Here is a 144,179-nt window from a genome sequence, read left to right as displayed (position 1 = left end):
TGGTGGTAGTGGTTAGTGGGTAGTCAGAGGTTTAAAATGCTCAAAATTCTATGTCGTGATGTGAATTTCAACAACCTAATTTGGGGATCTATTTTAATTTCTTACACATGATTAATGCTAACATTTTCTCCTTATCATTATCTTAGATTTACCGGTAATTAACAACTGGAGTGATTATTTTTTTCTGGTTGTGATGTTAGACTATTAAGACTTTGAATCAAGAATATAAGCTTGCCGGTTAAAAAGCCAACAAAAATGCTTTTGATGGGACAAGACTGTGAATGTCTCTGTGGACCAGTGAGTATTAAAAAAATCTGCTTACATTGCCCAGCCAGTGTGGGTCAATGTTTGAGATTCAACCTATGAATTAGAAGGTCATGGTTTGATTCCCAGTCAGGGCACATGCTCAGGCTTGATCTCCCATCTATGGTATAGAGGAGAAAGCCAATCAGTGATTCTCATCATTGATGTTTCTATCTCTCTCTCCCTCTCCCTTCCTCTCTGCAATCAATAAAAATACATATTTTTAAAAGTATGCTTGGAAGACCCAAAAGTTATTGATTATAAAATGGATGTAAGAGGCTCTAAGTTTAATTGGAAAGTACTATAACAAAAAAGAATTGTATTTCTTCTTAAAACCTCACATATAAACAAGCATTTCCACTGTATGGAATAAGGCTTGGAGACATAGATTCTCATAGTGTTTGCATTTTCATGATTTTGTAATTCTATGATTGCTCTAGATGGTGTAGTGTCACTAGTTGTGAATAGCTAAAGTTGAGGGAGAATAGAAGGAAGGAATTTGCTTCTATTTAAATTTGAAAAAGTGCATATTTTAAGTACCAAAAAACTTTTACTGGCTGATTACAGACACCAACGATGCCAAATCAAATTGGGCAACTGTTGCCCAGTATATATATATGTTCCTCAGTAATTATTTGTTAAATTAAATCTGAAAGTAAATGATTGGAAGATATTTTGGAAATAAAATGTCCCACGAAATATTAGATATAAAAATATAAGAGCTAAGTATTATTCAGGAAAAATTAAATATTATTTGACTCCTAATCAATGATTCATATCCTGGAGATCTCCTATAAAATATTTAATTAATGGTTATAAAAACTTTAGATTTTAAATGGTCTTTTGAATGCAGTGGAGGCACTGCCAGCCCCGATGGGCCCCGAAGAGAACAGGACCACAGTGGGATGGTGGAGCAGGTGAATGGGTGGCGCTAGGCCAATGAGGGTGAAGCAGGGGCCCAATTGCCCCTCTGATTGCCCTGGAGATAGCGTCCAACTGTGGCAGTGGGGGCTGGGGCCACCACCTGACTTCCAGGTATTGAGTGGGTGAGGAAAGGGGGAGGTTTGGCCCCAACTGATTGCCCCACAGGTGGGATAGTGGAGACGGTGAGGGGGCAGCGCCAGGCTAAGGTGAGGTGCCAGGTGGGGTTGAGAGGCTGTGAATCTAGGGATGTGATCTCTGCAGGCCACACCAAGGGACCCCATCCGTGCATGAATTTGTGCACCAGGCCTCTAGTGAAATAAATAACATCTAGTTCTTATTGTGTGATAGTACACAATAATAACAAATAATAACAATGTCTCAAACATAGAAAATATTGTTAGCCACACAATAGGCTATGGACATGACTACTTGGATCTATATAAAGAATTTTCTGCCAACCATAGATGATCTGAATAGAAAGCAAGTATAAACTCAATTATTTGAATATTTGAAAATTTAACAGTTCATGAACTAAATTGATTAAATAATTCTCCTAGTTCCATACAAAGTGCTGAGGGAGAGTCACCAGAAAAAGGGTCTTGATCCTTATTCTTATCTCTTAATTCCCTTTAAATTAGTTCCTTCTCTTTGGTGTTCAAATCTTCTATCCTCTACAAACATTTCTCCTTCCCATCTCTGACGCTTAACACACAATCTCATTTCTACCTTTCTCTTCCAGAACACTTTCTAAAAGAGTTAACACTCTCCTCACATCTTCACTTATATTTTTTCCTTTGTATGCTGGCTTTGGCTTTAGTGTCTCTTTGAAGATCTCTGTTTTAAAGTTGTCTTAATTTGTAAATAAACTCATAAGTACAAGATACATTTTCTCTTCTCAATTTTTAGTTTTGATATTGTGATTTACATAATAAGAAACATTTTTTAAATCTTCATCCCTATTTATGGCTCCTAAAACCCCCTTTTTAACCAGATGTGGGCTTTTGTTTGCTGGCAGTTTTTTTTTTTTAAATTTTTTTTATTACTGCTTCTATTTCATCACTTGTTATTGGCCTATGAAAGTTTTATGATTCTTCCTGATTCAGTTTTGGGAGATTGTATTTTTCTCAGAATTTTTTCATTTCATCCACATTGTCCAGCTTGTTGGCATATAGTTGTTCATAATATTTTCTTTTAAAAAATATATTTTATTGATTTTTTACAGAGAGGAAGGGAGAAGGATAGAGAGTTAGAAACATTGATCAGCTGCCTCCTGCACACCTCCCACTGGGGATGTGCCTGCAACCAAGGTACATGACCCTGACTGGAATCGAACTTGGGACCTTCCAGTCTGCAGACCAATGCTCTATCCACTGAGCCAAACCAGGACTCATAATATTTTCTTATAATGATTTCTATTTCTGTGGTGTCAGTGCTTACTTCTCCACTTTCATTTCTGATTTTATTTGTTTGGTTCCTCTGTCTTTGTTTCTTGATGTATCTGGCTAATGCTTCATCAATCTTGCTTATCCTTTCAAAAAACCAGTTCTTAGTGTCATTGATTTATTGTTTTTTTTAAAGTCTCTATAGTATCTTATTTATTTCTGCTCTAATCTTTATTATTTCCTTTCTTCTACTTACTTTGGGCTTTTCTTGTTGTTCTCTTCCTAGTTCTTTAAGTTGTAGGGTTAAATAGTTTATTGTTGATTTTTCCTGTTTTTTTGTTTTGTTTTGTTTTTTTTTGTTTTTGAGATATGCCTATAGTGCTATGAACTTCTCTCTCAGAACTGTTTTTGCTGTGTCCCAGAGATTTTGGGAGTGTTGTGTGTTCATTTTCATCTGTTTACAGGAAATTTTTGATTTCTTTCTTGATCTCATTGGTAATCCATTCATTGTTTAATAACATGCCATTTAGCCTCCACATGTTTGAATATTTAGGGAAATTTTTACTGCAGTTGATTTCTAATTTCATTCCACTGTGGTCTGATAAGATGTTTGATATGATTTCATTCTTGAACTTGTAGAGACTTGTTTTGGGTCCTATTATGTGGCATATCTTTAAGAATGATCCATGTGCACTTGAGAAGAATGCATGTTGTGCAACTTTGGGGTGAAATGTTCTATAAGTGTCAATTAAATATATCTTATCTAGTGTGTACTTTAGAGTCACTGTTTCCTTGTTAAGTTTTTGTTTGAAAGATCTATCCAGTGAAGTTAGTGGGGTGTTAAAATATTGTCAATCTCTCCCTTAAAGGTTTTTTTTTTTTTTTTAATATTTAGGTGCTCCTATATTGAATGCATATATATTGACCACAGTTATATCATCCCTTTGGATTGATCTGTTTAGTGGTGACCATTGTTGTCTCTTGTGATGACCTTCATTTTGAAATCTATTTAGTAGGATGTTAGTATTGCTACTCTAGCTTTTTGTCTTTTCCCCATTTGCATGGAAATTTTTTTCCATCCCTTCACTATCATCCTGTGTGTGTCTTCTGTTCTGGAGTGGGTCTCTTGTAGACAGCATATAGTTGGGTCATGTTTTTGTTTCTATTCAGCTACCATATGCCTTATGATTGGAGCATTTAATCCATTTATATTTACTATTGATATATACTTATTGTTGCCATTTCAAATCTGTATGCCTAGGTTTCTCTTTCCACTTCTTCTTCTCATTACAGAAGCCCCTTTAGAATTTCTTGTAATGCTGGCTTGGTAGTGATGTACTTCTTTAGCCTTCCCGCCTCACCCCCTATCCCCCCAAGGAAGCTCTTCATTTGACCATTTATTTTTAATGATATCCTTGCTGGATATAGTAATCTTGGTCTCAGATCCCTGTTTTCCATCACCTTGAGTACTCATGCAATTCCTTTCTAGTATGTAGGGTTTCTGATAAGAAGTCTTATGGGAACTCCTTTGTAGGTAACTATTTGCTTTTTTCTTGCTGCTTTTAAGATACTCTTTGTCTTAATTTTTGGCATTTTATTTATGACTAGAGGCCCAGTGCACAAATTCATGCATGGGTGGTCTGGCCAGCCTGCCCTGATCAGAGACGATTGGGCCAGGCCTGCCAAGGGGAGATTGTCTGGCCAGCCATTCCACTGATCAGAGTTGGAGGGAACCGATCAGGAACATTTCTGGCTAGGGAGCGCAGCCTGGAGAAGACACACTGAACTGGAGCTGAGCATGAGCCCCAGGCTTCCCAGGAAGGATGGCCTCAGCAAGGAAACAGAAACCACCAGAAGGCTCTGCAAACAGGCCCTGAGCTCCCTTTGGCCAAGTGGACTCAGAACTGGTGTCTCTGTGTGTACATTAGACACAGGCAGGCACTCGCCTTTGTCTTGGTCAAGTCCATTGCATCAGAAAACTTGTTCTCCTTCTACTCTTTGGGCCCTTACAACAAATACAGGCCAATTGGAAGACACGGGCCCCAGTGGTAGAGGCAAGCCCCTCAATCACCAGGAATTTAGTCCTAAGACAACTGGGTAGCAATCTCCACAGAACAAAACATACTGGTTTAGAGTCTTAATTCTTCCCTAAAATGTGCCCAGCTGCTCCTCTTTAGCCAGCATAGACTGAACAAAGGAACCAAAAAGCGAGTTTACTTTGAGGTGGGATCCACTGTGAACTAGCTAGTAGCAAGGCCCTTCACAGGTGGCTGCCTTCCCCCAAGCTTGGTGTGCTCTGAGCCAGTCTGTTTCTGGTGATGCCAGGTCCTGGGCTTCTGGTTGGGTGGTAGGTCTATAGGGTTTCTCTTTATCACCTTTCTAGCTTCCTGAGCAGTACCCTCCAGCCCAGCATGCCAGGAAGCTGTTGCTAGAGCCAGGACTTGGAGAGTGAAGGAGCTGGCCAGTGCCAAGAGGGACCCGCAGGTGGCCAGGCTGTGCTCCCCACCCTACTTCTCAGTCTCTCTTATGTGGATTGGATCAAAGCTTGCTGATTGAGACTGGTGCCATGTGGGGAGGGTTGCAGCGGGGAGAGGGGTGCCCTGACCTGCCAGCCTTGGTGATAATCATCTGGGTGCCCAGCTGATTGAATTCATCCCACAGAGCCTTCATCTCAAGCTGCAGGCTAATGCTGGCCACTTCCGTGTTCTTTACCAACACCTTGGTGGCAGCCATGCAACTGTCCCTGGGGCCCTCCGGCTTGGCAGTGGCACTGGTGGCGGCCTCTGTGGCCAGTGCATCATATCAACCAGTTGTTCTAGTCGTTCTGCAATAATATATTATATAGATGTGTCTAGGTGTAAGCCTGTTTGGGTTCTTCTTGTTTGAAGTTCTCTGTGCCTCCTGAATTTGTGTGACTTTTCTTTTACCAGGTTAGGGAAGTTTTCTGCCATTATTTGTTCAAACATTTTCTCTATCCCTTTCTGTCTCTTCTGGCACACCTGTTATTCTAATATTGTTTCATTTTACATTGCCCCACAGCTCCCTTAAGCTTTCCTCCTGCTTTTTAATTGTTTTTTTCTTTTTGGTTCTCTAATTGAGTGATTTTTTTCAATCCTGTCTTCTAATTCACTGATTCGATCCTCAGTTTCCCCTAATCTGCTGTATATTTTTTTCCAATGTGTTCTTTATTTGTGCTATGTCATTCTTTATTTCCTTTTTCATAGTTACTATATCTTTTCTCTTGCTGATGAGTATCTTTACCATCATTACTCGGAACTCTATTTCAGATAAATTTCTTATCTCTACTTCATTCATCTCTTCTTTTGCAGAATTCTCTCATTCTTTCATTTGGGGTTGTTTCTTTGTCTTCTAATTTTGGCTGCCAGTTTGGATTCATGACTATGTATAAGGTAAATCTGCTACACTTCTCAATCTCTAGTGCAGAACAGCATCAAATGCTGTTTGTGCCTGATGAGATCAGGCAAAGACCCAAAGCCTCCAGAGACTACCTCTGCACACAACTGACAGGATTTTGACTGCATTCTCCCCTCCCTCTCCCGCCCCCTGCCCGCAATCATCCTCATGTGTAGTGAGAGGTTTTTCAATAAGGTGAGGGCAGTTGCTTATGCCTGGAGGCTAATTGTTACTTTTAGTTTCTTAAGTGGCCTCAGGGCAAGGTATTTTTCAATAGGGTGGGTCAACTGTCTTTCCTCTAGGCAAAGTTGCCTGTATAGCCAATGTCTGTGTGGGAAAGATGTCTTCCACAGTGTAAGGGAATGACTCAGCACAGGAAACTGGTGGTGATCTGCCTTTTGAGCTCTAATCCCCAAGTCTGCATTCCTGGCTTCTGCTCACACTGCTTCAGTCCACTCTGCTCTCCATCTGCTGGAGCACAAGGTGGGTGGATTCACAGGGACTTTTCTTTTTTCTTTTTCTTTTTTTTTAAAATATATTTTATTGATTTTTTACAAAGAGGAAGGGAGAGAGATAGAGAGCTAGAAACGTCTATGAGAGAGAAACATCGACCAGCTGCCTCCTGCACACCCCCTACTGGGGATGTGCCCGCAACCAATGTACATGCCCTTGACCGGAATCGAACCCGGGACCCCCTTCAGTTCGCAGACCAACGCTCTAACACTGAGCCAAACCCGTTTCGGCATCACAGGGACTTTTTTATGTTACCCCTTTAAGAGGGTACCTGAATTTCCATTTGTTACTCCCTGTCAGACAGCAACTCTGCTGCTTTTCACAGCTAAATGTTATGTGGGTACCATTCTCAGTTCTGGAGCTCTCTGCTTGGGGACTCAGCTTTGGAATTAGATCCCAAGGTTTTAGTAGCAGCCCCTCCCAGATGAGATATCTCTCTAGAACTTCAGTTTCTATCTGTGGGGCCCAGACAGCCATTTCACACCTCTGCCCCTCCTACCAGTCTCTATGTGGTCTCCACTTTTGGTCCTAGGTTATCAGGGTTCTCTCTAGTGAGTCTTCTGTTGATTATTCCATAAGTTTTTCTGTATTTTATTTGTAATTCCACTTTGTTCCTGGGAACATGTTCTTGTAGCATCTGCTTACTCTGCTGCCATTTTTAATTGTTTGCCCATTTTTAAATTTATTTAAAAGTTTATCTTTCTTTTGTTGAATAGCACGAGTTCCCTATAAATTTTGGAGATGAATTTCTTATCAAATGTAAATTGGTAAATCTGTTCTCTCATGCTGGGGGCTCTCTTGTTATTTTGTTTGTTTTCTTTTGCTGTGCAGAAAATTTTTACTTTGATGTAGTCTCATCTGTTTATTTTTGCCTTAGTTTCCATTGTCCTAGGAGGTATATTAGTAAGCATATTGCTATGAGAGATGTCTGAGATTTTGCTGCCTATGGATTATTCTAAGATTTTTATGGTTTCATATAAGTCTTTTTATCCATTTTGAGTTTTTGTTTTTGTTTTTGTTTATGGTGTAATTGATGGTCTAGTTTCCCTCCCTCCCTCCCTCCCTCCCTCCCTCCCTCCCTCCCTCCCTCCCTCCCTCCCTCCCTCCCTCCCTCCCTCCCTCCTTCTTTCTTTCTTTCTTTCTTTCTTTCTTTCTTTCTTTCTTTCTTTCTTTCTTTCTTTCTTTCTTTCTTTCTTTCTTTCTTTCTTCTTTCTGCATTTATCTGCCCAATTTCCCCAAGACCATTTATTGAAAAGACTGTCCTAACACCATTGTATGCTCTTGCCTCCTTTGTCACATATTAATTGAGCATAATAGCTTGGGTCAATTTCTCTGTCCTGTCCCATTCATCTATATGCCTGTTATTGTGCCAGTACCAGGCTTTTATTTTAGTACTGTGGGCTTTGTAGTATAACTTAATATCTGGTATTGTGATCCTTCCAATCTTCTCTTTCTGAAGATTTCTTCGACAATTTAGGGTCGTTTTTAGAGTTTGTTCTCTGTCTGTGAAATATGTCATTGGTATTTTAATAGGGATTGCTTTGACTCTAAAGGTTGATTTGGATAGATGAAGATTTTAATGATGATGATTCTATCAACCCATGAACACGGTATATTCTTCCACTTGTTTATATCTTCCTCTAATGAGGTAACTTTTGTTCTGCACTTAAAGATGGAGAATATTCCCAGTGGGGCCAATCATGTGATTATAGAGTTATAACTTTCATAAATTTGGAACTTTTTCATCTCTGGGGAGGGGAGAGGAGTTAGAGATTGAGTTCAATCATCAATAATGTTGCCAATCATTCCTATTTAATGAAGCCTCCATAAAAATCCAAAATAAGGAGTTCAGAGTGCATCTGGGTTGGTGGACACATTGAGGTGCTGGGAGAGTGGCTCACCCAAATCATAGACTCTCTCTGCCCCTAACCTGTACCAAGATGCCCTATGTATCTTGTCCATCTGACCATTTTTTAATTGTATCCTTTTATAATCAACTAATAACCAGTAAGTAAAATGTTTCTCTGAGTTCTGTGAATCACTCTAGCAAATTAATCAAACCCAAAGAGGGATCACTGTAACCTCTGTTGTACAGTCTGTCATTCAAAAGCACAATTGACAACCTGAACTTGCTGTTGGCATATGAAATGGGGGAAGGAGCAGTCTTGTAGGACTGAGCTATTAATCTTTGATAACTGATGCTATATAAAGGTAAAACATGTTATGATTTATTTGAATTATAGGATTCCCTGCTGGTGTAATAGAATTGCTTGGTTTGGGGAAAACCTTGAACAGATTGTAACTGGTGATCAGAATTATTAGTAGTCTATTACTGATAAATTATTTTCTTTGCAATTAGTTTTTATGCTTTGATTTAAGTTATTCTGAATTCTGTTCCTTCTCTTACTATTTTATCAACCTCATATTAGTCTACCTTAGTGTGGACTCTTTTTTCAAACTGTTCTTTAAGGAAATATTTCTAAGGTTCAGTTCCTAACTCTCTCCTTTGTTTCTACAATGTGCTCTCAAATGGTGAGTTTATTTATTCCAAAGGTTAATTCTAAATCTATTTCTAAATTAATTCCTTAGTTCCATGCATTATTTTCAATAACCTATTTGATATTTGAGCCATTGGCTAAAAACCAGGGATTATATAACCCAGAGAAAATCACAACCTCTTTGAGACAGCATCTGCTCCTTTGTGAGATGAAAGGATTAATCCTTTAGGTTTAACATGAAAATTATTATTCAAGTTTCTTGAACAGAAGGCAAATTTATTATAGGCTAATTGTGAGCTTTAGTATTGCTAGCAAGGCTGGGGAGAGCAACTCGAGAACTACAGCAGGCCATCTCTAGGAGTAACTAGAATTACAGACAAGACACAATAAAGAAAGTTTGTCTCTGCTGAAGGCTACCTTTGCAGACACTCAGCCATGACTACAGACACTGCTGCCTACAGTACTAGGATTGTGTCCTACATGCAATAAACTGACTCTACCTGCTCACCATCCTAGTATTGCAGACAGGAGTCAAAGTCTCCATAGGGAACCTTCTGTTGGATCATTTGGCTTGTGCACCTGGGAGCAGGCAGAGGAAAGACCTAGTTGACCCGACATATGAAGGGGATTTCCACCCAACAGTAATGGTGCTTGGATTTGGGACATTAAATCCCTCTTCTAATATGAAAAATTTACCATAGATATCTCAAACTTGAGATATTTGAAGTAATATACCATCTGTTACTTAGGTAGCTTCTGCCCAGAATATCTGCCATATGCACTCAGAATAAGGAATCTTGCTTCACAAGGATTTATTTTAGTAGTTGTTTGGTTTTATTCAGTAATTACATTGGTCAGATTGTTACATTTTTTAACACTTCTTTCTTTTCTTTTCCAGTCCTAGCACATAGGTTTTGTTAGGAAATGAAGGAGTGGTTTAGGGGCTCAAAACAACACAAAACAAACTAAAGACATAGTTTTACCAATCTAGGACAAAATAATTTTGACTGTAATTTTAGCTTTTATGTGTGATTTTCATGACTATTTTTTCCTTGCAATTTTCAATGAGCTTCAATTACCAAGTAATATTATTGTTACTATTGACAGAGAGCAGAACCTAGGGATTCAGGGCCTATCTTCTATTAGAAACGGAGAGTGTACTAAGGCAACACTTTTTCTGGTCTTTTATTCTTTCTCTATAAAGCAGATCCAAACACTCAATACTTCTAATAACCATCATTTATTTTTAAAAAATATTTGATTCATATATTTAAACATTTTAATATGCTGATGAAAGAAACATCCAATAAATTGTGATTTGTACCTATAGAAGCCTACAGATGAAGGTGTGTAGTCTCTCAAATACACATATTTTCCTTTATTTCTTATTGTGAAACTCAACATGTCCCTTAAATTCAAATATCTCCTTAAAACAGATGAAGGAGATAATGTGATATTGAACATCTAGAAATATCCACAGAGGATAATAAATGCCTTCGCTATCTGATCCCAGGAATCATGTGAATTTTCAGTGTCCAGCAGTTGTCACAGAAGCACTTTATGGTTTTTAAACTTGGGATCTGATTTCATACCCAGTGGACTCTACACTGCTTTACATATTTGTCATAGCAGCCACCCAATGTGTTTAACATCAGAACCTTCTCCTATCTACTTGAAATTCCTAATCTCCTGTCCCAGCTCTGCTTTTATTCTATGGCAATCTAGCACCTTCTATAAACTTATATGATGAATTTTATGTGTTTATTACCTATTTTCTATCTCATCCTGCTAAAGAGTAAGCTCTGTTAGACCTGGGGCTTTATTTGCTTGATTTGCTTATATCCTAGGAGCCTCAAACAGTGCCTGGCACATTCTAGGCATATAATTAAAGTCTACTGAATAAATGAATAGTCATGTAGATGGATTTGAGGTCAGCTGTAACACAGTTGAGTTATTTGCCTTTGATGTGTCTCCATGTTAGGCTCAATTCTTGGTCTGTGGTCCCTTCCCTCATATAATCCTGCTTTTCCAAAAGGTCTAAAACTCAATTACAGCAAGTCTCACAGTTTAGTGCACTCCAATTTCTTAGAATAATTTTATTTGAACAAGGATCACAGTTTAAAGCTAAAGGAATACAGTGTTTGTTTGTTTCAGACTTTTACTTTTAGGGGGAACACTTTTAGGTTCATAGCAAAATTGAGAGAAAATTTCAAAACATTTCCATATGGCTCTCATCTTTACATGTAAACCTTTCTCTACTATCAGCATCCTTCTCTAGATGGTACATTTATTACAATTGGTGAACCTACATTGACCCATTATAATCACCCCAAATCTATTGTTTGCCTACGGTTCACTCTTGGTGTTGTACATTATATATTTACAAATGTATAATGACACATAGTTACCATTTAGTATCATACAGAACACTTTTACTGCCCCTAGAAATTCTCTGTATACAACTTATTCACCCCCAGCATCCACAACTCCTGGCAATCACTGATCTTTTCACTGTCTCCATTGTTTTAACTTTTCCAGAATGTCATATAGTTGCAATCATAAAGCATGTAGCTTTATCAGATTGGTAACTTTTAATTGGTGATATGCACTTAAGGTTATTCTATGTCTTTTCATGGCTTGATGGCTTTTTAGTGCTGAATAATATTTCATTCTCTGGATGTACCACATTTTACATATTCATTCACCTACTGAAGGACTTCTTGATTGTTTCCAAGTTTTGGCAATTATGAATACATCTGCTATAAACATCTGTTTACATCACAACTTTGGAGCACAATTGTTGGATCATATATGAAACAAGTCAGACAGAAAATGTCAAGAAACATAATTTCATTCGTATGTAAGATATAAAACTGAAAGCAACACAAAAAAACAAATGAAAACTCATAGACACAGAAGATAGTATGATGATCACCAAGTATCAGAGGAAAAGAGGGTGAGGAGGGACTAAATCTGTAAAAGGTGTAGAATATATAGTGATAGAAATTTAATTTTGGGGGGTGAGCACCTAATGCAGTATACAGAAGATGTATCATAGAATTGAAGCCTGTATGATTTTATTAACAAATTTCACCCCAATAATTTTAATTTAATAAAAAGAGTATGTTTTATTTTGTAGGAAGCCACCAAATTGCTTTCCAAAGTGGCTGTGCCGTATTGTGTTCCCATCAGCAATGATTCAGAGTCCTGTTACTTCACATCTTTGCCAACATTTGGTGTTATAAGAATACAATTTTAATTGCAGAATTTCCACCCTAGTTTTGTCTTGTGTGTAGCTTATAAATTCTAGCAGAAGATAACTTTGGTTTGAAGAGAAATAGACTCAATCCCTCTTATTATCACATATAATTCTTAATTTATGCTTCTGGTGTGAACACATATTTGTCCCAAGGAAGTTGTGTCCTCTTTTTCAGGATTTCACTGAAAACTACGTGTCATGTAGACAACCAAATAAGCACAAATCATAAGCTAGTTATGTTTGATATTTTTATCCACTGCCCTGGAAGAAGCTGAACTCGCCATCCTATTGTATTGTTTTGCTTTAACTTCTTTTTGAAATCTATAAACATTATCACCATTATCATCACCATCATCATCCCATGAAGTTTGATATTACATTATTTAAAATTTCCTAACCAAATACAGTATGCCATACTTAGTTAAAGTTCATTACTGGAAACCACAACACTCTAGAGTTGAGTCAATAAATGGTTTCTAGCTGTTTTGACTCACCTAATTAAAAGTATCTTTTCAAGATCTCCCTTCTTTTCTTCTGGCAAACTTTTTCTATTTTGCTAGCTTTTGGCCTCCAGTGGAGATCATCTGGGGCAATCTGGTTTTGTAGCCTTGGATGTTGAAGGAAAGAAAAGCACAGTCCAGCCGAAACCGGTCTGGCTCAGTGGTAGAGCATTGGTCTGCGGACTGAAAGGTCCCAGGTTGTATTCCGGTCAAGGGCATGTACATTGGTTGTGGGCACATCCCCGGTAGGGGGTGTGCAAGAGGCAGCTAATCGATGATTCTCTCTCATCGATGTTTCTAATTCTCTATCCCTCTCTCCTCCTCTCTGTAAAAAAATCAATAAAATATATTAAAAAAAAGAAAAAAAAGAAAGAAAAAAAAAAAAAGAAAAGCACAGTCCAAGAGTTAGCAAGAGTGTGGCTGGGCCTGGAGCTCAGGAGGAAAGCAGGGCCTGAGGAGAACACCATATGACTAAACAATTTTAGGCTAATCCCATTATTAAATAAAAATTATCTTTAGTCATTTTAGATGTCTTTGTTCTACCTTTATACTTGATTTATTGTTAGGTTGGGTATTAGCGTTTAAATTAATTTTTCAAATTTAAATGCATTCTTCTTTGGTTTTTATATAGACTTTGATTATATTTGACTGTTTTTTAATCTCTAGAAGCTTTTAAATTGTTTCTCTATCTTTAGTGTTCTGACATTTTTAACAAATGAGTCTTTATGTAGGTGTTTTTTTCCCCAAAACAACATTTTTTGAATAAATATGTGAAAAGCCCTTTCACACTGGAGCCCTTCCAATAACCCAGTTGAGAAATTTTCTTACATAATTTTTTTTCATGATTTTTAGTGGCAGTTACCATAAAGAGAGGGGCAGGGATTAAATTATGCCTTTTATGTGGGAGGGAGGGTGGGGGGCAAAAAAAAAAAATCAATAAAATATATTAAAAAAAAAAAAAATTATGCCTTTTAGTTGGAAACCCCTAACTATTAGCAGCAGTGGGTCAGTTTCTCAGGAGCTAAGTTTTTGAATCTCCTGTTCGGTAGGCTGAGCTTTCAGGCTGAGCCCAGGGAGGAGCGGGGCGTAGGGGTGTCATCATTCAGACTGCAGACTTCCATCTAACCCTCCCTCCTTCTCCCCTCTCTCTTTCTAACATACCTGGAGCTTGGAGGCTCAATCTTGTCTTAATAATATTTTTTAGGAGAAACCTTCTGGTCTTCTACAGAGGTACAGTCACCTGGCTGTGAATGAGACAGCACACCTGGAAACTCTATGACTGTCACTGACTTCAACAAACCTTGTTTTCCAACCTGTACTTCACCTCCACCTTCTATTGTCTTGGGTCTTTCTGGCCTCGCTCTCTATATTGGCACATCTTTTGGCACATCTTTTTACCAATATTTACTTAGGAGTTTCATCCCTTCTGCCATGTCATCAGCCACTCCTTCATTATCTTTCTGCACGTCAAAAAATTTTCTGAAATCTTTTTGTGCATGCTACCTTTCTTTTCGCTTGTATGAAATATAAACTTTTTAAAAAGGTCCTTTGCAATTCTGTTAGCGGGGCTTTAGGAGAGAATTCAGATTAAGAGATAAACTGCCATGCTTATCTAGAACTCCAATCAGTACTTCTCAAATGCTCTCAGAGTTCTAGGACTCCGCAGCAGTCCTGCTAGTTGATAGGGGTAGTTGAGGGAGGGGGTGAGACAGTGAGTCTCTAACAATGCCTCAATTAGAGAGCATTGTTTCATCAGTTTTAAATACTAAGTTTCATGAAAGATGTCTTTGAACAAGAAGTTCTACAGCTGAAAATTTTCTTAGTGAAGGAAAAAATGAAGTAAAATAAAAGTCAATATAAAATAAATAAGTGAATATAAATTTTCTGAAAACTACTAGCTTAGATAATCTTTAATAGAAATTTGTGAAGTTACTATTTGATATATATTCATTCAATAAATAGCTATTATGTTTCTATTCTGTGCTCAGCACTGAGGTAGGCATTGAAAGCTTCCTATTTGACATAGATTTTGCAATGTGCTTTCTAATAATAATATTTAATAGTAACCACACATCTCACTTAACTAAAACATTACATAGGTTAAAACAAATTAAAGTGATTTCTAATTATCAGTATCCCATTTGAAGAGCAGAATATCAGAATATTTATTAAATCTGCTTCTTCAAATTAGGAACTGGGGCCAGAACTCTGTCATTACTTGGGGTTGGAAGGTCATGAGGAGATTATGCTTTTTCTCTTCAAAACTTTGACTCTAATTTGTAGTCAAGTAACAATAAAAATTTTATTTAGTTCAAACAATCAACTTCTTGATATTTTTGAAACTGATTTTGCTTTAAGTTATGTATTACCTTAAACTCAGACAAAAAAGACAATATTTTTTATGGGTGTCTGAAAAATTGGTAAGTTACGAACATCATTCTCACTAACAGGCTTTTTCTCTAGTACTCTTTCGATCAATAGATGACATAACCCAGCATCCCAGGGTATTAGTTTCTGAGGATGCCTTAACAAAGTACTACAAATTAAGTGGCTTAAATAATAGAAATTTATTGTCTCTTGGTCCTGGAGATTAAAAGTCCACGATCAAGGTGCAGGTAGGATTGGGTCCTTCTGAGGATTATGAGGAAGGCTATTCCATGCCTCTCCGCTGGTGTATTTCTGGCGATTTTTGATAGTCAGTGATGTGTAGAGCATCACCTCCATGTGCACCTTCATCCTCACAGGATGTTCTCTTTGTGTGCATATGGAACTCTAAATTTCCCCTTTTTATAAGGACACCAGTTATATTGAATTAGAACTCACCCTAATGAACTTGTTTTAGCTTAATAACTTCTGTAAAGATCTGATATTAATAAGGTTCATTATGAAGTACTAGATTAAAACTTCAACATATGAATGTTGAGGTAGACGATTCAATTCAGGAATGTAGATTTCATTTTTGTAACCTGACTCTACCTCCCTTTTTCCACATCTAATCCATCATAATGTTCTGCCAATTCTATCCTAAATATACATTGTTTCTGGCTATTTCTTTCCATTCTTAATTAAACATTATCTTTCTTTTTCCTATACTAATATAATAGTAATATCCTCACTGATCTGCTCCCAATCTAGTTTCTCCTAACAAATTTTCTATATACCAGCCAGAGATCTTTCAAATGTGTGTATTTGATTATATCTCCCTTCTTCTTATAACATTCAATAGCTTCTCATTGCCTAATCATAAATTTAAAATTCCTTCATGTGGTTGACACACAGTTTGACTCCAGCATTGTCCCTCTTATTTTCCCTGTGCTCTGAGCTGATCCAAACAGGAACTTCTTTCAGTTCTTTAACTGCACCATGTTTTTGCCTCTAGGCTTTAAACATACTGTTCCCAGCCTGGAACAACACCAACTTCTGCTCCCTAGATACTGACTCATCTGTTAGGCCTCACCTTTAATGTGAGGCCTAACAGATGACTAGCTTCAGGAAGGCTAGCCCTCTGTACTAGGATAAATTATGGAACTCAGAAAGACATGTCCATGTCTTAATCCATGGAACCTGTGACTATTACCTTTTTTGTAGCTGTAAGTTAGCTAAATTTCATGTCTATATCCTTAATGCCTAGCCCAGTGCCTATGGAAAACCAAAGGTGTTAATATTTGATACTAACAATATTAGTAATAATACGTTTATTGAATAAGTAAATAAGTAAATCAAACAGTGCTTCAATATGGATATTATCCAAATTGTACAGATTTGAAAAAAATTAGATGTCTGGCACCTATGAATATGCTATAGTTCTGACTTTCCTAATATATTAAAAACTTACAATCTAATAGACAAAATGCTCACATGTGTCAAGACACTGTTTTTTTTTTTTTGTTTCTATTTATGTTTTAAGGCTGTTAGTCCATAGTACACAGTTGCTATCCAGAAAGTGTGTCCTCCCACCAGAATTCCACTTTGCCCTCTTTATAGTAGTAGGTCCAATGCCCGACAAGATACTTCAAAAGCCCTCAAAACAACACTACTCCTGTAAAATAAAAACAAATACAATCTAATATGATTTATAAGTATTTGAAGGGATCTCTTATGAAGATATTCACTGAAATTTTATTTTATGGGATGCCATATTCATTATTTAGCATGTTAAGCGCCATGTCAGTCACTGGTGACTGACACTATACTTTCCTTCCAGAAGTCAAAACAGGCTGGAGGCTTAATGTGTTAAAGCTGCTTTTAAAGAAGTGACATGGTCCTTAACATAGAACATCCTATATAATAAAAGGCCAGCCACCTTAAGCATAACAACTGGAAGGACCAGATACCAGAACCACCACAGCCCCTGGCAGGGCTGGCCCTGCCCCCAAACAAGCAGTGAAGGGAGATCAGGTAGGCAAGCAGAGTGGTTAGGGGTGATCAGGTAGGCAGATGGCCCTTTGCAGGGCTGGCCCTGGCCCCCAGCAAAGAAAGAGGGAGGCCCAGGCCACCAGTGTAGACTCTGTGGCAGGTGTGCAGCCAGTCATCGATCTCCCGCAGAGGGAGGCCACTGGTGTTAGGAGCCGGGGGTGGGCAGTGCCGCACAGATGGCAAGCAGTGTCAGTGGTGGGGATGGGGCAGCTGCCTGTAGCTGGGGGAGGAAAGCAAGTATAGGCCCTGATCTAAGGCCAGGCCTAGGGACTCTACTTGAGGGGTCCCAGATTGTGAGAGTGTTCAGGCTGGGCTGAGGGTCCTCTGAGTGCATGAACTTTCATGCACTGGGCCACTAGTTCTATAATGATAGAAAACAAGAACTATAATTTTCTTCTTATAAGCAAAAAAACCACAGATATATATTGGAAGGTATGTGTTATTAAAGACTAAAAGGAAACTAACAATGATAGGAAGGAATAATAATAAGCAAAGTCACAAGTTCCATGTCTAATTCCAATTCTTAGATCTAAATATCATAATCATAAATACTTCCTTATATGTCAAACAACCTTACCTTTAATTTTTAAAAATTAGTATTACATATAATATTAGATATGTCTCCTTTTCTCACATTGACCTCTCCCTGACCACCCCCACCCAAACACATGCCCTCACTCTCCTAGTGTCTGTGTCTATTGGTTATGCTTATATTTATGCATACAAGTCCTTTGGTTGATCTCTTACCACCAACCCCTGCCTTCCCTCTGAAGTTTGACAGTCTGATCAATGCTATTCTGTCTCTGGATCTATTTTTGTTCATCAATTTATGTTGTTCATTATATTCCCCAAAGAGTGAGATCATATTATATTTATCTTTCTCTGACTGGCTTATTTTGCTTAGCATAATAGTCTCCAAGTCAATCCATGTTGTTGCAAATGGTAAGAGTTTCTTCTTTTTTTACGGCAACATAGTATTCCATTGTGTAGATGTATCACAGTTTTTTAATCCACTCATCTGATGATGGGCATTTAGGCTGTTTCCAAATTTTAGCTATTGTAAATTATGCTGCTATGAACATAGGGGTGCATATGTCCTTTCTGATCGTTGTTTCTGATTTCTTGGGATATATTCTTACAAATGGAATTACTGGTCAAATGGGAGTTTCATTTTTAATTTTTTGAGGAAACTCCATACTGTTTTCTCCAGTGGCTGCACCAGTCTGCATTCCCACCAGCAGTGCACGAGGGTTCCTTTTTCTCCACATCCTCACCAGCACTTGTTTGTTGATTTGTTGATGATAGCCATTCTGAAAGGTGTAGTGACTTTGAGCATGTTTTTATATGTCTCTTGGCCTTCTATATGTCACTTTAAAAAAGTATCTGTTTAAGTCCTTTCCCCATTTTTTGATTGCATTGCTTATCTTTCTTTTATTAAGTTATATGACTTCCCTGTAAATTTTGGAGATTAGGCCCTTATCGGATATAGCATTAAAACAACAAGAAAGCCCACTGCATGGAAGAACATATTTGCCAATGTTATAATAGTTTTACTTTTAGAAACTCCTTTTCCCCAAAGTCTTTTTGACCAATAAATCCCATGACCCACCTCTTTTGTGATGGGATAGGGCTGACTGGAGTACCCCTTCCTCCTGGCTATAGTGATGTATTCAAGGGTGAGTGTGCATCTCATATAAGATTAATCAGATTTATTTTCAGGGATTGCTATGGATTTTATAAAAGAGAGTGATTTTATTATTTCTTTTTTCTTCTACAATTGCATAAAGATGATGTAATCTAAGCTTCTGATGGCTATCATGGCCAGCCTGCCTGAGAAGGAAGCCAAGAAAGAAGAAAGTAAAAGCAAGAAACTGTAAAACAGAGACAGAATCTTGCAGGAGTTGTTTATGCTCCTGGATCTGGTAGTGCCTGGGGTTCAGTCTTCTCTGGGTATATGAAGATATCTGGGTGATACAATAGAGAGGGGAAGAGTGGAGGGAAATGTGACAGAGAAGGCTAGATTTTCTTTTAAAAATATGAATGCTCCTGCTTCCACAGGATAGGATTGTAACCAGGCAGTGACTGTCTATCAAAGACTAAATTTTCCAGTTCCTATCATCTAGATGAGGACATGAGGGTGTGAAGTAAGTGTATAACTTTATTTATTTATTTCTTTGTTTATTTTCTATAAATAAATGTAATTTTATTAAACCTTTGAAATTCCATATGTATCATGCTATTATTCTAGACTCAAAATTTCCAGATTCATTGAGATATAATTGACATATAACATTGTTTAAGTTTAACGAAGTGTGTCCCTTAGAGCCAAGGTGTGTAAGAACTGGGTATGCCTTCTCTACCCTCTCTTGTTACCTGGATCTAGAGGACTCCAATGGCTTCAAAAACACTTATATTTAAGATAAATAAAAAAAGTAGTAGACTTCTGAAAATTAGTCTTACACACAAAGATATTTAAGATGGAGCTAATAAAAGGAGGAATTTAAAAATATGTAATTTGCAGTGCTGAAATGTTGTGCCCTTTGTGAATTAAAGGAAGTAACTGAATCTGGTTAATGGTGATGACAGTAAAATGACCTATTCAGTGTCCATATTAATTGATAACACACATTAAAACCTTACTCTCTAGATCTGGAAGCTCAGTTGTTCACTGGCAAAACATTTGGTTTTGGTCACTTCTCACAGCCTTGATTTCATCATACAGAAGATCAGACCTGCAGCCATGAATCCATCATCTGGTTGCCACCCTGGAACTGAGAGCCTATCACTTACTGAGAGCCACTTCAGTCATGGCTTTGTATTGGAGCCAAAGAGCAAAACAGACAGGCTTCTGGAATTGGTAGGCTTTTCTGTCTGAGGGTTGTTAAAAAAAACTTAGTCACATTATATTGTCAGTAATGCCACCTCTGTTTGGCCTGTGCTATTTTACTATTTTTATCCTTTCTTCCAAGTACATGCAGAAGATATTTGAACTTTCAAGTAAGAATTATCTAGTTAGCTTTAAAAAGAGGAAAAAAAATTTTTTTTGATTGTTTAAAAAAATATTTTATTGAGTTTTTACAGAGGGGAAGAGAGAGGGATAGAAAGCTAGAAACATGGATGAGAGAGAAACATCGATCAGCTGCCTGTTCCACACCCTACTGGGGATGTGCCCACAACCAAGGTACATGCCCTTGACCGGAATTGAACCTGGGATCGTTCAGTCTGCAGGCTGATGCTCTATCCACTGAGCCAAACTGGTTTTGGCTGTTTTGATTGTTTTAAGGTGACAAAATTACTATGGTTTTGATTGGAAAACTTTAGGTTCAAGAATACTTTACAGAGCCTACATAAAATTTGAGGATAATTCTATACCCTGCTACAGAAAAATCTGTATTATTAATTCCAATATATGTGGAATATTGGTTAAGCCTTATGAAGCAGCAGATTACTCTGTTCTCTTATATCGTCCATAAGATCACATGTTCCAGATGCATCCAAGGGTTATGAATGTTGCACATTTGAGAAATGACCTTCTTCACTGAGTCAGTTGTTGCTGATGGATTATTATTTAAAAGATAGGCAGACATTTTGAGCACCTTGCTTGAAGCTGATCATCTTTCTACAGGCTCGTTGGATAATGACCATCCACTTTTATCTGTCTTGCCAATTTAGACAAGCCCCGAACTAGTTTGGGTTATTACTGAAATAAGTGAGGAGTGGAAGATAGGCCTGGTTTGAGGAGCAACAGATTGAAAGAAAGAGGTGGCCTAAAGAAGAAATTGGGAATGAGAAATAGGAGTGGATATATTGTAAAATTAAAGTTTAGGAGAGATTAAAATTGAATTCAAGAACATCACATAATGTGGTTGAATGATTTGCCCAAGGAACACAACTGGCATTATTGCATAATATTATAGGAATATGTATATTGATTTAAGAAGACTGCCCATATAAAAATATGGAAAAACACATTTGGATCATATATATCTATACTAATAAAAGGATAATATGCTAATTAGACCGGACATCTTCTGTACATTTCCCGATGTCCTTCCAGACAAAGCCATTGTGGTAGGGGCCAGGGCAGAGGTGGTTAGGGGTGATAAGGCCAGTGGTGGGGAGAAGTTATGGGGTGGTCAGGCTGCAGGGGAGGGAAGCTAGGGGTGATCAGGCTATCAGGGGAACAGTTAGGGGGTGATCAGGATGGCAGGGGAGTAGTTAGTGGCATCAGGTCGGCAGGCAGAGGTGGTTAGGGGAAATCAGTCAGGCAGGTGAGCAGTTAGGAGCTAGTGGTCCCAGATTGTGAAAGGGATGTCTGACTGCCAGCAGACATCCTGGATTAGAGAGGTGCTGGCTGAGCTGAGGGACCCCCTACCCCATGAACGAATTTCATGGACCAGGCTTCTAGTATATCCTATATAACAAAAGCCTAGGTATATATCAATAGTATATCCTATATAACAAAAGCATCATATAATGCCCTCACACAACATTGTCACAAGATGACCACTGTGATGTCATCACAAGATGGCCACTACAAAATGGCCAGTAAAAGAGGGCAGTTGAGGGTAACCAGGCCTACAGGGGAGGGCAGTTTGGGACAATCAGGCCAACAGGGGAAGGCAGTTAAGGAAGACTTCGCCTGTAGGGGAGGGCATTTGGTGGTGACCAGGCTGGCAGGGGAGGGCAGTTGGGGTGATCGGGCCAGTAGGGGAGGGTAGGTGGGGGCAATCAGGCCAGCAGGGGAGCAATTGGGCATCAAATAGGCCAGCAGGGGAGTAATTAGGGGGTGATCAGGCTGTAAGGCAGAAGTGGTTAGGGGTAATCAGACAGGCAGGCAAGTGATGGGTTAGGAGCCAGTAGTCCCGATTGTAAGAGGGAGGTCCAACTGCCAGTTTAGGGATTGGGCCTAAACTGACAGTTGGACATCCCCTGAGGGGTTCCAGATTGCAGAGGGTGCAGACTGGGTTGAGGGACACCCCCCCCCCCCCCTTGTGCACAGATTTCATGCACTGGGCCTCTAGTGTGCGTGTGTGTGTGTGTGTGTGTGTGTGTGTGTGTGTGCGCGCGCGCGCGCGCGTGTGTACACATAAAGAAGTAATATGCAAATTAGCCAGGATGCTGTAACAGTCATGACTGGTCAGGAGGAGGCTATGCACACAGGTGAGGCCTGGAGCAGAGACAGAGATAGAGACAGGGGGAGAGGGGTGCTGCCCAAGCTGTCATGGCCAAGCAGAGGCCCAGAGAGGAGAAGGCGGGTCTGCCTGCAGTCGCCATGGCAGAGCACAGGCCAGGAGGGAGAGAGGAAAAGGGAGAGAGGAGAGGGAAGAGGGGAGAGAGGAAAAGGGAGAGGGGAGAAGGGGCAGGGGAGAGGGGATCACAGCAGCTGGGGGCAGGCCCTTGGCAGCAGTCCTACCTCTGCACATAAGCTGCAGAGGAAACACCTTTTCTGACTGCTCATTGGTTAAGCTCCTGGTATGCCACTCACAGTGTTCTTGGCCTAATAAGAATCCAAGAAGGTGATTTAGGGTTTTTCTACCACACTCCTGGAGGAAAAAACAAAGGTATGCTACTGGAGGTCTAAGAAAGGTCATATCCTGTCCTAGCCGGTCTCCATTGATAGAGCCTTGACCTGCCAACTGTAAGGTCCTGGTTAAATTCTGATCAAGGGCATGCACCTAGCTTGCAGGCTTCTCCCTGGTCTGGGCCCCTGTAAGGGCTCATGCAGGAGGCAACCAATTGAAGTGTCACTCTCACATTGATGTTTCTCTCTCCCTCTCTCTTCCACGCTCTCTAAAAATCAATGGAAAAATAGCCTCAAGTGATGAAAGAAAAAAAGGAAGGAAGAAAGGAAGGAAGAAAGGAAGGAAGGAAGGAAGGAAGGAAGGAAGGAAGGAAGGAAGGAAGGAAGAGAGGGAGGGAGAGAGAGAGAGAGAGAGAGAGAGAGAGAGAGAGAGAGAGAGAGAGAGAGAGAAAGAAAGAAAGAAAGAAAGAAAGGTTATATCCTATAAAAGAGACACCTTGAAAATGCCTAAAGAAAGTTATTTTTTTGTGGTGAAGGGACTGGAGTCCATGTTGATAAAAACACCTTGGCAACTGCAGCAGCTGGCAGGCTGATGGGTGTGATGCCTTCCCCTGATCAGCCAGGTTGCCTTCTGCAGAGGGAGGCCAGACTGTGGCTTAGGCCCATTCCCTGAGCATCAGTAGGACATCCCCTGAGGGCTTCTGAACTGTGAGAGGGGGCAGGCTAGACTGAGAGACACCCCCCCACACACACCCTACTGAGCCCCCAGTGCACAAATTTTGTGCACCAGGCCTCTAGAGTGTGTGTGTGTGTGTGTGTGTGTGTATGGCATTTATTGAATTGTTTGCTATATTCAAAACTTCAGATAAATAACCATATCTTGTAAAAGAAGAACAGCATTATTTTGCATCAGTATTTGCAAATATTTCATGATAATTTTTATGATTATTATTATTTTGCATATGAAGAAATGTGAACCACTAAAGTGGTTGAATGATGTGCCCAAGGTCACAAAACAAACCACTGGCTGCACAGTGATTAGAAGACAGAGACTTCAAATGAATTGCCTCTGGCTAGATAATAACTAAGGTTTAATTTGTCTAATATATTTTTTAAATATAATTATCTTCCAAAAATCAAAAAAACAGGTTTATAAACAAGTGTAAAGCTTACAATGTTTTTCTTTTTCTGGGACCATTTCCTTGTGGTATGAAGCTCAAAACATTTAATTATAATTACTCATTTGATCACTTAAAAAACTTATTTAATGATGTCCTTGGTACAGAAAAGGTGTTTTGCATTTTTAAATGTGCTTTTCTAAATCAGTGCAAGAGTGGTGACACTGTAGCATTCTGTCTTTCTTAACAAAACATCAGCCATTGATTATTGTCATCTTGTGTCTGAGACTAAAATGCTCATAAAATTGAATTCAAGAACATCACATAGAAGAGAATGAAGCTATAGTAATCCAACCTAATATGAGAAGGGAATCACAAATCAAGGAAAGATATCTTTAAAAGGAATCAAATAATTTGAACTCTAAAAGCAAAACACACACACACACACACACACACACACACACACTGCTCAGGTCAGATTACATTTCACAAAGAGCTAAGCCAATGGATATATAACATGTGAGAAAAGCTTCAGCAAAATGATCAAGTGTTGCAAAGTGTCAGAGATCTCCACCAATTCCAGTGTAATATTGGTCATTGGATAAAGAATTTGAATCCCCTTACAAGTTTTTATCTTTAAGGATCCAATTCTGCCCAATGAACAGTGATGAAAGCATGCTTGGTTGCTGTGCAGTGTAGATATTCAAATTCCCTTGATTTATATACCCTCTAAGGGGGACACACCCTGACATCCTGTTCATTGTCATAAACAGCTATAAATTGTAAATGAGGTGGCAGCCATATTCTTCTATTTAAAAGACATCCTCCTTTTGTTCTTTCCTATATAAAATCATCTTTTCTCTGTTTATTGTTCCACTTTTACAGTGTTCTAAAGCAACCATTTGAGGTGTGATTGTTTTCCTCAGAAATTGCATCAGCTTCAGTGCTGTATGAAAACCTTGAGGTCTCATGTCAAATGCATATTGTCTTATGGTCCAGAACATAACTAAGAGCAGACTTTGGCTAACAATTAGATTTTTTCCAAATCACTTGAGTTTGAAAATTATATTTGCAATAATTCAAAGTTGTTTATTCTTTATTTTGGAAATACAGAATACACATTCAGTTATGAAGGAGCTATTAATGGCTTCTAGAAAGTCCATAAGCCCTTGAAAAATTTGTATTTTTAATTGATTGTAGAGAGAAAGGAAGAAGAGGGAAGGCTGGGAGGTAGAAGGGAGAGAGAGAGAGAGAGAGAGAGAGAGAGAGAGAGAGAGAGAGAGAGAGAGAGAGAGAGAGAGAAACATTAAACATCAAACATGTCTTGAACTTAGGTATGTGCACTGACTGGAAGTCAAATTTCTTGTTTGGGTGCACAGGGTAATGTTCAAACAGTTCAGACACACTGGCCAGAGCAAGCCTTTGAAATTTTAAGCATGACTTCCTCTCTGCATTGTTTTCTGAGACAAAGGTCCATCCCCCCGCCTCTAATAAATTCTGAAGAGAAAAAATGTCTGGGACCTTGTTCTAGTGTAGCATGCCTGCTTAATTTTGCAGTTTGGATTTCCTTCACCAAAATATGAGTGCTAGCCAGTCTTTATGTCTGCTTGTATATGAATCCTCACTTGAGGATATTTTTTTCCATTGAATTTTAGAGAGAGTGGAAAGGAAAGGGAAAGAGAGAGGGAAACATGGATGTGAGAGAGACACCTCAATTGGTTGCCTCCTGCACATACCCTGACCATGGCCAGGGATGGAGCCTGCAAACAAGGGACGTGTCCTTGACTAGAATTGAATCCTTTACCCTTCAGTCTGTAGGCCGACACTTTAACCATTGAGCAAAACTGGCCATGGCTATTTGATTTCTTTTAGATAAAAACATCCAATGCAAAAATTCCCCATGTTTATGGAAAGAAAAGGTGTAAATAACAAAATGCAGAACCAAACTGAAATGTGAGGTTTTCCTCTGGGCAGGATGCAAAGGTGGTTTCTTCTCTGGGTTCTTGTCCAGGGGGATTAGAAGAATGAAGCCACACACAAAAGGTGAAAAGGTGGAAATTTATTGGAAAACAATACAGACTCCCACGTAAAGAGGGGGTCCCAAGGGAGTGACCCACTAAGCCCCTTTTTTTTCTAAGTTTTATAGAGAATGCAGTTCTTTGTGTCCTAATATTCTCTTCTGATTGGTCACTATAGCAGCTTCAAAGCTCAAAACCCATGTACCCCCACCCTCTTTATCTCCCCCTTCAGTGGTAGAATTCTCTATCCCCTGTGAAATCTGTTTTCCTCTTTCTCCATTTTGTTTCTCTACTCCCTGTGGCTTTCCCCTATCTACTGTGAATGGGTGTCTTCCTCTCCCCTAGTCTGTGGTGCCTTTAGTTCTTTGTGAATATAAGCCTTTGGCCAGCTCCAAATCCCCAGCCAACTGGGCCTCCCACCCCCATGGACTCCCTAATTCCTAAAACTCCCTAAACCTGCCTATTTTACCCCTAAAAGCTCCCTTCAATAATACAAATAAAGATGACTAAAAATGAAAGATGAAACAGAGGGGCCAGAGACCGGGATCAGGACACAGGCTTTATTGAAGGAGAGTACCCCTGCCGGCTGCCTTCCAGAGGGGAAAGAGAGAGGGGGCCGAGTGCAGGCACCTTTTAAAGGGAGGAAAAAGAAGGGACGGGCTTAGGGCACTCAGCACACACTGATTGATGGTTTCATGTAAGGCATATGATTAGGGACCTAGGGACTTAGGAATCGGGAGTTTAGGGTATTTGGCAGGTGCTGATTCGTGGTTCAATGTACAGTCCATATAAGGTGCCTGGCTAGGTGCTCAGGAATGTTCAGACTGCAGATGGAGTTTACATCATTCTCTGTCCATCAGTTGGGGGAAGGGAGGATCTATCAAAAAAGTATTGTCTCTGGAACATCATCAGACATTCACATTCAATGAGTTAGACATGCAATTATAAACTCATGATTTCTTACTATGTTCAGAACAATTCTCTCTTGTCTTGAAAGTCTGTTCTTTCAAGTAGTTGAAGGAGTAGGCCTGTGTCTTTATGAATAATCCACATAACAGATAATGTTCTCATGGTTAATTGAAAACTACTCGATTACTTTCTGTGGTGCAATAAAAGTGTCAGTAATATCTGCTGTGATGGGAATTCATAGCTCTGCTGTGGAAAAATTATCTTGGCATGCATTGGAAGAGGCTGAAAAAGAGCATTTGGTGAAGTGAACTTTCTGCCTGTTAAGGTGCTATGAAAAGGTTTACATCTGATTATCACTTTTTTTTTTGTCAATAAGAGGTGACATTAAATGTCTGATTTTTCACATGAACCAATCTGCTGGATTTAAAAATAGAAATGGATGAGAAAAGTACTCTTCTTATTGTTTAAGACAAAATAATTCAGACTTTTAAAGTAATAATTTATTTTTATACTTTTTCTTGAACAATTTGGGGTTCTTTAATTATAATTTATTTCTGTATTTTCCTTCTCATTTACATTTAAATTTGGTTCTTAGCAACTCCTTTCCTAGCATATAATTGCACATCATACTTATTCTTCTCATCTTAGTAAATGTGTGATCTGGGTAATGATTGTGATACTCAAAGCAGAAAAGAGAAGAAAAGCTTGTATTTCTAAAAGGTGTCAATCAAACCACATCAATCTGTGACCAGGTAGTTGAGGAAGGCATGTGAGTCTTGGCAAAAAAAATGTCTCTATGCTTTCAAAGTTTGTTCGGCCTTTTTATTTTATTTTTCAATAATATTTACATTTAATATTATTTTACATTAGTTTCAGGTGTACAGCATAGTGATTAGACAATCTTATAATTAACAAGTAATTCTCCAGGTATTTTAAGTATCCACCTGGCACCCTACATACTTATTACAATATTATTGAATATATTCTATATGCTGAACTTTACACCTCTATTAAAATTGCCAATTTGTATTTCTAAATCCATTCACCTTTTCCACCCAACTCCTCAACCTTCTTTCCCTCTGGCAACCATCAATCCATTCTCTTCATTCATGAGTCTATTTCTGTTTTTTTTTTTTGTTTTTTGTTTTTTTTTTTTTTTTTTTGATTCCTCATGTAAGTAAAATCTTATGGTTTTGGTACATATGTACTATTGAATATTACTTGGCCATAAAAATGAAATCTCACAATTTGTGAAAGCATGGATGGACCTAGAATGTAATGTGCTGAATGAAATGTGTCAGACAGAGAAGGACAGATGCTGTGTGTTTTGGTTTTTTAAATGTGTTTTCTTAATGTAGACTCAAAAAATGAACCTAACTTTGACTGTAGAGAAAGTAAGAGAGGAGAGATTTTCTACATTCTAACAAGAATAATTATAGGCTTTCCTATCAGATAAGGGGTAGCAATAGTAGAGAGAGTGGCAGGAAAGGGGAAAGAGAGAGAGAAACAAGGATGTAAGAGAGACATCCAGCTCTGAATGGAAAGGGAGCCAGCAGAACCACAGTGCTGGCCAGCCAGTGGGAAAAGGAAGCGGGAAGCTAAGATGGACTCAGGCAGGTGCAGGTAAGTATGCTGCCTTCTTTCCCGAGTCTGAATGCAAGCTCTCTCTAAATGGTGTGTGTTTGTTCCCTCATTTCCCAACTTATTACAAATTGTGCACATTAGTTATTATTATCAGAGGCTTCCCTCTTAACAAGACCAGATATTCTGAAGCTTTTTGCAGCATCCTCTTGAATTTCAGTGTTCAGTGTGCTCTCTGACTATTGGGGAAACAGTGGTCTTAGAGCACACTCGCCCAGCATGCAGGTGGGAGGTAGAGATGGAGTTGTCCTTTTCTCTATTATTTTCCTTATCCAGTCTAGATTCATTCCTTAATACCTTTGAATTTTTCTCCCACTTATATCTATCCATGATTCTGCTTCCATAATAGCTGCCAATTCCTAACCATTAAGGCAATTCCATGGTGCAAATCGTGTTCTCATCTTTTACCACTGGCCATTTATTGTTCAGATTTTTAATTCCTGCCATTTCACTTATTCTTCATCCTTTTACTTTTTAGTTTCCACAGCTTAGAATTTCTTTTTTCCTACTCTTTATTCTTGTGGGCAAATGCCTTAAAAATTTTTAATTTTACTTTAATTTTAGTAGTGTTTCAGGAGAGTGAGCAGTTGTTTAACCCATTATATTTAATCATAAGTCCTCTTGTGATCTCTAAAAGTAGCTTTCTCAGGAACAAGAGCAAGATTGTCATGAACAGTTCTATAGGTTGTACAGTGAACAACTCTAAGGGAAACTATTCCCATCATACGTGTTGTACATTTCTGCATCTATTTTGACAAATTTCTGGCAAATGACAGTAAAGTATCTTGTACTGCAAAAATAGACATGATATAGCAATTGTTTAATAGATAGAAGTCAAGTTTCTTCATGAAGAAATAACTTTCTTTAAAATCTTGCAAAGGAGTCGTATGTCCTCATGGAAGTTCTGAACAAAAAATTTGAACTGTGACTTCTGATTTCAAAGGTGTATCCAAGTCTTGTAGTTTAAGTTGGACCAGACTGACTTCCAAAAATGTACTAAGCAAAGTCTTATAATATTAATAATTAGGAAGTTTCAACAGGTGACCTCTTAGTAATCTGATCAAGATTCTTAGAATGTTTACTCTGCAGGGAAGAACTGAAATATTCTTGCCAATATAATGAAACAAGATATTACTAATTGGTAATAGTTGCATACAACTATTAATATAATTATTAATATAATTCAAATTTAATTTAAAAATAAAATCAGCAGCAGATTTCTGGTATAAAGTCATTTGCTAATATATCCTCACAAGTCTTCTAACTTTCAACTCAAATAACCATAAAGATAGCAAAAGAGTGACAACTTTTGCAAAACTAAAACTGACAGCCAGTATATTGACAAATCCTTAGAAAAAATTCCACTTTTTAAAAAAGTATATTGGATACAAATAGAAATAAAAAATGTTGACCTAGTTTTATTCCCACCTAAAATAAAACTAAACTGGTTTAGATGACTTCGGGAGATTGTGGTGCCTTTCTCAGTGGTGTATCTGCTTTAGAGATCTAAGATGTACTATATACCAAACCAAAAACAGTGTGTGCACCACACAGTTGAATGGATACTTCTTTTTGATTCACAGGGTTGATCTCTCCACATACCATTTATCCCATCAATAATTTATCTTCTTCATTTGTTTGGAATTTTTGACATATAGAAAAACATATAGCAGAAAGTGTGTATAGAAGGAGATGAGAAGAAAAGAAGGCATGAGAGTAGCATGATGCATTCTGGGAGTTTATTTCTCTCAACAAATAGTTAGAGGTGAAATCAAATATAGGAGGGGCATGCTGGCATTAATTTACCAGGACAAGGAACTGGGCATTGGATGCAAAAAAAAAAAAGTCTAAGACTATGACCATCACATGGGATATGGGTCAGTCACTGAGAATTAGGCTAGATTTTGTGCACCTCAATTTTCCTTCCAATTATAAATCATTTCTGATTGCAAGTGAACAATACATAAGACCATGAGCAAGTCACAGATCTTGCCTACTGGCAAACACTAACTAAATCTTTTTCTCTTTTAAGATAAGTGAATAAGAATAAACACAGAAGCATAAGGAGCACATGAGAAAATATAGAACTAGAGGCCCAGTGCACAAAATTCATGCACGTGGCGGGGGGGGGGGGGGTGGTCCCTCATCCAAGCCTGCACCCTCCCCAAGGGTCCCAGACTGTGTGTGCAGAATAGGTTCCAATGTGAAGCTCTGACAAGTCTCTGCAGGGTAACTTAGCACGAACGACCATCATTTATTCTTGTATCAGCCCTGCATAAAATACCTTCTTTGTAAAGTGTGATGCAATAATATGCCTAGGTTTATTTTCTCTTACAGTAGTGATTTTTAAATCTGTCATAGCAAGAATCTGTGAGAACAAGCCCATCAGATGCAGAATTCATTATTCAGCCTACTGAGTAAGATATCTTTTTCTTTCTACTTTCAGTATTTTTGATAATCCCAAGCACTATTTTGGATTGATTTCAACCTTTCAATTATGCTTTTACCTTGTCAATAGGGTATATTTTTATTCCTAATTTATCTATCTTTACCTTACTAAAATATTGAACAAGATAGTTGTTGCTATCAAAGGAATCTTTGGAGTGGTTTGTGTTTTTTTTGGCAGCACATGTACAGGCTATGTCTTTTCTCAGAATTGGGAAATCATGTGATATCAATCCATTAAGTTAAAATAGTGTCAGGGGTTTGATTTATGAATGTAAAAAAGGCTCAAGCTATAGGGTTATGGGAAAATGTGACCTCTTTATAGAATGAAGACTTCTGCAGTGTGAGAAGCAGAGTTCTAAAGATGCCCCAAAGGTTTCCTGGTCACCCTAAATAATAAAAGCACTTCAATGATTTAAGTGTAAATAGATTAGACACATATGGATTCAATTTCCCTTCAAGTACTCATGAATTGTTGAAATCCAGGGGAAAGAGCTTAGGGCAAAATGTGCTTTTGATTTAGAAAAACCCAAACATTGGAAAACAACAATTGGAACATTTAGTTAGCCCCTAACTAATGTCACTGGGTCAGCTTATCCCTCTCTGTCAGTTTATAGCTTGTTCCAGGAAAGCAGACATGCCTCAATATTCTTGTCTTCTTGCACAAAATGCTCTTAGAATAAGAGGATCTTTTTGAAAAAAATATCTCTAAAGAAAAAGTTATCAAGGCTCCCAAATGGTTTTTAACACAGGGTATCATTTACTCTATTAATAAAACTCTGATATCTCTTCTCTAACAATGGGGCTCACTTTTGTTTCCATTTTTGTGTTTGTCCTCTTACTTTGTATTATTGTAAGTATTTGCAAGTCCATGAGAAAACCCTTCTCTTTAATAGCAATAAGTAATTATTTTTAAACTAGTAGCTCTGCACACGAATCTGTGCACCAGTAGCTCACTGCCGACCTCGTTGTGCACCAGTAGCTTGCTGCCCGCTACCCCACCAGTAGCTTCACACCCCTCCCGCATAGCTTGCTGCCCTGCCCCTCCTGTAGTTCTCCACCACCTGCTTTTAGCTTGCTGCTCCACGCTCCTGCTGATCCGTGATCCGGTCATTACATGGTTGGTTGTTATGCTTCACGGCATAGTGACCATTTGCATATTACATCTTTATTATATAGGATATGCACATAGCTTTTAAAAAGACTCAACAAGCCTTGAAAATAAAAGTACTTTGAAATGCAATATAACATTGTTTGAACTTCTTTAAGTCCTTTAGGACCCTAAACTTGTCCCATTGCTCAGCAGTGCCTCTGAGGTCTTATTCAAAGAAAGTAGGGGAAGTAATATGTAAGAGGAGGCAATGACTACAGCCAGTAAGAACAGTGGTGTTTAAGACTTGTCTGCCAAACAGGGAGACAATTCCATCACACCTGATATAGAGTGTGTATGCTGTGGTAGGTATGTGTGTGAGTGTATGTTTGCATATGTGAATGTATGTTTGGTAATGGTAGTAGAGACTTGTTTGTAATGTCTAAATAACCAACCAAGAGCTTTAAATTGGAGAAAATATGACATTTGTAAACAGAGTCAATCTGTACTGATAAGCCTCATGTTTAGCTTGCCATAACCACTTATATTTAGCATTGTGCATTTTCAGCTAATTGTTAGGATTATTTGCATCTACTTGTATTTATTTCTTTCTTTTTATGAATGCCAGGATATTCCAGTATTGCAATTTTAGTTTGAACACAAACTAAAAATAAAAGGGTGGACCTTTATAACAATGAATGACTACTGGAGCAACTATAGCTGTGCCATCCATGAGCCATATGTGGTTATTGAGCACTTGAAATGTGACTACTTCAAAAGGGAATGTGCTCAAATTGAAAAAAATATAAATCAGATTTCAAGCCTTAGTATGAAAGAAAATAATATAAAGTATCTCAATATTTTTATAGTGATTATATGTTGAAATGATATTTTGAATGTATTGAGTCAAATAAGATTCAAATTAATGCCTCATTTCATATTTTTATTTTAAAAAGTAAAATTGCATATACATATATGTGCTTACATTATAAATCTACTGGGCATGCAGTGCTAAGCCATTAGCTAAGGAAGGAAAGTAACGGGGGGGGGGGGGTGTCTGGAGGGCAGTGGAAGGATTGGACACACTGAAGTGCCCTTAGAAGATGCTTGAGCCAATTTGCAGACCCTTCACTTGTGTTTCTATCCTGGGGTAAGAATATTACATGGCAGGAGCTTTCTAAGAGTTTGATGATGACAATAATGATGACAATGATAACTGCCCCTTAATGAAATGGTCCAACTTGTAACAAGTGCCACCTTCATTTTTCTAGGTACTGCTGAAAAGCAAGCACATCAGCTGAATGTTCATGTCGCCACAATAGTTCCTGATTTCACTTCTCCATGGCTCACTTTTCTCAGACTTAAAGACTCATGCCTAATGAGCCTGTTAGTAACTACATTATTAAAAATTCTGTGTGTCAGAGTAAACTCAACACCTGGAATATGAAATGTATCTCAAGGTTGCCTCAGAGTTACTGAACAGATGACTAATGTCAAACTTGGATACAGGACAAAAAACACCCCCAAAACTGCTGTACACATGAATTTATATTTTTGTTGTTTTCCAGAATGGAAGTGCTCGGCCACATAGCACTTAGAGTCTGGGAAAATGAAGTTTAATGAAATGCTGATGCTCATGTGATCATCACCTCTTAGAGGCAAACCTGTCTGAATTTTCTGTTAACATCACCTATCATTGATTGGCATGTGTCAGACAGATGCTTCTTCAACTTTCAGAAGACAAAAGTTCATTACTTTTAAATATTTATTATGTAACTTAATTGAAGAGAGATGGATAATATAAACTGCTAAAACAGAGGCTTCGCAAAAAGTTTGGTCATGGCCAAAGTGAAGAATCAAAGCAAATAGAAATGAAAGCAGTCATGTGAAATAATGAATAAAATGTCCACTCTTCTAATTCCTGGAACATCAATGTGAGTATTTCTTAGATTCTCAAGGTGGCAGGAACTGCTAGTGTCAATATCCAAAGTTCTGCTTTCAGAATAAGTTTCTGGCTTACTTGTGCCATTTGACCATGCCTTCTCACCATTTTAGCTCCTAATCTCTAGGAAAGTGTCTACTTATGACCTCAAAGTCACTGCCAAGGCGATCTCATGGATGTCTCACTTTTACCTCTCCTCTCTACCCAGCTTAGAGGTAAGAAACCAAGTGTGTACACTTGTCCACAAAAGATGGGAAAGCTTTTTACTTCATAATTAGCAATGATAATGAAAATATAAATATTTATTTCATAGTAAGAAAGGTATGGTTGGCACTTGACAATGAATGAACATATACTACAGAACTGTGTGCATCTTTCAGCAGTAGCTTCAAGGGATGACTTTTAAAAAATATCCATACCTCAAACAAACATACTAGTGGTCCCCAAATACTACAACTTATATGGGGCAATCCTCATATGAACATGCAAGTTTCAATATATTTGACAAAACTAAGCCCATTACTAATATAAGTCAATTCTATTCAATAGCATTGCATTTATTTTTGCCTGAACTCTATTTTCTTTCAAAACAAAGGTAAAGCTATTTTATCATTTGTTTAAGATTGTTCAGACAATCTTTCAGACCTACTAAACTGATAGCACATAAAAAAGTGATCGCACATCTTATTTTGCATCTGCCTTCCAACTTCCAACCCCAATGCAACTCATAAAAACACTGCAAGCTTACTCACAAGCACAAAGGGCTAAGTAGGCTTAATTAAAAAAGAATAAGATGCAGTGGAGGTTAATATATAAAATAATATGCTTTTTTACTTTTTTGAGATACTAATTGTTTTTACTGATTTCTATAAAGTAAGAGAGAGAGAGAGAGAGAGAGAGAGAGAGAGAGAGAGAGAGAGAGAGAGAGATTACCAATGAGAGAGAGAAATATCAATTGGTTGCCTCCCGCACGCAACCTGACCAGGGATTGATTTGCAACTGGGGCATGTGCCCTGACCAACTACAAATCGAACCTGCCACTTTTTGGTGTACAGGATGATGCTTCAACCAACTGAGCCACACTGTCCAGGACTAGATACTAAGTATTTCTTTCATCAGTTAGTATTTAGTTTCTATTCTTCCTAAGATGCTGTGGTAGAAACTGGGAGAGATAGAAGGGTAAAAATAGGTTTACTGCCTTCCAGATGCAATTATGGCAGGAGGAAGAACTACAGAATACATAAGTGCACAATTAACTATAGAAACTCTTTAATATGTAAGCACCTGGGGAGGACATAAATCAGTAGTAATTTAAAATGATAGCCCATGGTTTCAATTTTTAATGTTGAAGTCATATCTATTTATAATTGAAATACTTTTAAAAATTCAAAAAACTGTAATTATATTAGACAAAACTCAATCACATTATATGTCTTGCCTTGAGCTATCTATGCTTCTTTTGTGGCCAATATTTTGTGCCTGGGGGTAAGGGATTGTAGAAGCCACAGGCATTGCCAAAGGGCAGCTGTGAAGGGCAGGTAGGTGCCAGGGGAGGGAAAGGAAGTGCAGAGCTGGGGTGGGACCAACGGGAATACTGAACAGGGAAGAGCGTGGTGGGAAAGCTGAATATGTAATGGGAGCTTTGGACTTTGTCAGAGGCATAGGTGGGCCATTAAGGACACAGAAAGTGACAGAATGGAGGGTGGTGCTTCTAGAGCTGTGGTTTGGGGCCAACTATGTAACAATAGCACTTTGAAATTTTTGGTCAAACCACTTCAAAATGCCTTCCTATCAATAGCCCAATGTTCTAGAGAAAGTGTACAACCTATTTTCTTTTGAACTTTATACTTTATATTTCCAGGGGACTTAAAACTGAACAAGTCAACACATCTTTCTTCATCTAAAGACTCTGCTACTCAAATCTGTGGTTCTATCTCTGAACAGTCATTTGATATCTTTGTATTAAGTTTTATTTTAACATTTAGGCAAATTTTTTTGGTTTTCAAACAATTTTATTTATTATCATGCATAAAGTGATTTGTTTTAGAATACTAAGATCTTTCAAGTAAAAAGCCCAAAGAACTGATATATAGTTAATAGGAATGGCCATTTTGGTTCTTACTATTGTTAATGTGAATGTCAGTAATATTGCCATTGGTAATGTGGGACCTGAGAAAAAAGATGCCTACCAAGAAGGGCTCATGGTGGCTGACTGGGCTCAATTAAAAAAGCAAAACAAAAAACGAAGCCCAGCAGGCATTATTAAATAAACCCAAGCCCACACTAACGTGCCTGTCTCCCACAAGGAACTGCCTGTCTGTTCTGTGTTCTTGCCCTCTGAGCTAACCCTTACAAAGAGAAACCCAGTAAGACTGAGGCTTTTCCTTTCCAATCTGACCTGTACAACTATATACTCATTAGCGTCTTCATTGACCAATCAGAATGGCTCCATTTTGAGCAATCTGGATAGTGCTTTTTGTAGCAAACTGCAAGGATTTAGAGTACTCATTTGCATGAAGACTGACCAATCAGGATCCAGGAGCAGGGGCTTCTGTCTATATAAGACAAATTTTCCTCTTGTATGGAGAGTGCACTTTTCCTTTCCACTAAAGACTGAGGCCTGCATTTCCCTGGATGGAGCTGGAACACCAAAGGCCTCTTGCCAGAGTAAAGCAGAGTGAAGCCAAGTGGAGCAGAGCAGAATTGTATAGCCAGACAGGGGCCTTGCCCAAGGGCCACTTGTCTGAGGGCCACTTAGCATCTGTGTTGCTCTCACAGCTGTGTGGTATCACAATTGAGCTATATGAACTGAATAAAGATTCCTTCTTCACAGCACTCTGAATCCGGCATTCCTTTTGGCATTGAATTGGCACCAACAACCATTGGTTGCCAGTAACAATAGCAATGAGGTCCTTAAAAGCAATGATGATACAAGAAGGTATCACTGTGGGAGTCCTTTTGCTTCAGCAGAAAGACAGTACAGAATAAGGTTTTTAAAAAGGGAACTGGGATATTTTACATATAAGGCTTTCGCCTCTCAAAATATAAAGTAGTGTGTTTGACCATGGTAGAAATTTCATACAATGAATAAAAATTAAAAATCACAAATGCATCTGAATATATAATTTACCAAATTTTACTGACTGGTAAATTATAGACTGTATTGAGTTATTATGACAAATGTTAATGGCTTATGGAGAGCTAAATGTTGTCATCCCTTTCGCTGGTGGCTAATCTTTACTAGGGAAGATAAACATAGTACACAGGAAGTCATCTCTGTGGCAACAGGCCATTCAACTTAACTTTTTTTTAACACTTGAAGAGGTAATTACTTAGTTTTTTTATTTCCATTTTTGTAATTTTCACAGTTTATAATAGCAGTGAAGACCTTTGGGTCAGGCATTTTCTGGCTGTTAATAACAGGCTGATTTTAAGACCACTAATGCTTGAACATTATGCAATTTTATTTTATTTTTTTAACAAAAAGAGAGCTGTCATTTTTTTTCTTCCTCAACACTGTAGCATAAATAAATGACAGAATTTTATGTTCACACATAAAATGTTTTGATTTCCTGCAGATGATAGTATCAGGGAGAAGACTGCCCTAGTGAGTGACATGGGGTTTGAGTATATCCCTCTGGATGGCATATTAGAAAATCATTCTAGGGGACTCAGAGAGAAGATAAGACTGAGGACCATGCAGGGCAGAACCGAGAACATGAAGACACATGACCTCAGAGACCAGGATATATTCTATTGGAGACAGTGTCCTGTCAATGGCTCCTTGTGAGCTCGCCACAGGAGTCAGAGTCCTGGGCAGTTGCCTGGCCTTTTCCCACCCAGGAAAACATGTCTTCCCTCCTAGAGGTGTCCTCAATGATCTGTGCATTAAAAAATCCCAAGGCATGGGATGTCTTGGAACAACAGGGGAAGACTGAGTAAATAAAACATCATCTTCAGTAGCCAGCCACTCTGTGCACGAGAGGAGGGCCCAGACATGGGGGCACACCATGCCTCCGCAGCCTAGGGGCAATTTTTAATCCAGCTCTGAAGTCTTTCACTAGCTGCTGGTCTCTGAAGGAAAATGGGGAAGGACACCAGAGGTCTGCAGCAATCCTCTCCAGTTCTTCCTTCATGTCGCACAATATTATTAACCATTAATGTGTATGTATTGAAGGTGAAAATGATAAAAATCTCTGACCTTCTGCTGTCAGAACTCTGGGAAGCCACACCCCACTGCCACCACACCCCAGAGAGACAGAGAAAGGAGAGAAACTGGGGAGGCAGTGAGGGGGAGGCAGACCCACCACCTGTCAAATCTCCTCACAATCCCCAAATAAAACCTGAATAGGCTCTCAAAACAAAGAGAGGTGCTATTTACAGGAAGAAAGGGAGGGCTGATGCCAGAGAAGAGGGAATAATCTTGCAGGAAAAGGGTGGGGGGCACACAGCCCAGGCACAGAAACCCAGAATCCCAGAGACAGCCAGAAGAGTTTGCACTTCCTTGATAAACACCAGTATTCTGATGACTGCACATTTTGAGATGAAATTATTTTCAAAGTTTATTTTTTAGAACTCATGGATTCATTTTACATGCTTTCTTTTTCTATTTCAATTTAAAAATTAAATGGGATAATACCAGTTAATAACATTATATAAATTTCAGGTGTAGAACTTTATAATATCACCTCTATCTATACATATTTTTAAAAGATATATTATTAGCACATGGAATCCATCTCTGTCAATAAAGGCATACAATGCTCTGGAGCTGGATGTCAGAATAGGCACACAGATTTTCCCTTGAAGCATGTGAAAGGGTTCCTCTTCAAATTCCCTTGCAGGAATTTTGTGATCATCAACTCCCCATAAGCCACATTCTCAAAAGAGGGAAAAATAAGCATCAAGTTATTAGCAAAACCACTTCATTTATTATTTTATTTTTCTTTAATTTAACAAACATTCATTGAATTCTCATTAATCTGTAAGTACTGTGTTAGTATTCATTGATACTCAGACAGGCATAGCCTCTGTAATCATAGAGCTTACAGTCTAGAACATATCTCAGCAAACTTTTTTTTGTGTGTGTGAAGGGACAGATAATAAATATTTTATGGTCCTTTTACAACTATTGAGCTCTGCCAATGTAAAATGAAAGTAGCTATAGACAGTATGTAGATGAGTAAGCACGGTTGTGTTTCAATGAAGTTTTATTGACAAAACCAGTGGAGATACAAATTGGCTTACAGGTTATATTAGCAGTTTGCTGACCTCTAGTCTAGAAGGGAAGTCCTTAGTCATGTAATTGTAGTGAACATGATGAACGTTTTGAAGAGGAGTGATAAGAGAACAGAAAATAAGAAATCCTAAATTGTCAAGTAGTCCAGACTAAAGTTTTTGGTGTTTAAGTTGAAATCCAAAGGTTGAACAGGGAAGTAACTAAATTGAATAGTTATTGGGAAGTTAGAGGAGCAGAGACTGTTTTAAAGAGAGGAACAATCCTGAATGAATGTCCAGGCAGGAGACACAGGGAACTTGAGAGACATTCAGTAAGGCTAGAAGGAAGAATGGAAGATGGGAACTGGTGAGAGATGAGATTACAGAAGTGTGCAAGGAGGATCTTATTGAGGAGGGCTTGGTGAGGCATGCTGAGAAGTTTGAACTTTGTATAAATAAAACAATGGGAAGCTCTTACCAGGTTCTAAACATTAGAGTGGCATGACCACATTTGTGAGTTTGAAATCTCCTCTGTAGGATGGAGTCCAGGTAGAAGTTACCAAACTGGGTAGCCAGTTAAAAAGTGGGATCCCAGTCCACACAAGAAACAACAATGGTTTGAGGATTGTGTGGTGGTGATAATGGTAGATGATGAACTTTACTAATTAGGAGGTGTCCTGAACTAAGCAACAAGCTTAAAAACTGCTTCTGTGTCTTGATTTTGTGGCTCTTACTTAGCTTAGAGCCTCATTTTTGCTGTTTTCTCTCTGGAAATAGTTAGGAACTTTGATGAGAAAGAGATACAATTAAGAGGACAAATTTAAAATCAGAATTAAAAGGAAGCTTAAGCTGAATTGGAATATCTCATGTATCTTCCCATTCTAGTACATAAGTAGGCTTTGGGAAGTGAAGGCTCTTGTTTATATATAGTAAAGGCTGTGCTGGTGTTGATGAATGACTTCCCTCTATCTAACACTTCTCAGTTCTTTAATGGACTTCCTCTGAATGTGGCATGCAGGAGTGTGTCCAGTGGTTGCTCAAAAATATCAGCTGAACTGGTTTAGCACCTTAGAATGTCTAACAGGCAATGCATATAACCTTTTTTTCTAAGCACTCTCAAAGATGGCTTCAAAGAGATAATGAAAATCAGCTGCCAACTCAAAATATTTTAAAGATCTTTGAAAGCGATAGGTGATTTCAAAAGTCTGGAAATTTTAGTGCTAGGAAAAGCTAGATGTTGAATCATTACTTCTAATTCCACTAAGCATTAAGTTGGGTTTTATCATAGTAATCAGCCAGGCAAAATTTATGGGTATGAAATAAAACCAACAAATCATTTGCCTATGCAAAATAAATTATTTTTGATAATTACTTTATTTGGGGGGAAACGGAGTGGATGTGCATTTTAAGCAGGCTACAAAAGATTCCTGTTGAAAATCTCTCTCACATAAAGCATCTAGGATAGGTATGGAGAAGAATAAAGTAAAAAAAAAAATTCCTTCTCAAGGGTGAGAGCAGAGATGAACCATACCAGCCTGCCTCTTCATAAAGCACCTCCTTTCGTGTAGCCATCTGCCCCATACTCCTAAGTTTACAGGAAATAGTCAGCAATATCCATTGAGCACTGAGTGGGCTCAGGATCTCTAGGCCAAGTGCCATGGCCACTTTATGACCTGACATTACCCCTACAAAGGCAAAGTGAAGTGAAAAGGGAGGAAACCAAGTGCTTAATGCTGGCTCCTTCCAAAGCTGCTTTCAAGGAATGAGTTTTCTTTCACCCCACTCACTCTCCTTATGTATGTTCATTGAGTTGGCTGATTTTATTGTTTAAGTACTCAACATTAAAAACTGTCTAATTGTTAGTGTTTTTTCTTTTTAAACAACTCAAATGATTTTTGTGTGCATCTGCATGTGAGCAACATGGAGAATGCTGAGCTTTCAAAAAGTCTGGAGTGGTGGACTGCCTTATTTAAACCAATGAAATTGCAAAATATTGTAGGCAGAGACCACTTTCTATACTTCATTGTATTCTTCATAATGCCATGAACATAGGGGCTCAATATGGATGTGTTGAGAAATGCAGTTTGTGGTTTTCCCATTGCATATTGGCTGTGGCTCTCAAAAAGGCTCCCACACAAACTCACTCCTCATAATGGATTTTGGTTTTTGTTAGGACTGTTAAGAACAATAAAACTGCTTCAAAAAATTGAAGCTTGTAAAAATCTAACCTTAATACTAATTTCAGGCTGATTCCTCGCAGTGACTTGCAGCTGTGATTGTCATTATGCCATGGGGAAAGTGTCAGCAAGACCAAGAATAGTAGCAGTCTGTCAGGTCCCTGTTTTTGACGTTCTCATCTAAAATGTTAATTAAGAAGTTGCTATGCAGAGAAATAAAATAAAAGTCAGGAAAAGTAGCAAAGGCAAAGGTACAATTATGTTAGTATTAAAATATGAAGTTTGTTTTCTTGCATTGCACATGGGCTCCATTCTACTCATTTCAGCTATAAATATGTAAATAGCAAAGAAATAAATAGTGATGCCTACCAAATGAGAGGAAGATGCAGGGTATGTTTTTTTGCTTCTGTTTAAAATATATTAACAAAGTTAAATAGATCTGTTTTTATTACCCCATTAATAAACAAAACTGCTTTTATATCATACATTTGTTTGAGTTTCTTGTTTTGCATTTTAAAAAATATATTTTATTGATTTCAGAGAGGAAGAGAGACAGAAACATCAGAGTAAGAGAGAATCATTGCTACGCTGTCTTTTGTAAGCTCCCTACCAGGGATCAAATCTTAAACGGTCATGTGCCCTCAACCAGAATTGAACCCGGATCCTTCAGTCTGCAAGCTGACGCTCTATTCACTGAGCAAAACCAGTTAGGGCTGCTGTTTTGCAGTTGACAGTAGAGAGGCCAACTTAACAATACTTGCATAAGGCAGTACTCAGGTGAATCCACAAGATCTTAATTTTTTTAAATTAATCTTTTGAATAACATTGTGATATTTTTAATTTAAATTCTGTATTGTTTAAAGTATTACATATGTCTCCTTTTCCCTCCATTGTCTGTTTCCCCCCCCCCCCTGCGCCCCCATATCCCAGCACATGCCCTCACCTCTCCCAACTGTCTGTGTACATTGGTTATGCTCATATGCATGTATACAAGTACTTTGGTTGATCTCTTACCCTCTCACTCCCCCACCTTCCCTCATAGATTGGAAGTTTGATGTTTCTCTATCTCTGGTTCTATTTTTTAATGTTGTTCAGTATATTCCACAAATGAGTGAGATCATGTGATATTTATTTTTCTCTGACTGGCTTATTTTGCTTAGCATAACACTCTTTAGTTCCATCCATGCTGTTGCAAATGGTAAGAATTCATTCTTTTTTATAGTAGCTTAGTATTCCATTGTTTAGATGTACCACAGTTTTCTAATCCACTCTTCTACTGATGGGCATTTAGACTGTTTCCAAATCTTAGCTATTATAAATTGTGCTACTATGAACATAGGGGTGCATATGTTCTTTCTGATTGGTGTTTTTGGTTTCTTGTGATATAGTCCTAGAAGTGATATTACTGGGTCAAATGGGAGCTCCATTTTTAACTTTTTGAGCCATACTGTGTTTTTTTTTTTCACAGTGGCTGCACCAGTCTGCACCAGCAGTGAAGAAGCGTTCTATTTTCTCTGCATCCTCTCCAGCACTTGTCCTTTGTCAATTGGTTGATAGCCATTCTGACAGTGTGAGATGGTACCTCATTGTGGTTTTGATTTGCATCTCTTGAATGATGTGTGACTTTCAGTGTGTTTTCATATGTCTCTTGGCCTTCTGTATGTCCTCTTTTGAAATATGTCTATTTAGGTCCTTTGCCCATTTTTTGACTGGATTGTTTATCTTCCTTTTGTTAAGTTGTATGAGTTCCCTGTAAAAGTTGAAAATTAAACCCTAATAGAAGATAACATAGGCAATTTTGTTTTCCCATGCAGTGGGATTTCTTCTTGTTTTGCTGATGGTTTATTTTGCTATGCAAAAGCCTTTTATTTTGATGTAGTCCATTTGTTCATTTTTCTTCTTAGCGTCCATTGGCTTAGGAGCTGTATCAGTAAAGATATTGCTAGCACATTTGTCTGCTATTTTGGTGCCTATAGCTTTTTCTAAGATATTTATGGTTTCCTGTCTTATTTTTAATTCCTTTATCCATTTTGAGTTTATTTTTGAGGATGTGTAAGTTGGTGGTCTAGTTTCATTTTTTTTTTTTTTTTTTGCACATATCTGTCCAATTTTCCCAACACCATTTGTTGAAGAGACTATCTTGACTTCATTGTATATTCTTGCCTCCTTTGTCAAATATTAATTGAGGATAATGGCTTGGGTTGATTTCTGGGCTCTCTGTTTTATTCTATTGATCTACTGTACATGTGTGTTCTTGTGCCAATACCAGGCAGTTTTGAGAACAGTGGCTTTGTAATATATCTTGATAACTGGTATTGTTATTCCCCAACTTTGTTCTTCTTTCTCAAGATTTCTGCAGCTTTTCAGGGTGTTTTTTTAATCCATGTCAATTTTTTTGAGAGCTTATTCTAGGTCTTTGAAGTATGCTGTCGGTATTTTCATGGGAATTGCATTGAATCTATAGATTGCTTTGGGTAGTATGAACATTTTTATGATGTTGATTTTACCAATCCATGAACATGGTATATTCTTCATTTTGTTTACTTTCCCTATTTTTTTTTTTCATGATTCTATAATTTTCTGAGTATAGGTCTTTTACCTCCTTGGTTAAATTTGTTCCTACATATCTTAATTTTTTGTTGCAATAATAAATGGGATTTATTTATTTTTTTTTTAGTTTCTCTTTCTGTAAGTTCATTATTGATGTATAAAAAAGCCATAGATTTATGGGTGTTAATTTTGTATCCTGCTACATTGCCAAATTCATTTATTAAGTCTAGTACTTTTTTGATGGAGTCTTTAGGGTTTTCTCTATATAATATTATGTCATCATAAATGATGACAATTATACTTCTTTTCCAATTTGGATGGTTTTTATTTCTTGTCTGGTCACTGTGGCTAGTACTTCCAGTACTATGTCGAACAGGAGTGGTGAAATTGTGCATTCCTGTCTTGTTCTTGTTCTTGGGAAAATTGTTTTAGTTTGTGCACATTTTGTATGATGTTGGCTGTAGGTTTGTCATATAAGGCTTGTATTATGTTGAGATATGATCCCTCTATTACCACTTTGCTAAGAGTTTTTATCAAGAAAGGGTGTTAGATTTTTGTCAAATACCTTTTCTGTATCAATTGATATAATTATTTGATTTTTGTCTCTCAATTTGTTTATGTGATGTGTCACATTTATTGATTTGTGGATATTGTATCAGCCTTGCATCCCAGGAATACACTGAATAGCCAGATTAGTATGATCTCTGAATGCATAATAATCTGGCCACTCTATGTGTGTGTGTGTGTGTGTCTGTGTGTGTCTGTGTGTGTGTATTAGAGTATTAGAAACCCAGTGCATGAATTTATACATGGGTGGAGTCTGGCCAGCCTGGCCAGCGAGAGGGGAAATGGGCAGTTGCCTGGCCTGGCTGCTGGTCAAACTCAAGGAACAATTTGCATATTAGCCTTTTATTATATAAGATATACACTGAATGGCCAGATTATTATTCATTCAGCGGTCATAATAATCTGGCCACTCAGTGTAAATTCCACTTGGCCATGGTGTATGATCTTTCTAATGTAATGCTGGATGTGATTTGCTAGAATTTTGTTGAGGATTTGAGCCCCTGACACTTGTCCCAGGACCCAGCCTGTTTGACACCTGACTGCTTGTCCTAGGAACCAGCCTGCTTGGCAACCCTTGCTGCTTATCCATGGACCTGGGTCACTTGGCACTGGTGTCCATAGGGATCCTGGTTGCTCAGAGCCTATCTGCGGGCCTACTGGCTTGGAGTGGCTTGGGACCTGAGAAGTTCCTGGGATCCAGGCTGCTGGGCACCTGCAAGTTAACCTGCCATCTTTGTTGGGTTAATTTGCATACTCACTCATGATTGGCTGGTGAGAGTAGCAGAGGTATGGTCAATTTACATGTTTCTCTTTTATTATATAGGATGCTATGAAAAATAAAACATAAAGATTAAGAAAATAAAGGTTAAAAAGGAAATAAAGGTTAGAATAATTTACTCTCAGTAGAGGGGAAATTTTCATATTAACCTTTTATTATATAGGATTATTGACTATATTGCCTGTACTGTAATCTACATCTCTGTGACTATTCTAATTCTTACCAATTTATACTGCTTAATCTCTTCACCTTTTTCACCCAGCCCCCTAAGCCCTCCTCTTTGACAGCTGTCAGTCTGTATCTGAGTCTGTTTCTATTTTTTTTGTTGTTGTTGATTTTGTTTAGATTCTACATAAAAGTACAATCATATGATATTTGTCTTTCTCTGACATTTCACTTAGCATAATACCCTCTAGGTCCATCCATGCTGTTGCAAAAGGTAAGATTTCATTCTTTTTATGGCCAAGTAGTATTTCATTTTGTAAATGTATCACTTTTTTTTTTTTTATCTGCTCATCTACCCATGGGCACTTGGGCTGCATCCAAATCTTGGCTATTGAAAATAGCATTGCAATAAATAAGTGTGGATACATTCTTTCACATTAGTGTTTTCAGTTTCTTTGGGTATATTTACAGAAGTGGGATTGCTACTCAAAAAGCAGTTCCATTTTTAATTTTTTTGAGGAACCGCCACAGTGGTTTGCACCAATCTAAAGCAGGTTTTTTTTGTTTTGTTTTGTTTTGTTTGTTTGTTTGTTTTTTTAGTCATTATTGTAATGACATCTTTACACTGAAGGGAATGTATACATTTACATCTAATAAAAGTTTGTATTAGAAAGAGAAACTCTATAATTTTCTTACCGATAACATACTTTTCATTGTTAGAATTATATTAAATGTTATTTATATTTGATTTGTAGAAACTTAAATGAACTTTGCACATATCACCTGCAAAGCACTGCAATTCATAGAACTCAGATAGATACTGACTACATTCCTCATCTGCACTGGTGAAGTGGAACCAATGGTTGTATGGACTGAATGAAGAAGCTGGACTTAATCCTTATAATTATTTCATTTATATTTTAGTATATGAAAATACATAAAAAGTATAAGTTTACATGTTTTTCAATACTCCAGTTGATTATCTTTTGTTATATGCACTTTACTTTTAGAGTACGTTTAGGTTTATTCAATCATCTTTGTATCTACCTTGACAATCATTATGTTAAATGAATGGTAGAGTGATAGCAAAAGTATAATACTGACTTCTTATAGCTGCATCTGGAATCAATGGAGAGACCTTAAAAGTAAGACCATTAGCAGTGACATTTTAAATTTTAGTAATTTTCAATTTGCCTGCATATTGCAAAACATCCAATTTCCCCTAAAACTTCATTAAATAATTGTTGGGTCTTCCTGAGGATATCTATCATATTTATAAGTCATTTTGTCAAGTTCTCCATGTCCTCCTTGTTGGGCAGTCACCCAAAGGAGATGCTTTGCCATTGTCCTCAGGGCTACTGTATTTGGTGAAGATGTTGATTCTTTTCCCAGAGCTCTGCATCCTGGGGTTCCCTTAAGATGCCAACATTTGCAATGTATTTTAGAGGAAAATAAGTAACTTAAGACAATAATTTGGTTGAAATAATAACATGAGCCAAATGAAATATCCCTATTGTTATTTGTGTCCCTTAAGAATTTTTTCTACTTTTATAATTTTTAAAATCAAAATTTTTCAGCCAAGTGTTTTTGCCCAGGACTATTTGTAATATTGAGGATTTAGAGACAACATTTAAATTACTGCCACATTTTCTCTATTATGAACTACACAGAGTACAATTATTTCATTGGCAGAAATTGCATTGGAAGGAAGAAAACCAGGAAAAAAGAGAAATATATCTATTCACTAACAAATTCGGTTAAGAAACAAAATACTTAAAATTTGCATAAATAGTTATAAAACTGGCTGACAATGAGCCCAAATTATTATTACAGGAAAAATATAGAATTTGAAAATATTTATTTTGTTTTTAAGAAACCATCTCTGCAAACCAAGACAAGTTAATTCTCATCACTGATATTTTGTTTTGAATTAAATTGCTTATAATAAAACTATTTTAAAACAAATTAACTGGAAGAAACGATCTTTTCTTCGGTCCTGAGTCAGTGTTTGTCACTCAGGTTTTGAAGCTACACTCCTTAGGTCCTGGTCGTTTACAGAGCATCCCATGCAAACAGCTCTTTACTTCAGGGTCCCAGGGAGTGGCAGTAATTTAAATGTTGGCCAATCACTGTGGCCTACTTGATGCTGTCAGATTTTCCTTCAGGAAGCTCTTCCCAACTATTCTTTCTTCTCCTTCCAGACCTAGAAGTTTGGCGGACTTATATATGGGTCAGCATTGGAAGCCTCTAGGTTCAATAGCATTTTGTAACTTGAGGAAACACAATTTAAAATATATATTATAAAATAGCATTTATAATTAAAAAAACAACAACACATTTACAGTTGTTTAATTCTGCCAACACACCTGTGAGGTAGTCAGAGGAAAATTAGTTTGACCATTTTACAGATGAGAAAATGAATATTCAAGCTGAAAGAAAACTTCAATATAATTTAAAAATTCAATTCTCTCATTTTCATGATGCATAAGATAGTCCAGACAATTTGATACATTTAAAAAACAGCCCTAACCAGTTTGGCTAAGTGGATAGAGTGTCAGCTTGCAGCCTGAAGGGCCCCAGGTTTGATTCTAGTCAAGGACATATACCTTGGGTGCAGGAGGCAGCTGATCGATGTTTCTCTCTCATAGATATTTCCAACTCTCTATCCCTCTCCCTTCCTCTTTGTAAAAAAATCAATAAAATATATTTAAACACATGCACACACACACACACACACACACAAAGCGAAAAACAACAACAACAAAAAACAAACAAACACAACAGACATTCCATCCCCTTACTTGACTGAACAAACTCTTCCAGGGAAGCACAATATATATATATATATATATATATATATATATATATATATATAAAATAAATATTAATCTATTGGTAGGTATTGAAATGTATTACTAATTGAGCCAATGAAAACAAATAAGCTAGCTTGCTGAATACAAAAGCTTAAAATTTGAAATTAGAAATGACAATAACTCTTTACTCTCACCATCAGTTCATTTCTCAATTTTGTTTTGGTTTCACAATGTTTGAAATACCCTGGTTTTACCCGGTGTGGTTAGCTGATGTCTAAGATAGTCCCCAAAGATCCTTGCTTTCTGGTACCTCTGTCTTTGTGTAATTTCCTTCTTGAATATAAGCTAAACCTATAATAAGTGACTTGCTTCTAATGAACAGAATACGGCAAAGGCAAGAAGTGTCACTTATCACATCTATCTATATAAAAAACATGGTAACCACCAGAATGACCGGATGCTATGATGCCCACTGTGGCCAGTGAACTATCCAATTGGGGGGCAGGGCCGGCCAGCCAACTACCTGTGGTCCCTTCCCCTGGCTGGTTCCACCTAGATGGGTCCCACCATCCAGATTGGCCCATCACCCCTCCCCCAAGCCAGCTCCATCCCCAATCAGTCCCCCCCCCCCAACTCTGATCAGGGGCAGGGTTGGCCAGCCAACCTCCCACAGCCCCTACCCCAGCCACTGACCTCCAGTCAACACCCCCAACTCCATTCAGAAGTGAGACCAGATGCCCCACCACCCACAGCCCCTCCCCATGGCCAGCCCTGCCCCCAATCAGACTCCCTACTCCAATTTGGGGTGGGGCCTGCCAGCCAATCACCCACAGCCCTTCCCCCCAGCTGGTCTGGCCCTGATCAAACTCCAATTGGCCCACCTCCCAGCATCTGCTTCTCCTGATAGGCTTGGCCTCAATCTGTCCCAATTGGGGTCAGGTTGGCCAGTCCCCACCTGTGCATGAATTTGTACACTGGGCCTCTAGTCCTATCTAATAAAGAGGGAATATGCTAGTTGACCCTCACTCTGTTGCAAAGATGGCAGCACCCACAGCCAATAAGGAGGGAATATTCTAATTGACTGCTCTGCCCTCAAAAATAGTGGCACCCACAGCCACAAGATGGCCGTGCCCAGTCCCCTCAAACCCACCAGGGTGACAGGTGCATGGCAAGGCCAGACTTGCCCTCAGGTGGGCCTGACCACTCCGCATGTTTGCCTCTGGAGTCCCCCGGTCCCCTCAGCCTCCCAGCTGCCCAGAGCTGGCCCAAGGTGCAGGCAAGCCTTGGATTGCAGCTGCCCAGCCACTGAGGGCTGCCTGAGGCTCAGGTAACCAGGTCAAACAAGGCTTGTGCTGCTGGCAGTAGCAGCAGCAGAGGTGTGATGGGGTGTCGCCTTCCTGTGGTTGCTGGGTTGCCTCCCACCCCTGAGGGCTCCCAGACTATGAGAGGGGGCAGGCCTGGCTGAGGGACCCACCTCCAGTGCATGAATTTTCATGCACCGGGCCTCTAGTGAGGTGATTAAAGGCCTGTAACTTCTTTCATTTTCTCTTGCTCTTCTTACTTGCTTGCTTTTGGGAAGCCAGCTGCCATGTTGTGAGGTGTCCATTAGAGAGTCCCACGTGGCAAGGAATTGAGAGAGACTTCCAGTCAATAGCCTGAGGAAATGGATATTGCCAACAATTAGACGAGTGAACTTGGATACTTTAGGTGACTGTTGCCCTTGCCAACACCTTGACTGCAGCCTAGGAAAGAGCCAGGGAACCAGTTAAGCTGTGCAGGGATTCTTGACCTATAGAAACCACGAGATAACAACTGTTGTTACTTTAAGCTACTAAATTTGGGGATAACCTGTTATGAGGCAACTAATAACTAATACTCCAGGGAAACAACTGTAAAAGGCAATGGTTTTGTAACATCTCTCCTTGTAATCTCTGCATTCTTCTGAATTAGGAAGAGAAGGCAGGCAGGGTAAGTATTAGTGCATTTTCCCCATCAGTCAATAATCCCACAGTATAAAGTGATGAGTATGATGTCTCTAGTGTTGTAGCCTATGTAACCACACATTTGAGCATGCTTGCTGCATTTGTTACAACATAATCAATAAATACAGACTTTCAAAAAGTGAATTTTGTGTAAATTGTTTGTGGACATCATGGAAGATGACAAATGTAGTGGAAGAGCCCAGGTTATAAAATTGGACTGACTTGTACTGCCTTGGTTTGGAGGAGTTTGTAACACTAAGAACAAAGGCTTACAAAGATAGATGGAAGAAGAGTGATCTGTTCTTTAGATGAACCCACTTTTAAAAATACCATCTTTCCAAAGTCTCTCCTCCACCCTCTATCTTTGATTTTGACATTGATAGAGAAGCTTTCAAGAGAGCAGCATAGTTCAATAAGATGAAACAATTAATTTGAAGGAAAAATACATAATGAATGGCACTGACATGTGATGACTGTAACGGCAATGCCTTCTGACATTTTTATCATGAAATGTTTTATCTTGTCTCCCCCCCTCTTTATGTATTGCAAGTGTGTATGAGAGTGAAAGAGAGTGAAAACAAGAAAGAGTACAACTGCCTTAGAAGTGCAAAGGCTACAGAAGAAGATGAGCCTGATGACAGGTGTATATAGAGGAAGTAGAAGCACCCAGAAGGGATTGGATTCTCCCTCCATGTGCTCAGGTCTGGGTGTCCTGGTCCACTGGGTGAAAGAACACTGTCCTCAGACCTCATGCAGTGCTTTGAATTAGTGCAGGACACTGCCTTGTTTCTTTTGCTACTTTGCTTCTCAATCTATGAGTGGTAAGGGCACCAACCCAACCTTTTGTTCTATTGTACATTCAACAATCATCTGACATCCTCTTGGGCATTAAAAAGTAATATTTGACCTTACTAATAACTTATTGTAAATTATTATATAGCAAAGCATCAGTGCAAATATCTTTCAAGTAAAAAAATATGGATAAATCAATGATAAGGAAAATACAAAACTGTGCATAGTTACTTTTTCTCTGTTCATTTTACTTTTAATATCCTTGTTGTCAATGTGTTATAATTTTGACAGCATTTCAAATCAAAGATATTTGACTGAGAAAAAAAAAGCATTTTTCCAAACTTTATAGATCATTTTACTCTTCAACATTTATATTATGTAATGGGAAAGCTAATGGCAAGAACTGAGAAGACCTGATTTTTAGTTTTGGTTCTGACAATAGTTTATCGGCTGGATCATAAACATCAGTATGGTTTTTGCAAGACACTCTCCTTCCTATTCTGTGCAAGCAAACTTTGCAACTTCTTACCATTTCCATGGCCATTGTCTTGTTTTAGTCATGTCACCTTCAATATGCACCACTGAAATAACTTCTTGGTGAGTCTACCTGCTCATCCTCACCCCTTCCAATCTGTTCCATCCCACACAGCTGTCAGAATGTATTTACATAAATAAATTAAGACATGCCACTCCCAATTTAAAACTCTCATGGTTTTGCACTGCTTACCTTTCTCATTTCATCTCTTGCTATCCCCATATCTGTACACCACATGCTTGACAGTCGATCTTCTATTAGTTCTTAGGCCAAGCTCTTTCTTACCTCAATTTCCTTTCTTCTTATCTCTGCCTAGAATGTGCTTCACTCAGTCCATCTTCCAAATCACTCCCCAATTGGAATTTAATAAATATTAGTTAAAGTCAGTAATTAAACCCAAAGTCTAAATTACTCCTTGTCATACTTTAATTTAAATATCAAGTCCTGAGAGAAGTTTTCCCAATCATTTTAACTAAAGGAACAACTCCCCCATGATTCTCACATATCCATATTTACCACACTTGTGCTTATTTTTTCTTTTCTTTTTTGTTTACTTGTTGATTGTATATCTTTCTCATCAGAATCTAAGATTACTGAGAGCAGGCGACATTTCTGTCTTCTTCAGCATTATATTCTCAAGTGCCTAGAACATAGATTGATTTGTAACAAATATTTGTTGAAGAAAATGAATAAATGAATAAATCCAAATGCTACCATGTTTACCCCTACTTGAGTCTTTCAAAGGCTGTCATAGCCTATTAGAGAAATGAAGACTCTGCATGTCATCTTGATATGGCTCCTCCTTTCTTCTCCAGCATGAAAAAAATTGCTTGCATTTCAAATGAAGCCATATTCTTTTTAGATTCTATTTTTATTTATTTATTTTCTTTTTTGCACACGAAGTGTTTACCTAAAATGTCAACCACTACCTCCCCTGTATAATAAATACTCTTGGCTAATTTTTATTTGTTCATCAAATAGAAATTCCTCTTGGAAGCCCTTTGATTACCACTCTATCAGTCCTCTGCAGCTGTTGGTAAGTCAGGTTTCCTTCTGTTGTATCACATATCACACTCAGGTGGATGTTTCCCCAACTCACATGTCTCTTTTTCGAGAGTCAAAATTATTTGTTATTACTTTCTTTGTTGTCGAGTACATAGCAGATGCTCAATCAAAGCTTGTTAATAAATATTAGTGAATGGCTGGCTTACTCTTTTTTAGTGGTTTAGGAGTGTATAAGGTATCACTGATAAGGGCAATACTATAGAACTCAATCACTCTCAGGAAATTACTCAAGTGCCATTTAGTACTAAACTAAAACATTCTATTACCATGATTTTAATTAATATTTTAAGCTGCAAAAAAGCTTTTTTGACTTTGTTAACTAGTGTCACTTAAGGTCACTCTTTCCAGAAATATTCTATATAACTTGGGTAGCTACAAGGCTATCCTACTTTTGTCTTTATATAAATAAAATAAAATAAAATAAAATAAAATAAAATAAAATAAAATAAAATAAAATAAAATAAAACCTGACTTATCTTTAGAGATCTGGTTTTTAAAATGAATTAGCCACTTAAAAGGCATAAATGCATGACATGGTCAAGCTGAAGTCTGGGTACTGTGTGAAATCTTAGATAAAAGAGTTTGGGACCTTAAAAAGTATCAGGCAAATGGACAGGCTGAGAGTCCTATGTGCTTGTTTGTCAGGTGTGGCTAATGGCCTATTTGCATCAGAATCATCAGGGCCTCAGGAGACACTGGGGGACTGAGCAAGCCTCTTGAGTGGGGACATGGACCTACAATTCACCTCAAGCTTAAAGTGATCTCACCTGAAGTCTCTTCCTGCCTTTGCAAAAGTCTTGGGGTAAACTTTCTTCTACCTTATAAAGCAAGAAAAGAATCAGGTTGATCTGAAATAGAGTCATATTTATCCTAGAAAAGTATTAAAAATACTACCTTATATCTGTCTATTTGTCTAATATTTTAAAATTGTAACAGTAGTAAACATGATAGAAAAATTTAAACTGTGTTTGGAAATGAGAAATGAGTTTTGTAAAGCAATGTTTCTCAAAAATCTATCCAAAAACCACCTGGAATTTTTTTGTTTCAAATATAGGCTCCCAGAACCCTGAAGGACACACAGAGGTGGAATCTCTCGGGGTGCAGCCTGGGAGTTGACATTTTTCATTAGCTCCCTGGTTGAGTCTTACGCACACTCAAGTTTGAGAAGCCACATTGAACGCATGTGGCTTTTCCATTGGAGTAGCAAGGCTGTGGAGGTATAATCAGGACAAGTGTCCCCGGAGCATGTAACCAGAAGATTTGGCAAAATTGAAAAGGTAGGTTATAAAAAAAAAAAATAAAAAAAAAAAGAATGAAAGAAACTCAATATCCTGAATCAAAAGGGCTAAAGTTTATACAGTAGAAATAAAGCACTGATTATAAAGGGTGGCCTATTTTTCCCCATTATAGAGATAGGGTGTGTGGGCACAATTACAATCATCAAAGGGTTGTTTCCATGCAACACTAAATAAAAAGTGGCTCTGGGACCACAATCACCTATTATTAGAAATGTAATAGGCATATCTTGTTTTAAAGCCTATTTTTAATCTATCACCACCTGTAAAACTAGACTAAACAGATCAACTGTTAAGGCTAACTAAAAATACTCTGAGCAAAAACACAATTAGTGTTCTAATTAGAGTTATCATTTAATAGGCTCTGTAGATAAGCCTGAAGAGATAAGCCCCTATCCGCGGCATTAAGTTCTAAGTGTTTAGTAGACTTATGGTCTAAGCCATGTATTCTTGGACAATATAGTAATTAAGTTGAACATGTTTCAAAACCCAAGTAATGACTGCAATTTATTTTCATTTAGAGAATCTTCTAAGTGCAGTGATTTCAGCAGACTAAACAATGTGTTGTTTGAAGATTTCTAGCTCATGAGATATCTTAGCTATCAGTCTATGCTAAGTTTTCAGATAGCACTTCAGTAAGAACTCAGAGTATTTTTATTCTTTTTATCAAGGTTATTTTGTTTGTGTCATATGCTGTAGGACATTGTGGAATCTCTCGATGTGATTAAATATTATAGAAGCCACTCTGTGCAAAAAAACAAAAAGTAATTATTTTTAGATTTGGTTGACATTTCACTTTATTTTTCTGTACTAACAAGGGAACCCAGGAGTGTAGTTTAAAAAGCATATATGCTTTTTGGTATTAACATATGAAAGTGATCACTGATGATTTTACTTATATATGGAATCTTAAAAAACAAAACAAAACAAAACAAAATGGACTCACAGATACAGAGAATGAACTCATGGTTTCCAGAGGGGAAGGCAATGGGGAAATGAATGAAAAAGGTGAAGGGAAACTTTAGAGGTATCTTAATTCTTTCACATCATCATCCCTGCATATAATCCCATCAACTAGATTTGTTACTTTTCCTTTCCAAATACACTCTAATTTCTTTCTTGTCCTCTCTGTCTTCAATGACATCTTTGCCCAAGTCATCATCACATACTTTGTCTAATTAGTGTAAAAGCCTAAGTAGGTACCATTATCTTTATTCTCTGCATTCACCAATACATTTCACACATGGTATCCACAGTGATTACAAAATATAAGTTGTATCTTATGACTCCCCTGTTCAAAAGCCTTTAATGACTTTTCATTGTTCTTAGAATAAAACCTAAAATCCTTAACAATGCCTGAAAAATTCAGCAGTAGCTGGTAACTGCCTATCTGTCCAGCATGACTTCTTGACATGCTTTCCCTTGCTTAGAGCCCTCTTTAAGAGATCAAAGTCTTTCCATCCTTACTGCTTCCTAGCCCAGAGCTGTTCATCCTCCCTGCACCACAAAATCTGAATATTTAAATTTATCATCAAAGAAATGAACTCTCTCTCTCTCTCTCTCTCTCTCTCTCTCTCACACACACACACACACACACACACACACACACACACACACCACACACCAGGCCCTCCTGGGACTCCTATTGCTGGGGGCTTCAAATCCCTGTGCTCACGTGGTACACAGCCATGTGTGACTCCCACAGTGAATTAATAGACTGAACCTGTACTGAATACTGAATGACACCTGCTGCAACATGGAATGAAAACTCTGGACACTGGACTTGCTTATGGCTTTGCTGAACTCCCAGTAGTTCCTCTTTCAGGACTGGCTTGAGAGAAATGGGACATTGGAAATTGAGGAATGTAACTCCACACTCATAAAATCTGTGGAGGCTTCTGAAAATTCTAATTTCAGCAGTGCCTCCTCAAGAACCCCACTCCCAAGAACAATGGAGGAATCCCACTCATGTGCTCCTCTAGCAACACTTTGAAGTATATTAACAGAGTTTAAAAAGAACAGGTTTCTTAAGAGAATATTTTTTTACATGACACAAAGCACAAGCAACAAAAGCTTCTGCACAGTAAAAACAATAGCCAATCAAAACAATGAGGAAATAGGAAAAAAATGTTTGCAAATCATATATTAAAGGGGTTAATGTTCAAATTACATAAAGAACTCTTACAACTAAATAATGAGAAAACAATCTGATTAAAATATGGGCACAGGAACTTAAACATTTTTCCAAAGAAGACATCCAAATGGGCCAGAAAATATATGAAAAGATGTTCAACATCATTAACAACTATAAGGTCAGTGCACGAAATTCGTGCGTGGGGTGGGTGTCCCTCAGCCCAGCCTGCACCCTATCCAATCTATGACCCTTCAAGGGATGTCTGACTACCCATTTAGCCCTGATCCCATGATTGGGCCTAAACAGGCAGTTGGACATTCCTCTCACAATCCAAGACTGCTGGCTCCCAACTGCTCACCTGCCTGCATTCCTGATTGCCCCTAATCACTCCCCTGCCAGCCTTATTGATGCCTAACTGCTCTCCTGCTAGCCTGATTTCCCCTAACTGTCCTACCCTGCTGGCCTTGTCACCCCCAATTGCTCTCCCCCACACACCTGGTCCCTCCCAACTTTCCTACCCTACTGGCCATCTTGTGGTGGCCATCTTGTATCCACATGGGGGCAGGATCTTTGACCACATGGAGGCAGCCATTTTGTGTGTTGTAGTGATGGTCAATCTGCATGTTACTCTTTTATTGGATAAGATAGAGCCTTGGTACATGGGTAGGGGCCAGCTGGTTTACCCTGAAGTGTGTTCCAGATTAGAGTGTGGATTCCCTTGGGGCATGAGGCAGCCTGGGTTTGGGACCTGTGGTGGTTTGCAGACTGGCCACACACCCTGGCAACCCAAGTGGAGGCCCTGGTATCTGGGGTTTATTTACCTTCTATAATTGAAAATTTGTAGCATTGAATGGAGTAGGCATCTTGGTTGGGTTTATTTGCATATTTGCTCCTGATTGGCTGGTGGTCATGGCTTGTGGGCATGACAGAGGTATGGTCAATTTGCATATTACTCTTTATTAGATAGGATAATTATAGTCAACTGAAGACCTTCTGACCACACTTTCTCTTTGACTTTATTCAAATATTGATCATTGCCTCTGAAGGTGCAAGAGGGTTGAAAATGAAAAGGGTAATCTAAAGAACTTCAACTTTGATAATGTTTTATTTAACAAACAAAGCAAATATAAAATGACACATTATAAATTCATTGTATAGGTTACTTTTATATTATCTTTTTTTATAATACTTTTTAAAAACTAGGGCATACAATTTGAAACCTTATAATTAATTCATTTGTTAATTAATATACACAGCAAAAGTTGTCAAGTATCTATGACATACCTGGATTTGTTCTATGAAATGTAATGTGAAGAAAGCACTCTGCCCATGTATAGTGACTTACTATCATGGAAACTTCCTGGTTTATGTTTCCCAGCAATAAAAGTTGATTTTTAATTGATATTGAATAACAATTAGATACATTTATGGAGTGTTTAATAATGGCCTACCTATTTACATCTTGATGAAGAACAGTTACCTTTCCTACTTATCTTCTTTTCCTCTCTCCCATCTTCCTTTTAAAGATCTCTGCAATGATAATTCATTTGTTCTTAAATAGTAAGTCTTTATAATTGTTTGAATGAACACATTCCATGAAATAAGTTTAAGTATTTTTTCAAATAAAAAACTTGGGAGAGATTAGGGCCAAATATAAGGATGGATATCCTTTGTGCCAAAGATGCTGAGTGCCATGGTTCAGTTTCTAAATTAGGTTAGCATAACTGACAAGTTTTTGGATGAATTATGATAACTCCTCTTAAATTCTTCTTTTAGCTTATGATGGTTTCTTAAATAGAAGCTATGTTCCTTAAAGCAAATATTACAAAGATTCTGCCAACGTACATTGGCCCAACAATGAGTATAAAATTGAAACTACATATCTGAATGTCATGCATACTCAATCATGTTTATGGTAATTCTGAATGGTTAATAACTTATCTAACAGAGATGATTAGCTGCTAACCTTTTGATAACTAATCAGTGACATGAGATTAGATGAATCTCATTCATTCAGGCAGCCAATTGGCAAAGAAGAATAAGGATTGCTTTCCTATTATTTCCATATTATTAAATTGACCTTTACTAGTATTTCTATTATACAACCTGAAGCCATCCCCCAATGCATCTTCAGCGAAGGTCTGATAGAATGGTGTTAAAGGGTTCCCTCTCTCTTTTTGTAATCTTCATTGTGGAAAGTAGTATATATGTCCCTTTTCCCCCTATCAGCCTCTTCTAGTTCACCCCCACTCCTCACTTGATAACTCTTACCACCTCACTGTTTGTGTCAATGGGTATGCATATATGCATACAAGGTCTTTGGTTGATTACCTCTCAAACACTCACCCTCCCCCACTTTTTCCCCAGATTCCACACACTGTTCCATGATTCCATGTCTCTGGATCCAAGCTATTCATCTGTTCATTTTGTTAATTAGATTCCACATATGAGAGGCATTATATGATACTTGTTTTTTTCTTTTTTTTTTTTTTTTTTCTTTTTTTTTTTTAAAATATATTTTTATTGATTTTTTACAGAGAGGAAGGGAGAGAGATAGAGAGCTAGAAACGTCGATGAGAGAGGAACATCGACCAGCTGCCTCTTGCACACCCCCTACCAGGGATGTGCCCGCAACCAACGTACATGCCTCTGACCGGAATCGAACCTGGGACCTTTCAGTCCGCAGACCGACGCTCTACCACTGAGCCAAACAGGTTTCGGCGATACTTGTTTTTTTCTAACTGACTTATTTTACTTAACATGATACTCTCCAGATCCCTCTATGCTGTCTCAAAGAGTAAGATATTCTTTTTTGCTGCTGCATAGTATTCCATGTATAAATGTACCACAGCTTTTTTATGCACTTATCTTGTGATGGACACTTGAGAACATATTTGGCAATGATACATCTGATAAAAGGTTAATATTCAAAATATATTAAAAAAAAAACTTATGCAACTTAACAAAAGGAAGACAATTCAATAAAAAATGGCTAAAGGACCTAAATAGACACTTCTTCAAAGTGGAAAAACAGATGACCAACAGATATGAAAAAATGCTCAAAATCACTTATCATCAGAGAGATGCAAATTAAAACAACAATGAGGTATCACCTCACACCTGTCAGAATGGCTACCATCAACACATCAACAGCTGACAAATACTGATGAGATGTGGAGAAAGGAGAACCTTAGTACATTGCTGGTGAGAAGACAGACTGGTGCAGCCATTATAGAAAACAGTATAGAGTTCCCGCAATAAATTAAATATGGAACTGCCATTTCACCCAGTGATCCGACTTCTAGGAATATATTCTAAGAGACCCGAAACACCAATAAGAAAGAATGCATGCACCCCATGTGCACAGCAGCACAATTTATAATAACTAAAATCAGGTCTCATTTGAGACCACATAATTCCTTCTGTATTCAGACTCAGATGCTCATAGTTTTCATGGTGAAGACCAAGGAAGCAATAATCATCAAGTCATAAATAATTGAAAGTAAGAGGTCTCTTGAGCTTTGTGCCATTATTTTGAATTCAACAGCAACAATGTTATTGTGTGTGTATTGTCATCATGATTATGAATAAGTTAATACATTAATAAATTAGTCCCTGATTTTGTTTTTTTTTATATCATTTCAAAATTTGTCTCATTTATAAATGCATCAACTGATGTGCTCATATTGTGGAAACAAAATATTTTCTTTACAATCTCTTCTGGAACTTTGAATGGCAATGTGATAGGAACAAAAACTGAACAACGGAAATGAGGAGCCTGGATCCTGGCTTAATGCAGAGTACCACTTTTGCTTTTGGCTGTGGTGTTTTCCCTATGAAGAATATGTTATATGAGAAATGCCGTAGATTAAAGAACATAGTTCAGCTGCCTATATTAATGCATTTAGTAGCTGAATATGAAAAGGAAGTGGGTTTCTATGGAATCATTCACTCCAGTGTTCTGCTCTCCAGTAAAGAGGGGCTTATAATTTGTTTCATAGAAGCGCAGTTGGAAACTCTGGACATAGGACATCTTCTCTGAAACACAGTTCAGTGAGTCTCTTTTTAAAAAAATGTTTTTACTAATTTCATAGTGATTAAGAGAGAAGAAGAGATATAGAAATATCAATGATGAAAGAGATGCATCAATTAGCTACCTCTTACATGCCCCCGACTGGGGATCAAGTTTGCAAATGGGGCAAAGACCCTGACTGGGAATCAAATCAGTGACCTCCTTGTTCATGGGTTGATGCTCAGCCACTGAGCCACATCAGCCTGGCGAGTGCATCTTTAGTAAAGTTCTTTCTCAGTATCCTTGTTCATCATAATTAGGATGAGGAACAAGTAATTTTTGCCCATGTTTCTGTAATATTTTGAAGTCTTAGTTCTTACCTTGGCAAGCTTATATTCCATGTTAAGGGTATGCTCCTCTGAGCATCCCCAATCCCATCTAATCACCTCAGAGAAGGCTTATAAGTGCCTATAAAAGACAAGACATATTGGGGTAAATTGGCAACTACATTAAAAAAAAAAAAAAAAAAAGATGCAACATAGTCTCCACCTACCAGTCAGGTTCTGCTTGATCAGAATGAAAAACAGTGGAGAGAATAAAGTTCATTCAGTTGAACATGATCCCTTTTGAGCAATCTCTAATCAGTTCATGAACATCTCCTCTTTATACACACTCCCTTACATCATCTGTCTGTATCTGTGCAACTCTGAGCACAGTATTAAGGATATTTTGACAAGGGTGTCATTTTAATCTGAAGGTCTCAAAATGAATAAGGGGGAAAAGTTTTCTTTTACCTTCAACTCCAAAATAAAAATGATCTAAGAAAGAGAAAAAAGTTTTCTCAGGATATCTACTTTTGATGCCATTTTATATGACTTCCCTGTTCCTGGAAATAATTTCAGGGTAGGGATGAGGGTGTGGCATTTGTCATTATTCATTTGGGAAAGATTTGTCAAGCCAATGGAAGCAAATTTCTCCTCACTTAAGAAAATATCAAGGAAAGTTTGATTAAGGCTCTATCCCATATTATGTATGTGATGTTGCATACATCTTTAACATATAGGAGTCTATTTTGATGTGTAGAGATAATACCTGAATTAGGGTAATATGGATATTCAATGAGGTAATGTGTATGAAAATGCTTGTTGCATTACTGACTTACATGGGTAGACAATAATTTGTGAAGTGAACAAAGACAGAGTGTAACATCTGCGATAGTGGGAGCTCAACCTTGGGTTATTGTTAGGGTGAGAGGCACTCCCTAGATGGCAGTAACATGCCTTCAATTCTGTATTCCATATATGCCCCAGATGTGCATATCCACTTATCAAGACAGGTAGGCCTCGAGGCTGAGCAGAGGGGGGAAGACCTCATTAGGACCTCTACTCATGCTTTCTCTCTTTGTGTTTTCCTCTTTGAGGCCTCCCACTTCCACGGCTGCAACAGGGAGCTCCTACAGCATTTGCTTGCAGATGACACAGGCTTTCCTTAATCATAATTACCTTGGAAACTCTTTGTCAATAAACTCTTTGTCTACTCCCAAGAGTTCTTGTGGTATGCATTTTAGTTGACATGTCTCTTATATTGCATCTATGGGTTCTCTATTGCAATATATTTGTTAAAGAAACTGTTTTATTTGTTCTATAGAGCTTCCTACATTCTATATTTAGCTATTTGCATCCCCATGTTTTTAAACTTTCCCTTTATCTTGTGTATTTCCTATAAATTGGTAGCTAGATTTAGAGACTTATCAGATTCAGGTTATATGTTTTGTTAAGAACACCTTACAGATGATGCTGTGTTCTTTCTGCTGCATCTTCAAGAGGCATATATTCTGTGGTTGTTTCTCCTTGTGGTGACATTAAAATTGGTCAGTGGGATGGAGCATTGTCAGCCTGATCCATTCTTCATAAAATTTATCTAATGATTTTAAAAGCCACTAGTCATTACTACTAGACTCATTATTTCATTAAGATTTGCAAAACACTAATATCATAATTCTAGCATTTCTTTTTTATTTATTGGCTGAAATTCTTTTATAAGTAAAAACTTATATTCATCAAGCATTTGGTTATTTTAGGTATAACAAAAATAAGGACTATCTATCAGTAAATGTTTACAAGTTTCACTTTACCAGTTTTCAGAATAATGAGTTAAGTTTCTTAATATTCTTCAAAGGTGACCAGTGACCTTATTACAATTTTTATTTCTCAGTGGAATAATGAATGTATATATTTTCACATATTTAATGTTTTAATACATTACTCTCCTTTTTAAAAAAATGTATATGTTTTTATTTATTTTAGAGAGAAAGGAAGAGGGAGAGAGAAAGAGGGATATAAATATTAATGATGAGAGAGAATCATCAGTTGGTTGCCTCCTATACATCCATTATCAGAGATCAAGCCCAAAACCCAGGCATGTGTCCTGACCAGGAATTGAACTGTGACCTCTTGATTAATAGGTTGATGCTCAACCTCTGAGCCACATTGGCTGGGACAATAAAATATTTTAAAAGGGAGCAAAAATCCATACACATCTCAGACAAAATAAGTAGTCTAGGAAAATATTGAGTTAATATCATGGGGTATAGATACATAAAATATTTTAAAAAATTATTTCCTATATGATAACTGTAGTGGGATCTGGAACAGAAAATAGGCATTGGGTAAAATTAAGGAAATCTAAATAATATATGGACTTCTGTTAATAATGATGTATGATTTAATGGTTTATTAGTTGTGACAAAAGTTCCATCCTACTGTAAGATGTTAATTATAAGGGAAACTCAGAACAGGGTATATAGGAACTTTCTGTATTATCTTCACAACTATTCTCTTTAACTAAAATTATTCTAAAATAAAAATTTTATTAAAATAATTTCAAGAATAAAATGAGTTAAGTTTCTTAACTTAACTCATTTTACATACAAAAAACTTAACTTAACTCATCATGCATACAAAACTTAACTCATCATGCATACAAAAAACAATATTTTTGTATGTACAGAAGGTGTTAAAGGACAAAGGGAAGTTGGCAATAAAAGGTATTACTCATTAATATTCCATGCAGATTCACAGAAGTTATCACATTTATCTAGAAATGGCATGATGGACCCAGAGCATTTTATGGGGGATAGCAATTGTACTGACCCCAGTCCTTGCTCATTTACTAATAACCCTGAGAAATTTTCTGTGGATGAAAATGTATGTAATTCCAAGTTTTTTAAGAGCTATGGGCTGGGAGCCAAATAATGTTGTAAACTCTATTCTTTCAGTATCCTAAAATTAATCCATTGAAATGAACCATTCTAATTAGCTGTTTGAAATAGGGAGTCTATCTCTAAAAAATGTCTTGTTTTATTCAAGTTTTTTGAAAAGAGATTTTTGATTTTTTTTCCTTTTTCATTAATAATTTTCAACAACACAGAAGTAGTTAGAACAGTGTAATAAATACCTATGTGTCTATTACCCAGCTTTATTAGTTATTAAAACTCACAAGCTTGTTTTAACTATCCCCTCCACAACCTCCCATTTTCCCCCTAGAATAATATTAAAGTAAGTCTCTGTTATCAGAGTAGTTTTTTTTAGCAGTGGAAAATGGCATCCGGTAGGTGTCAACCTGGTTCATCAGTCTTAGTTTTTAAGTTCTAAGAAAAGAATTCAGAGCCAAGACTCAAATTATAAGAGAAGGTTTATTTAAAAAGTCACAGAGGTAGAAGAAATGAGCAATCATGGAAGAAATGGGTGAAAGGGGAAGGAGGAGAGGTTTGGTTTGGGTGTGTTCTGGTGGAGGGACGAGAAAGAGAGAGAGAGAGAGAGAGAGAGAGAGAGAGAGAGAGAGAGAGAGAGAGAGAGAGAGAGAGAGAGAGAGAGAGAGAGAGAGAGATCCTGGGGAAATAAGGGGGTGGGGAAAAATGTAGGTATGCTCCATAGAAAGAGCTGAGTTGGGTCCTCCATCCTGAGGACTTTTACTGAAGAGGATCTCAAACGAATATTCATCAACTTTGATGTGTGTCTCCTCAGAGTTGTGGTCACCACTGATTGGTGGCACCAGGGTAAGGGATCATTAGTCACTGCATCTGGTCTTGATGTCAGCCGTGGTGTCACTTGGCCTAGTTTTGCAGCTTTTCTGGCCTGGAGATGAAACATAGCTGAAGCCCAGATGTGACCTCAAGGAGTTAATGCTTAGGAGAGTGGTCTGTAAGAGCTTGTATTTTTACCTGTTGCAACTGGAGCTCTCTGCCCTGATGACCCTCTGCACCTGGCCTCTGGTTCCTATTCTGCTCATGCCTATCTAACTGCCTACTACGATATGATTTTTAAATTCACTGACATTTTAAGCATTCTCCTGTAAAGATTTACAGAATACTTATTTGTGAGGCAACTATATTAGGAGATAAACATGGAAATGAGTCGGACATGGATTTCACTTGAAAGAAGGAATTTGGTTTAGTAAGGGAACTAAGACAAACAGAAAAACCTGTTCACCATACTATGGGTCTTAATGCTATCATAGAGGCACAGACAAAATGCTAAAGGAATCAAGGGTTGAGAACTTCAGCTGGCAGAGCTGAGAGAAAACTTTGTAGTGGCCACTGATTGTGACTCAGACTGTAAATTCCAACCAGAATCACACACAGCAGAAAAAGGGGTGAGGAAGAGCTACCTGTTGTCCCTAGCCAATGTTGACCCCTCTGTTCCTTCAAATACATACAGAGAGGAAGGGACATCTCAGAAGACAGCAGTTTCTCCAAAAAATAAACCCACTATAATGTCAAATATTAGAGACAACTTCAGTCTAATTTGATGAAATAGAATCTAGAAACATTTAAGTTTTCTATGAACCTAACAGAATGGGGACTCTGAATGAAATTAAATGACTATAAGAAGTCAAGATAATTCTAATTCTTGTACCCCTGACTTTATATATATATATATATATATATATATATATATATATATATATATTTATATATATTTATATTATATATAAATAAATAATATATATTATTTATTTATATATATATATATACAAAAACTCAATGCCTATATATATATATGTATTAAAAGATGTTCGAGTAAGAATAGATAACTTTAAACTTGAGTTTTGAGAATGAAGGGTACAGCAATAGAGTAAACCTTAGAATGGAGAAAAGCCACTTCTTCAGGAGTCTGTGTTGAGATATAAAAAAAAACTAGTGATGAGAAAGAAATGCTGATTATGATAACTTTAATTCCCCCCCCCCCCCCCCCCCAGTGAAATGAAATCAAGATCATGTACCAACTATTTGGGAGCCATTAAATTGGACCCAAATAAATCATCCAATGATGGAGACTGCTGTGGTGCTCTCTGTGCATCCTAGGTTTCCCATATCATTTCTAGCCAACTAGCAATTAGGTGAGACCACTTGGCTAGTCCTGGCCCATGGTATATGAGCTTTGGCTTGTGTTGCTTCCATGATGACGAATTAGAGAACTGGGTTTCAACCTTTTCTTCCCCATCACAGCAACCCTGGGAGCCACATGGTGAGATGGTGCCATTACAAGATAGCAAAAACTCAATGCCAAATTATTGTATGCAGAGGAGAGCCCAGCTAATAGGTCTTGGCCATCAAATAATTTAAATATGACCTTTTATTCTAACATCTTGAGGTTTATTTGCTAGTATAGCATAACATGGCCTATCCTCACTAGAGCCACACCACTGTCCAACTGAAGTTCGTGTAACTTTATAGGAGGCACTTGTGGTTTTCTCTAATGCATGTCTGCTGGAGCTCTGCAATTAGATCTAAGAACAGAGATCGTGTCTCACACTCCCCTCAGAGGACCTAACAATAGTGTTTACAAAGATTCACTGAATGTGAATTGAAGAAAGACTTGGAAATTGAACTTTTGGAATTCTCATGCTTCATAAAGAGTAAGAGAAAAAAAACTTAGTTGCTTCAGTTAGAAAAATAAAGCAGGGTCTAAAGAAATCACTCTGGGAAGAGTGTTTGAATTTACAGGGTCATAAAACTCATTGTGTTTAATAACAATGATACAATTATGTAGAATGAGTTCCCACAGGCAAACTTCAGTTTAAGTGCCAGGACACTAACTCAGATACCATGACAATTTAAAAATTATCCTTACTTTTTAGTTGTTCTCCCAATATTTTGATCAACTATAAAGTTTCAAAGCAACGAGAGATGTGAGTCCTGGATATGGTAGTCTCAGGGAATATTTCAAAAACAACAAAATCATTATAAATCAAGACATTTTAGAGATAATTTTCAGGTATCATAAACCTTTATACTTATAAAATAAAACAAATCCTGCCAATAATACTGATATTAGGTGAGCAGGTTTCCCATATTAAGTTTCCACAAAACTTAGGGAAAAGAGCATGGAAGAAATATAAGAAACAGCCTAAGAAATCCTGATAGAGAATACTATTTCATAATGCTTTGATAAAAATAAAAAAAATATCAGGCTAGTACCTAAAAGCATGAACTAGAATAACCCCCCAATTTCTTACTACAGATAATAATTAACTTTTGTAATAAAAAGTATGTTCTTACAAATTGTGCTATTTATTAATTTTTAAAAAATTATCTTTATTATGGAAAAAATTACAGATGTTTCCATGTTTTTCCCATTGATCCATTCAAGCTGGCCTCCACCACCATGCAGGACATCACCACCCTATTGTCTGTGCCACGGGTTATAAATATATGCATACAAGTTCTTTGGTTGATCTCTTTCCACCCACCCACCCACCATGCCCATGTTCTTTCTGATATTCCACGGTCTATTCCATGCTTCCATGTCTCTGGATCTATTTTGATCACCAGTTTATTTTGTTCATTAGATTCCACATATGAGTGAGATCATGTAATACTTGTCTTTCTCTGACTGGGTTAATACTTTCCTGATCCCTGCATACCATTCCATAATGTAAATGCACTACAGCATTTTAGCCACCAATCCAATGCTGGGCTGTTTCTCGATCTTAGCTATTGTAAATTGTGCTGCTATGAACAGAGGGGTGCATACATTCTTCCTGATTGCTGTTTTAGGATATATTCCTAGAAATTGGATCCCTGGATGAAATGGCAATTCCATATTTAATTTTTGAGGAAATTCCATACTGTTTTCCCTAATGGCTACACAGTCTGCATTCCCACCAGTAGTGTACTAAGGATGCCTTTTCTCAACATCCTTTCCAGAACTTGTCACTTATTGATTTGTTGATGGTAGCTATTCTGACAGGTGTGAGGGATACCTCGTTGTCATTTTAATTTGCATCTCTCTGATGATTAGTTATTTTGAGCATTTCTTCTTGGCCTTTTGTATGTCCATTTGGAGATGGGCCTATTTAAGCTTTTTGCCCATTTTTAAAATTGGATTCCTTGTCTTCCTTTTGTTAAGTATTTTATTTCTTTATGAATATCATTGGTAAACCAATCATTGTTTTATAACATGTATTTAGTTTCCATCTTTTTAAATGTTTTTTTTACTGTAGTTGATTTCTAATCTCATTTCATTATGTTCTGAGTAGATACTTGAAATGATTTCAATCTTCTTGAACGTGTATAGATTTGTTCAGTATCTAACATGTGGTCTATTTTTGTGAATGACTCATGTGCACTTGAGAAGAATGTATATTCTATAGCCTTGTGATGAAGTGTTCTATAAATGACAATTAAATCCATCTGATCCAGTGTGTCCTTTAGAATCACTATTTCCTTGATAATTTTTTTTTCCTGGAAGATCTATCCAGTGAAGTCAGAGGGGTATTAAAGTTCCCTACTATTACTGTATTACTGCTGGTCTCTCCCTTAAAATCCTCCAGAATGTCTTTTTCTTTTTAAATATATATTTAGGTGCTCTTACATTGGGTGCATATATATTTTACCCAGGTTATATCCTCATATTGGATCAATTCCTTTATTTTGATGCAGTGATGTTTATTATCTCTTGTGGTGGCCTTCATTTGAGGTGTATTTTTTCAGATATGAGTATTGCTACCCCAGCTTTTATTTTGGTTTCCATTTGCATGGAAATTCTTTTTCTTTCCATTTCCTCTCATTCTTGTGAGTATATTGTTTTGAAATGGGTCTCTTGTAGACAGTATATATTTCGGTCATTTTAAAAAAAAATAAATCTTTATTGTTCAGATTATTATCTTTTTCCCCCCCATAGATCCCCTCCACCTGATTCCCTACCCCACTCTATGTACTTACCCCTAGCCACTGTCTTCATCCATATGTATAAGATTTTTGTCCAATATCTTCCCACACCCCTCATACCCTCTTCCCCCAGGGAATTGTCCTTTCTATGTCCTTGGTTTTATTATATTCATCAGTCCATTCTGTTCATCAGATTTTTCATTCACCTGACTTTTATTAATAGATTCACGTGTTGGTAGGTATGTATTTGTTGTCATTTTGTTGTTCATAATTTTTATCTTTACTTTTTTCTTCTTCTTCCTCTTCTTAAAGAATACCCCTCAGCATTTCATATAATCCTGGTTTGGTAGTGATGAACTCCTTTAGCTTTTTCTTGTCTGTGAAGCTTTTTATCTGACCTTCAATTCTGAATGATAGCTTTGATGGATAGAGTATTCTTGCTGCTCATCACTTTGAATATTTCTTTTCACTCCCTTCTGGCCTGCATAGTTTCTGTTGAGAAATCAGCTGACAGTAGTATGGGTACTCCCTTTTAGGTAACTAACTTTTTCTCTTGCTGCTTTCAAGATTCTCTCTTTGTCTTTTGCCCTTGGCATTTTAATTATGATGTGTCTTGGTATGGTCCTCTTTGGATTCCTCTTGTTTGGGGTTCTGTGCGTTTCCTTGGCTTGTAAATCTATTTCTTTCACCAGGTAGGGAAAGTTTTCTGTCATTATTTCTTCTAATAGGTTTTCAATATTTTGCTCTCTCTTCTTCTGGCACCCCAATAATTCTGATGTTGGTATGCTTAAAGTTGTCCCACAGGCTCCTTACACTATCTTCATATTTTTGGATTTTTTTCTTTTTCTTTTTCTGGTTGGGTGTTTTTTTCTCTCATATTTCAGATCTTCGGTTTGATTCTTGGGGTCCTTTGATCTACAGTTGAATTTCCATATATTCTTTATTTTAGACAGTGTATGTTTAATTTCTGACTAGTCATTTTTCATTTTTTTGGCATTCTCATTAAGGTCCTTGAATGTTTCACTAAGCTTCTCAGAGGCATCATCAAGTTTCTCAGTGGTTTTTAGAAGATTCTTAAGAAACCTTATAAATGTGGTTTTGAACTCTATGTTGTCCAGTAGTTTGCTTTCCTCCATTTCTTTCATTCATGACATGTTTCTGTGTCTCCACATTTTAGCTGCTTCCCTGTGTTGATGGTTGATGGAGTGACTTTGTGTGGTAGGTGACCTATAGGGGCTCAGCCTCCCCAATCACCTGAGGTGGACGCTCTAGCTGCACCCCTTTGTGGGCAGAGTGCAAAGTCTTGGTGTAATTAAGCCTTGATTGCTATTGGTACACTGGGAGGAGTTGATCTTCAGGCCAATTGGCTGTTAGGATTTGCTGTGTCTATAATGAAGAACTGTTGTGCTGGAGACACGCTTATGGTGCAGGACTTGCTTCAGTGGGGCTTTGGTGCTCACTGAATTTGCCTCTTGAATGTGTCACTAATGGATGTGAGGAGTTGAAATCTGGTATCTCACACTGACCACTAGGTACACTGGCTTCTGTATCTCCAATGGGGTGCAGGTCAGCTACTGTCTGAGGCCACCCTGCAGGAGCTACAGTGAGAAACACAGTTTTCTCCTCTTTATTTGGGGTTTGGAAGTTTGGATCTGTCTAACCTGGGTTGCAAGTTTGCTAGGTTAAGCTGTGATAGGGAAAGCCATTGATATGCAAAAACCACTGCTTGGAGGTAGGTGAGCTTGTAGGTTGTCAGGGTGGGGTCTCAGGGCATCACCAGGCTAGGGCATGGCAAACAGTAATGGCTGCCAGCCATCCCCACGCCTCCTATACCATCCCAATGTCCTGTGCCCCAGCACAGAAAACAATTATATTGGGTCGGCAACTAAGTAATTGCGGGTTCCACACACATATGGCTTCAGTTGAATTTTTAGGTTTGCAGACGTAGTACAAATGTAAAACACATTTTGTATTTGATAGTTGGCTATTCAGCTGTTAATCAGTAAAAAAAGTTTTTTGATCTGTTTTGTAGTTTTTGTTTGGCGTTCGTTGAAAAATGGAAAATCAAAAGGAACATTTTCGTCATATTTTGCTTTTTTATTTCCGCAAGGGAAAAACGCATCGCAAGCTCATAAAAAGTTATGTGCTGTTTATGGTGACGAAGCCTTAAAAGAACGGCAGTGTCAAAATTGGTTTGCCAAATTTCGTTCTGGTGATTTTTCACTCAAAGATGAAAGACGCTCTGGTTGTCCAGTTGAAGTTGATGACGCCCTAATCAAAGCAATAATCAATTCGGACTGTCACAGTACAACACGTGAGATTGCAGAGAAGCTTCATGTATCACATACATGCATTGAAAATCACTTAAAACAAATTGGCTATGTTCAAAAACTCGATACATGGGTTCCTCACGAACTGAAAGAATCACAGTTAACGCAACGCATTAGCAGCTGCGATTTGCTAAAGAAACGTAATGAAAATGATCCATTTTTAAAACGACTGATAACTGGCGATGAAAAATGGGTTGTTTACAACAATATCAAGTGGAAAAGATCGTGGAGCAGGCCAGGTGAACCAACTCAAACAACATCAAAAGCTGAGATTCATCAAAAGAAGGTTTTGTTATCAGTTTGGTGGGATTACAAAGGAATTGTCTACTTTGAACTCTTACCACCCAACCGAACGATCAATTCTGATGTCTACATTGAACAACTAACAAAATTAAACAATGCAGTTGAAGAAAAGTGGCCCGAATTGACAAATAGAAAAGGTGTTGTATTCCATCATGACAATGCAAGGCCACACACATCTTTGGTCACTCGGCAAAAATTAATGGAGCTTGGTTGGGATGTTTTGCCACATCCACCATATAGTCCTGACCTTGCACCATCTGATTACTTTTTGTTTCGATCTTTACAAAACTCCTTGAATGGTAAAAATTTCAATAATGATGATGATGTCAAATCGTACCTGATTCAGTTTTTTGCTAATAAAATACAGAAGTTTTTTGAACGTGGGATTATGATGCTGCCTGAAAGATGGCAAAAGGTCATTGATCAAAATGGGCAATACATTAAAGAATAAAGTTATTTAGTTCCATGAAAAAATTGTCTTTGATTTTCTTTAAAAAATCCGCAATTACTTAGCTGCCGACCCAATACCTGCATGCAGCTCTGCAAGCAAGCCACCCTCACTTTCTGACCTGATGGCAGACAGTCCAGTTTCTCCCTGTAAGAGTTTGTGTCCCCCAGGTCTCCCCAGAAACTGTATTTCAGAGAAATTTGGAGATTGTCTCCCTTTGGGTTTAAGAAAGCAATGCCTGCCTCCAGCCCGGTTCATGTGCACCTCCATACCTCAACTTTTCAGCGCTTGTGCACTGAATGCTCTTTTATCTTTCCTTCTAGTTGTAGAACTTTCACTCAGCCAGCTTTTTTGTGGTTCTGGTGATAGACGTTTTCTCTTTTAGTTGTAGTTTTGAAATTGTTGTGCGAGGCAGCAGTTTAGGTGTTTATCTATGCTGCCATCTTGGCACAGTTCCTTCTTTTTGACCAGCACTTTCCTGCACAATTTATGGGGCTTTGAGCAGGTGCTAAGCATGTCTATGCCTCATGGAGAAAGTGAAGCAAGGCCAGCTTCCTAGCAGTGGGTTTTGAGCAAAAGTAGGTAATTTAAAAATAAAAATTAGGAAAAAGTAGCTCTATCTCACAGTTGTAAGAATTGAGTGAGGTAACCCAGTGTGTGTGACACACAGCAAGTGCTCATATATACTATATAAAGTGTAAATATTTGCTTTTGCTCTATTGTCCAAAGGTACTTTTACAGTGGCATACAACATGTTTTCTATTTAACTTACATTGTAGTTATTATCAATAGCCTGTGTTGTAAACAGACTTTTTCAGAGCACTCAATTCACATATGAAAAATACTTTCTGCTTTAGAAAAATTCTCACCACTCATAATCTTTAAAATGAATTTGTCATAAATTTTTTTCCTACTACCTGAATTATGTGATTATATATGAAAGTAACCCAGGTTCCTATCTTGAGGGAGCTGTTCAAAATTTGCATACAATGTCCCTAAATCTATGTATCTGTTCACTTGGACAAATTCATATTTGCAAGAATTTTTATTTGTTTTTGTGTTAATTTCATCTGAGGATAATTTTCCATTCAGTTTTAGAGAGTAGAAGAGAGGGGGAGAGACAGAAAGAGAGAAACATGTCCCAACGAGGTCTTGGGATGGAGTCTGCTATCAATGTATGTGCTCTTGACATAGGCCTTCACTCTGAGGGCCTATGCTCTATCTACAGAGCCAAATCAGATGGGGATGCAAGGTATTTTTAAGGAATACTCTACATATTTCATTTGATGAAGAAAATTTACTACTCATCAGAGCCAGGGAACCCTTGAAAAGAAAGAAGAAAGAGAAGTAGTGTGCCCAAAGCTCCCTGGTGGGGGCTAAAAGTCCAAAGATGTATATATTATTTTAAAGAACAACAACACCACAGTGTGTTTTTATTTATTTCAGAGAAGAAGGGAGAGGGAGAAAGAGATAGAAACATCAATGATGAGATAGAATCATTGATTGACTTCCTCCTGCATGTCTCCCACTGGGGACCAAGTCTGAAATCTGGCATGTGCCCTTGACCAGAATTGAACCTGGGACCCTTTAGTCAGCAGGCCGACATTCCATCCACTGAGCCAAACTAGCCAGAGCCAAAGCTGTATCTACTCTTCCTGGCTTCCCATCAGTTGCCTCCATGACTTTGGCAAAGCTACAGAGGGTGTGGAACCAAAAGCTTGCCCACAGGATAGTATGCTTATACTGGTATGGAAGTGGGTATTGAAAATTGGCATGCTACTTCAAAAGGAAAATAAAACTAGATGTGAGTTTTGACATACACTTTGGGAGTTGGAGAAGGCAAGCATTCAGAAAAGGGGGAGATATTAATTTTGTTTTAAGCAAGCAAAGTATACAACTACTGAAAGTAGGTGGTTTAGTTGACTGATGCTTTTGTAAGTGAATGAAAATTTACATACTCTATTCTTTCCTCCCAAATGTTTTGATTTGGCTTAGTGGTGTCTTGAAAAATACTATCCTCTCTTTGCTTTTCTTCTGATTTGTCTCTGAACTTCTCCATCCTGCTAAATAGAAGTCCACTGGTGCTAGGGGCTAAGTCTAAAAGGTCGTAATGAATGCGAGAAGTCCTCAAATAGTTGAATGGACATTTTCAGGAGGGTTGAAAACCTGCATGTTATTACCTGCTGCTGGAACAGCCAAATGAAATTCCCCTAACCTGACTGTTTACCAAACCTTACCTTTGATATGTATATCTGCTCTGCTAAAGGGAAAATGTGTGAATAAAAAGCTGTGGGTCTGGATATTCAGAGTTTAGTCACTAGAGATAAGCATCCCCTGGCTCCCTCAAATGCCTTCCAAATTTATATTTCTTGTCTATTTTATTCATTTATATGCAGCCCCCTCTCCAGATTCCTGAACCCCTACAGCAAAAACAAAAAACAACAACAAACAAACAAACAAACAAACAAACAAAAAACACAAAAAAAACCACTGCAGCACACTGGTGAGAATAGAAGTCTTTCTATTTGAAGATTTATAAGAGCCTTGTAATAATCCTCTCTAAAAAGGATCATTAGGAGCCCCATGATAAATTATCACTTTCCCTTTTCTTCCAGTAACATTGAGATGTTTTCTAACAATGTGAAGAATTGGTTAGGCCCATTATATTTTATTTGATTGTCAAACCTGAGGGACACTGTAACCACAGCCTTTTGGAACCTCTGAGTATTTAGGATGCTAAGAAAGAGAAAGCCGAAGTTCCCACTATAAAGGGACAGCTGCCAACTGTGAAGTAAAGAAATGCAGAGAACCATAGCAGAATCACAGCACTCTGCCCATCAGCAGAAGTGGCAGCATGCCTAAATTGGAAACAACATTCCTCTGATTAGTTATCTATCATCTTAGACAACAAATTGATTCATTTTCAGTACCCATTAAGGAATAAGCCAGCTTTAGTGGGAAGATGAAGAGAAGAACAGGATAAAGGGAAAGAAATACAAGTGGCACAAGAAGTACAAGTAGTACAGGTGATATGCTAAAGGGCTTAAGGAAGGAGGGTTGCATCTTCTTGTAGGTATTCTTCAGGGAACTTTTTATTCCCACCTTTCTGGTCCTTCCCCAGTCTTCTATGCAAACCATCCTGGATTTGGGGGCTCTATTAGATGTTTCTTAGTGCTCTACTGAACTCTTCTTTTTTCTCATGCTATACACTCTCCTTAGGTAATCTCAAATACTTCTATGTCAATAGCTACCTGAATTCTGAGGACTCCTCCAATGATAGCTCCAAGAGAGCCACTTCTCATGAGCTTCATACTATACATGTAACTGCCTACTGAGCTTCTCTGCCAAAGTCCTCCCAGAGACATAAAACTCAACATGGTCAAGATCACTCATTTGCTTTGCCTAGCCTTATTCTAAAAGCCCAATTTTCTTTCTTTAAGTCATGTCTTTGCAAACAGCATGGTTGCATGATCACTCACCTAAATGAATATCTCACAAATGCATCTCCTTATCTCTGTTCCAATTACCACTACTTCAGTTCAGATTTCATTCATTTATCACCTGGATTGCTATCTGAAATCTCTGTCTGTGGTCTCATTTCACTCTAGTCAGTTATTCAGTGTTCCCATGGTACTATTTATATAAGATGAAACATACTGCCTAGCAAGAGTTTTGGTCTTGTTTTGGAAATGTGTCTAGAGTCCCATTACTAAGAACAATAGGGTACCCTGAAGAGACATAGGGCCACCAGCCACTTTTTTCTCCCCAGGTTTACTGACAAGTGGCCAAATGAGGTGAAAATCTCTCACTCTCACCACTGAATTCAACACATAGCTACAGAAAACTGAATCATTAGAGAAGATGGGGTCATTGAGGTTTGGAATGAAGGGGAATGATGTTTTGGGGTTTTATTTTCATGGGAAGAAGTGGAAGCACTGTCTTTCAAGTCAAGGTGTAGGATATAAGATAATTTTTTTCATGAAAAGTGAAGGTGCATGCAAAATGGGGTACTGGAACCTTACTCCCTAGATTTATGCTTACTGAATTACATTACCTTGGAACCATCAACCAAAAAGTATTGCACAATAAAGAGTTCTTGAGAGACATTGACTTGTATGCCTGGAGGTTGCCACATGTGTGAATATAGACGCAGGTGCATGTCTTTCTCCTGGAGTAGGACGAAGACAACTCAATGGGAGAAAAGAAGAAATAATGAATCAGCTTGAGTTCTCAGCAAGGATACACAAATATCTATGAAAAAAAATGCATGCTACATAAAGAAGCTGGACAGCAGCCATCTTTAAAGTATGCTAACCTACCAAGAATAACGGACTCGGGGAGGAGCATACTTTTGAAGAAGAAAGTGAGGAAGCATTACAGAGGTAATCTCTAGAATACACCACTGTGTTAGAGAGATTCAGAGTATAGAGATCTTACAGAGTCTTCCAAAGAAATCTGAAAATATATCCACAAAAGAAGCTTTTTTCTTATTTTTCCTTTTTTCAAATATTGTCTTGGAAGAACCAGAAACAGTAATGAGAGTGTAGACCCCACTGCAGTTTCAAAACCACAGATCAGAACTGAGCTGAGGAAACAAAAGCAGCCATAGATTGAATATGAGATTGGTATTTTGATTTACACTCTACTAGACTTTTTAACATCTGTAAATGAGTTCATTATCAAAGTAAGACTGTTCTTACAGCTGAATGCGACTGGAAACTTACAGGATCTTGTCATGTTTTTAAAGGTTGAGGAAGAAATATCTGGCAGAACACATTTGAAATCAGCACTGGGAGAAAAACAAAGTTATGCCTCATCTTTCAAAATCAAAAATATCATGTCACTTGTCTTCTTAAAATCCATCAATGCCTTCCAAACGTAACTCTTGGCACATAATAAGCAAAAATGTGGGGTTTGTTTTTTTTTTCTCCTCATGAATAAGCATATTCATGTTGCACAAAGAAACAAGCTCACTCCTGCTCACATATTTCTGACCTACAAAAATAAAATAAAAGTATTAAGAAGGCAGGTATTTGTTATTGTTATTAAACACTTTTTGAGAATATTAATTAGACCATGAATTAACCATCTCTTTCCTCCTGAATCTATTAAGTATACCTTATTATATTGCTGATATCTGTGTATCTCTATCTGTAGTCATAGGTAAATACTTACCTATGTCATCAGTGAAAAGAAGAAATGTCCTTTGTTTGCAGCCTTCATTACTACAAGTGCTCATAGAAATTTTTATCATATCTAAGTCAGTAACTGATAAAGAAAATATAAATTGTTAGATATTGATATCTATACAGTTATCAACCTCTCTCTCTCTCTCTCTCTCTCTCTCTCTCTCTCTCTCTCTCTCTCCCTCTCTTTCTCGATAGATAGATAGATATAGGATATAGATTATTTCTTTTCACAAATGATACCCATATGTGACCCTCCCTTTTGTTTCAGACCATCTCAACTTTGCTATTGACAATCCTCCAAAATGTGTCTGCTACTGATCCCTGGCTTACTTAGGTGGTCTATTCTATAGTTGGAGGCCTACTGGGACCCTCTGTGGCCACTATAGTGAGCTCAATGACAATTTTGCAGGCTAGCACCATTAGCTACCTTCAAGATCCTAAAGAGGGCACAGGGAAATTTTATAGAAAATCCTTTTCACTTTTGACAAAGCCTCGCTCCCAAGACTTGATGCACAATTTTATTTTGATAATTAAAAAACATTGACCTCTCCTTTCTCAAAATATTACAGGTAATGTTTAGGGTTAACTCAAGAGAAAGACTTAGAAATGCAAAAATTGAGATATAGAAGCCATGAAATGGAACTATTGTGCTTGTTTGTGGAGATGGGGGAAAAAATTAAAGAAATAAGACCTCAGCTTGCAAAATGCTCCTTCTGGTGGGAATAAATGTAAACATAATTATAATATAAATCACAAAACTTAGAGATATACTCAAATCATCAAACATTCCCCAAGTCTCCAATTCCTCCAATTTTGCCCTTATTTTGTGATGTACTACACACTGCTGAGCAATGGAAAAAATCCAATGCTGAGACACCTTATTTGGGCTCAAATGGAATTTGACAACTAATTTATCAGGGAAGGCCACTAGAATATATCCTAGGCTCATTCACTTTGGAAAGAAACAGTCTAATGAGATGCAGGGTAAAGAGCTATGAGGAATGGCAAGAGATTATTTTTTTTCTATTTGAAGAGTTTCAAAATGATACCAAAAACATGTTGCCATGTAACATTTTGGGGGAAAAAAGTGTTACACATAAATCAAAATCTATACCTCCTAAAAGAAACAATAATTATAGAATTAATAGTTTTCATAACAAAGCCAATCTGGAAAGGTGGTTAAAAGTAATACAAAGCATTATGTGGAAAAGCACATTGTTAAGCACTTTCACAATGGGAAGCAGGAGCGGATGATACCATGTCCACTGAAGAAGATAGATTAAAAAAAATTCTAATTTTATATAATTTTTGCTAAGCATAATGTCTCAGCAATAATAATGATTCAAATATAAATGGAAATATCCAACCCAGCCAGCTTGGCTCAATGGTTGAGCATCGACATATGAACCAGAAGGTCATGGTTCAATTCCCAGTTGGGGCACATGCCCAGGTTGTGAGCTCAATCCCCAGTGGGGGGCATTCAGGAGACAGCCAATCAATGATACTCTCTCATCATTGATGTTTCTATCTCTCCCTCTCCCTTCCTCTTTCTGAAATAAATCTATAATAATAAAGTGTAACATGCAAATCAACCAAATGACTGAACAGCAGAACTAGCATCTAGACTGACCATGCTATGACACGCACTGGCGCCAAGCCAGCCAAAGCGGGTGTGATCGCATTGGTCCAGGGGCACTGCCATGGCCCCATAATCTCCCCGCAAAGGGAGGCCCAGGCCACCCTCTGTGGGACGATCAAGGGGGGGGGGCACTCTATGATAAATTCACCCTGCAGAAGGAGGCCCAGGAAAAACTTTAATGGTAAAGGAGAGGGAGGCCTTACCCACCCAGCTGGGACTCTGTGGTAAGTGGGCGCGGCCTCCCTCTGTGGGGCAATGGATTTCAGGGTCCCCAGATTGATCTCCCTGCAGAGGGAGGCAGGGGCTATCCAGCTAGAAATGCTTCAGTGGGTGGGCAGGGCCTCCGACTGTGGGGCGATTGATCTGGGGATTCTGCAATCCATCGCCCTACAGAGGGAAGCCCGTGCCAGCCAAGAGATCACACTCCATGCTTGTCGCCCACAGAGGGAGGCAACCAATGGTGGTGCAGTGCTGCACAGAGGGCAAGCAGTGGTACCAGCTGGGGAGGGAGGAAAGCCTTGATAGGCCCTGATTGCCAGCCAGAACTAGGGACCCTACCCAGAGGGGCCCTGGATTGCCAGAGGGCGCAGGCAGGGCTGAGGGACACGCCTCCCATATACAAATTTTGTGCACCAGGCCTCTAATTAAAAAATAAGAAACAAACAAACAAACAAACAAATAAATAAGAAGAGTTGGGGGATCTTGTTTAAAAAACAAATGACAAATTTGGACAGTGGTTTTAAGGTAGAATTTTCTTTAGCATCACCACTGGACTTTTTGAAAACACCAATTCCCAAACCCCCCTTCAGTTGACCACATAAAAATATCCAAAGCAGGTCCAGAAATGTGCAATTTAAGATATTTATACCACTGATTCTGAAGTATCTCCTACTTAAGAACTAACCTTGATTTTAATGGCTCTTGAATAGAATCTGATATCTTCCACCTATTGTGTAATATTGAGCCATTGCTTAATCTCTTGAGTTTTAAATTTCTTATCTATAAAAAAATGAGATAATAATATTATTTCTACAGAGGTAATGACATGAAACATTTTGCATGATCCCTGGCATAGGGTGCACACTCAACTAATGTTTGTTTTTATATTACATCCTTGAAAACAAAAAATCTCATATTCTTCTCTAAGAAGAGATGACATGTGCCCTACCGTAGTAGGTGAAGGCAGGGGCTCCATGATCAGAGAAACCTGAGTTCCAAGTTCAACTCTGCCATTTATCACTTAGATATCTTTGTGAAAATTGCTCAAATTTTCTATGCCTGAGTATTTTCTTCCTCATGGGATAGCAATAACATAGAAATTGGCATATAGTTAATGTAAAATCATTTTTTTCCCTCCTCCTCCTCCTCCTCCTCCTCCTCCTCCTCCTCCTCCTCCTCCTTCTTCATCTTCTTCTTCTTCTTCTTCTTCCTTCTACTTCTCCTTCTTGTTGTTGTTATTATTGTTATTATTACTACTCTATTCTAACATCTAATGTGCAGATTTTACCACTTGAAGCCTCTTTACTGTGACTTAAATGGAAATAGCTATTCAGGTGCTGAGTAAGAAATCATGAAATTATATAAATCTATCATTATAAACTATTTCCCTATGTACCGAAATTGTTATTGACATAATTTACATACAATAGAATGCATAGGTATTAACTCTAGTGCTAAATTCATTCTGAAAAATGCATACACTCTATAATCTACTGTCTTATTGAGATAAGAAACATTTCTATTACTCCCGAAATTCCCACACGTCCCTTCCCAGTAAAGACCATCTCTCCGCACCTGAAGAGGTAGCCATCTGATTTCAGTCATGATGGATTAGTCTGCCTTTTTTGGAATTTCATATAAATGGGATCATAGATTATGTGTTACCTTTCAGATGTTTTCTTTTATTTTTGAAATTAATACATGTTGGTGCTTGTACTGGTAGTTAATTCCTTAATACACTTTGTTTAATTGAAAGATGACTGACTTCACTGGTTGTATAAGTTATATATGTCATGTGAAGAAATTACATTATCAATTCCTTCAAAGAAGTAATAGCGATTATAAACATAACAACTGCAAATAAAAAATCATAATCAGCTGATGGCAGGAATAATAATAAACATGATAACAGTAAAATTTGGCATTTGGCTATTTTGTCATCTCAGTGGGGAAAAGTAAACAGTCTTGGCTTAGTAGCTTTATTCTATTTTCATGCAGGTATCAGAAAATCAAAATGTGGTGCTACTAACGTCATGAACTGCCTTATGTATGTTTTCAATATTAGGAGGCACCTTAATTAAAAAGAAATCTTTAGAACATTGGCATCCAATGTGTGTGCCCCACATGAGATTGAAAAGCATTATATTAGCTCTTCTACATTTATCTAAAAAATAAGAGAGATCATTAACTTGATGATTATGATGTGGATTGCCATGGCCTCTTAGTCCATAGTCAGAAGTCAGGTGAGGGATGAAGAGGAGGTCCACCACCCAGAGACACAGTTCTCATGTTTCCATTGCTTTTAGCATATTACAGTATATGATTTTACATGTGCCCCTATAGGAAGAATATGGATTATATGATATAATTTTAATTAAATCAACCATCACAAAATAGTGATTTATAATTAACTAGAGGCCCAGTGCACAAAATTTGTGCATGGGGAAGGGGGTCTCTCAGCCTGGCCTGTACCCTCTCCCAATCCAAGATACCTTGGGGGATGTCCGACTGCTGGTTTAAGCTTAAACCAGCAGTTGGACATCCCTCTCACAATCTGGGACTGCTGGCTGCTAACTGCTCACCTGCTTGCCTGCCTTATCACCCCTAACCACTCTACATGCCTGCCTGGTTGCCCCTAACTGCTCTCCCCGCCAGCCTGATCACCCCTAACTGCCTCTATCTTGGCCCCTGCCACTGTGGCTTTGTCTGGAAGGACTACTGGAAGATGTCCAGTCGACCAAGTCTAATTAGCATATTACCCTTTTATTAGTATATATTCTTCAAAGAGCCCGTGATGCAATCTAACAGTGAAGTAAGCAAAGGAAAGAAAAAAAGATAGCAGAGTTGATCCTTCTTTGCTTCCTAGTAAAGGCTCTTTGTCAGCCATATTATGAGCTTAAGAAATTGATGGTCTCAACACAGCTAAGAAGAGTTGGGCAAAAAACAAGTGGCATTATCAAGAAGACTGTTTGAAATAGGAACTTGCAAGACATTTAAATATATTGCTGATTTTATCTTTAATTTATCTTTTATAATGTCTTATTTTTATAACATTTTGTTTAATTTTTGTATATGTTTTAATTTACATACTATTTCATATATTAAGTACTTTATTAATATATATGATATATATGTGTGTATATATATATATATGATATATATGTGTGTATATATATATAATACACACACACACACACACACACACACACACACTAGAGGCCTGGTGTATGAATTCATGCACTAGTGGGGCACCTTGACCTGGCCTGCAGGATCAGGCTGAAACAAGCTCTCCAATATCCCCTGAGGGATCTCCAATTGTAAGGGGATGCGGGCCAGGCCAAGGGACCCCACTGGTGCACCATTGGGGCCAGTGAGGGAGGCAGAGGTTGGACAGCTGGGGAGGGACCATGGAAAGGCTCCAGGGTATGTCCAGCTTGTCTTGCTCAGTCCTGATCAGCCAGATCCCAGCAGCAAGCTAACCTACTGGTCAGAGAATCTTCCCCTGGTGGTCAGTGCAAGTCATAGCGAGTGGTTGAGTGGCCTTAGCATATCATTAGTATATTACTCCTTGATTGATTGAACAGCTGACTAGCCAACAGAACACTTAGCATTAGGCTTTTATTATATAAGATTAGATGTATTCAAATATTTTATCTCAAGGATGAACAATTTTAGCGTAATGCAACATTACGCTATTTCTGTGTGTATGCTCCACCATGAAGTACTTTTTATCTCTAAATTGCAAAGCAAGGAGCAATGAGGTTAGGGAAACATTTCAACCATGATATCAAGTTCACCCCTTCTAATGACATGTATGGTTTGTGCTCAATAAGCTGCTTCACCTTGTAGTTATGCTTCTAGAACTTGGTTAGATGTAATGTATATTACATTTAAATGAATATGTGGTGCCTACTAATGTAATAAAAACACCTTTTTTTGTAATATTCTTTCATATTCCCTTACTATCTCAATGTGGCAAACACTTAGTAAAAGGCTCTTTACTGTCCACAACCATTTAGATTCAAGAGTAAATATATTTTGCTCTTTTGAATCTTGAGTTTATTGCTCCCCCATGAACTTGTTCATTGTTTTATTGGAAGGTTTCATGAGTGACAAGAGGAAAAAAATAGAGAAAGAGAAAAATAGAAGCTTCTAGACATTAGACATGAAACTGGAATTATTATTAGACAAATGATAGTGGTATCTGCTGCATTAATAGTCCCATGATTCATGTTGTGCTTTTCTTCCAAAGAACTTAGAGTGCTTTAAAGACATTTAAAATCACATGGTGAATCATCATCAAAACAAAGATCTCAAGTTACCTGGTGATTAGTTTTTATTGATAACTGCCTTTGAGACTTATACCTGAGATTAGGGTTTAATTACTCATCTAAAAAATGAGAGGGAAAGTATATATATATATATATATATATATATATATATATATATATATATATATTATTGATTTTTTTACAGAGAAGAAGAGAGAGGGATAGAGTTAGAAACATCGATGAGAGAGATGCCTCTTGCACACCCCCTACTGGGGATGTGCCCGCAACCAAGGTACATGCCCTTGTCCGGAATCGAACCTGGGACCCTTCAGTCCGCAGGCCGATGCTCTATCCACTGAGCCAAACCGGTCTTGGCGAGAGGGAAAGTTTTTATGAGGAGGAGAAATAATAAAAAGGAGAGAAATAGAGAGAACAGTAGAAAGATGAAAAACAGTTAACTTTATTTCCTTCTGTCACTTGCCACCTCTTCAAAATTAAATTTTTTTTTTTTTTTTTTAATCAGGTGGTATCCAGATCCCTGTTTGTGAATTACCTTCTGCATGTTCAGAGTGTTCCTACTATGTCAATTTTCTCCTTTTTTTTTTTCAAGTTGCTGGTGCTGGCATTTGGTAGATTGTGTTTATTCAAAGGACAAAGTATTTGCTTAGAAATATATTTTGTTGTGCTCATATAGTAGACTAAACATTCCCAATACATGTGCTTGAGAACTTCTCACAAATATCCTCCAAATGTATTTATTCTATAAAGTGTGTGTGAGCACACCTTTTAAAATGCTTTCTATATGTTGATTTTTTTTCCTGTATAACAGCCACTTTTCTTATAAAGCTCCCTAACTCATCACTTTTTGAAATCAGCCCTTGCTGAATTTAATTGCTAATATTGATATATTGTTCTCTGGATGTAGTCTATTTTTTTCATGCATTTTATGTTTAGTCTCCCCAGTTAGTTTGTAATTTCTTAAGGACAGAAGTTGTACTTGTTGCTTTCTTCAGTATTTCTCTGTGGGAACACTTCTTAACTATTGTGGTTAAAGGCCAGGTCCCACAATACTTTTCAGAAGGCATGCTGAACCTTTATATGAGCACACTTAGATAATAGTGTAGAGCTTATGATCATGATTCATGCATTCACTCAATTACATTTTTATAACCTACTATATACCAAAGTTGTCTTAAACTCAACATTACACAAACAATCCTGATTTCACGTGGCTTGCATTTTAGTGAGGGCAGAACAGTTAATAAACAAAGTAAATTTTAGAATATTGAGTAAGTTAGCCACTGCTAAGCACTAAGGGAAATAAAGCCCCTAAAAGGTAGCATCTGAATAAATACCAAGAAAACGAGGGAGCAAACCATAAAATAATGTAGAAGAAAAAAGTTCCCTGTAGGGGAAAGCAAGTGCAAAAACAGGAGCAAGACGGGTTTGTTTAAAAACAGGAGCAGTAGGGCTTGAGAAGAGTGAGTATTGGAAAAGCAATAGAAGAGCTCAGAAAGGTAACAGACCCAAAGCGAAGGGCGCTGAGATCACTGAGAGGGCCTCACTGTTACTCTGAGGAGAGAAATAGCTATTTTGCTTAACTGAGACGGCTTTAAAAATGGACCACAAATAACTTAATAGAAATGTATTGTCTCCCAATCTGGAAGCTAGAGATTAAAAATTGAGGTGTTGGTAGAGTTGATTCCTTCTGAGGGCTTTGAGGAAAAATCTGTTGCAAGCTTCTCTTCTTGGCTTATAGGTGGCTGTCTTCATGCTCATATCAGAATAGGTTCACCCCAATGACCTCATTTTAAATTTATAGTGACCTTGTCTCCAAATAAGATCACCTTTTGAGGTACCACAGATTAGCACTCCAATATATGAATTTTAGAGGAACACAGTTCAATTCATAAAGAAGTCATTGAGTACAGAAGTACACGACCTAATCCTATTTAAAAGAATTACTCTGGCTTCACTGCTGAGAATGAAAGCTGGGACATCAGGCAGGAAGCTTTCAATTCAGGTGAGAAATAATGGTGGTAGAAATGGGAGCAGGTGACAAAGACAGTCAGATTCTGTATAGATTCCGAGGTGAGTCAACATGCTTTTCTGATGGATCAGGTGTAGAGGGTGAGAAAAAAGGAATTAAGAGGAATTACCAGTCACTTTTTTTTTTTTTTTTTTAGGTTGGGGATGCTATGAGAGGAACAAGTTTGATGATAAATAAAAATAAATTTAGGACGTGTTACATTTGAGATTCCTACTACATGTTCAAGAGGAGATACCAAGGTACAGCTCAATAAATGTGAATGAAGTTAAGAGGGGGTCTATCTTCAGCAGACAGATCGTCCTACAAGCCAAGATGTTAGAGTGTAACTAGAGAAAAGATTCAAGAATAAAGGCCTGGTTACTTCATTTGAGCTTTAAAATATGAAAATAAAACAAAAAAGAAGACTGAGAAGTGGGTGCTGGAAAGTAAAATAAAATAAAATAAAATAAATTGGTTGAGTATGCTGTTCTGAAAGTGAAGAAAATAAAATTATTCAAGAGATCCAGGCAGTTAAATTCTGCTTTGAGGCCAAGTAAGATGAGAACCGAGAGCTGACCATTGGGTCAGGCAATGTTGGTGACCTTCTTAAGGGTTTCAGTGGGGGAAATGGGCCAAAAGCTCATTGAAATTGGTTCAGGAGAAGCTGAGAATGTTGGACCAGCAGGTACAGACACCATCAAGAGCTCTCTTTGTGAAGGGAAAGAAAGACCTGGGGCAGTGGCTGAAGGGGTAATGTCAAGGATTAGAGCAGATTTACTTGTTCATGGGTAGGACCTAATAGGAAAAGGATATTGATGATGTAAGCAAGACCAGAGCAGTGATCGTTCTAGAAACTGCTTCAGGATTTCTCCCAAGTCTCAGTTTTTTTAAATGTATTTTATTGATTTTTTTTTTTTCAGAGAGGAAGGGAGAGAGATAGAGAGCCAGAAACGTCGATGAGAGAGAAACATCGACCAGCTGCTTCTTGCACACCTCCTACCGGGGATGTGCCTGCAACCAAGGTACATGTCCTTGACCGGAATCGAACCTGGGACCTTTCATTCCGTAGACTGATGCTCTACCACTGAGCCAAACCGGTTTCGGCATCAGTTTTTAATTTGAAATGGGATAATAATACTGCCTAATAGTTTTGTTATGACAATTAAATGAAATAATACATGTAGAGTATGTAGAAAACTGTTTAAAATTATACATATATAATAATTGCTGAAAATTTTATGTAGTCAAGTAAATATTCCTGTTATGGTCATTTTATATACTTTTAGACACAGACCTTTTAAGTTTAATATATTGTCCCACAGTTCTATAGAAGATATGATTCATTTTGTGGGTGTAGTTATTCATCAACGGAAAGAGAAGCAATTGTGGCAAAGAAGAAAGACTTGTTAGCTATTTGTCCTTGCTCATGCTAGTTAACCTGTTCAAGCCTCAGTTTCCTAGCCTATAATAGATATTAAAATCTCTGCCATAAAGGATCAATATAAGGAAGTGACAGAATTTATATCAAAGTTCCAACATATAGAAAATGTTCATATACTTTTTTTTTCTGAATTACAGAAGTCAAATCCCCCACAATAGGTCACATTGATATCAAATAGAAGGATATTTAATGTGTGTGTGGCCTTCAATGTTAATTAAGTTGTTTGAAACTTTTTAAAAAAATCATTATCTTTAGGTGATTTTTTACATGGCTATTTATTTATTTACTCATTTATTATTATTATTATTATTATTATTATTATTATTGGAGAGAGCGGAGGTGAGGGGGTAGCTAGGAGGAAGAGCGAGAGCGAGAGCGAGAGCGAGAGCGAGAGCGAGAGCGAGAGAGAGAGAGAGAGAGAGAGAGAGAGAGAGAGAGAGAGAGAGAAATGAGAGAGACACAGAAGGAAGGTAGGGGAGGGTGGAGGTAAGGGGGAGAAATCAACCAAAGGACTTGTATGCATGCATATATAAGCCTAACCAATGGACACAGATAACAGGGGGTGAGGGCATGAGTGGGGGGCGAGTGGGGGAGATAGGGGAATAAGGACACATATGTAATACCTTAATCAATAAAGAAAGTTTAAAAAAAAAATGAGAGAGACATCAATTGGTTGCCTTACGCATGTGTCCCAACCTGGGTCTGGGCCTGGGATTGAGCCTGGGATTGAGCCTGTAACTGAGGGATGTACTCTAAACTTGGAATCAAACCCAGGACCCTTCTGTTCAAGGACCAACACTCTCATCACTGAGAAAACCAGCCAGGGCAGTTTGAAACTTTTGATAACTAGCAGAAGTACTAATTTTTTTTTTTTTTTAAAATGTAGCAGATGTGGAGATTGTTCCATTTTAAAGCTTTATGCATTAGGTTAAAGATTTGTAACAGGATAGTACTGTACCTTCATTTCTGAAGTCACAGCTCATTGCTCTGTGCCTGACACAAAGTAAGTTTTCAGTAAATATTTGTGGAACTGGAGTTGAATAAAGCATACACTTATAGAATACCTTTTTTATTGCACAATCTTTTTCAATGATTTTATATAATTTTTATCTCTTTTAAAATTTTTTATTTTATTTAAAGTATTACACATAGTAGTACATATAAATCCTTTTTCCCCATTGACCTTCTCCAGCCTCTCCTACCCCCTGTTGCATGCCCTCATCCCACCACCCCCATTTGACAATTATTAAGCTTTATAATTATAAAGTGATGTTCTTAATACTTTGAGTACCAATAACATTTTTCATTTTACTATCATTTTACCAAAAACTATAGTTTTTCTTTAAAAGCTGATTATCAGGCTGCGCCACATTTTAAAAGATGTTTTGATAATATTCAGCCTCATGGAATAGAGCAGAGTTAGCAAGTTATGGTATTTTACTTCTCTCTTAGGTTTCCTTGCCTATAAAATAAAAACAATAGGATAATATTAAGTTTAAAATTATTTTTAACTTAAAGACTTTATATGTCTATATAGTAATGATCTTTTTCACTCATATTTTCTGAGATTCACTTCTTTAGCAAGGCACACTTTTTTTTTTTTTGTTAGGGTTGGAAAAATAAAAACAAAATATAATTTACCATGAGTGAGAATTTGTGCCAATCCTATCTCTCATGGTTATCTGTACTCCAAGGCTGGAATTCTCTCCCATAGTCCATTGCAGACATTTTAACTGAGTTGGGTGAGGCAGCTGCACTGTGGTCTGGAGCTAGGCTAGAGGGCAAAGCTGGAGCTGAAGACTGAGAGCACTCTGACAGAGTGCCTACTGATGGTCTGTCTTACACTAACCTCCTTGGCATAGAGCTACAAAGAATCATTTTAAATACTCCAAATAATTATTATATACATGGTTGTGAATAAAACCATCAGATTAATGGTTGAAATCATGGGGTTTAGAATCAGGTGGATCTCCCATGTAACCAGGGAATTACCTATGCCCTAGAGCAGAGTGAAGCAGAAAGACAATCACATCTCTCATTACCCCAGCACTATGACTGCCAAATAGAAAGGGTTCAGAAATGTTAATTGTAGTTAATGCTATTTCATTTCATTTGTAGCTTGTAAGAATACCAGGGAAAAAATGCATTTGTCCTCTCAGTGGCATGAAGTAGGATGGAAATGGGGCAGTAAGGGGTTGGAACAAAGGAATAAATAACAATTTATTTATCAATATTAGAGATAAATAAATAACAATTTATAGATCTTAGAGAAAGTTATAACTGAGGTATTATCTCTGCATCTGAAGGTCATTGGATTTTTATGTGTTTTTATTTTTATTACTTGTGCCTGGGAGACAATAATTCTCATAAACATTAATCATGCACATTCAGCTATGTTGAATCAGAAAATAATGAAGGACAGGGCCTATAGTCAATACAAGGGTCTTTCATAAACTTTATTCTTAAACAGAGGATTACTGTACTAATTCCACTAGAATTTAATGTTTCTTTCCTTAGAAAAGTGCAGTGTATCTTTTCTGGCTGAAATATCCCTGAATGTGCTGCCAAATATTTTATACAATAAACCGTGATGTAGAAATCTATCAATGGTACTAAAATTCTGCAGAGGAGGAATGAGGTGGCCAGTGTAAGAAAGTACCAACTCATCTGAACTTAGACTCTTTAACCATTGACTTAAAGAAGTTAGAGCTTTTTTAAGTCCAAAATACTCCATGTTCACTCTTTCCTTATAATTTGTGACACACAGAAGAGAAAAAGTCTGTGCATCTTTGCGTGTGTGTGTGTGTGTGTGTGTGTGTGTGTACATGCACCTATGTGTAAAGACTATAAGTAGGATATAAAAGAGAAAAACTGGAAGGAGTGACATTATCAAAGATTGATGTTAAAAGGAATACTGAGTCAATGTTATTCTAGGCAGTACATACAAATTTCAACTTAGAAACTGGCAAGTTGGTTATATTTTTTAGATGAGCAAACTGCATACTTTTAAAATGATGGAAGAATATTTCAACATGAATTTTTTAACAAGTCTTTTTTATTTATTTTAAGAAATGCCAGGCTCAACCCTCAACCAGACAGAGCTGAGCCACCACTGATTGATACTTGGCCAACACTTTCTCAAGGAACCAGGACACTGTCTGCTGAGCCAATTGCACTTTCGGGAAGAGATTGTGTGTGTGTGTGTGTGTGTGTGTGTGTGTATGGGCACGTGTGAAATGATATGGCATAAACAATGGATCTACTTGGTTTTCTGCCTGGAGTCACTTTACCAACCCTCTCTGAAAGCAACTGGGCATCTGCAACCAGTGAGCCCTCACAAAACAAGAGATAATTATTTGACATTGTAAAGACTGAATGACTCAGGAGTCAGAAACTTGGGTTTCAAATTGACCTGGGCAATTTACTGACAACTCCTCTCTTTCATTTTTCCACTTGTAAAATTTAATTTACCCTGCTAAATTTAAGAATATCTTGAGAGAATAAATTCTCAAGTCATGTCTATGAATCCTTCCTGGCCAGAGTTTGTTGAAACAAGGGTCATCAAGGGCAGCCAATCTCTACGTTAGCCAAACCTGTTAGTATATCTTCCTCAAAAATATAAAAGGAGAACTTAGAACCTGGGTGAGGTTTGGAGCTTTGAGACTTGGAAGTGATATTGAGTCAAGGTTCCAGAAAGCAGAAAAGCCAGTTTGCAAAAAGAGAGAGAAACAAGGCTAAAATATAGAGAGAAGCAGGGGTGAGTAACTGTTGGTCCCCAGAGAAGATGCTGGTTACTGTCTCTATTCCAGTTCCTCATTCCAGGCCTTTATGAATCTTGGGTCCTCTTCCTGCCTTTGGTCTCCAAATGATAACTTCATATCCTTCTGATAATTTTTTCTTTTTTAGCATATACTAGTTGGAGTGAGTCTCTGTATCTTGGAACCAAATGATGATATCCTATGCCTGAAATAATATAATCTGAGTTACCTGTCTCAGAAAAGCTATCAATGGCATTGACATATGAGGATTCTCTATAAGGCATTTTAAAGACAAGCAAATTTCTTTAAAATCTCTCTGAAAAAAACACACACTAGTTTCCTGCTTATCCCTGGACATCCTTGTATATCAAAGTTGAGTCCACTCAACCTGCACCTGAGCAGAACTTTATAGAGGCCAGATTCAGCCATTAGTGAAATATTAGTTTTTATTAGTGCATTGAACAATAACCAATCTCAGACTACTCCACAGCTAAGATGGGTTAGACTCCTTGACAGCACACAATGGATTTGTTCATATATAGGTAGGACTTGTCTTCTCTAATCCTATGTGCCTGCTCCATGTAGCAAGTGAAATGTAATTCACAGCTCAGGTGGCCAATCCAAAATAATGCTCTTAAGAGCATCAAATGGGCCAGAAGAATTTTTAACTGAGACCAGGAGCATTGCACTATCACCATCCAGCCTTCACTGGAGGTGTGAGAAGCTTAGTTGTTTCTGTTCACATAGAATTTGGGTGAATCATGAACATTTCTATCAGTCTGAGGCTGAAAGTGAAACCCTATTCAACCATCAAGATTTGTTCAACTGAAGGCTAGTTATGGTGGGAAGAAAAGCATAGCATTTACTCATAACTAGTCCCAGACCTGTAGGTGGAGAGCTTTCCTTTCTGATACCTGGCTCATCACATCATCAAAGAGTATTTCTCTCTTTCATAGAAGAAGTACCCATGTACTGTTTTTGAAAAGATTACTAGATGAAGAGCTAAAATACTGGTCCTAACACCAGCTATGAATTCTTGAGCAGAGTATTGGCTTTTCTGAGCCTTGATTTCCTTATCTTTAAAGTGTCAATGTTAGATTACATAGCCTCCAAGTTTCCTTCAATGTCTAAAAATGAATGACCTTTTTCCTAACAGTAGAAACTCTTTGAAGTAGGAACCATATTTTCAACTCCTGTGGCTTTTGTCACTGATCCCTTGACAATGAATGACTTTCCTAAATGTGTGTAAATGTCTTATGAAAACTGAAGAATCAGTCAGTCTCCCTCTCAAATGCACACAGACTTCAGCACTCAAACCACAAATCAGCTCAACAGTAAAGGCCCCCTTTCTGCTAATGACTATTACAAAGAGAGATTATGATCAAAATAATGTTCCATCCTGTAACTGCTCAAGAGAGATGAACCTTCCAAATTCTGTTGTCTGAAGATTCTGACAACTACTCATATTTCCAACACAGAAATGGGCTTAGTAGGAAAAGTATATTTTAACTCTGCTTCAGTGGAACTTACGGGTAAACCTAGGGGATTCACCTTGCCACTTTCCCCCACGGCTCTAGCGGAGAATATCCTGACAGCAGAGCATACTCACACCATAAAGCAGCCATGGAGATGACAGATCACTTCCCTGGCCTCCCTGCCTGTTCTCCTGTGACTCCTGTCTATTAGTGGGACAGAAGGACCTCCTCCATCTAGCAAGAAGAGGGCACTCTTGTGAGAAAAGTGCCAAGGAATGTGCCACCTTCAAAAATGTCACCAACTCCCTTGTGAAACAATAAGAGGGGATATTTATGTAACATCCAGGTGTTTTGATTATAACACCTGGTGCATATGATTTTTTTTTTCTAGTGCACATCTATGTCCATAGCAGCATTGTTTACAATAGCTAAAATCTGGAAACAGCCCAAGTGCCCATCAGTAAATGACAGAATAAAAAAGCAGTGGTACATTTACACAATGAAATACTATATGTCTGTAAAAAAAGAAAGGATCGCTTACCTTTTGAGACAGCATGGATAGGCCTGGAGGCTATTAAGCTAAGAGAAATAAGTCAGTCAGAGGACAACAAATATAACATGATCTCAGTTATACATGAAATCTAATGAACAAAATAAACTGATGAACAAAGTAGGTTGTGACACAAAAGCATGAAACAAATTATTGAATCTCAGAGGGAAGAGGGGTGGGATGGAGTGGAAAGAGATTAAACAAAGCAATGCATACTCCATGTACAGACAATAGTGAGGTGAGGCCTGGGGTGGATTGGGGACTGGGTGGATGGGGGAAATGGAGGTCATCTCTATAATAGTCTCAATAATAAAAAAAGAGAAAAAAGTAGTCTAAAGTCTTGAGTTTTCTATCAAATATTTATAAACTGAGATCCAACAGAAGGAATTTAATTCATATCAAGAGTAGTCCATGGTGTCTTTTCTGGAAGAAATATCAGTTGAGTTGAAATGACACAGTCTGTTTGAGCCAAGTCCAAGTATTTTAGAACATGTTTCCTTCACTAGTTTTGAAAGTCCAAAATAGTGGATCTAAAAAAAAAATGCCTGAAGGTTTTTTCTCTGAATGGAATTTTCCATCTTATTCTTGTTATTGTTTTTACCAAGTGCCATTCCTTTCTGTTATTTCTCTCCATGCCCATGCATCTTCTCCAGTAACCTAAGTTTTATTTTGATGAAACATGTTGGCCATGCTCAGAGTCAGAGGAAACAAGTACCTAGTCTTCAAAGTTTAAAAATATGTTTGCATATGTAAAAGACTGTTTTCTTTTTCAAAATCTCTCAGAGAGAAAAAAATTACACCATTTGAGGATCTTCTTGTTGGGAACAATTTGAATTATGGATTTTATTGTGTGTTTTTTTATTCTCAGGGGGGCAAAGTGGGCACTCTGCTCCTCAGTCATGTAATTAAGGTCACCCGGTTTTTGTTCCTTGCTCCAAGGTTTCTGGACTGGAAAAGAAGTTGGTGGCTATTGGAAGCCGCCCATTGACTTCACTAGCAGAGAGGTGTGGACAAGGAACCTGGAAGGCTGGTCAACCTTGAAGCTCTGAAAGGTCGGAGCCAACCACCCATCCTTTAGTTGAGACAATGGTAGCTAAAGCAACTTTTGTCTTTTAGTTTTATGTAAATCTTTGCTGATTGACTATTATTGGAATTGCCTGCCTAAAGGCTATGGGTGTATCCCATAGTCTTAATAAAAGGGATGGCAAGACCAGAGCGGGGTGGAGTTCTTCCCCTTGAGTTGGGCTCCTGCCCGGCCCCCAATATTTCCAACTTAATATCTTCTAGTCTCTGTCATTTGCAAGCAGCCTCCTCCAGAACCTGAACCCTGCACCTGTACCCTGAACATGGGACACTCGCAATTGGTACTCAACCTGGGGCACTTGCAGGTGGCCTATACAGGTGGTTAAAATATGGCAATTTGATAATATATTGTACCTATAGAAGAACTTCAAAGAATACTGTCTGTTTAGTTCTGGATAAAACTTCATGTAAGTAGCATTGGAGATGTCAAAATTCAAAGAAATATTAAATCACATGGAACATTAGTATCAGAGCTAATAATAGAATTCAGGTCTTCTAACTACCAGCTCTACCTGCTATAATAACATGATTCAAGGGCTCCACCTGAAAACAAGATTCAAAACAACAACAACAACAACAAATCTCCTTTATCACTTGCTGACAAAGACAAAGTCTAAGAAATGCTTCTTAGCTGAACAGATGTTCAAAATACTTTCTAACTCTCTCATGAACTAGGGCCACTGTAACCTTAAGGAAATATCATACTTAGTAGATGTATTAGGAGGTTTTGTTCACACTAAAACCTAGAGGGGACAGTGGTAGATGGTCAGTTCCCTTCTTTAAGGCATCATAATAGCTGAATTGTTATGTGCTGATGGGACCCATTTCCCTGGCTGTGGCTACTGTCCCAGAAAGTAAATGGTCTGCTTCTCAAAAGACTCAGAATAAAGGAGGGACAGTAAATATAAAAGGCAATGCTATAAAAGTGGTCCCCTAGGGTGCAGATAATACGGGCACTATGTATTTGCAGAGAATTTACAAACAATGACAAAATCAATTATAAGTCTGTCAGCTTTTTAATATCTCCATGTGCTGGCAATTCAAAACAATGTCCATGAGTAAAGCATGACTTCTTGAAAAAGACATATTTTTCATCTGTACTCTAATGTTTAGAATAATTGCTTAAGTTATTGTTGATTTTACATGCAAAAATATCCATGTAACCTTCAAATTAGTATGTTTTATTTATATATATTTTTATGTATTTTGCCATGTCCATTGTGGCTAGAGAGTGGTTCTGTTCCTGAGTATGGGCGGCTAGGGATTGAGAAAATGAAAGAGACAGACACAGAAATAGAGGAAAAAGTTGGGAACAGGTGAGACAGCTGTCCTTTGATGGAGAGACAGTGACCCAGAGCTGATTCAGAGCATTTATTTTATAAAGCAAAATACCAGGACATTTTACTAAAGCCCAAGTCAAAGGAGATTATGTGCATTCTTGTGGCTTCTTTGTAATCGTCACTTCTGGGTGGGCCTGGATAATCGTGTTTGTTCCTGGTGCTTGGCTGGATTTAGATAATAAAACCCACCACTCTGGCACCTGAGCTGAAGGTCAGGCTGACAACACACCGGCCTCTGGCAAGGTATGTTTCCAGGGCGGGGCTCTGCCGGGCACCACTGGATTCAGATGACAATCAGCTCAGGGGCCTTTCCCAGGAGCTCTCTACAATTCTACATAGATGTTAATATAGGGTACTCAAATTCACAGCTGGCCCCCACTCATACTGACTGACCTGCACATTTTTCTTTCAAAAATTTGTTGCTAACAGTTTGGAATTATTCAATCTTGTTTCAGCAACAGCCCTTGTCTTCATTTCCCACCAGACAAAACATTCTTGTCATTAAACAGTAGATTAAAAATAAACAGCAATGAAACAATGATAGTTCATTAGTCAGCTCAGGCTGATGTAACAAAATAGCACAGATTAGGTGCCTTAAACACAGAAATTAATTTTCTCACAGTTTTGGAGGTTGAAAGTACAATATCAAAGTGCCAGAAAGATTTGTGTGTGTGTGTGTGTGTGTGTGTGTGTGTGTGTAGCCTCTTTCTTCTAATTGTAGACAGTCACCTTGTTGCTATGTACTCAGATGGTCTTTCCTATGTGTTCACGTGCACCCTTACAACCTCATTTAACCGTAATTACTTCTGTAAAGTATCTATCTTCAAATATAATTACATTGGGGGCAACAGCTTCAAGATATAAACTTGGGGGTAAGGAGGACACAATTCAGTCCATAACAGATAGCAAATGTAAAGAAAAAAACACAGAAGTTCAGTCATTTCAATTCTGTCCGTCATTCATTGCGACTATGCAGTAATTTCATTTGTGTTTAAAATTTTAAACAGAGAAATAGAGTATAAATTGCAAAGCACATTGTTTGGTAAAGGCAAATTTTAGTTTATCCTGAAATATTTTACTTCTTTGGAATAAAATTTATAATTTTTCATCAATTATTACTTATATAATTATTATCTATTTGTTATTAAGTTGAACTGCATTGTTCATTATTGCAGCAAACATGTGGATATGTTTTTTAAAAATAAATTGATTAAAAAGTTTTAATCCTTTACTTGTGTACTTTCTCATGCTGTTAACTTTTATTTTAACTTTTGACTGGCCTGATTATATACACAATTGGAAAGAAAATAAAATATAATATTTGCTATGTTTCTTTATTAGATACTTTTATGTTTTTGTTTCATTATTATAGTTGAAAATAAGTTTGTCATTGGATATCAAATACCCATGAAAAGCCACTAAGCGAGGTTTTTGGTCATGACTATAAGGGGGCATGGAAAGAAGCTAAGCAAATCATTCTCTTGAGAACCTGAGGCCTTAAATTAACCAAATTAAGTTTTCTCTGCATAAATGTGGCTGGGAACTTTCCTAATAATGCAGAACTGTGGAAAGTGAATAAATAGATCCATCTGCCTCCATTTGGGCTCACTCTCAGTTGCTCCTGCTTGGGCCCTGTCTGCCTCATCAAAGGCATGGAACACATATGTATTGATACCCCAGCCCACAAATCTGAGTCATAGTCACTCCAGCAGTCATTCATTGGCCATCCCTTGTGCCTAGAGCATGTGTCCACAACAAACACTGCTCTCTGGAAGATGAACCTCAAAAACAGTCAGTAAGGACCTCAGAAATGGGCTCGAGGCTGTTTGGGGTAGAAGGATATGTTCTGGGGGACCACATACATGGATCTTGGTGAAAAAGACTTCAAATGGGCATGTGCCCATGGTCCTGTGGACTCTTCACCCTGCAGGCTATGTAGAGTGCCAGGATAGCTAACCAGGCTGTCCAGATTGAAGGGAGGCAGTACTGTGGGCAGCAATGTCTGCTGGTGCATGGGACTCAGCTCTGAAATGTGGCCATGCAAGATGTATTTTGCAAAACTATCCTCACTAGCTCTTTGGTTGCTCCATACATCATGGACCTTAGGTATCAGGTCTTTACTCAGGATTCCTTGAACTGCCTTAAAAAGCCATGGAAAGTCTTTCTGCCTTTTGAACCTCCATCTAAGAATGATAAGTTAATATCTTATTTCTGGGCCTTAAGACAACTGGTTGAGAATTCTATAGACCAAAGTCAAACTTTTCCACACTTTCCTAATAATTAAATATAACATTTTTCCTCTTTATGATATTATATCAAAAGTACTTGATAATAAACAAAGAAGACTTTTTAAGTACACTTGATTCAATATATCTACATCTATATTTGCATTGATATATATTTACATATGAATTCACTTTTTAATGTATGTGCATGTGTGTACTTATGCATGTGTGTGTGTGCATGTGTGTGTGCACGCATGCATGCACCTGTGTTTGTATCTTTGACTCCCAGAAGTTTCATTGAGAATGATTTGTTTTGAATTCTGATGTCTGTTCTGGGTGAGACTTTTTTTTATTTTTCTCTTAAAGGTGTCAGCAGAAGCTGTGAAAAGGCACAGATCAGAGAATATACTATCCCTTCAGGGACTTCTTGGAGGTTCACACTTCATGTGCCAGACTCCCTTGTTTTAGGATAAGTATTTGACATGCTTTGTTACCTGATTAAACCTGCATGTGTTTTGTTCTTATTACTGTCGGAGCACTATGCTGTGAAATGAAAATTACTGGCAATTGCCTGCCAAATGCAGTGATTCAGAGAATTGTGAATTAGGATTCTTTAATTACAGAGATCTGCATCTGATAGGTTAATTGCACAAAGCAAAGTTAATCTCATGCTCTTTATTTTCAAATGAATTCTACTGAATTGCAGATCATTTAAAAGGTCTTATTGATCCTCTTAATAAACAAGAAACAAGAAACAAAATTCTTCATTAAGACATAATCTCATTTCACTTGGGGTGGAGAATGAAAGAGAAAATTATGTTTTTATGAAACAGTACAGAAATACTAGTGATTCTTATGGGACATTTCTTCCATAGTACTTATATTGGTATTATTATTCTGTACTATTATCATTAAATTTAATTTGAACATATTAGCCTCACAGCATTAGATGAATTTTAGAATAAGTAAAAACAAGGGGATTTATTGCAAAGGAAAACTGTTATAAACTCACATTGTTTTTAATATCTTTGTTTGACATTTATATTTTAAAGAAAGTGCTATATATTGTCTAATTTTTTTACTTACAGACTATTTTGTTATAGTTTATAGAAGTTAAATAAAAACAACAGAAACAATTTAGTGCTACACAATCTATAAAGGCAGCTTCTTTAAAAAATTTGACCTGATGAGTCACAGCCTGAGGTGCTATTTAATTAATTAATTAATTTATTTATTTATTTAATTTTATTTTTTTAAATAAATTTTTATTGTTCATATTATTACAAATGTTCCTTTTTTATCCCCCTCCCACCATTGCTCTCCTCCACCAGGTTCCCACCCAACCCTCTGCCCTTTCCCCACTCCCCATTGTCCTCATCCATAGGTGCACAGTTTATGTTCAGTCTCTTCCCACATCCCACTCTCCCCTTTTCCCCAAGAATCGTCAGTTCACTCCCCTTCCATACCTCTGATTCTATTATATTCAACAGTTATTATTGTTCATCAGATTTTTTTTTTAATTTCCTTGGTTTTTAGATTCACTTGTTGATAGTTACGTATTTGTTGTTCATAATTTTTATCTTTATTTACTTTCTCTTCTGAAAGAACCCCCTTCAGCAATTCATATAATTCTGGTTTGGTGTTGATTAACTCCTTTAGCTTTTTTTTATTAGTGAAGCTCTTTATCTGACCTTCGATTCTGAGTGATACCTTTGCTGGATAGATTATCTTTGGCTGTAGGTTCTTACTATTCATCACCTTGAATATTTCTTGCCATTCCCTTCTGGCCTGCATGGTTTCTGTTGAGAAGTCAGCTGACAATCGTATAGGTGCTCCTTTATAGGTAACTACCTTCTTTGCTCTTGCTGCTTTTAATATTCTCTCTTTGTCTTTTGCTCTTGGAATTTTAATTATGAGGTGTCTTGGTGTGGTCCTCTTTGGATTCCTTTTGTTTGGAGTTCTGTGTGCTTCCTGGACTTGTAAGTCTAATTCTTTCACCAGGTGGGGGAAGTTTTCTGTCACTATTTCTTTCAGTATGTTTTCGATATCTTGCTCTCTCTCATCTTCTGGGACCCCCATAATTCTGATGTTGGTTCGCTTGAAGTTGTCCCAGAGGTTTCTTACATTATCTTCAATTTTCTGGATTCTCTTGCCTTCTAGCTTCTGCGGAGGAGTGTCTTCTGTCTCTTTATGTTCCAAATCTTTAACTTGATTCTTGAGATCTTCCATTCTGTTTTTAGGACTCTGTATAATATTTTTTATTTCAGACAATGTATTCTTTATTTCTTGTTGATCCCTTATCATTTCTTGTTGATTCCTTATTAATTCTAGTTGATCCCTTTTCATATCCTCATAGGTCTTATCCATTTCTTCTAGGAAATTCTTGAAAAACCTTATAAGTGTAGATTTGAACTCTATATCCAGTCGCTTTTAGTCCTCCATTTCTTTCATTTGTGATCTATTTCGTCTCAGCATTTTCGCAGCTTTCCTGAGTTGGTAGCCTTAAAAGTCTCTGTGTTCTGCTTAGATGGGGCGGGGTTTCAGGGTGGAGCCTACAGCCTTGGCTTCCGTCAGCCCCGCCCTATGCGGGTCCTTCAGTACTCGCTGCCAGCACCTCTGAGAGAAAGTTGCCCTCGATTTTTGCCTGCTGCCAAACAGTCTATGCTCTCCCGCAATGAGCCCGGTATTGGAGTTCAGTTCAGTTGGTAGTGGGATTGGAAGTGGCGTTCAGAGCAGTCTGGAGCCCCTGTCTCCTTCCCGTCAGGGCAATCCCACGGCACAGCCAACCGTCCCTTCTCTGTGCGCAATGTGCATGTTTCCGGGACCTCCTTTCACTGCTCCCCCGGGGTTCCGGCTCGCAGCCCAGCTCCCTCTGTGTGAGCCTGGGTCCCTGGGGTCTGGCCTAGAACTGGGGTTCAGAGCAGTCGGAAGTGGGGCCCAGCACAGTCGGAGCGTTTATCTCCTTCCCACTAGGGAACGCCAACACCAGCCAGGCACTCAGCCGCCCCACCCTTCCTCTCCAGCTTCGTCCTCTCCGGCTCCGTCCTCTCCGCACACGCAGCGTGTCTCCGTACCTTAGGCTTTTACAGCTCCTCCGTGCTTCCTTCTGGTTTTCTCCTTGCTTCTCGTTGTAGAATTTCCAGTCAGTAGACTTTCCTGTAGTTCTGGGTAATGTCCATTTTATATTTTAGTTGTATTTTATTGAAATTGTTGTGTGCGGCTGCAGCTAGGTGTTTACCTGTCAGCCATCTTGGGACGACCTATTTATTTATTTTAATTGAATTTATTGGGATGACTTTGGTTAATAAAGTTTTACACGTTTCAGGTATACAATTCTACAACACACCATTTGTACATTGTATTGTGTGTTTACCACCCCAAGTCAAGTCAGTTTCCATCACCATTTAAGCCCCCTTTATCTTCTTCTACCACCACTACCCAATTTCCCTTGGAAATCACCACACTGTTGTATATGTCCATAAGACTTTTTTTCTTTGCTTAATCCCTTCACATTGCTTACTCAGCTCTCAAAACCCTCTCCTCTGACAGCTGTCAGTCTGTCCTTTGTATTCATGAGTCTCTATTCACTGCTAATTTATTTTGTTAATTATATTCCACATATAAGTGAAATCATATGGTACTTGTATTTCTCTAACTAGTTTATTTCACTTAGCATAATGCTCTCTAGGTCCACCCATGTTGCTGTAAAAGATAAGATTTTCTTTCTTTTTCTTTTTTCTTTTTTTATAGCTCAATTGTATTCCATTGTGTAAATGTATCACAGCTTTTGTAAGCACTAATCTAGTGATAGAAAATTGAGCTGCTTCCAAATCTTAGTTATTGCAAATAATGCTACAATGAACATAGGGATGTATATATCCTTTGAGTTAATATTTCAAGTTTCTTCAGATATATTCCTAGAAGTGGAATTGCTGGGTCATAAGGCAGTTCCATTTTTAATTTTTTGAAGTAGCTCCATACTGCTTTTCCACCAACAGTGCACAGGGTACCCTGTTCTTCATATCCTCCACAACACTTGCTATTTGTTGATTTATTGATGATAGCCATTCTAAAAAGTGTAAGGTGATTTCTCATTGTAGTTTTAATTTGCATTTCTCTAATGATTAGTGACAATAAATATCCTTTCAAATGCTATTAGTCACATGCATATCCTCTCTGGAGAAGTATCTATTCAGATCCTTTGTCCATTTCTTAAATAAAATTGTTTATTTATATATTTTTTGGTGTTGAATTTTATAAGTTTCTTAAGAATTTTGGATGCTGAGCCTTTATCAGATGTATCAACAAATATGTTCTACTATTCAGTTGAATATCTTTTCATTTTGTTGGTTTCCTTTGCTGTGTAGAAACTTTTTAATTTTATGTAGTCCCATTTGTATATTTATTCTTTTGTTTCCCTTGCTCAAAGTGATATATCAGAAATAATATTGTTCATAGCACTACAGGCTTACCTAAAAAAATAAAATAAAACAAACAAACAAACAAAAAACTTGTAATAAATTATCTAATCCTACAACTTAAAGAATTAGAAAGAGAGCAACAAGAAAAACCAAGAGTACATAGAAAGAAGGAAATAATAAAGATCAGACTGTAAATACCCATATTTTCTGGCATATAAGACAACCTTTGAAATGAAAAAAAGTCAACCGAAAATCGGGGGCAAAAGACCAAAACTGCACAATAATTACCTGCAGATCTGTTCGGCAAAGTAAGTCTTTTCTTTGAAGTGGGGGGTAGTCTTATACAGCGAATATAGGCCTAAACCTATGTTTTAACTGTAAAATTAGGGGGTCGTCTTATATGCCAGAAAATACGGTAAATGACATAGAAGCAAAAAATTAAAATTAAAATTAAAATTAAAATTAAAAAAGATCAATAGAACCAAGAGCTGATTCTTTGAAAGGATAAACAATATTGATGACCCTCTTGCCAGACTCATCAGGAAACAAAGAGAGAGGACCCAAATAAACAAAATCAGAAATGAAAGAGGTGAAGTAACAACTGACCCCAAAGACGTACAAAGGATCATTAAAAAATACTATGAACAACTCTATTCCAATATACTGGAAAACCTTGACCAAATGAGCATATTACTAGAAAAATGCAATCTTCTAAAACTCAATAAGAAAGAATTAGAAAACCTGATTGGACCATAACTACCGGTGAAGTTAAAGCAGTAATAAATTAAAAAAAAAAAAAAATCCCAGCAAATAAAAGAATTTGGAATAGATTTGGATGGTTTTGCAAGGGAGTTTTACCAAATATTTATTGATGATAGCCAATGAATATTTATTGATGAATAGTTTGAGGAGGATAATACTTATCCTCCTCAAACTATTCAAAAAAATTCAAGAGGAAAGAAGTTTTCTAAAATCTTTCTACCCTGTTCCCCCAAAAATAAGACAGTGTCTTATATTAATTTTTGCTCCCAAAGATGCGATTAGTCACATGCATATCTTCTCTGGAGAAGTATCTATTCGGACCCTTTGTCCATTTCTTTTTTTTTTTTTTTTTTTTTTTTTAATATATTTTATTGATTTTGTACAGAGAGAAAGGGAGAGAGATAGAGAGTTAGAAACATCGATGAGAGAGAGTCATCGATCAGCTGCCTCTTGCACACCCCCTACTGGGGATATGCCTGCAACCAAGGTACATGCCCTTGACCGGAATTGAACCCGGGATCTTTCAGTCCTCAAGCCGACGCTCTATCCATTGAGCCAAACCGGTTTTGGCCTTTGTCCATTTCTTAATAAAATTGTTTATTTATATATTTTTGTGGTGTTGAATTTTATAAGTTTCTTAAGAATTTTGGATGCTGAGCCTTTATCAGATGTATTAGCAAATATGTTCTACTATTCAGTTGAATATCTTTTCATTTTGTTGATGGTTTCCTTTGCTGTGCACATTTATTGTTAAATGAAAATAAAGGAAATTTATTACCTGTATACGGTACGGTAGTACGGTAGTTGTCAACACAAACCAGACAAACTGTGAATCATATAGTATCAAGAATTTACTCATTTATTCAATGATTATCATGTCATCATCTTCTGGAACATCATCATAACAATCCAATTCCTGAATTTCCTGGTGAATTTCTTGTGACTCCATTTCTTTCAGAATCAGTGGACCAAATCTCTCATGTTTAGCAATAGCACTGTTTTGAAATGAGTACTTCTTGTCAAGGTAGCCTGCTCACAGTGCATTAGCAATGCAACTGTCAGTGATTTTCTCCCATGAATTCTTCACCCAAGTTACAACTTCTTGCAGTTTAGGTTTCACAAAGTTTCCACACTGATTTCTCTCCATTCTATTTTCAATGTAGTCATTAATTTCCATGCACAAATTGTCTTTGAATGGCTTCTTTATTGCAATATCAAGAGTCTGGAGATAGGCCATCATTCCTGCGGTAATCATTATCTGAGATCTATTTTTTTTTTCGTGAAGAAATGTCTTCATGTCTTTAGCGTGGTGAGTGTTGGCTGAATCCCAGACTAGCAGACCAGCACTCACCACCTTCGCCAAGTCCCATCCGCTTTAATCCTCCTGTTCTTCTACAGGCATTTGCGAAAGTATCCTCTTCTCTCCAGACCTCCGCTCCGCCTCCACACAGCAGTGAAGTCAGAACTCTGAGTAATGTCACTGGTTGCTAGACGCCAGTCGGGGAGGCCCTAGCGACCAGTTTATGGTAAATTAATTTTCATTCTGAGACAGAGCCTAGGGGGGTGCCTTATTTTTGGGGGGATGCCTTATATTTAACTCAGAAGGAAGCCTGTAAGTAGGTCTTATTTTCAGAGGATGTTTTATTTTTGGGAAACACGGTATGAGGACAGTGTTACCTTCATCCTAAAATCAAATAAAGCCACTGCAAAGAAAGAGCATTACAGGAAATATCCCTGGTGAACATAGATGCTAAAATCCTCAACAAAATTCTAGCAAATCAGATTCAGCTTTACATCAGGAAGATCATACACCATGACCAAGTGGGATTTGTTCCAGGTATGCAAGGATAGTACAATATCTGCAAATCATTAAATGTGATACATCAAAAGAGCATACAATGGACTCAAGACACTGTGTTCAACAAATGATGTTGGGAAAATTGGACAGATACTTGTGAAAAATGAAACTAAACTGCCAACTTACACCTTACACAAGCATAAACTAAAAATGGATAAAATACTTAAATATAAGTCATGAAACCATAAAAATCCTAGAAGAAAACATAAGCAGCAAAATCTGAGACATCTATTGTGGCAATATGTTTATGGCTACATCTCCTAGGGCAAGGGAAACAAAAGAGAAAATAAGCAAATGGGACTACATCAAAACAAAAAGCTTCTGCACAGCAAAAGAAATCATTGACAAAATGAAAAGACAACCCAATGTATGGGAGAACATATTTGACAATTATTCCAAAATATAAGGAACCCACACAACTTAAAAAAAGCAAGATAAATAATCCAATTAAAAATAGGCAAAGTCCTAAATAGGCACTTCTCCAAAGTGGGCATACAGATGGACAAGAGACATATAAAAAAATTTTTTTTAAAGTCACTAATCATCAGAGAGATGCAAATTAAAATGACAATGAGTTATCACCTCACACCTGTCAGAATGACAACTATCAACAAATCAACAAATGACAAGTGTGGAAAGGGTGTGGAGAAAAGGGTACCCTAGTACACTGCTGGTGGGAATGCAGACTGGTGCAACCATTATTGAAAATAGTATAAAGTTTCCTCAAAAAATTAAGCATGGAACTTCTATTTGACCCAGTGATCTCACTTCTAGGAATATATCTTAAGAAAACTAAAACACCAATCAGAAAGAATGTAAGCACCCCTATGTTCATAGAACAATTTATAATAGTTGAGACCTAAAAATATTGTAGCTCAAGTGCACATCGGTAAATGAGTGGATAAAAAACTGTGGTACATTTACACCATGGAAAACTATGTTACCATATACAGCAGTGAAAAAGAAAGAACGCTTACCCTTTGAGACAGCCTGGAGGGACCTGGAGCATATTATTCTAAATGAAATAAGCCAGTCAAAGATAAGTATCACATGCTTGCATGAGGGGGGTTGAGGTGGCTAGAAGGGGTCAGTGGGGAAAAAGAGGACATATATATTACTGTCAACAATAAATAATTAATTTTTTAAGGAGTTATGTAATACATACAATGATAAGTATTTAAAAAGTAGTAATATGGAATGCTTTTGAGACTTTCCATATAAACAATTAACAATTCCTAATAGCTAAAGTTTGAGTATTATAAACATCTATATGTTCAATATACTCTACATGTAAACATAAATATATATACACACACATAAAGTATTGACATAGATAGAAACTCGCTGATTCTCTGATAAATAAATGTATCTTTCTCTACTAATTCTTAAGCAGTCTAATATTAGAATTTTCCTTTCTAAATAGCCATATTTGGATTCAGAATAAGTCTTTCTTTTCACTTCTTATTTAATCAACATTGGCACCAAATCCCCTTCTGTCAGCTTGATATTCAGTTTGAGTCTGACCTAAATCTACTCAAGCAATGAACTTACTCCCCATGGACAGTCAAAAGCAGTTAGAAGGAAGGAGAAAAACATGGAAAGAGAAGAGAGATGTCAAGTATTTCTTGTACTGGGCAGCATTATGGCATCGACCTAATAATTTTAGGTACTTTGGTGACATTTCATGAATTGTTAAATATTTTTCTCATTTCATACTGCTCTTGACTCCACTAATTTCTTCCCCAGCTATGCAGAGCAAGCTTTTCAGAGAGAATGAGGTCTAGAAAAGTGCTTTTTTCATCACCTTGTGTGTTTGTTACCAATGCCCTTCCAAGCACTATATTGTTTGGTGGTACTTGTGAACCGGATTGCTGATGTCTGCTGAGTCCACCCTCTGGGTGTGTTGTTTGTGGAGCTAATTGTGTAGTACTCTTGTGTGGTCTGAAGCCGGCCACCAGGTGTGTTAGTTCTAGGGTCTCTTGGGAGGAGTCTCTGGTGCAGGCCAACATCAGTTGTTGTGGTTAGGAGTTACAAAGTGATCTACAATTGGTAACTGCCTGTGCTGTGCTGGGCTGGGCTTAGAGGCACACTGGAAAGGCTATGCTGTGAACTGAGGCCAGCTGCCACTACTGCCAAGCTTGGGGTCACTTAGCAAGAAGTACAGGGCATGCAGAGGCCAGATGCTGCTATTCGACCTTCGTGAAACTCTGAGATTTTAATAAAGTCTGTAGTATGCACACAGGCTGGCATCTTCTGAAGCAGCCGCTGACAGAGGTTCAGGCTGCTGAGCAAGTTGGGTGGGACAGAGTGTCAGGGAATCACCAGGGCCAGGTGAAGGGACATTAGCCAGGTTGATGGAGACTCCATTTTGTTGCCCATTTGCACCTGCCAGTTGTGTATGGGGAGGTCTCAACAAAGGAACAATGACACCTGCTGAGAGGACTGCTGAGGGCAGCCCCTCCAACCCTTGCCCTGAAGCCAGACAGTTCAGTTTTTCCCTGCATATCCCTGGCACTTTTTGAACTGCTGCCCCTTCCCTGGAGCTGAGGATGAGTGCTGTGTCTGTGTATGAAACCCACAGGAGGAACATCTCACACTCCAGCGACCCCTCTCTCACCCAGACTGAGTCCCTGCTGATTTTCACAGCCAGCTATTATTGGGCTCCTCTTCCTGGCACTGGGGCCCCTCCTCCCTCAATGGGGACCTTCACAGCAGAGATATTCCTCCCTATTCTTAACCACCACGTGTGGGCGTGGGGCCAGCCCATTTAGATTCTCCTCCCCTCCTAACAGTGTCATCATGTCTTTTTCTGTGTATCCTTAATTACAGGAGTTCTCTTTAGTGAGGTTTTAGATAGTTCTTAAGGGTTGTTCTATACTTCAGTTGTACTTTTGATACAGTTGTGGGAGAAGCAGGTACAGTATTTACCTACACTGCCATTTTGACTAGAAGTTTTTGATACAGATATATTTTAGACTACCTCAAGGATAGGTATCTTACATTGGATTGTAAATTATCAATTCCAGAAGGAATCATAAAGCTTTGCTCATGACAGACATGCTCCCAAGAACAAGCTGGAATTACAACTAAAATACAGAAAAGCTTCCTAAATAATCAACAGAAAACTCCCAGGAGAGAACCCGAGGACAGATAAAGTGGAGGCCACACAGAGACTGGTAGGAGGGGCAGAGGTGTGAAAGGGCTGGTTGGGCACCCACAAAAAAGCAACTGAAGTCCCAGAGCGATATCTCAGCTCTAAGAGGCACCACTGAAAACTCTGGGATCTAATCTCCAAGCTTGGCTCCCCAGCAAAAAGCACCAAATCTAAGGATAATATCTAGCTGTGAAAAGCAGTGGGGTGCTGTCTGCCCGGGAGTGGCAGTTGAAAATTCCGGCACCCTCTGGAAGAGATAATGCACAAAAATTCTCTGTGGAGCCACACACCTTGTGTTCTAGAACAGGGAGGGTGAAGTGGATTGGAGCTGTGAGAGCAGAGCCCAGGACTTAGGACTCAGAGGGATAAAACTAGGAAGGCAGACACAAGTTTCCTGGGCTAGGTCATTCCTTCAAGCAATGGAATAACATTTGCCTTGCCTAGGGGGAAGATAGTCCACACACTCTATTGGAAAACACCTTGCCCTGAGGTCACTTAAAGGATTAAAGGTAACAATTAGCCTCCAGGCAGAAGTAACTATTATACCCTACCCTGTTGAAAAAACTCTGTTAAATGTGACCTAAGGATGATTGCCTGGCAGCAATTAAAGTTGGAATCCTATTAGTCTGTAGACAGAGGCAGTCTCTGGAGGTTTTGAGTTTTTGCCTGATCCAATTTGTCAGAAACAGCCTTTAACACTGTCCTGAACTAGAGATTGAGAGGTGTAGATGATCTATCTAAAATATAGTCACAAACCCAAACAGACAACCAAAATAAGGAGACAAAGAAATAACTAGAGAATTCTCCAGAAGAAGCAATAAATGAATCAGAGATAAGAAGTTTATCTGGCCCTGACCGGTTTGGCACAGTGGATAGAGCATTGGATTGTGGACTGAGGGGTCTCAGGTTTGATTCCAGACAAAGGCATGTACCTTGGTTGCAGGCACATCCCCGGTGGGGCATGTGCAGGAGGGCAGGAGGTAGCTGATCAATGTTTCTCTCTCATTGATGTTTCTAGCTCTCTACCCTTTCCCTTCCTCTCTGTAAAAAATAAATTATATATATATATATATATATATATATATATATATATGCACAGTGGTGCCTCACACAACGAACTTAATTCGTTCCAGGAGCAAGTTTGTTATGCGAAAAGTTCGTTATGTGAAACGCGTTTTCCCATAACAATACATGTTAAAAAAAATAATTCGTTCTGTAGCATAAAATATGCTAAGATGACATAAAAAAAGATAATTTTTTTGTTATTATTTTTATTTAGATACATCTAAAAACATAATTTTTTTTTAAAAAAAACACACATTTTTTTAATTTTAAGACAGACTAAGTAGAGTCTACCGAATCTTGCACATCTTCATCCATTTTCTGCTTTTTGGCCGATGGTTTCATGAAAAACCTGTCCAAAGTCGTTTGTTTTTCTCTTTTCTCCAACATCTGCCGGAAATAACGGACAAGAGTATCAGAGTAAAGATCGTTGATCCTGTTTGCTTCAGCTGAATCCGGATAGTGGGCATTGGTAAACTCCTGAACTGCTTTCCATTTGACCAGGATGTTCTTGATGTCAGCAGTTGGGATTGGTTGATTGTTTGATTGTTGCTCCTCGTTATCAGATGACGCTTCCCTTTGAGCATTGTCCTGTTGCTGGACCAGAAGTGCTTTGTGTCCTGGCAATTTCTTCTCCTCTTTTGTAATGAAGGTTCTGCTCGGCATTCTTTTCCAGAAAAGACCCGTTTCATCGGCATTGAACACTTGTTGTGGGCAGTATCCTTCATCCTTAATACATTTTTGAAAGTTAATAGAGAACTTTTCTGCTTCTTTCTTGTCAGCACTGCCAGCCTCACCATGCATAGTAACGCTGTGGATTCCACACCTTTTCTTAAATCTAAAAAACCACCCCCTGCTGGCTTTGAATTCTTCTTCATTATCTTGATTGCTGCTACTTCCAGGGACGTTTTTCTTTAGATCGTCATAAATTCTCTTGGCTTTGTGACAGATAATATCTTGGGTTGTTACGTCACCTTTCACCTGCCTGTCCTTAATCCAAATCGCTAATAGCCTCTCCATTTCCTCGTGGATTGAAGACCTATGTTTTTCATGAAATAGTTTTGATACTCCTTTGGCTACTTTGGCTGATTTGATTGCATCCTTATTTGTCAAAATGGTGAAAATGGTGGTCTTGCTGAGGCCAAACGCTTTGACGAGGTCACACTGTTTTACCCCACATTCACTCCTTCTAATTATTTCCTGTTTCATTTCAACAGAAATCACCTTCCTGCTTTTTTTAGAAGCCATGATATAAAAAAAATATTGAGTTTAACTTAAAAGGACGACTGCCGTGATACGTGCATGATTTAATTCGTAATGAAGAACGATTGCCGCGATACGTGCTTAAGTTAAGCGCAGTGACTAACGACTGCCTGCAGTGCCTGCGCAGAAGGATGCAATACATCGGCAGCGATCGTGGAAGCTCGGGCGAAGCAGTCGTGGAAGCTCGGGCAAAGCGGTCGTGGAAGCTCGGGCGACTTCGTTGTGTGAAACGAAGTTCATTGTATGAATCATGAAATGAAGTTCGTTGTGTGCAGCGTTCGCTGTGCGAGGCGTTCTTTATGCGAGGCACCACTATATATATATACACATACCGTATTTTTCGGACCATAAGACGCACTTTTTTCCCCCCAGAAGTGGGGGGAAAAAGTCCCTGCGTCTTATGGTCCAAATATAGCCTACACATATACTTTAAAAAAAAAAGTTTTTTTACTTGCCCGGCTATGTGTGGTCTCTGTGTGCTTGCCCAGCTCTAAAATGGTTCTAAATGCTGCTGTTTACTTTACAGGGTTGATTACATGTGTTTATGACTGTGATGTTGGGTTTTAATGCACATAAAATATTTTAGGACACTATTTGTTTCAGAATCTTTTTTTCTTCATTCCCCTTCTCTAAAAACTGGTGCGTCTTATGGTCCGGTGCATCTTATGGTCCGAAAAATACAGTATATAATTTATCTGAACCAGAGTTCAGAGTGATGATGGTAAAAATGCTCAATAGTATGAAAAAAATATAGTAACTATATATAAAAAAAAAAAGAACAGCCTGAGATAAAGAATGGTATAACACAAATAAAGAACTCTTTAGAAGGAAAACACAGCAGATTAGGGGAAGCTGAGGATCAAATCAGTGAATTAGAAGACAGAGTTGAAAATATCACTCAATCAGGGAACAAAACAACAACAGCAAAAACAATTAAAAAACAGGAGGACAGCTTAAGGGAGCTGTAGGACAATGTAAAATTAACAGTATTAGAATAGCAGCTGTGCCAGAAGAGGCAGGAGGGGAGAAAAGAATAGAGAATGTGTCAGAAGGAATAATGGCACAAAACTTCCTAACCTGGTAAAGGAAAAGGAGAATAAATGTGAACAATAGAGAGCAGTTTGTTAAAGTATTCTGTAAAAAGGAAACAGCCACTCAGTTCTAATAATGTGTTAGCTTGATGGTCTATGAAGTCAATGTTGCCAGGTTTTAGAATTTTTAAAAGCTAGAATGTGGATGTTTATGAGAAAATTTCCAGTCTTGAATCACTGTATATATCATACAGAATATTACTAAGTGTTAAATGTGACCTCCCATCAGTCAACAATTGCAACTCCTACATGAAGCAATAATCCATGACAACTTCTGAAGACAAGGAGTTCTCAGGAATTGAAAAGGAGTTCTCAGGTTAGAATGTTCAAAGACACATAGTGGAACTCATTTCAATTTTTAATTTGGAAACTATAACTTTAATATCTAGTTCATATTTTGGACATCCTTAGAAGTTAGTAGTAGTCCACAAGGCTGGGAAAGAGAGAAGAAACAGGCCTAAATAGTAAAGGGTGAAAAAATATTGAGCTACACAGTATATTTATTTTAGGGAATAAGGAATGTTAAAAACTGCCTCAATATTTTTCAGCTCTTCTTACATCTCCTTTTCTTTTATTTGCTCATATTTCTCAAAATTTAAATGCTTTGACTGTGTTAAGAAATTATACCTGAGTCATCCTCGGAGATTTGGTCTATGATGAGGGGACCACATCCATTAGACAATTACTACTCCTTTCTAAAAGTTTTCATAAAACCTGCTTTGCAGCCTGAAATTCTTCCAGCTCCCTCACCAACAGCTGACATTATCAACTTTCCTAAAACACACATACACACCATTCTTGTGAGAAAACACACAGTTCAGCACTGGTGTTAGAAGCAAAGTGAACTTATCAAGCAACAAAGTGACTGGCAGGGAGAGAGATGAGTCTAAGGAAAGGTTCATCCCCATTTTTCCCACCCCATTACAGAGCCCAGGGCACTTAAGGTCTACCACACTTCCATGTGAGGACAGAAACATCTCTCTATATAAAAAGCCAGCAACCAGAATGCCATAACGACTGGGGGTGGGGCTGGCCTGCCAACCTCCCATGGCCCCTCCCCACAGTCGTCCCTGCTGCCTGGCAAACTCCTGCAGCCCCTCCCCCTGGCTGGCCCTGTTCTTGATGGGCCTCCACCACCCCACTGGCCTGTGGCTCCTCCCCCAGCCAACTTCACCCCCATTACCCCTCCCACAACAATCCAACAATCGGGGGGGTGGAGCTGGCCGGCCAACTTCCCACAGACCCTCTCCCAGCCACTGAGCCCAGATCAGACCCCCACCTCATTGTGGGGTGGGGCCATCCAGAAAACCACCCACAGACCCTACCCATGGCTGGCTCCACCCCCAATCCATCCTTCCCACCCCAATTGGGGGCAGGGCCTGTGGCCAATCGCCTGTGGCCCCTCCCCCCAGCCATTCCGGCTCCTAATGTGGGGGCTGAGGAAGGGTTTAAAGGCAGTTGGAGGTGAGATCAGGCCTGAAGGGGAGGGCAGTGAGGGCAATCAGGCAGGCAGGCAGGTGAGTGGTTAGGAGCCAGTTGTCCCAAATTGGAGAGGGATATCCAACAGCCTGTTTAGATCTAATCCAGCAGTCAGACAGTCCTTATGGGGTCCCCGATTGGAGAGGGTGCAGGCTGGGCTGAGGGACACCCCCCTCACGACCCTGTACATGAGTTTCATGCACTGGGCATCTAGTAGAATAATAATGTCACTGCCTTTGCTAGTGTCAAACCTAAATTTATTAAGCAGCCCTTGGAACAGTAGCAGGACACCACTATCTTCAGATGCCATCTGACATTGAGTGGTGGGAATAACAGCAAAAAACTCCCTGTCTACCCACCCAAATCAGATAATCATACTCACTGCAAAACATCCAAGCATGAAGCACTGGAAACCTTTTAAGGGGTCCTTTATCATGTCCTGCCTTTTCCAGAACTAGACTAATTTGCTCCTATTTCAGCTGACTTCAGTACAGAGAGCAGGCGAAGGAAAAAAAAAGAAAATGAATTGTCAGCATTATTGAAAAGATTCATGATTAGTCACACTCACTCACAGGCCAGGTCCTTGCCAGACACCACACCACTCATTAGCAGACCTGAGAACTGGCTTGCCTCCCACAGCTAAGCAACATCTCGGGGCCTGGCAGGCCTCGGGGGACCCACAATGCCCTGTGTTCTCCCACACCCTGTGATGAGAAAGGCTAGTTGGGGCAGGTCTAGGTGAAACTGGATCCCCAGGTGCCAAATGAATCTGTTTGTTTTATGCTCTATCTTGTTTAAAATGTAATTATTCAGGAGCTCAGCTGGTGTGAAATCAAGGTAACTACTTTTCATGTTACACTGAAACAGTTACCTGTCTGGGGCCACCATTTCCTCCCCAGGCTCCCTTTTGAGGACCCAAGAGCTGGGCATGTCTGTGGTTTGGCAGCCTCGATCCTCTTACCTTCAGCCACAGCTTGAGCTCTGCTCTTCCTGGAACTGGAAATGTTTCTTTTCCTTGTCAGAGAAATACCAGCAATTATAACTTAAATGTGTAGTGTTGGCTATCAGAAGGCTCAGGGCATTAAGACTAATCTAACTCATTGGCAGCAGACAGGGTGGACAGCAGGAATTAACTTACTAGCAATTCTCTCAGCAATGGGGAACCTGAGGCTGAGAGGCTAAGGTAATTGCTTAAAAGTAAAACAAAGAAGAGCCAGTTCCATACTTTTCTATTCACTTTCACTCCATGTGCTTGAGCTACAATCCTATACGAGAAGATGCCATTTCTAGTTAGAACAGTAAACCCCCCTTTATTAAAAAAAAATGTCATTCTCAGAGTCACAACTCCATGAAAGCTCAATCAAAATGAATCAAACAGTTCAGCCAGTGTTGCTCAGTGGTTGAATGTCATCCTATGAAACAGGAGGTTATGATTCTATTCCCTGTCAGAGCAAGTGTCCTGGGTTTTGGGGTCAATCCCAAAAGTAGGGACCTGCAGGAGGCAGCTGATCAATAATTCTCTTTCATCATTGATGCTTCTATTTATCTCTCTCCCTCTACCGTCCTTGTTTTTATTTTTAAATATATATATATGTTTAAAAATTAACCAAATAGGCCTGACTTCTGTTAGTCAGGGGATGTGAAAGCAGTGGGTGTGGGGCTATTACTTACAAGTGATCACAATGGGCATCAAACCAGGTGAGTCATTATCTCATAGGCCAGAGTAATGAGCCACGGTGTGCTCTGGGAGAGAGGAAATAGCTGTCACCAGCTCAATGTAGAGGCGTGGCATCCCACCCCCACCAAAGTCAGTAGATAGCCTCATTCTAGAGCCTGTGTTACTTTGCATACACATCCATACATGTTAGCTTAGCTTTATGGTACCTTCAAAAAGTGACCCTGGCCTAGAAGAAATTCAAGTGGTTAAAAGCCATCATTAACAATGTAAGTATGACTCAAACCATTCACACTCCATTTCTTCAGGCTTCTTGGAGTTGTTGCCATGATGACCCGGGCACCTGTAATGAAACCTTGGGGAAATCACCATATTTCTAGAGTTTTCAAAACTCCCTGCAAACCTTCTAGTCAGTATTTTGCCTGAAGGATGTTGGCAAACTCAAAAGGACATTTGCCATCATGGATGCTCTGCACTGTGCATTCCCCTTCCTTTCAAAAAGGTGAGAAGGGGGTGGTGGGCCAGGGGTCCTGCAGAGGGAGGGGAAGACTGCCCCTTCCCGGTGGGAGTTCTCCAGTCTCTCCCATTTGCTATGCTCCTGAGTATAAAGAGTTAGCACCTAAGACAAGGAATAAAGTTAAAGGAATACCTCACTTGATCCCCTAAAAAAACAAAACAAAAAACTTACATAGGAGTTGCCAAAGTCTCCTACAGGATCCCCACCCCCATGAGATTGGCTTTTCCGGCAGTATGAGTGTTCGTGACTGTGGCAGCCAAGTTAAGCCTGACTTGTGTGCACTAAAAATATGTAACAGTCTACTTCTGACAGTGTGCATATATGCACACCAAGGAAAATATATTGTATTTCACCTCATTTTTTCATTATTGGTTTTTAGAAGGGAAGTGAAAATAATAGGCAATTATACTTGCACTTTTCCCAGGCACCATTTTAAGTGTGTGGACTCTGTCACCCCTCCTCACAACCCTTAAGGAAATATTTTCTTCATTATACATGAGGGAGATGATACACAGAGAATTCACATTCACAGCTAAGAAGTGGCAGAGCTGGGCTTTGAACCCAGAGCCAGTGTGTTTAACTACTATGCTGATTAAGAAATGATGGTATGATTCTATGTGGACCCTGATTCTTATGCATCCTGAGTTTTGGGAGTACTTCTCTCTCTTCAGTGACATATATGCAGAGAGAGAGATAAAGAAGATTTGGGAAAATGACAAATGGAAGTTTGGCATAATGGTGGACAACAAGGATTTGTGATCAGCAGATCTGGCTATAGTCCACTCTCTCACCAGCTATATAATCTTGGGCAAGTTACTCAGCCTTTCTAAGCCTCATTTTCCTAATCTATCAAATAGGGATAATGAGGGTCCCTAGCTCACAGGTTCTTGAGAGGTTAAAAAGAGTTGACCCACATAAACAGCATTGAACAGTGGTTGACCAATATTAAATGCAGAATAAATGGTGGTGTGAAATATTATTAAATACTGTGAGGTAAGTGACAAAAGAAGATAAAGTTTTTAAAAAGATTTAATGTACACATTTTTTCTTAGTTATCAAGTTTATCAAGACTTATGTAACATAAGTAACACAGTTCCCTTTAAAAGTTTTCGAAAATAGCTCCCTTTCCTGTGTTGGCTGCCGTCACTTGTTCTATTTCATCCCTTTCTCACCAGAATTTGGTAAATAATTCATGACTATCATGCAACAGCTAAACCTGGCTTCTCCACACCTTGACTCCAGCCCTTGATCACATATATGTTCCCATTACCCAGTGGTCCCTGTCAGAAAGGTGTCTCTGGCATTATAGCTGGACACTCAACCACAGGTTTCCATTATTCTGGAGAGGGCACAGCTCTCTCCAATCATCCTCATCCGCACCTTTCCTGTCCCTCACTGCTTGGCAACGCGCTGTGAGGACCCTGGCCAGGAGCCCGTGTTCCTCACACAAGTCCTTTCACTATAATAACCATATTTTCTCTTGCGGTGAAAAGTAATTGAATTAAATTGGGCAGCATTTGATCCTGACTATGCTAATTACCTGATCCAATTGAGGCCTCTGTGAGGTCATGGGCAGAATGAGTGGAGTAGTCAGACAGATTTTCTCATCCCAGAGGCGTGCACACAAGAGACCCCCTCCTCCACATGGAGCTCTCTAAGGGCAATAGGGCCAAGTGGGCTAGAGAGTGAACCAGGACACTCCAGGCATGCAGGGAACATAATAGAGGACAGGTGGGACATGGTTTGACTGATTCCACAGCATATGGACATGCAGATGTTTAAATAGGAACAGATGGAAGCACAGGCAATCAGTGACATCTATAAAAATGAGCTAAAGAACTATTTGGTGTGTGCACATGCACACACACACACACACACACACACACTCATTGGAGGAGGATTGGCTAGTATGAACTGAGTTTTGCTCTGGTAACATTTCAAACTGTCCATGGTTTAAAAGACACCTGTCTTTAGCAAACAAGTAATCCCAGTAGCTTTTATCAGAATAAATTATGTGGGTATTTTTCTTATCTAAAAGTAAATAAGAAACACAGAGAACTGCTTTTAAATGTCTAGCTCTATTTTCCCTTCTCTCTGCAAATAAAATTAAATATAGACATCAATATCTAAATTTATCATCAGGATGCACAAAGGAACACCAGGAGGGAGAAAGAGAAAGAAATCTCAAGGTTTTATGCCTTTAAAAAAAACCTCTTTCTCCATCACGCTTCCCTTGTCTTTACTGACCACAGAGTCCTGGAATCACTGCTCATCATTCAGACACAAAATTTAGTGACCTTTGGAAACATTTAACACCATTTCTCTCAATCTTCATTTCATAATCTCTAAGGCACACGTGAAAGCACATGTTGAGGGCACCTGGAAATTCAGCTCTATCTGCAAAACTCAGAGACACAGCCTCTGTCACTCCACCATATTTGTATCCCTTGATGGTTGGCCCTGGGTGAACCAAGTAATTGAGTTGCTAGGCTGGGAGGAGTACTTTATTTTGACTAGTCACCCACGACCTTCCAGGAGGCTGAAACGAAGTCCTGGGATTTTGTGGACAATAAGCAACAGTCACACACAAGGACATAAGATGGTAAACATTGCCCAAAGTAAATGCTTTTTCATTGTGTCTGTTCTCATATTATTAATTCAGAGGTGAAGGGAAGACTTTCTCCTTCATTGATATTCAGAAGATTCAGTTTGAGTGTGAAGATAAGGGTCTGTGGACTGAGTAAGAAAGGAAATCCTAAACACCCAATAATTTTTAAATTATAGGTTATGACACATTAATGACTCCAGGATGAGGAAAGTTTCCATGGGGCAATATGATTCAGCCCATTAAAGGAGTCCAATGCTTTTAATAAGTGTCAACTTGGTTCCCAACCCATGAATCCTCTAGAGTTCAACCAACTCCTTCCCTGTAAGAGGTCCTCCCAAGAGATGTGATGAGTCACCATTACATTATTGATACAGCAAAGGGAGTTAGTCTTGCTTTACTATATGAAACCAGCTTAGCTTTTACTATTAAAAATTAAAAGAGGATGAGGAATAGGAGAGAATACCAAAGGTACCCTGGCCTAAATTCTTTCCATATATGGCTTTATATCACTAATATAAACTATACACTTGAATCCTCAAATCCCTAAGGGTTGTCCCTAATTGTGTTAACATTACTAAATCGTCTTATTTACAGGTTGTTAAAGTAAATGAAATGTAGGTTAAAAGTAGCACTCAAGCATGTGGTATATAATGAGGTCAAAGAATTCTCACAATGCAAACTGGCAAAGCATAATCAAATCTCCTGAGCCAACTTGAAATTCAGTACCATCTTGATGCTCTTTACTTCACCTTCATGTTCCTTATTCATGATGATGTTCTATCGGTGTTGTCTGTGCCCTTTTTCTTTTCTCACTTGTACATTCTCTAATTAAGAGCTACTAGTATTTAGGGTTTCAGTTACCATGTGCACACCCTGGAAATGTCCAAATTCAGATGTTGGATTAACACACCTCCTAAACTTGAGTAAACTCAATGAATATCATTAGAGAATATACGGCATGGCAGGTCCTGGTCTGGGTACTGGACATTGGGAAATGAATAAAGCTTGGTGTCAGTTGTCAAGGCTCACATATAATTTTATATCCAGCTACTTACTCAAACTTAGAGCAATAACAATAGCAATGATTATTTTTTTTTTTAAGTCTGCTACCGTTTGTTGTGAATCTATCAAACAACTTTGTGCTCAATACACAGTGTTCTCTGGACTACCAGAGCACAGGCACAGCCTTGCTTACTCACAAGCCAGGCAAGGCTCAGGTGCCTCATTCTCATCCCAGCCTAACAGCCAGGCAATGATAAGGAGACATGGACAAGATCACATCTTGGTAATATGTTACAGGTCATTTTGTCATCCATCCTAAGATCATGGTCTCATCTGACTTTTATATCTATAATAAACATTAAAATTGGGACTCAAAAGAACTCTTGGCCCAGAAAGGAACTCACTACAGACTGATTCATTTGCCTCTCAGCATAACCATTATGGCTTGTTGCAGTTTAGGTTCTTACAAGGGTATTTCTTGGATCACATGATCTCACACATCTAGAGGAAATAATGAACATAAACAGACCCAGAGAAAGAGAAGCAGTGATCAGACTCTCAAACCTCAGAGGAAAAGTAGGGGAGGGCGGGGGTAAGGGGAAGAGATCAACCAAAGGACTTGTGTGCATAGATATGGGCCTAGCCCGTGGCCATGGACAACGGGGATTGGGGGGGGGGGGTGGCATATCTAGGGAGGGGTTTTGGATGGGAATGGGGGAATAAGGACAATTATGTGAGACCATAATCAAAAATAAATAAATAAATAAATAAATAAATAAATAAATAAATAAACAAATAAATAAGAAAAGAAAGCAAAGATGTTGGTAGATAATAATTTAAATCTGAAGTTAAAATGTCATACCACTTTTAAGCTTCCAGATCAGGTAAGTATCCCAAGATTGCAAGTTGAGTTCTTCTGGGGAAAAAAGCTATCTTTTGCAACTAGTTCTCTGAGTAAATAGTTTTCTCAATATTATATAATTAGAATAAATATGTATAAAATAGAAGTTAAGCTTGTCACACATAACCCCTGTTTTTTAATTAATACCTCTTTATTATTCTCATTGATTAATTTTATAACTTATAAATTTTAACTTATAAACTAAACATTCCATAAAAAATGCTTTTATTTTTTTTACATGCTGAGTTCATCCATTAGATTTTGGTGGGGAAATATAGTGCCAAAGAAATTTGAAAACCATGGGACAAACCTAAGGATTTAGCCCCTCAAATGGGGCCCATCCTGAGCAGGCTTGCCTATATCCTCAGCCCTACATCCTCCCACACCACTCACACACACCCTGCACCTCGACATGCAAAATCCCCTGCTCCTCCTCCATCTGAATCTTTCCTTATACACGCTGTGCTCTCTACTGGAATACCCTCCCCCCTCCCCCCTCTAATTGAACATCACCTCTGGGAAGCCATCCTGATATCTGCTGATTGAGATAGGACGTGTGTTCTCATATCTGTGTTCCCACAGAAATGCCTCCCCAGTCCCTCCCTAATCACTAGTTTTGTGTGTGTACATGTCTGGGTTCCTAGTTAGGAAGAGCTGTAGCTTATTTATATTGATTTGCTTAGTGGCTACCCTCTGCTGGCTTATAGTATATACTTAATAAATTCATGTTTTATGAACAGATAAGCAACTTAGATAAGAGCCCAGATTTAGTCCTTAAATTTTTAAATTTCTAAAATGTCCATGTTTGATGTAATGCCTACACATTGATGTGTAATAGTCAAAGGAACTGCTTTAACTATTCATATGAAGTGTCTCATTTAATCCTCCAAACCAGCTTTATAAGATAGGTATTAGAATTCTTATAGTAGTTTTTCAGATGGGAAAATGAGGCCCAATGAGGTGATGTATTATAATATAACCTAGTTCCTACAGCTAGTGAAAGGAAAGCTACACATGGACGGGGTATATCCTCCTCACGATGTGCCTACAGCTTACACAGAGATAGCTGGTACAGTTGAGCATCTCAGTGACACAGTCCTGATGACTATCCTCTAAAACAGATGTATTTGGGGACTGGTGAGGCCACTCTCCTCTGTACTAGAGGATCCCAGAGTGTGGTAATTTAAAGCTCTAATTCCATTGTGTCTTCTATCTTTGCTCTGATCCTTAAGGCTTACTTCTCATTTTTCCAGTCTTTAGAAAGGCCAGGAGGAGAAGATGAAGGGACATGAGCATTAGAAGAATAGGATCCTGAGTCTACCATTTTGGCTGACCTTCTTTGAATTTGTTTTATCATCTTTAAAATGAGTCAATAACACCTGTGTAACATTGGTTGATATTGGTTATTGTTAGACTAAAATACATATGTATGACATACTCACTTCACTTTTCTTTCTTCTTTTCCATTCTAATTACTTGATTCTAATGTGGTGCATGGTTTGAAAACCAAAGCTGGCTGTTAGACTCTCGCCTAAGGTAAGCATTAAACAAGCTTTTGACATGGCATTCTTCGAGTAAAGCACATAGGCTTTAGAATAGCAGTTACTTTAGCAGAAATGGGATCTTCTTTGCCCTCGTTCTGTTTTTTGTCCATCTTCCAGAGAGATGAGGTTGGGTTTGGGACAAGTGAGGAATCTTGGTAGTCATCAGTCTTAACATGGCTCACCACTTGGTGGCAGCACAACATATTTCCTTTATCTCGACCAACAGAAGTGTATAAAAAGGAGGCACTCTACTTTGGGTCACTCTACTTCTCAATCTCCCGCATTGCTTTTGATGTAAATCATTCCTTACACTTTTAGGTTAGAGAAAATACTGTTTGTGTGTGTTTTTATGCCCTCAGTTAGGATGACATTGAGCTTTGCCAAAATCAAACCAGGCACATTTTATTAGACCATTTCACGGGAGGTTTTTTTTTTTTTTTTCTTACACAAAATTATCTACAATTTAAAAGGTAGAGAAATTTTCTCAGTGTTACACAGCTTTTTAAAAGATAGGGACAAAACCTTTATTGGAAGAGCAATTTATAATAACAGTAATTTTCTACCTCTGTCCTGCTTTTGTTAAGGATAGCAGTTTCAAAAGGAACTCAGCTCTGGTCTCTCCACTTAGCCTGTAGTCTCTCTCACATAATGGCCAGTTTTAACTTCAGCCCATTGCCATGGAAGTAATTATGCCACATGTTCAGAAGAGCAATTTGCTTTGGAATCAAAAAAGCAATTGGGTTCAAAATGAAAAACAATCTCTATATATGTGAGGGAAAGAAGCATAATGAAGGGAGGATCCAGAGAGCACTATTTTTGTATAAGAGTGCTGTAAACAGAAGTTATGACGCAAAATATTATTCAAGTAAGACAATAACATATACCCTGAATTAAATAATTTTCCTGATGCCCCCTTTGTTTCTCCTATATTTTTCTATTACAGCACATGGTTAGATGGTCCCAAATAAATAGCTTTTTACAGCTGTTTCATTTTCTGTACCAAGCATTCCAAGTAAATAATTTTATTTCTTTCATAAAATCTTGAAAAAGAGTCAAAGACCACATGGATATAATGTGATATAAAAATTCATCTTGTACCATTCTCCTGTTTTCAGGAGCGTTCAAACTGAAACTTTCCAAAGACAACCAAAATCTGCACTGAAAATACCGTACAATATTTTTTCTGAGGCCAAAGACAAAGATCCCTACGAGTGAAGGGTCAAATATTTTTTCAAGGAAGGAACATGATATCCGCAGTTGAGAGACCCTGTGGAAGTCTGGACTTTGGGGTTTGTCAGCCCTGGGACTTCGACAAGTCACATGATGTCTGTGCACTCAAAATTAAAGATAATAATCGGCATCACAGACTTGTTCCAGTGATCGAGGGACACAATGGATATTAAAGTGTTTTGTAAACTGGACAGTGCTATTCAAATGACAGCTACTAGCTGTGCTCACTCAGCCATTTCCCCCTCAGTGTGCTTCAGAATCCAAGCACACAGAGCAGGAGTGCACATCTATGTGCACAGGCACCACCAGCTCAGCAGCCTGCCAGGAGTGTAATCTGAGGTCAAAGGGAGGACACAAGATCCATGTACACCCAGCAACTTCCTGCCTCCTTTGGGGGAATTGAATCTGTGCACTTTCCAAAGCCCAACCTTGATCTAGCACTAGAACTGAGGGGTTGAGTGACAGGAGATCTGGATTCGGGCCACTATCTTGTCACATGACTCTAAGTTATTTATCTACTTATTTGGTTACTCATTCCAAATAAATAGTGGTTAGAGACATAGCTTTTGAACCAGGCAGCCTGGGTTCAAAATCCTGGTTCCACCCATGATTCAAGAGGTTTCTTCGGGATAAATACAAGTACTAGCTAGTATATATTTATCAAGCATTCAGGTAGGCCAGCATTGTTCCAGATGCTTTATGTGTATCAACTCAGGTGACCTTCATAGTAACTCTATGAGGTTAGCCCCACAATAATTCTCATATTCCAAATGATGAAACCTAGGCTGACATGCTTCAGTAACTTGGTCAAGGTCACTCGACTAGTGAGTGGCAGTCTCACACGCTCATCACAATTATGGCGAACTCCTCTTAAAGAAATGTGTCAATGTATGTGAAATGCTCACACTGGTCCCTGACATTCACTGAGCACTTAATGACAGCTGTTATTCATTGTTATTGAGGACCCATTATGAACCAGCCACTTTGCTAGATGCATGAAGAAACACAAGCTCTACAGCCCAACCCCACAAATATCACAAATAATAACATCAGCTCTATTTATCCCATAATTGTTCTGGAGATCAAGTCAGAAAGACAATATATAAATATTTAGGTGTGCTAAATATTTAGCAAAAAGCAGCCACATTTGGAAGTCTGAATTAGCATTAGTTTATATTAGTTAGTATCTGACATGATGTCCTTGTAAGAGGAAAAACTTAATCCAAGAGATACATTATAATAACCTTCTTGTTGGAATAAACATCATCTGGTGCTGTGGCAAGTGTCTAGAACTCCATTTGCCAAAATAACTGATTTGATTTTGTAGTTCCCAGAGTGTCACGTTGACTCTAGCCCTGTTGTCATAACTCTAGGCTTGTTTATTTTCCTCCAGAGCAGGACACTTAAAGTGATATAAAATTCTGTTTTGTTTTCCAGGACTTGCTGGCCTTCTACCAGAATAGGGAAGAACTATTTTTTCCTACACACACAATCAACATATATTCACAAAAAACTATACTAAGGACTATATTTGTTCCTGCTTTCCTCAATTCATATCTACCATTTTGGAATAATTCTGCTATAATTTTTATATTACAAAGTCACATAATAAAGGCAATAGGGGCTTATTCTTCCTTTCATCTCCAAGGAATGTCTTACAGAAGAAAGTTGAGCCTAATACACTCTGTGAAAATATTAAAGAGCACATGGTTCTTTTAACCCAGCAGGCAAATTTCTAAGGAAACATAGTAAGTAACATGACACTAATCTGATTTTAAAGGGCATTTCTTGACCACTTACTGTGATCTAAGTTTCAGAATATAATAACAGCTGTGTTATGTTGGACAAGTTACTTAACTTTTCTGGACTTCAGTATCTTTATCTACAAAATGGCAGAGGGCATAAAATACTTGTGAAGCACTTTCTAAGTATTTATTACATCATTTAAGCCTCAAAAAATATTGTGAAATAGATGTTGTTGTTCCCATTGCATCTGATGAAACTGAAGCTTAACTTCCTGACCTAAGTTCTCACAGCTAGTAAAACAGAAAGGTAAAGATTCAAACACACTTAATTTCAAAAGCCTGAGTTCTTTTCCCTCAAGCAAAGGCCCAGGACAAGATAGGATTGCTGTTGGAGAATTCAAAAGCCTAAGCAATTGGTGCCAAGATTTATTCTGATCAACTCAGTTGTCCTTATCCTAGTTATTTGGACACTCTGGCCCCAGAATTTCTTGGTATCTGTATTTGCAGGTCAGTGCTCAAAGAACTTCTCATAAACAGTTTCAAAATACCAATGCTCTATTTCAAAGGTAAGCAAAGCCGATTTGATTTTAAAGTCAGAAAGTTCCGTTCCCTCTGCTCCATGACATGCTTTGCATGCTAGAGGTCAAGTTTTCCCAGTGATAAGAGGCCTTGACTAGGAAGTTCTCAAAGCAGGATAGCTGAGCGAGAGTGTCCCTAAGGTCATCAGTGGAGAGATGGCCTTGAGAAGAGGGCATGATCTGAGTGGGCTTGCCACTGGGAGTCAGGCATGAGCAAATACACACTATTTTTGCCAAAGGTTATACACACCTTGGGAAGCAGCTGGCATAGTTGTGATTGTTGCTGGCTATGGTGGGAACATGCAAAAAGAAGTGATGTCAATGTCTGGGTAGAGAGTGAAACTGAGAAACTTCCTCTGGGAAGTATTGTGAGATTTAGTGCCTTAAAATGCATGACACTCTTATGCTCCTCCTCCCTCTCCCCCACCTCTTCCTCCTGATTCTTATACTCTTGTCTCCCCTACTTGTTGTGCTCTCCCTCCTCCCCTCTTCATTCTTATCCTCTTGCTTCCCCTCCTTCACCTGTTTCCCCCCTCCTTCTCCTCTCCTCCCTTTTATTACTAAGTTTTTTTTTTATAGAACAGCAATCTGTCCATTTTACTCAATCCATTTAACTCAAAGCATATTCTTCCTATATATTTTGTGTTGTTGTTCCCCCCCCCCCCTAAAACACCAAGCCCTACCAGGTACCACTCAAGGTGATGAGCATACATTTTTTCGATCCCTGTTGATATACTCATTCCCAGAAATGCTATTTCTTTTAAGTCCTGTTCTTGCAACTGTCTGAGAAAGATGCTGATGAGGAATGCCACCTCACTAACCAGGTAGTTAACCAGACTGGAAGGATAGCAATGGAAGTTTTAAGAGATGTACCTGGGATAAATGCTTAATGCTGTTAGAAAAATTACCATGTCTAATGGCAAGAGCCGGTTATTATAGTCCATAAAGGAAAATTATAACAACACTTTTAAAATTAGAGTACTCTCATTTGTTTCCTTAAAACACCATGAAAAGAGTCCATATTTCAGCAGGATGGAAGGGAAAATGCATAAAAACAATGGTTTTTGCTCCACTAACTTTCCTGTCATCTCCTAGAGTCTCTCCTGACACAAAGGAGGCCAGTTTGGAGTCAAGTGCAGAAGCTGTTCCAAGCCCAGCCATTCCTAAGCCCGTCAGGCACTCTGGGACACTTCTTCGACCCTCAGGACATGGCAGCTCCGGCCTTGCCCCAGTGCTGTCCTGACTGTCCGAGAGGAAGGCCACCAGATTCTCCAAATGCTGGTTGCATTGCAGTTCGGTCAACAGGTCCCCAGAGGCCAAGGTGAAGGCCTGGACTGTAGGCTTAGCCCTATGTTGCTCTGTGCTCAGAGACCACGGTCAAATGAGGAAATTTCCCATGTGAGAGTTTTGTGTAAACTTGGCACCATTGTCATATTCACCCCCAGCCTTCTTGGCTAAATGATTGCAGTTCTTAGAGCCTTTCCCGAGAGCCTTCTTCACTGATCCTCTCCGTGGTGCATCTCTGAGTACTCCATAGAAAATGTTCTCTGCTTTGGTAATGCAGGTCAGATTTGCAGAACCTAAATTAACTGAGGACTTAAGCATTTTTATACATTGGCTGCCTTTTGTGCTTCAATTCAGATGACAGCTGCTTAGTTTCTATCTCTGTTCTGCTATATTTAGCCTAATATTAATACAGAATCCTCAGGATCACTCAACTCAGTCCCAACCTCTCCCTTCCCCCAGAATAGTAGCAGTATTACATCTGCAACCAGAAAGGGAGAAGGATATAATTACACAAACTGGAAAAGAAAGATTTTCCTGATTGCAGCAAAATATAAAATATATTATGCCATCACTGGAGTTAGTATGTGAAACTAGTGTAATTTCATAAAAAGAGCTCAGAATTGAGAGATGGAAAATCTGGATTCAAGCCTTGGTTTTAGCACTTAAAAAATAAAAGATTCTCAACCTTCCTTTTTTGCATTAGGGACCCAATTGAAGACCTTCTAAATTCTTCAGAAGCTTAAAAAAAATATATATATATATATATATATATATATATATATATATATATATATATATATATACAAAATTTGAGAGCCTGACCCTTCCCTGTTTTTCTCTACAATCTTTTTTGGCAATAACACCTATAGAGTCCATTAATCTTGCTTTAGGAGGGAAACAATCTAATAAGTTATATTTTTAATGTTCAAAATGCTAAGTGTCCCATACAGCCTTGAGAGGAAAACAGAATAGTGTTGGGAAATTTAATCAACTGGTCGCTGTATCTTGTCCTTGGTTTTTACAGAATGCTAAAATTATCCCCAGTTCCTTGGAGTGTTATGTGCAGTTCCATATGGTACATATCCTAGCAATCTAGCAACTCACCAATCTGTTTACATACCAATGTTATACTTAGATTGATATTTAACTCTGCTCAGAATTCATGCCTTGCAAACGACTTATAAATGACTGCTCTGTGGTAGTAGAGTAGATATTGCATGAAATAGATACTAGTAATCATTTTTGTTGCAAATAATGATCTCTTTCTTTTAATTTATACTTACATAACTTTATATTTACACACATACAGATATTGTAGAACTGGCTCTGCCAGAGTTCCCAACATTAAAAAGTATGCTAAATACTGAATGTTAATTTTTTAAACAGCAACCAAATTTCTAGATATAAACAGACGCAAGTAAAAATGTATGTACAGTAAATAAACAGCTATCAATTCATATATAAAAAGTGTGCACTTATTCTCTTTTTCTACTTGTTTTTATTTAATGGAATATGTCACAGTGGTTTGTAAAATCTGTCAATAATAAGTAGCTACTACTTCTGTAGTTTTATAGTCTTAAAGTTGGAAAGGATTTGAAAGGTTGTTTATGCTGGCTTCCAACCAAATACAGGAATCCCCTCTTTCACACCTTAACATATAGTTCTGCAAGCCTCTGTTTGAATACTACTAGTGATGGGAAACTCCCTATTGTACAGATGTATTTGTCAGGAAGATATTCCTTATATCAAGCCAGAATAGGTTCCTGGTAATTTCTAAGGCAGATCTAAACCTAACTTGTCTTTTTTATTCTTCAAACTAAATTCTTCTTCTATGCTTCATATTCTGATTAATAGAACCCCTGATCAACCATTTAGAAACCTCACACATCTTTCTTTTTCTCGTTCAGTTCCTTATCAAATCCAGGTGAGTCTGTCTTTCTAAAATCTCCTCTTAGGTCTGGTGCTACTCTCTTTTCCAATAATTTTATAATCTCTTTCTTAGATTACTGCAATAGATAACTGATCACTCTGCCTCTAATCTCACCCTTTATAATTCACCATATAAATGGAATCAAGTCTCTACCCTAGGAGATCCTACACTGAAGCCCTTTAACACTAGATCACGAAGCTCCCCTCCTTCCATGATCAGGTTCCAACTTAGCTCCTCAGTTGTAGGTCTTTGTTCCCCATTGCAAGAGTCAGCCCTATGGAAACATTATGGTTAGTTCTCTGAACATGCAATAGTAGTTGATATCCCATGCTTTCATGAATTTTAATTTGCTTGAAACACTGTTCCCTCTTGACCTGCCTAATGATGTTCCTAGCATCCCATCCTTCCCTTACCCCTTCAGACAAAACTGATTCCTGCTCTCTTTGAGCCTCCACTGGACCTTCTTTTCATCCCAATCACAATAAGTATGCTTTTAGAGACATACATTTAAATGTTCACCTCACCCACTGGAATGAGAAACCTATGAATTCATCCATCTGTGGAGCCCTGGGAGAATAGCACAGTGTCTGGCTCTCAAGAGGAAGGAGCTCCCTAAATGCCTGTAGTACAGCTCTACCAGTCTCTGCCTGCTTTTTGTAAGCAAGAAGGAATGCAGGGAGGCAGGAAAGAGGAAAAGGGGAAGAAACATGGAGGGTGGGAGGGAAGGAATAAGAAAGAATGGAGAGAAGAAAGGAAGGAGTAGAAAAAATTATCTCCTCAAACAATAGCCATACCATTTATAGATAGCTAATCCCACTCTGAGTTATAAAAACTATTATTCCCCCTAGGTTAACTATTTCCAATTATTCATTATAAGATACTTTTTATAGACATTTGACTTTCCTAACAGCCCTCTTTCCACAAATGCTAGAGCTGAACAAAACATTCTACTTGTTCTGACCAATGAGGAAACTGTATGTTTGGTTATGACTAAAATACTCCTCAAGTAAGTTATTTGGTGCATATTTCAGCTGAACTCCACTATCCATTTTTTCCCCTCATGAATTACTTATATGTTTTGATGTCCCAATTCTACACTTGTATAGTACATGTACCTGCTTTTGTAAAACTTTACCACCTTCCATCTCTACTGCTCAAATGACCTCCTCCTATATCCTCAGCTAAGGCCCAGATAGTCCAAGTATCTCTTTATAGATATTGAAAACACACATAAAGCTCAGACAGAGTGTCTCAGTGGTTGAGTGTCGACCTATGAACCAGAAGGTCATGGTTCAATTCTAGGTCAGGGCACATGCCCAGGTTGCAGGCTCTAGCATGCAGGAGGCAGCTGATCAATGATTCTCTTTAATCATTCATGTTTCTATCTCTCCCTCTCTCTTTCTCTCTGAAATATATATATATATATATATATATATATATATATATATATATATATACACATATATTTAAAAGATACACAGAGAATGTACCCGGAGAGTGTAGGTCCTTGGACTATAGTACATACAGTAAGGTTGGGCAATCTTCTGATCAGTTTGCACACCAAGGAGCAAGCAGAGAAAGTTAGGTAGCAGAAAGAAATGGGCTAATGGAATAGACACCCAAAGAGAAGAGAAAGAGAGAAATTAGGGGAGTCAAGGGAAAGAAAGGGAGTGAGGGAATTCTCTTGGTCTTTGGACTGATTTCATGAGATCTGATTGGGCTTTGTTCCTGTGACGTGACTTTGTATCCTTTCAGTAACCATGTGCCTCTGACCTCCACCCTGTGTATCCTCATAAACACAAACACAGGGAACACACACAGAAATTTGTTTCCTTGAAATGAAAGAGGCTTCACCAGAAGTCTCAGACTACTGATTTTTGTATCTTAGAAACCAAACATTATATTTACTCCTATTAAATTTAAATGTCTGTATTTTTCCAAAATTCCAGTATTTTAAAATGTCATAAAATCTTTCATAATACGTTTAGGAAATATACTCACCCAATCTCTCAGGCCAATGACCATCTGAAGAAAGAAAATGAGGCTTGTGTGTCCTAGTCTTCATAAACCCATGATGGGTCTGTAAGTAATCTCATCTCTTCCAAACATTTACAGGTCCTCTGTTTAATTATCTAACTTAGAATTCTAAAAACTAAAATGTTTTCTTGTTTCCGGCCTTCTGCACCTTTTTCATTCTCCACACATTTTCATGTTGTCCCACCATATTGCATTATCTTTTCAGTTATCAGTTGGTTTGACTCATTCTTGATTGAAAATCACTTTTTATTGTTGTTGGAAAAATAATGAAATTCACATAGAAATAGGAATATTTGTTTTGTTTGAGGCTACATGATTCCTAATTAGCCCACGTGTGAGCTCCCCCCTTGCATGATCCAGACTAAGGTCATTTGTCCAAATCTCTTTCTTTCTCAAACCAGAGAAAACTAGGATTATCTCTACCAATTGCTGATTCTATCATTTTAAAATATAAAAGCATAATTCTTCACTCCTTTTTCAATTTATTTAGTTTGACTATACACACAAAAAAAGACAACAGTAATAATAATAACAGCTAATATTCATTTTGTGTTTCCTATATACCAAGCACTAGGTTAAATATGTACATCATTTCATATAATTCTTATAACAGTGTTATGGAGTAGCCCATTAGTCATCCCCATTTTTAGATAAAAACTACAGTTTAAAGAGAGTATATGGCTTGCAAAATAACACGCAGAAAACAAATGTTAGAGTTGCAATTTGACCCTAGACATGGTTTGCATCCTCTCTTATTCCTATTCTGCTGAGTATATAGAGAAGGACATTAGAACTGGTGTTAAATTTGGAATCTACTCTCTTATTCATTTGCTCATAAAAAAATTCACTCTTACTACTGGTATTACTATTTTTATTACCATTATTAATATCATTAATGTCTCAATGCCAAATAGTGATACTGATGAAACTGAACCTCAGATGACCAAATGAATCTTATATTGGATACTAATAAACCCAGAAATTAGGAAAAGCAGCCACTGATATATCTAACTCCTCATATTATGCATGGGCTGTATTCAAAGTTGTGTTTTAAAGTTAGTTGCTCAGAAGTTCAAACACATTTTCCTCATTGAAACAATGTTTTAGATAGGTTCAGAGCCCCCACACAAAAACGCTGAAATACTCTACATGTATAATTAAAAGAATACAAGACAATTTTTACATGTATAACACTGTATTTGAGCTACACATTCTTCAAACTTTGCTGCTCCTGAAAAATTTCCCTGAGATGATTATAGCACTATCAGCACTGAAGTTTATTCATACTGAAGTCAAACGATGGAGGTCAGATTACTCTTTAACACAATCATCTTTGTGAGCTCCCACCCTCATCCATGGGCTTGACACCAGGAGAGGTGAGCACACAGTAACTGTTTCTTGGGTGAGTGAAAACATTTAGTACTGAGGAGTTAGAGAACTCAGTTGTCCTTAGGTGAAAGGTGCACTGGTGAGAGTTGATGGAATCCCACGGTGAGATGCACTTTCTTACTGGTATGGCTATAACTCCTCCCTAACTCCTATTTTTGATGAGCACAAAAAGAAAATGGGTAGAATTGGTGTAAGCCTGAACTTTTCAGTAGGGGTTGATAATTATGTTGGTATCCTATGGATAGTAGAGATTCCAATATACCTCCTTCAACCAACAAACATGGATTTTTCCCTTAAGTTAGGCAAAAAGGAAGTTATTTAACCTAGTGACCCTGAAGAGTTATCTATTAAAGACCAGTTACCTGTGATTTGAAAAAGAATTCATCAGGTACACACAGATTACCTAGGCTGGGAATCTCCAGAATCCTTGGAAATATTACTTTAACCACCTAAATAACCTTAGGCCCACTAAATTAGTGGTTGCCATCATGTACTTATGTTTTTCTCCAAAGGCTCAGAGAAATAGAGTTAATTTTAATTCCTATTCAACAAATAGCACTCTCTTGCTACAACTAGCTTATGTGGAACTGACAGGTCTGGGCCTGACTGACTGATAAAAGAAACATACTCTCTCTTTCACTAAGGGGTCTCCCGAAAATCTCAGTCTCTGTTCTTCTGGAACTTAAATACTTCACTTAATATCTAATGAAATATCTATCCAAATATCTAATGAAAACGTATATACATACAAAATGCTTCACAAATGGTTAAAGCTTTATTTGTAATCACCAAAACATAAAAAACATCTCAATGTCCTTCAACTGGTGAATGAATATAGAAACTATAGTACATCCATGCATTACACTACTTACTTCAGCAATATTGATACATGTAACCATATGGAAAAATATCAAATGCATTATGCTAAGTGATAGATGCCAGACCCAAAAAGCTACATACTGTATGGTGGCATTTGCGTAAGATTCTGGAAAGGCAAAGCTATAGAGACAGAAAATCAATCAAGGGGTGGAGTAAAGGGAAAGAGGTTGACCACAGAAAGGAACAGAGGCATTTAGAAAGGTGATAAAACTTTTCTGTATCTTCATCATGGTGGTCACATAAGAATATGTTTGTCTAAACTCATAGAACTGTACGACAAAAAAGTACATTATATCTCAATAAATTTTGCCAAAAATAATTTTTTAAAAATTTGTAAAAAAAAAAAAAAAAAAAAGAAGAAGAAGAAAACAAATGGCTACCTGAGATTATAATACTTTTAACCCCTTTAAGTGTTCAGGTAGATGTTTTAAATTGAGAATGATTAATTTGATAGCTAAGTGGGGTCAGTATTGGGCAACATCCACCCAGCAGGGCAAGCTGCTGCTTTGAGAGGCCACAGAGAGCCCTTGTGGGTACAACACAAGGTTGATTCCTAGGACTTGATAGTGTAGGTTGGGATGGCAATTGTATAGCTGGAATAAAAACCAAGCTTCTTGTCTGTGGCACATGGCTTTTAGTGCTTCTTCTCCCCTAGGCCAAAGGGTAAATGCCTAAATGATCTATGAGCAAAACTATGATATGATACGCACATAGTTTCCAATTGCTTCCACTTGACATCTCATTGAATCCTCTTAAGAAGGTTCCAAGACAGGGGTTATCTCCCTGTTATGTAGGTGAATAAACTGAGGTTGGAGGATGTGGCTTAGCCAGATCATAGCAACATTGTGAACTATAGGGCTGGCGCTTCACACTTGTTTGCTTATTGTTGGTGGTAGTGGTTTAAACAGTGCTTAACTCATTGTCCTTGAGATGAGTTAATCATCAAAATAAGAAGAAAGACTGGCGGAGGCAGATAAAAGCATTTCTTTCACTGCAAAGATTAAAATTAGAATGAATTTCTGAAAAAGAGATATAAAGCAAGTGTCAGGACTGTCCAGAGAGTCAGCCTGTGGCTACATGAAACAAAGTGTCTGATTTATAGCTGTGTAGTTCAGGACAGTAGGCAGGTATTTTGACTGCACTATGGAAAACACTTGGATATTTAGAGTTTTGAGATTAACTGTCTGCCTTTTCCATGCCAGCCAGGTGTCCAGGAGTTGATTTACATACCTCCCAAGGGGCTCAGTGGAGGCACATGGAAGTTGGGTTTGTATCTACAGGGTAAGTGTCTCTAGGAGCTCTGTTGTTATATCTGAAATCACTAGACACCTCACAAACAAAAGCATGGAAAATAAATCATACTTTCACACATCTTCCTGGTAACATACATTCTGCTGCTACATTGCACAGGAAACACAGAGCATGTAATGTTTTTGGTTAGTATAGGTACAGTCTTGGAAATATTCAAACAAGGAAAATTCTTGCAGTGGCAGCTGATAAGCTAATATCCTGACTAGACTCTCTCCTCTCTTTCTGGCACACCACCTGAGTGAACAAATTGAGTTCAGTACGATTCTGTAATGTCACAGATTGCCCTTCATACCATGCCTCTGCTTAAAGACCTTCCAAGGCCCCACAGTGTCTATATGGGAAACTGGGGCCCAGAAGCATTGAGTGCAGGGTTAGTAAGTGTGGAGGGAAAATAGGAACACAGTGTGTCATGAGCTTTGTGTGCACTATTACAGATCACACTAAGTCCCCTTATCAGTCTAGATGTATGTGAGAAAGAGAGCAGGGTTCAGAAGTGGCTTAATTCTACCCCACTGCTTTCTGACACTGGAGATTTCCCCCCTGTCTTTCACCCTTTCAGTCTCAGCTTTTCTCATCAAGCCCTAGCAGCAGGCTCACACCTTCAGAAGAAAGTGGAGAACATTTGAACGGTCTCTTTTTTGTTCTTTTTTTCTTCTTCTTTGTTTACCCAGTTTGGGGAGAAGCTGGAAGAGGAGGGACACCGATGTGGGATGGGGAGGAGGCTCTCTAGAGGCAGACAACAGAGAAAAAACTAAAGCTTGAAAACCTAAGCACCGTAGAGGACTCCCAACACATTAATAATTGTGCATCTCTGTATTACCTGTAATCAACCTTCAACAGTTCTTGTGTATTTCACTTGGAACAAACTCAGTTTGAGAATTTATGGATGGATAATCCAATAACAAAGATGTGACTTTAAAAGAAAGTGTTTATAAACTCCTCCATTAAATGGTCAGTTTTAAATACACCTTTTCTAGAGCATTTTAACTGTGACTAGATTTCTAAAAATGTGGTTATCACGTAGTTCTATTGGGTAAAGTGAGTCACACCTGCAATAAAGTCAAGGTTTACAGAGGAGAATGTTCTCCATTCTTTCCACCATTTACCTTAGCACATGAAGAGAGAGGGAGAAATAGCTGGCAAGAGGGATGAGCTTCCTGATCATTTTACTTTCCTTACCTCTGGGTTTTATGGGACCAGTGGGAATGAAGCAAGTAAATGAACTAGGAGTGAAATAAAACAAACCAATAGCCTTTTTAACCTTATGTCTTTAATAAATCCTGGCTAAAAATACTCAATTTATATATAGATTCAGAACTTAGCTTTCCCCCTCATTATAGATCCTTCTCATTAATCTGCCTCCTGGTGATTGAGAGTTCAAACTGCACAACACTGTTCAAAACTGTAGAATATTAGGTGTCAGTGTCTTTATTCTGCTCACTGATACTGTAAAAAAATTATTCTTCATCACTGCTCAGCAAAATCATAAATACTCAATGCTTAATTATCACTTGCATTTTTTCATTTCATTTTTTCCAGTTTTCTTGCATTATTATAGTGTCTGTTACTGGTTTTTAAGAGCTTGTTTATGACTAAAGATATTAACCATTTCTCATGCATTACAAATGAAATACCATGCTTTTTTGTTTCTATTTTACTCTGGGGTTTTACTTTTTGGTTGTATCAAATATGTGTATTAAATATAATCATGTTCTTTTTAAAATTTTTTAAATAAATAAATAAATCCTGTCTCTCAAGTAGTGGCCAATTTAATCTTTAGGTATGTCTGTGCCCAGATTGCATGTTAAAAGAACAGAACATTAAGAAATCCTGACTTGGTCCCAACCTATTTAAAGTGTTAATAAATACCATAAATTCTATACACATGATCAGCCAAGACTTGTTCTTAAAATCATTAAAACTGCTTCAAGTGTAATAAGCATTCAGTCAACAAATACTTACTGCGTGGCAAGCTCAGCATGAGGTATCAAGGTGCCCACTATAACTATATCCTGGATCCTTACCTCTAAGTGTTTGCAGTCAAATTGGAAGACAGGCACATACATGAATAACCCCAAGGTTATGTTTAAAGGGCCAAACAGGAGTACAAAATAAATGTGATGTGGAAGAAGGATTGATGAAAGGAATCCTGCGGATGGAGTTAGGAAAGGATATTCCCAGAGAATGGTGCTTGGCCCAGCCTGGCAAGATGAGCAGAAAGTAACAGGCCCAGGAGCCCCCTGTTCAGAGCATTTGCACTCTGGGGAACTGTCAACCCAGAGAGCATTGAATTTTCCATCAAGAGGGCTGCCAATTTAATTTTTCCATGAAAATACGTATACATGCACATACACACATTTGCCCTCCTCAGTCTTGTCAGATTGATAGCAATTATTTTTGTTCTATTTTCTCAGGTCACATGTATTTAGATATAAATTCCAAAGGTGAATAAATAGTTCTATGATTTCAAGCACTCTGGGGAAAGATTTAGGATATTAAAAAAATAACAATTAATATTTTTCCACCTGATTAGCAGATCATATGGTGTTTTCTCTTTAGAACTAATTTAGCTTTCTAGTAAGGTTATCTTGCACACTTTCCAGGGTCCCCTGATATAAATAGACTAAGTAGTAAAGAGGAAATCAAAACAAGTGTGAATTTGTCTGGAATATGGTGTCAGTTGTGCAGAGTGGAGGAAGATAAATATTATACAAGAAAACAACAACTAACAGAAAGTTCTAGGGCATAGCTAGTTACTATGATATCACTGCAATATCCTTGTCAGATCAACTGGTTGGTCATAAAATACTAGCTAGAAAGTCAGGTCAAGATCAAGGAGAAACCATAGATTACAGTGAAACAATGAAAGTAGTTGGCTCTTCTAATTTATTTTTAAAAATCGCTTCAAGTTTAGCAAACTTCTTCCAACAGGCGTTAAGATAGTTCCCCCTGTCAAGTGGGAAAAGGATCATCTGCGAACTTTGTGAGACATGCAAATCATCAGGCCCTACCAAGTCAGCCTGAATCAGAAACTGGGAGGGGCCCAGCAAGCTTTGGTTTTGTTTTTTTTTTGATTTTTTACAGAGAGGAAGAGAGAGGGATAGAGAGTTAGAAACATCGATGAGAGAGAATCATTGATCAGCTGCCTCTTGCACACCCCCTACTGGGGCTGTGCCCACAACCAAGGTACATGCCATTGACGGGAATCGAACCGGGACCTTTCAGTCTGCAGACGGAAGCTCTATCCACTGAACCAAACCGGTTTTGGCAGCTTTGTTTTAATAAGTCCTCCATGTGACTCTGAAACAGACTAAAGTCTGAGAACTATCACCACTGCTCTACAGACTCATCTCAAAAGATCAAATAGATTCTGATAGAATCAGTATATATGTACCTATCACACACAAGTGGAAAAAAAAAAGTTAGAGTGCAGTACACGAGTTTCAAGAATTTTTATTATAAATAAAACAAAGGCTAGCCATCTGAAAGACTTTGATCAGATGTCACCTCTCCTCTTTCATCCCTTTTCACACCCCCAATCCTCACCACACCCACCCTTTTCTCCCCTCTGGAAGCAAGACAATCCTGGCTTGGAAAAGGACAGGTCCCTTTAATGCTGATCCAATTAGGTCAGCAACATCCCTTCTCAAGGCCTGTTGGTCTCTGCCCTCCTGGATAAACCCCACTCAGGGTTGCCTAGCAGCCTGGCTTTCTGGCCTTTAGAAATGATGATAGATTCGTTTAGAGTAAGGGGTTACTGAGCTCAGGTGCTGCAGAAATGGCAGGTGGTTGGAGCTGACTTGACAGCAATTAAATGTACAAATCTTTGATTAGGCTCCAGAGAATGGAGTCATTAGCAACCCAGAACGGACCAGCTTGCTTTCCACCGCCTCATTAGCTGCTCCACCGATGTTACTTTAAAAAGCCAAAGGGAGGGGGAACATAGAATTAGGAAAGTTGAGTGACAAAGCAGAAAGGGAGGGGAGGAAGCCAGTGTAAGCATTTCTAGTTGAACAAACAGATCCCCCTTTCTTGCAGTGTGGTTGCTGACAGGAGCGTGCAAGTTTGCTGGGCTGTGAAATAGCCCCATACCTACCTGATTAAGCCCAAAATGGCCCCTTTTTAAAATCTTCTTTTTCAAAATTCTCAGTTGATTCTTTCTTACTGGCCAAAGCCTCAATGTGGTGGGAGCCTTTCTCTAGGGTGTAAAATCCACGTATGTGTTTCAAAAACCTGAGCCTGTTATGTGCAAACTTGAAGCTTGTACCCACCTACTTAACCTTTCATCCACTTACCTTTTTGCCTAGAGTCTCCTAAACATGGGAAATACAATGTTTTTTATTAGTTTATGTTGTTTCTATACCATTCTTTTGTTTGTTTATTTTTAGATTGGCTGCCTTCTGTAAACCCCTTACTGGGAAACTGGTAACCCTTTGGTATGTGAGTCAACCCTCAACCAATTGAGTCACACCAGTCAGGGCTTATTCTTATACTATTCTAAACCAATCTCTTTCATCGATGTTTCTAACTCTATCTCTCTCCCTCCCTCTCTGTACAAAATCAATAAAATATATTTAAAAAATATTTAAAAAGAAGAAAGTGCAAACAGTTAACACTGCCTTATGAAAACTTTTTAGAGCAGCACCTGCCTGGGTTCAAATTCCAGGCTGAATTTCCTGCATGTTTGTGTTTTGGAGCAATTTACTAACCTCCAGTTATTTGTTTCTTTTCTTCATAAAGTGACATGAATAATGCCTGCTGTCAAGATTGCAGCGAGGTTTAAGTGAGATGACATATGTCATCCCTCAACTAGCCACACACTAGGCCGTGAATATACATTACATTTTTATTTCTCATAATAGTAAAGTATAAATTGGGAGAATAAGTGGGGTAGGAGTGTGGGTGGGGGTGCAGGAGAATGAGTTTTGTAGATTTGATGAAAAATTTGTTTGAAATCTCTGTTGAAATAAGTTCAAAGCAAAATTGTAAAGTACATGTTATAGTCTGGGCTCCTTTCTTCCTTGACCAGTGGCCTCAGGCAGTTTCTAACATGTGGACCTCAGAAGAGAGAATTAGATTAATTCATTCCTAAGAATAGACAAATGACAGGTTTTAAATATAATTACTTCTCAAAAAATTTACATTTTAACTACTGAAAAGCCTTAAATCAAAAGAACAACTTTTTAATAATTGAGTCTCAGCAGGTGAGATTGGCGCCTGACATTTTAACTTTGCTTATGTTCTCCCTTCTGCCTGAAATGTCTTCTCCCTCCCTTCCTTGCCTTTAGAGGAGAAGTTACATTTTTGTTTTGGTTTTTTTTTGGTGGGTGGGGAAAGCAAAGTAAATGCTTTTCTGGTATCTCCAAAACATGCCACATAAATGCCAATGCCTTTTATTCCAGCAAAGTTTGTGGGGTGAAGGAAGAAAAAAGCAATAAGCTCCTTTTCATCACTACTCACTGTCTGATGTTGACTCTAGTGGACAGTGGGACATCCTGAATTGTCACAGCCCAGCAAGAAACATAGCAGGAGCTCTACAGGCACAGGATGCCATGGACAGAAGGACAGCGTCATCAGGAACCTGAGGACAAGCAGGAGGAATGAAGAAAATGGTCTAAATGTGCCAGGTAACATAGGAGTTTAAGGTACATTATTTAACTTAACCCTCACAATGATAGTAGGAGGTATTATTGACTCCATTGTACACAGAAAATAAGGCTCAGCATAGCCCAGGCAACATGCCCAACATTGTACAGCTGGAGGTCAGCAGGGCCAGGATTCCAACCAAAGTTGTTTCCGTGAGGACCTAATCAACCCCAAAGGACACAATAACTCTAGTGCATGTGTCCTGGTCCCTGAGAGAGCAGAGGCCAGCACTGTTACTCTTGTTGCCATCCTTCCTCTATAATTCTGCTTTCAAACAATTGGCTTTGAATGCCCCAGCAGACCCATCTCCCTGGAGGCCATGCTCTGGCCCGGACAAACCAGCTGTCGCCAGGAAGGAGGTGTTTCATTCCCTTCCTGCCTGTTCCTCCCCATCCCAGTGGCCTGGGGCCTAGTACCTCTCCTCAGTGACTGCTTCTCTGGGGTGTTTGGTTTGCTCTCTAGATAAAAAAACACACAACAACAAAGCCTGCTTCTTGGAGGTGCTTGTAGGCCACTGTTCTTGGGTAATTGTGGAGGGAAGGAGGAGGAAAATGATGGTGGTGGTGGTGGTGGTGGTGATGATGAAGAAGAAGATGAGCCTACCCCATCCCTTGGTAAATGTAGCAGTGAGCAATTACTTCTTTCAGTTGGGGCTTTGGGATAAGTATTCCCTTGTCATTTACTGTGAAATGTAAATAATCTAAATAAAAAAGTGATTAATACAGGAATAAATAGCCACTTCCCAATCTGGGTTAGGATGGTAAGGAAGCAGAAATGTCCCCTAAACTTTCTTTTTCTCCTCATGGGAACTGGAGCAGCCTCAGCAATTTGGGACCTCCAGCCTCATCATAAGATATTGGCTACTAGGATGACACTAAGTTTATGCTAGTGTCATAATGAGGTGAATTATGGTGGACCACTAGATCATTTCAAAATGGAGGCTGGCCATGCCAGAAAGATCATTCATGTATCTAAGGAGTTAAAGGTTTGAGCCACATGATTTCATCCCAACCTCCATTCCTTCAGGGAGGGAAGATAGAAATTGATATTAAACAAGTGTAGATCCTAAGATGATGACAAATTAACTGGAAGCTACACTGATATTCTCCCAGGACCAAACTTGAATTACAACTAAAATATAATAAAATTATCCTGAATAACCAACTAAACACTAGCAGGAGAGAACCCTTATAACCAAGGATGTAAAGAGGAGGCCACATAAAGACTAGTAAAAAGTGCAGAGGTGTGAGAGGACTGGCTGGGCATCCACAGCAGCAGCTGAAGATCTGGAGGAATTTCTTAGCTGTGGAGAGTTTCCTTCAGAATTCTGGAGTCTAAACCCCAAACCAAGCTCCTCTGTGCCAGAACTGGAAAAGGTGCCCAATAACATCTGGCTGTGAAAGCAGTGGGGTTTGTGTCCACCAGGGAGAGATGACTGAAAATGCAGGCACCCTCTTAAAGGGCCAATGCACAAAATTTCATGTGCAGCCACTCACCTTGGGCTCCAGCAGAGGGATGGTAGAGTAGACTAGAGCTATGTGCGGAGAATCCTGAGTTAGTGAATCTGGAGAGAACTTGAGGGGACAGCCACCTGGATCCCTGTGTTGAGTCATTCCCCCATCTTGCAGAAGCTATCTTTCTCAGGTAGACTTTTACCATCAGGCAGCTTTAGGTTGGAGGGAAACAATTGCCCCACCCATTGGAAACCTTGTGGAATTTAAGTCCTATTGAGCTCTATAGCCTGATGCTCATTAAGTAACAGACTATCAATCAGCCTGTAGGCAGAGGCAGATTTCTAGGTGCTGTGAATCTTTGCCTGACATGCTTCTGGGCGCAGGCCTAGTAAAGCAGATCTTGGTCCTCAGCTTGGTACTTTCCACACACACAGTCCTGGAAGAGGGAGTCACAAGCTGTGGAGAACTGATAGCTCCAAACAGGATACTCTGGTCAAGTTACAAAAAGCATAAGACATTGGCCTGCACCTAAAAACCTCTGAAGAGGCCCCAAACCAATAACCCCACTGGCCAACTTTAGACAATAACAGATCAGGATCAGCAAGTGCACAAGCAGTATATCAATAGGGAGATATTGTCAGGCTCCAAACCCTGCTGAGGTGAATACCATTTTGTGTTATAAGCATCTGAACAGCAGCCTGCATCTTGTGTGTGGGGTTGACCCTCAGTATCTTTAAAATAGATGGTGAAGTATCGATAAAGAGCTCCCTAGGCAAAAGAACACTAAAGGAGCTTCATTAAATCATCATTGCAAGAATTGTTAAAGGGACTGCTGTAATAATAAGAAGAAATAGAGAAAGAAACATAGGGATAAAGAAGAAAAATGGCAATAAATAAGTACCTATCAATAACAACCTTAAATGCAAATGGATTAATGCTTGAATAAAAATAAATAGGGTAACTGAATGGAGAGGAAAACATGCCCCATGTACATTCTGTCTACAAGGACCCACTTCAGAAAAAAAGACTCAAACAATATAAAACTAAAGGGATAAAAAAAACTTTCCATGAAAATGGAAACAAATAAAAAAACAGGGATAGCAATACAATACAATTCTTGTATCTAACAGAATAGACTTCGAAGTAAAGGCCAGTACAAGAGACAAAGAAGTTCACTATATAACACTAAAGAGAATGACCCAACAGGATGATATAAGCCTGATAACCATATATGTACCCAATATAGGAACACCTAAATATATTTTTTAGAAATCTTGGATGATTTTAAAGGATAAATCAATCAGGAAGAATAAAAAACTCAGAATAGACCAATAACAACTAATGAAATTGAAGCAGTAATAAAAAACAAACAAATAAACAACAACAGCAACAAAAAATCTTCCAGCAAACAAAAGTCCTAGACTATATGGCTTCATGGTAGTTTTACAAAATATTCAAAGAACACCTAAAACCTATACATTTCAAGTTATTCCAAAAAATTTAAAGAGGAAGTAAGAATTCCAAGGTCTTTTTTATAAGGCACCATTACCCTGCTTCCAAAACCAGAAATAGACACTGAAAAAAAAGAAAATTATAGGTCAATATCATTGATGAACATATATGTGAAAACCTTCTACAATATATTAACAAACCAGATCCAGCAATATACTAAAAAATTATTCACCATGACCAAGTGGGATTTATCTCAGGGATGGAAAGCTGGTACAATATTCACAAATCAATAAATGGGACACATCATATAAACAAAATGAAAAATAAAAATCATATGATCATATATGAAAACATTCAACAAAATTTAGCACCCATTTTTAGTAAAAACTTTCAGCAAAGTGCGAATTGAAGAATCATATCTCAACAAAATAAAGGCCATATATGACAAACCTACAGCCAACATCATACTCAATGGGCAAAAGCTAAAACTATTTCTCTTAAGAAATGAAACAAGCCAGGGATGTCCACTTTCATTGTGAATACAACATAATACTGGAAGTCTTAGCCATAATGATCAGACAAGAAAAAAAAAATTAGAATGCATCCAAATTGGAAAGGAGAAAATTAAACAGTCATATTTGCAGATGACATGATATTGTACATAGAAAACCTTAAAGATTCCACCAAAAACTACTAGATTTAATAAACAAATTTGGAAAAGTAGGAGGGTACAAATTAGCATCCAGAAATAGTTGGCATTTTTATACAGCAATAATGAATTCTCAGAAAGAAAAACTAGAAAATCAATCCTATTTGCCATTGCAACAAAGAATAAGATACCTTGGAATAACCAAGAAAGAAAAGGATGTTTACTCAGAAAACTACATGAGATTGAAAAAAAGAAACAGAGGAAGATACAAACAAATGGAAGAATATAGTATGATCATAGATTGAATGAATTAACTACATTCAAGTGTTCATTCTACCCAAAGCAAACTATAGATTCAATGCAATCCTTGTTAAAAAAAAAATGACATAATTCAAAGATCTACAACAAATATTCCAAAAATTTTTATGGAACCAAAAACAGCAGAGTAGCCACAACAATCTTAAGAAGTAGGAGGGATCACTATGATGGATATCAAATTATACTACAAAACCATTGTCATCAAAACAGTCTGGCATTGACACAAAAACAGGTATATAGGTCAATGTAATGGAACAGAGAACCCAGAAATTGACCCAAACTATTCTGCTCAATTAATATTTGACAAAGAATGCAAGAACATATACTGGAGTAAAGAAAGTCTCTTCATTAAATTGTGTTGGGAAAATTGTACGAATAGATGCAAAAAAATGAAACTAGATCACCAACTTACACCATACACAGGAATAAGTTCATTCCCTAGAATGACTCACAGAACTCAGAAAACCATTATACTTACATTTACACAATGGATAACGGAGTTAAATGTAAGTTGTGAAACCATAAAACCCTAAAATAAACCATAGGCAGCAAAATCTCAGACATCTCTCATTTCTGGAGGCCAAAGCATAACAAGTATTTGCATGAAGTGCAAAAGACACACTGGAAGGCCAATGAATGGATTTTGATATTCAGTAGGGCTGAAATCAGCACAAGTTTGCTCCTGCTATGATTTCCTGACCTGATAATCTTTACATTGTATACCAAACTTTACTTTTGATCTGCCTGTATGCATTGCTAATGGGAAAATGTGTATTCAAAGTGAATAAAAGCAGATGGACCTACTATGATTTGGTGAACCTCTTCATAAAAGAAGTTTCTACCTGGCCCCCCAATGCCTTCAAAATTCATATTTCCTGTATAGTGTACTCATTGTGCTGTCAGCCCTCCTGCAAGTCATCCTGAACCCACTGCACAGGTTGAAAAATCTCATAGCAATATGTTTGCCAATACATATCCTAGGGTAAGGGAAACAGAGAAAAAAATAAACAAATGGGACTACATCAAAATAAAAAGCTTCTGCACAGCAAACTCATCAAAAAAAAATATAATAAAATGAAAAGGGAGCTTACTCTATGGGAGAACATATTTGTCAATGATGATACATCTAATAAGGGCTAATTTCCAAAGTATGTGATGAACTTACACAACTTAACAAAAAGGAGACAGTCAATCCAATTAAAAGTGGGCAAAGGACCTAAATAGGCACTTCTCAAAGAGGACATAGAATACATGAAGGAAATTCTCAAAGTCACTAATCATCAGAGAGATGCAAATTAAAAGGACAATGGGATATCACCTCACACCTACAAGAATGACAACCTTTAATAAACCAACAAACAAGTGCTGGCTAGAATGTGGAGAAAAAGGAACCCTGCTGGTAGAAATGATGACTGGTTATGGAAAATGGTATGTTGTTTCATCAAAAAAATTAAAAATTTGACCCAGTAATCCCACTTCTAAGAATATATCCTAAGAAGCCAGAAACACCAATTAGAAAGAATATATGTACTCCCTATATTCGTAGTAGTGATATTTACAATAGCTAAGATTTGGAAACAGCCCAAGTGCCCATCAGCAGATGAGTGGATAAAAAAAACCATGGTACATTTACACCATGGAATACTATGAAACAGTAAAGAAGGCTATTTTACCCTCTGAGACCGCATGAATTGACCTAGAGAGTATTATGCTAAGTAAAATAAGCCAATCAGTAAAAGACAATTATCACATGATCTCACTTACCAGTATATGTGAAGTCTAATGAACAAAATAAATTGGATCTAGAGACCTATAAGCATAGAGCAGACTGACAAATCTCAGAGAGAAGGTGGTGGTGGGATAGGAAGAGATTCACCAAAGAACTTGTATAAATATATACATAAACATTGAACATAGATAATAGTGCGGTGCAGGTTTGGGAGTGGAGGAATGTTGGGGTTGAGCAAGTCAGTGGGGAAAAAAAGGGAATACCTGTAATCCTATGTAATAAAGAAGTGATATGCAAATTGACCATCACATCCTCACAAGATGGCTACCTAAGACCAGGCTGACATGGGGTTAGTGAGGGATGACCAAACAACTTAACTAGCAGGCTGCATGGGGTGACCAGGCCAGTGGGTGGGGGGACATAAGGGGCAATCAGGCTGGCAAGGGGGCAGTTGGGGCTACCAGGTTGGTAATGGGGGACAGTTAGGGGCAATCAGGTCGGCACACAGGGAGCAGTTAGGGGTGACCAAGCAGGCAGGCAGGAGAGCTATTAGGAGCCAGTAGTCCAGGATTTTAGAGGGATGTCCAACTGCCAATTAAAGCCCAATTGGACATCCCCCGAGGGTGCAGGGGGACTGAGGGGACCCCCCATGCACAAATTTCATGCACCAGGCATCTACCATGTTTCCCCGAAAATAAAACATCCTCCGAAAATAAGACCTTCTTACAGGTTTCCTTCTGAGTGAAATATAAGGCAT

General features: G+C 38.2%; 2 long non-coding RNA genes across 2 annotated transcripts; both read right to left on the bottom strand.

The window, feature by feature from the left end:
• Positions 1-66,533: 66,533 nt before the first annotated feature.
• LOC311620253 lies at positions 66,534-75,278 on the bottom strand. Its single transcript, XR_014794656.1, has 2 exons — positions 71,313-75,278; positions 66,534-70,036 (listed from the first exon to the last, which is right to left on the bottom strand). It is a non-coding gene; the product is annotated as an uncharacterized lncRNA (long non-coding RNA).
• Positions 75,279-87,276: 11,998 nt separating this feature from the next.
• Positions 87,277-113,109, bottom strand: LOC311620250. Its single transcript, XR_014794654.1, has 5 exons — positions 111,924-113,109; positions 104,470-104,569; positions 91,795-91,832; positions 89,816-89,983; positions 87,277-87,482 (listed from the first exon to the last, which is right to left on the bottom strand). It is a non-coding gene; the product is annotated as an uncharacterized lncRNA (long non-coding RNA).
• Between the last annotated feature and the right edge of the window lie 31,070 nt (positions 113,110-144,179).

Source organism: Pipistrellus hanaki (assembly GCF_964339955.1).
Source record: "Pipistrellus hanaki genome assembly, chromosome: 3".
NCBI lineage: Eukaryota > Metazoa > Chordata > Mammalia > Chiroptera > Vespertilionidae > Pipistrellus > Pipistrellus hanaki.
This window is presented reverse-complemented; position numbering and strand designations above follow the sequence as displayed.